At 34.1% G+C, this 131,406-nt stretch overlaps 13 protein-coding genes, 2 long non-coding RNA genes and 1 other non-coding gene across 26 annotated transcripts; 10 read left to right on the top strand and 6 right to left on the bottom strand.

Moving 5' to 3' along the window:
* Positions 1–2,658: 2,658 nt before the first annotated feature.
* LOC109188838 (bZIP transcription factor 11-like) lies at positions 2,659–3,469 on the bottom strand. Its single transcript, XM_019339474.1, has one exon. It carries the CDS (start codon positions 3,085–3,087, stop codon positions 2,659–2,661), a length of 429 nt encoding a protein of 142 aa, XP_019195019.1. The 5' UTR covers positions 3,088–3,469.
* A 15,771-nt stretch (positions 3,470–19,240) lies between these two features.
* LOC109188789 (phytosulfokines-like) lies at positions 19,241–20,149 on the top strand. Its single transcript, XM_019339413.1, has 2 exons — positions 19,241–19,495; positions 19,632–20,149. The coding sequence occupies exons 1-2, from the start codon at positions 19,364–19,366 to the stop codon at positions 19,746–19,748; spliced, it is 249 nt and encodes an 82-aa protein (XP_019194958.1). The 5' UTR covers positions 19,241–19,363; the 3' UTR covers positions 19,749–20,149.
* Positions 20,150–26,531: 6,382 nt separating this feature from the next.
* Positions 26,532–29,946, top strand: LOC109188780 (ACT domain-containing protein ACR1-like). Of its 4 annotated transcripts, none has more exons than XM_019339398.1 (8): positions 26,532–26,625; positions 26,960–27,033; positions 27,136–27,181; positions 27,787–27,901; positions 28,104–28,171; positions 28,283–28,939; positions 29,259–29,363; positions 29,433–29,946. In XM_019339398.1, the coding sequence occupies exons 2-8, from the start codon at positions 26,963–26,965 to the stop codon at positions 29,790–29,792; spliced, it is 1,422 nt and encodes a 473-aa protein (XP_019194943.1). In that variant the 5' UTR covers positions 26,532–26,625; positions 26,960–26,962; the 3' UTR covers positions 29,793–29,946. The 4 variants fall into 4 exon arrangements, with proteins under 4 accessions (XP_019194943.1, XP_019194941.1, XP_019194944.1 ...); XM_019339396.1 differs by having other exon boundaries at positions 26,555–26,625; positions 26,916–27,033; positions 29,433–29,944; XM_019339397.1 differs by having other exon boundaries at positions 26,609–26,625; positions 26,934–27,033.
* A 259-nt stretch (positions 29,947–30,205) lies between these two features.
* LOC109188837 lies at positions 30,206–30,763 on the bottom strand. The gene has a single exon (XM_019339473.1). It carries the CDS (start codon positions 30,761–30,763, stop codon positions 30,206–30,208), a length of 558 nt encoding a protein of 185 aa, XP_019195018.1.
* Positions 30,764–35,238: 4,475 nt separating this feature from the next.
* TRNAN-GUU lies at positions 35,239–35,312 on the bottom strand. The gene has a single exon. It is a non-coding gene; the product is annotated as a tRNA-Asn (tRNA).
* Positions 35,313–43,276: 7,964 nt separating this feature from the next.
* On the top strand, positions 43,277–44,845 carry LOC109189177 (chalcone synthase A). Its single transcript, XM_019339957.1, has 2 exons — positions 43,277–43,544; positions 43,650–44,845. The coding sequence occupies exons 1-2, from the start codon at positions 43,358–43,360 to the stop codon at positions 44,642–44,644; spliced, it is 1,182 nt and encodes a 393-aa protein (XP_019195502.1). The 5' UTR covers positions 43,277–43,357; the 3' UTR covers positions 44,645–44,845.
* A 7,028-nt stretch (positions 44,846–51,873) lies between these two features.
* Positions 51,874–65,623, top strand: LOC109189176 (chalcone synthase B). Of its 3 annotated transcripts, XM_019339955.1 has the most exons (3): positions 51,874–52,161; positions 52,251–52,648; positions 64,942–65,623. In XM_019339955.1, exons 1-3 carry the CDS (start codon positions 51,966–51,968, stop codon positions 65,536–65,538), a joined length of 1,191 nt encoding a protein of 396 aa, XP_019195500.1. In that variant the 5' UTR covers positions 51,874–51,965; the 3' UTR covers positions 65,539–65,623. The 3 variants fall into 3 exon arrangements, with proteins under 3 accessions (XP_019195500.1, XP_019195501.1, XP_019195498.1); XM_019339956.1 differs by lacking the exon at positions 64,942–65,623 and having other exon boundaries at positions 52,251–53,335; XM_019339953.1 differs by lacking the exons at positions 51,874–52,161; positions 52,251–52,648 and adding an exon at positions 64,164–64,454 and having other exon boundaries at positions 64,544–65,623.
* On the top strand, positions 57,171–58,702 carry LOC109189179. Of its 2 annotated transcripts, XR_002055555.1 has the most exons (6): positions 57,171–57,306; positions 57,397–57,485; positions 57,984–58,069; positions 58,166–58,328; positions 58,414–58,534; positions 58,628–58,701. It is a non-coding gene; the product is annotated as an uncharacterized LOC109189179 (long non-coding RNA). The 2 variants fall into 2 exon arrangements; XR_002055554.1 differs by having other exon boundaries at positions 57,984–58,328; positions 58,628–58,702.
* On the top strand, positions 64,204–83,989 carry LOC109189178 (chalcone synthase A-like). The gene is made up of 3 exons (XM_019339958.1): positions 64,204–64,236; positions 82,657–82,860; positions 82,983–83,989. Exons 2-3 carry the CDS (start codon positions 82,662–82,664, stop codon positions 83,915–83,917), a joined length of 1,134 nt encoding a protein of 377 aa, XP_019195503.1. The 5' UTR covers positions 64,204–64,236; positions 82,657–82,661; the 3' UTR covers positions 83,918–83,989.
* LOC109189175 (glycosyltransferase 6-like) lies at positions 76,441–77,984 on the top strand. Its single transcript, XM_019339952.1, has one exon. It carries the CDS (start codon positions 76,486–76,488, stop codon positions 77,803–77,805), a length of 1,320 nt encoding a protein of 439 aa, XP_019195497.1. The 5' UTR covers positions 76,441–76,485; the 3' UTR covers positions 77,806–77,984.
* Positions 83,990–85,674: 1,685 nt separating the features above from the next.
* On the bottom strand, positions 85,675–104,213 carry LOC109188796. Its single transcript, XR_002055497.1, has 4 exons — positions 104,199–104,213; positions 103,428–103,430; positions 100,151–100,155; positions 85,675–85,760 (listed from the first exon to the last, which is right to left on the bottom strand). It is a non-coding gene; the product is annotated as an uncharacterized LOC109188796 (long non-coding RNA).
* Positions 98,140–101,272, top strand: LOC109188794. The gene is made up of 3 exons (XM_019339420.1): positions 98,140–98,721; positions 98,801–98,934; positions 100,767–101,272. Exons 1-3 carry the CDS (start codon positions 98,472–98,474, stop codon positions 100,905–100,907), a joined length of 525 nt encoding a protein of 174 aa, XP_019194965.1. The 5' UTR covers positions 98,140–98,471; the 3' UTR covers positions 100,908–101,272.
* Positions 104,214–110,305: 6,092 nt separating the features above from the next.
* Positions 110,306–117,751, top strand: LOC109188957 (probable amino-acid acetyltransferase NAGS1, chloroplastic). Of its 2 annotated transcripts, none has more exons than XM_019339621.1 (10): positions 110,306–110,914; positions 112,996–113,083; positions 113,468–113,673; positions 113,839–113,990; positions 114,612–115,032; positions 115,298–115,395; positions 115,697–115,808; positions 115,936–116,095; positions 116,398–116,470; positions 117,341–117,751. In XM_019339621.1, exons 1-10 carry the CDS (start codon positions 110,594–110,596, stop codon positions 117,489–117,491), a joined length of 1,782 nt encoding a protein of 593 aa, XP_019195166.1. In that variant the 5' UTR covers positions 110,306–110,593; the 3' UTR covers positions 117,492–117,751. The 2 variants fall into 2 exon arrangements, with proteins under 2 accessions (XP_019195166.1, XP_019195165.1); XM_019339620.1 differs by lacking the exon at positions 110,306–110,914 and adding an exon at positions 112,236–112,786.
* A 313-nt stretch (positions 117,752–118,064) lies between these two features.
* Positions 118,065–120,715, bottom strand: LOC109188962 (NADH dehydrogenase [ubiquinone] iron-sulfur protein 4, mitochondrial). The gene is made up of 5 exons (XM_019339629.1): positions 120,468–120,715; positions 119,741–119,829; positions 119,483–119,612; positions 118,603–118,632; positions 118,065–118,499 (listed from the first exon to the last, which is right to left on the bottom strand). Exons 1-5 carry the CDS (start codon positions 120,639–120,641, stop codon positions 118,443–118,445), a joined length of 480 nt encoding a protein of 159 aa, XP_019195174.1. The 5' UTR covers positions 120,642–120,715; the 3' UTR covers positions 118,065–118,442.
* A 1,754-nt stretch (positions 120,716–122,469) lies between these two features.
* On the top strand, positions 122,470–126,080 carry LOC109188959 (telomere repeat-binding factor 1-like). 4 transcript variants are annotated; one of them, XM_019339625.1, is made up of 7 exons: positions 122,470–122,660; positions 123,522–123,686; positions 124,013–124,233; positions 124,374–124,458; positions 124,791–124,874; positions 125,275–125,669; positions 125,859–126,080. In XM_019339625.1, exons 2-6 carry the CDS (start codon positions 123,537–123,539, stop codon positions 125,653–125,655), a joined length of 921 nt encoding a protein of 306 aa, XP_019195170.1. In that variant the 5' UTR covers positions 122,470–122,660; positions 123,522–123,536; the 3' UTR covers positions 125,656–125,669; positions 125,859–126,080. The 4 variants fall into 4 exon arrangements, with proteins under 4 accessions (XP_019195170.1, XP_019195171.1, XP_019195168.1 ...); XM_019339626.1 differs by having other exon boundaries at positions 123,519–123,686; positions 125,862–126,080; XM_019339623.1 differs by having other exon boundaries at positions 123,519–123,686.
* A 1,104-nt stretch (positions 126,081–127,184) lies between these two features.
* Positions 127,185–130,018, bottom strand: LOC109188961 (ADP-ribosylation factor-like protein 8a). The gene is made up of 6 exons (XM_019339628.1): positions 129,737–130,018; positions 128,509–128,590; positions 128,285–128,317; positions 128,058–128,179; positions 127,537–127,698; positions 127,185–127,444 (listed from the first exon to the last, which is right to left on the bottom strand). The coding sequence occupies exons 1-6, from the start codon at positions 129,772–129,774 to the stop codon at positions 127,327–127,329; spliced, it is 555 nt and encodes a 184-aa protein (XP_019195173.1). The 5' UTR covers positions 129,775–130,018; the 3' UTR covers positions 127,185–127,326.
* Positions 130,019–131,406: the final 1,388 nt, after the last annotated feature.

The raw sequence follows: 131,406 nt of genomic DNA, 5'->3' as shown, positions 1-131,406 counted from the left end.
ATCTAATTTAGTCTTGGATGCATTTTTATTTTTCAATGGTTCAAACTCACTTTAAATAAAGTGATCGACCACTTGAGTTAGCACTCTGGCGCTAGTCTAGGATGCATATATATTTTATGTTTCTTATATGAATTTCATTTAGTTCCAAAAAGAGGCAAACAATTGAAGATGTCTGAGGTGAAACTGCATGCAAGTTTGCATGAAAAAAGAGGATGGATGGGGACAAAATATGCAATGAAAATGATATAATTGAAGATGCATGTAGGTGGGGTGTGCAGTGAGGTAGTGGGATGGACTGACCCTCTTTTGATTGAAGTAATGATGAGTAAATCCACTCATCACATAACAGGCCAATTTATTTTGCCCTAAATAGTGCATGGCCATGGCCATACAAAATAGAGGGCCAGCTTTGCCTGCTATTCATACCCCAGCAAACTTTGCTTTTCTTCTTCTTCTTCTTCTTTTTTTTTTTTTCCTCTAAAAAAAAAAAAATTAAAACTCAAATTTCCAGTTTCACCCGAACTATACCTTGAATCTCATAAATCAGTCACCAACTCTATGGGGAGATAAATCAAATTTGTCTAATTTTGCTTCTTTCCTCATACATCTAATTACTCTCTCTATATATATATTCTTGCATGTCACATAATTTAATTTGTATTATTTGAGTAGTAAGAAAAATAGTTAAAAGAAAAATGAATCACCTATAAATTAAAATCATATATTAATCAATCAACACATTAACAGAAAGAAGTACGTATTATGAGATAAATTTAATATCCGAGAGGAATGTAGTATTACTCTTATCACACATTTTTAGTATGAGAATTGTTAAAAAATAAAATATATAAATATAAATGTGCAATACAATCTAATTATCACTTTAAATTTTTAGTCGAGACAAAATACATGTAACCCAAATTTTCTATAATGTCATTGACTCATTGTCTAGTACTCTCTTTTTAAATTAAACAAAGATGGGGATATTTTGATAATATTAATTAATTAGCTCAACAAAAGAAGAAAAAAAAGTCTAATGTTATCAAAATACTCTTGCCACTTCCATTTTTAGAAAAAAAGAAACTAAAACCAAAGTATTATAGAAAAATTCCAGCCTATATGTCATCACCTCAACCAAAAATAAAAACTTTATTAAAAATAAACTAAATGATTAGATTACAATTACCAGGACTATGTGGTCTAATGGTATCCGGGTTGGACTTCCATTTGGAAGGTTGTGAGTTCGAGCCTCAGTGGAGGCGTTATTGGCTCTTTGTGTTTCAGTAGGTTGAAAAAGTATATGAACAGATACTACAATGTAATAGGACCAGTAGCATTCAAAAAAAAAAAAAAGATTACAATTAAGAATAAACTAATAACAATGACGAGACGAGACCACACCAATAATTTCTTAACCTAATGATTAGATTAAAAGAAGCCATCAGCGTTCAACTTATACCTAAACCAATTAAATATTTTTTCTAAATACCACAAGTTCTCCTTTCAAATCTGTCATACACAAAAATATCTTCTTATACTATACATGACATATATAGGCGCACTAAAGCTGAAATGTCTTAAAGAGCATAATTATTGTTGAGGATGCATGATTAAATTAGATATATACCCATAAATGTTTATTTCAATATGATATGAAATTCGAAACTTGATTGTGTTGTTTGATTTGTATTTATAGGAAAGTCAATAGATGCGGCGTGAATAAGATGACAACTTAACACATTTTGAAGTCTAAAATTTCGATTTTAATACAATGGAAATTTCTTTGAAGAGTAAGTCTTATTCTTTTCGATCTTCAATATTTAAAAAACGCATGGACTTGTAAAAATATTTGTGTAAAAACATTATAAATAGAATTTGTTATAACTACAATAGATGTTAGTGAAGGTGACAAGTAAAAACACATCATCAAATTTTATAAGAGGTTACGATTTTTTAAAAATAGTTAATCTGGGTTCACTAAGAGTTTCAATGTACGTTGGGGTTAAGTGATGCCCTGGCCCAATCCTCCCAATGGCACTAATAAAGGCATGCTATAAATGATCACAACTTACGAAAAGTGACAATTTCCAATATATACTCCAGTATATATTAGCTCAATAATCACACACGTAAGATTAACAATATATAACATCTAAAAAGTAAAAACAGTATAACTATATAAATAATAAAGCATAAATTAAAGCTAATATTGCTAATATGTATGCTTTTGAATTTCAGTACAAACAAACAAACAAAATTCTCTATAATCTATGTATAGCTGTCTAAATTAAAGGTAGAGCGAGTAGGTAGAGCAAAATGATCTTGTACTAAAAGATTACGAGTCTAATTCTTGACAGTGACATTCTCTATATTGAAATCCATCTCACAATGTTTTCTTGCAATTTACTTAGGAAACTCAGTGCACACTTGGGGTAATATCTACATATTTCTCTTGTGATCCAAAAAATTAAAGGTGGAAGCCTTGTCGTGATAGCTTAAGTGATGAACAAATTGCACTTTTGGTCCTGTAAGTATTAGGGTACTGGCAATTTGAGTACGTGACTTTTAAAACTCCCAATTTAAACCTTTAACTATGCATTTTTTGGCAGATTTGGTCCTCCGGACCAAATTGCCGGCCAATTTTGGCCGGAAAATGATTTAATGGTTCGAATGATTTTGTGATGAGGGTAAAAACGTCATTTCACTCCATGGGTTGAAGAAATCATGATCATCATCATCATCCCAGGTTGAACTATTGGTGGGACTCATATTGCTTAGGATCTGGTTGAGGGAGCGGAGGCGGTGGTTGAGCTCCGCCACCTGAGCCATGAGGACCGAGTTTTGGGCCTCCACCTCCAGGCGAAGCCGAGTGACGACGTCGAGATTGGCCAGGATATGGCTGTTTTCCGCCTCGAGTTGACTCACCTGGGCCGTTAGTTCATCCAGAAGCTTCTGCTTCTTCATCCTCGACCGTCTGGCCGATTCCCGGTTCGATATCATGCGTTTGCGCTTCCTCTGATCCATCATCTGCGAATCTTCTTGCGATTTCACGCTTGATCTTGAATAAGTTCCACTAGAACAAGCCATGCTACTGTAGGGTTTCTTATATATAATTTATTATATATGTACTAATAATTGAATTAAGATGGAGAAAATATGAAATAGAAAGGCCGGCCGGGGTTTAATTTGGTGATGATTAGGAGAGCTGATCGAGGTTGTTCATGAGAAGACGTAGAACCAGTGGAGGAAGGCGACGGAGAAGGATTGGACCAGGTGGGTGCGGCGGCGGAGGGTGGAGGAGATGGTCAATCCTGAGAGGAGTACTTCGCTGATCACCGGAGACATCATCGGCGGTCCGGCCGGAACATCAATATCGATTTCGTAACAGATACTAGTGTTGAAAGATCAGAGAGAGAGAGAGATTAATTAGGGATTGAAGATTTGAGAAGTTGGGAGAGAGATGGTGGGAAGAGAGTTGACCAAATTGTACGCCAATACAAAATTCCTTCCCCAGATTTAAGAGAGTTGACCAAATTGTCTAGCTTGAAATGAGGGTGAAATGACGTTTTTACCCTCATCACAAAATAATTCGAACAATTAAATCATTTTCCGGCCAAAATTGGCCGGCAATTTGGTCCGGAGGACCAAATCTGCCAAAAAATGCATAGTTAAAGGTTTAAATTGGGAGTTTTGAAAGTCACGTACTCAAATTGCCAGTACCCTAATACTCACAGGACCAAAAGTGCAATTTGTTCCTTAAGTGATTTTCCAATCAACATTTAATCTTGCTTCCAACAGGAGGATGGAGGTTTGAACCTAACCGGAAACTCGAGGAGTCTTTGGGGACTTTGACCAATTAGTGGTGATGAACAATACCTTTATATGCGCAAAAGTGTAGGGTTGGCGAGGAATTGAAATTACATACTTAGGTAACTCGGAATTACCTCCTTCATGAGTCTTGGAATGGGTTATTGGGGTCCACGATATATTATGGTGAAGTGAGTAAACCTATGTTATATATATATATATATATATATATATATATATATATATATATATATATATATATGCACTCCGTATATGCTTAGGATTCCATTAGAATACACCCCAAGAGAAAACTAAGAAACAATCTTAGCTTTACATTGTAAAAATTGGAAGGATCAAATCAAATTTAAAAATATACAGTGACATTTTTTGTAATTATCATCAACTTAAAAAATATAGTGACATTATTATAATTATCACCAACTTTACCATGCAACTTTTTAATATTATATTCTACACTTTTTAACAACATAATGTGCATTTTTAATTTGGGTAACTTTTAAAAATATCAATGAAAAAATTAAACTTTAAACTTAAATCGTAAATGTTAAACCTTAATTAAGCAGTAAAAAGTAAACGCTAAACCAAATAAAACTAAAAAACTCAGTCATAAACTCTAAAATCCTAACCCTATGTGCACTACTACACTTTCACATTTTGTAAAGTGCAATTTTTAATGCTAAGCATGCATTTTTAATACTTTATCGTACACTTTTTAACAACATAATGTGTATTATTTCTAAAAAATTCTGAGAAGTGGACACTATAGTGTTAAGTTTTACAGTAAAATTACGATAATTATAATAATGTGAGTGCATTATATATATGAAAGGTAGTAGGTTGGAATGTGACCGGACATACTGATGCAAATGCGTACATCTAATAAAGCCGTGGTCGAATGTCACGGTGCGTGGCTAGGTTAGTACAACAGTGTACGTTGCTGCATGTGGTTTATTTATCGTACGACCATGCCATGATACCAGCAGGCCGGACCAAATATATGACCAATATGGTATCTGTACTTGGATTGGGCATCGTATATAAGATTGAAGCAAATCATGAAATAAACTAACATTTGAATCATATTGCATATACATTGTAAATATATAAACTGAATTTTATCACATGCTCAACAAAATGTAACCAACATCTTAATTAAACCTTGAAAACTTGAAATACATAAACACCTTGTTTCTTGAAATTGGGGTACATTTTTTTTCTTTTTAATTTAAAAAGCAACCGCGGGGGGGGGGGGGGGGAGTACACTGTACACAGAATTCAAACAGAATCTAAATAAGATCTCAGAAAAAGCACAAGAGAACACAGAATAAATACAGGAGAGTCAACAGCGAAAGCATTAAATTAAAGAATGCAGTGAGTGCAGAGTGATGAGAATGACCAAAGAACACCTACTGGAGTACTGGGAATAGGGATGCTCAGTGCCCAGTGCCCTCCCCACCCCAAAACCTATTTTCACCCAAGTTGATCAAACCATTAATTTGATAATATAATATTAAAAGTTTGATTCTCAATGACAACGGTCTATTGATAGTTTTGATTTGAGTCGGTCAACTAGGACAATTTAAACTGGTTTACACCATAGTGAGCCATTGTTAAGGCGGAGTTACTTTCAATTGTGGTTTTCCTAGTTACCCACCGGAAAAAAAAAAAAAAAACTATTTTCAGGCATTGCTATTTTTGGGAGTAATAAGAGAGTCTTTATCATCCAAGCAGTACTAATATAATTAATGTTGTGCATGCCCTCTTTCGCTCATTTATTTCTATATACTCTCATGCATGCATCTTCCTTTTCCTCTGAAACTGTCCTTACTTCTGGACCAGTCTGGGGATCAGTTTTAGCTTTTGTTATATATACACAGTTATTAAATTAAGTGGTTATTGATTGATTGTTTTAGCGAGCAGTTGGACCAATACTGAAACACTGTATTAGTGAAAGTCTTACCCTTGGGTGTGAAATGCCATAGTACAAGGCAGGCATGTCTGTCATGTCTTATTCACCCAATTTATACAAAATCTGTGTCACTAATTAAACTCATGAATTTTAAATATGAAATCATGTTAGTATGTTACATCCATTCCGGTCACCCATTTCGGTATAAGTTTTGTACTTTTTGCTTACACAATTGGACTAACCATTAATGAACTGATAATCAGAGACATGCGTCTGAAATCATCCTTGTTCATAAAGTTGGCCCGTCATTGTTTGGGCTCAACATATGGGTTTATACAGATAGGGTGGGTGTCTTAATTGGCTACTGCATAGTGATGGGTTTTATTCCATTAGCCCAACAGCTCCCAAAGGCCAAATTTTACAGTGCACCATCATAGCCTGTTGCAGTGTGATCCATAAAGTAAGTATCATTTTAATTACATTTCTGTTTCATTTGACAAGATTACTATATTTTTAGTTTCGTTTTCCTCCTACACTAGTTTCATTATAGCAATACTACTATAATTTCATTTGACAATATACATTATTGCTTGAACTCTATTATTTTGTTTCATTTTCCACACACACTAGTTTTTTTTTTTTTGAAAAATAATAATACCATAAATTCATTAAAACAAATGTTCAATACAACTTGGAATAGTAAAAGACCAATCAAAGTGACCAGTTTGAGAACGGGCTGCCTTAGCTAATACATGTACAACCTTATTCACTGATCTAGAAATAAACCGAATAGACACATGATTAAAGTGTCGTTTTAGCTTCCTACAATCCTCGATCACACAACCTGTATATGATGAGTCAGGTAACGCCGCATTTAGTAAATGACAAATATTTTGGCAATCAGAAAAAACTAAAGCTTGCAGGCGCACACACTAGTTTAATTATAGTAATATTGAAGTATTATTTTAATTGCACTTCAAGTCATTTGACAATATATATTATTGTATGACTCTAGATTTTAGTTTAATTGTCCACACACACTAGCTAGTTTCATTATAACAAATTAACAATATTAAACTATCATTTTAATTATACTACAGTTTCATTTGAAAATAATGTGCTATGTTTTTCAGTTTTATTTTCCACACAATAGTTTTATTATAGTAACACTAAAATATCATTTGAATTCTACTATAGTTTCATTCGACGATCATGGTTCACACAAAGATTTGTGAACTATGATCGACTGTATAACACCTGCTTCCAAAGTTTCACCCTCACTAATTACATGAGGTTTTGTTCATGTATTATTAATTAATGATAGATAACCCTCACTAATTACATGAGGTTTTGTTCATGTATTATTAATTAATGATAGATAAACAATTAGCCAGGGGCCAACGGCGAGAAAGTATAGAGTGCACAACTCTAATACTTGTTTTTTTTTTTTTTTTTTTTGAAAGGACTCTAATGTTTATTTTAAGTATATTACAAATTTATTTTAGTGTATTATAAATTTTTACATTTTGACAGCTGCCCCACTTTGGCTCCGGTCCCTAGGTGTAATGGATTGGAGATGAATAATTTTTTGTGTAAGAATACGTTTGAGAATATTTTTTTAGTATAAAATTTAGTGCAAAATTCGGTATAATGAATTGAAGATGGCCTAAACATCGGATAATGCTAATGACTATGGTTTGACTCCCTCCCTATATATATCTTTTTAACTTCTTTATTTTTTATTTTTATTTTTTAGTTTATTCAATAAAATTAAAGATTGTTGAAAACGTTTATGTGGTGGGACTTGGGAGTGGGCCATTGTCTACTTTGATTTCTGCGCATGGGAAAGGAATTTCCAATCTATGCTTTTTGAGTTTTCAGACTTCAACAACTATATCTTCAATATACATACAAAATAAAAATTGTAAAAAATACATCTGCGCATGGGAATTTTTCTTTTACACCATTTTTCTAAAGATTAAACACCTGAAATTTAAAATATAGAAATGGCTTTTGAACATTATATATATATATATATATATATATATATATATATATATATATATAGTTTATGTATTACTTTTAGAGGCCATTTGTTACTTCCCACCGATTAAAATCCTAAGAATATGTTTGATAAGAATTGTTGGGCAAAGGATGGTGAATGGCCAAGTCCAGCAATTGATGACTAGAAAAATTACTGGGTGAAGACTTGAAGGGCCAAGTCCATCACCTTTCCTCGAAAATATTATAGTATAAAAAAATAAAGTTGTGTATTCGCTATGAGCCATAACTTTTTACGTAGTGATAAGCGCTTAAACTTAAAAAGTAGTATTTGAGCTAGAGCCTCATAAGACTATCAGATGTCATTTGATATTACTCTGAAAATATAACAATCAATTTTTTTGACTACTACTGACTCTGTTACAATGCAGTATCGGTTCATAAGTACTTTCTCAACCTGCAGTACGGTTCATAACTACTTTCTCAACGTACTGAAGTACAAAGAGTTAATACCGCCTCTACTAAGGCTCGACTCACAACCTCTCATATGGGAGAGCAACTTAGTGCCAATAGACCACAAGGTCCTTAACATATAATAATTAATTTATTTGAAAATTAAAAATTTATTAAAGCATTTGGGGAGTGGCTAATCAGCAAAAAATTGGTTGATCAAGTTTGGTTGTTTGACCTATTAATAATTTGTTTTGGAGTGTTTGCTAAATGGTTGATTTAACCAATAAGCCAATTTATAAGTAATTGTGACACGCATGACGCATCATATACGTGTTATATAATTGAGCAAAATAATTGATTAAAAAAAAGACATTTTGCATTGAATAAATATTAGTGACCGGAACGCTTATCATGTACTAATAAGAATTTTTTTTTTTAATGCTACTAGCTCTATTATAATGTAGTATCTGTTTATATACTTTCTCAACCTATTAAAATACAAAAAGTCAATAATACCTCCACTAAAGTTTAAACTCACAACTTTTTAAATAGAAGCTCAACCTGAATACAATTAGACCACAATGTCCTAGTTACTAATAAGGAATATAATAGTGGATATTGACTACAATTTTAGCGGCATGTAGATTGTAGACGTCGCTAGGCACCAAAGTCAAGAGAGGTCCTACCACCATACTCAGCTTTTAGAATCCAAGTATAAACGGACATCATTCCCGGGCTTAAAGTCAAAAAGAGAATAATCACAATATACATTGCATCATCGTCTTGTCTTTAGGAATAATCATCATGGTAATTATATAATAATAATCCTATTAAAAATGTGCCTGTTGTTTATTGATGTAATAATATTAGGAAACATGTTACCTCATCAATTCAATGTTAGCTGATCAATGGAATTTGTGTTAGTTGTGGTTTTCCTTCTGGGAATTGTTATTTTCTTGGTTTGAGTGAATCACTTATATATAGAAAATTTAAACCGATTTACTTTCTTGTGATTTTTTACTGACTAGAGTCAAAAAATGAACTTTACACAAAGAACACCTTTAAGTAGGTACTATGAAGTTTTATGTAAATAAAAAAACTAAATTTTCTCTCAGAATTTGTTAAGATCCTAATAAAATCATCTTTCGAATAGGTTTTGGATCTTATACATATTTGAGTTACAACAAAACTCGTCATTTCGATCACAATTCAAGTTTGTAAGAGTTGCCCGCACGTGCTTAGCCCAGTTGTTCAGTATGCAATATTTAAGAAAAGAGACCAATGTTCAAAACTCGGTAGCGACAATGCGGGGATTATGCTTAAAATGGACAGATTCCTTGTGCGCACTAGCATTTGACCATGTTTGCTGAGCCACTGAGTTACCGTAATTTACCTCATCCCAATGCTCTGTCTGGCCGGGGTGGGGGCAGGAAGGGAGGGGGAGGCTTTAGGGTTGGTGATTCTACCTTTTGAGAGAAGAAGTTTGCGAGAGCAGAGCCAAATAATCTTATAGAGGAAATTTCAATTTTGGTCATATCACTATAAGGGTTTTATTAATTTTAGTCCCTGACTTTTAAAAGTGTCAATTTAGTACCTTAATTATGTAATTTTTGTCAATTTTGGCCACTCCGGTCAAATTGTCGGCCAAATTTCGCCGGAAAATTTTAATAATTAAAATAATGAAGGTATTTTGATCGTTTCACGCCTCTTTTCTTCTTCTCCGGCGAGTCCATCCCTTTCTCTCCCGTTTCCGACATTCTTTCTCCCTGTAAACTCTATCTTTAATATCATCAAGCCTCCTTTCCCCATCATTTTAGTTCATTGCATTCGCTGGAAATGGGAGAGAAAGGGATGGGGACTCGCCTGGGAAGAAGAAAATAGACGTGAAAAGATCAAAATACCTTTATTATTTTAACAATTAAAATTTTTCGGCGAAATTGGCCGGAGTGACCAAAATTGACAAAAATTGCAGAGTTAAGGTACTAAATTGACACTTTTAAAAATCAAGGACTAAAATTAACAAGACCCCTATAGTCATAGGATCAAAATTGAAATTTTCTCTAATCTTATATATTGTATTCTAAAATTTAATCATCCCAATTATAACATTTCCTAATTAATCCTCCAACTAATATTGTGACCCAAATAATCCTCCCACTAATCAGTCATTATTATTAATTTCTTAGAATAATATTTAATTACCATTCAAATATTTTTTTATTGGATTTTCATATTAAAAATTGTATAATTTGATGTTGTAAAGTTAAATATTATAATGTATTCATATTCTAACGATAATCTTATTTTGAGTTAATAAATTGAAATAAGATTTGATACATATAATATTATTATAATGATCTCATACTGGGATCACACCTTTTGTACGTAAGATGTTGCAAAAGAACTTTATCCATTGTTGACTGTTGAATTTGTGGGTGTCACGAGACCTATATTTTTTTATTATTATTATTATTTTTTTGGTAATTCTCTTTTCTTTCTTTGTATAAATTAATTAACGTTTCAAAATTTTTTGGTAACATAATTATCAGTTCAATTAAGATTTGATACATATAATATTACTCCCTCTGTCACATTTATCTATGCTATTTACTATTTATTGGTAAAATCAACTCTTTATTCTTTGTTTATTTATTTTATTTATTTTTAAATTTGATTTTTTGTGTTTAATAGTACTTTTAATGTAGTTTCTAAATATATACATTTTGTATACTAATACTAAACTTAATATTATGAAAATAGTTAATTTCTAAAATGTCCTCCGACTATGACCTTTTCTCAAATTGGTTACTTGACTTTTAATTGCATCCAAAGTGGTCCCCCGATTATTGAATTTTAAACTAAAATGGCCTACGTTAGCTTTGATGTTAAATGGGTGTTAAAATGAAGGGCAAAATGGACAATTTATATTGTTTGTTGTTTAGACCTTTGACCCATTTAAAAAAAAAAAAAAAAAAAAAAAAACATGACCAGCTGATTTCTTCACCGCCAAACAATTACCCCAAATTCCCAAATTAAACAATAAACCTATTTTTCCCTTCTTCCCAACGAAACGATTCTACCAAATTGCGACCGACACGAAAAAAAAATTAATAAATAGGACAGTTTTGAAAAGGGAAAAATAGATTTATTGTTTCATGTCGGTCGCAATTTGGCAGAACCGTTTCATTGGAAAAAGGAGAAAATAGGTGTATTGTTTAATTTGGGGATTTGGGGTAATTGTTTCGCAGGGAAAAAATCAGCTGGTAAAGTTTTTTTTTTTTTTTTTTTTTTTTTTTTTTTTGAGAAAAAGAGCTGGTCAAAGGTCTAAACAACAAACAATATAAATTATCTCTTTTGTCCTTCATTTTAACACCCACTTGACACCAAAGCTAATGGAGGACCATTTTGACTTAAAATTCAATAGTCAGAGGACCACTTTGGGTGCAATTAAAAGTCAAAGAACCAATTTGGAAAAAGGCCCTAGTCGGATGACCATTTTAAAAATTAACTCTTATAAAAAATTGAATTAAAAATAATTCTAGTCAAGCCTCGTTAATTGAATCAGACACATAAAATGAAACGGAGAGAGTATTATCTTTTGAGAAGTAAGAATTTTTTTTATATATTTGTTGGGAAATCTTCACCCCTATTCCAAAGCATAATATAGCTTTAGTGGGATTCATGATGAGATTGCAAGAGAAGTTTATGGTTCTAAAGAATAAACTTTTTAAAAAGAAGAAGAAAAAAAGTGGGGTTTTCTTGTCACTTTCTAGATGATTTATTGGAAAAGAGATTTCGGATTGAAATTGAGGCAATCCAGTAAGCAATTGATGCATCAGAACAAGAAACAGAAGAAATTTAAGGCAGACCAAAAGTCAAAAATGTCATTTGAAGTGAAAGAAATATATGGACCCAACATTTTTTTTTTCCCTTTTTCTTTCTTATTTTTTCTCAAAGATCCATCATCACTTCTTCACAAATGAAGAACTAGTTATATATATATATATATATATATATATATATATATATATATATATATATATATATATATATATATATATATGGCAATTCAATCAGCACAAACATGTCGTTAATCTGCTAAAAATGTTAAATGTTTTTTTTTCAGGTTCATGGATAAATTTAGAGCTTATTCGAATTCGATAGCTTAATTGTTATCTTCAAATAGTTTAATGACTTATTTGTACACTAGTTTTACACGCGCATTGCGCGAATGAGTTAATGCATGCCCAAAGTTTATAATAATATTTGAAAGTATATCAATGCAACATATTATATATGAGAAGTTCATGCATAAGTAATTTAATGTCCAATTTATTTATTTAAATATGTAATTCATAGTATATGAATACAATGTAATATATGAGATTCATTGTAATTATTACTAAACTTTTTTTTAAATAGTAATCAAGTATTTTTGTTGCAAAGGGTTCTAATATACTTAATGAGTGCACATATATACAAGATTAATGAATGAATCAACATTACCAGTATCAACCATTATTGTTGAATAAATTATTATGGATAAAGAAATTCCTAATTTCAGAATTTAGATGAAGTAGTAAAAATTTAAATTTTTTAATTATAATGTAACCCAAAGATATTGGACGATTAGTAAATATGATGTAACCCATAGATCAAAATGCTAAAGAAAATATTTGGTTATTCAACAGTTTGAAGAAACAATTTGTTCCAAGCCACTGAAAATACAAACATTGCAATTTACAATGTTTTCACTTAGTGTTTTTGTGAATGATTTCCCCAAAACACCTCTATATATTTTTTTTTTTTTTTAAAAAGAGTTAAAACGGTAGAGCCATTTTGACTCCTCAAATAACAAGAGCTAGTTTCGCTGGCTCACTGCTTGCCCATCAACGAATGGAATTTTTTATTTTTAAATTGGAGCCTTAAGGCTCATTTTATAAGAATAGGAGCCTAAGGCTCCCATGCCACTTTTCCCACCAATGTGGGAAAAGTGACAAAACTAAGGAGTAAGAACTGCCGAACCTTCGGCTTCCCATATGTTTTTTTTTTTAATTTTATTTCTTTTATTAAATTACTATTATTTTTATTTTTTAAAAACAATAATAATAATAATAATAATAATAATAATAATAATTATTATTATTATTATTATTAAATATATGTATACCCTTAAGTCATTTTACATGTTAATTTAAACAGCTAATTTTTTCAAATATCTTTTTACCAACCGTTGATATAATTCGCTGGTCAAATCCGCTAACGCTAACCGCTAGCTGCTGATTGCATGCTAAATAAGGGCATTGCGAGATAGCTTCCCACTTCAATTTGTTGTGTGGTTTAAATACTTTCTTTGTCAACAAATCCCTCAAGTAGTTAATATGATTAGCTTTATTATGTTTTTTTTTTTTTTAATTTTTTCATGGTATTAATAAAATACTTGGTAAATAAATATATAGCATTATTTTGTATTATAACTTTGATATTTAATTATAAAATAGTGCACAAAAAAAAGATAATAGACAATATGTAGTGAATATAATTAATTGATGAATTTGAATGTAAAGAATTTTTACATTGGAGAAAAATAAAGACAATATAACTAATGAAATTATTTCTCTTAATTAATTTATTGATAATGAATAATTTTTTTTTTTGAATAAAAACATTATAGGGACAATGTAGCGAATATAATCAATTGATGAATTTGAATGTAAAGAATTTTTATATTGGAGAAAAATAAAGACAATATATATATAACTAATGAAATTATTTCTCTTATTTAATTTATTGATAATGAATAATTTTTTTTGAATAAAGGAATTGTAGACACATCATTCTAAATTAAAGAAATGTATATGTATTATTTTTTGTTGTAGCTACTAAATTATTATTTAATTTAATAAAAGTAAAATAGAGTACTAATTATGCCAACTTTGATTGGGATGTGGTTCAAACCTAAGACCTTTCTTATTGAAATCAATGAGTAAGTTAACTAACAAAAATTTACGGAGATGATAAAACGAAAAAGTTAACGGATAATCATATAATTAAGAATAAATTAAAAAATCTAAAAAAAAAATTAAAATTTAATTAATCTGAGTCATTCATTTAATTAAAAAAAAATTTAACCATCACTTTTTCTATCCATTATAAGTCTAATTCTCTTTAACTCTTATTAATATAGTTTTTTTTTTGAAAGGCTCTTATTAATATAGTATTTTCCCTTTTTTTTTTTACCTCCTCATTCTTACTTTTTGTTATCTGTAAGTTGCAAATTGCAATTAATATGTGCTTTTGAGCCGAAAGCTGCCCTTCTTTGACAAGAATAACTTTTGATTTTTTTTTTTTTTTTTTTTTTTTTTTACTAACATATGATTTTTTAAACTCTTACCCTAACATGTAATTTCTCTCATTCTCTTATAAACTATTTTAATCGAACGATAAAATTCTATACGAGTAAATTATTTAGCAGTGATACGATAAAATTTAAACAGATAACTAATTGTAAGTCCTGTATATAAAAATAAGAATAACTAATAATAAAATTGTTGTATAAGTCTTGTGGCAAACAAATAAGAATAAGTCTTGTATAAGATTGTCCAATGTAAGATGTGCAATACTTTTTAGTTAAAATGTAATACGTTTTATAATTTTATAAAAAAAAAGTATTAAATTTTATTTAAAAAGTATCATACGTCTCACGTGAGACGGTGTCACACAAAACTTACTAACAAATAAAAGTTAAGAATACATGTAATGATACAATTTTTTTTTTTTTTAAGTAACTAAATATCACAATGTCACAATAATAAATGACTGAAAATGAAATTGTTACGAGCGAGTAGGAATCATTCTATGCATGTTACTCTTTTCAAACATTGTCCCTTTTTCTTTTTATTTTAATTCTGACCATTTAAAAATTTCAGAATGTCCAACACTAATTTCATTCATTTCACATTGGCTTTCTAGCCCTTTGCTTGCGGGTCAACTTTAGTAAAATATATACTCCTAAAAGAATGTCCTAATCTACTAGATTTTGTGCTTTTGTGCCGAACTATTGTACTAAATAAATATAATATGATTGCACTGTACGTTTTTAGAATTTGTAACATTTTTTTAGTCTATTTCTTGGGACTAATTTAAGGAGCAATAATAATGTTAGTTTTAGACCGGCCAGATTGAATGGTTGTTTTGTTGTATCTATCATTTCTGCTAGATTATAAAGTAAAGGCTTTAACCTAACAATTCTTGAACATAAATTATGTTTCTAAGTACATGTACAAGAATTGAATTGATCATAATTCTTTATCAATTTTAGAGAAGAATTATAGTGAAATTTACAAATTGTTCACTATTTGATGATGAATTGATGGATTCAACCTCCGATCCATTACTGTATTTGCTAGCCTTAAGTGATATAAATTATTAGGATAAAGTACTTACATTACGGCAAAAGATATTGACTTTGTTTGGTAAATGATTGTTAGCTGTATTTCTTTTATGAAAAAATTGTTTGGAGTAGCTTTTTAAATTTTAGCATTTTGGAGTTGTAAAAAGCTAATTAACCAAATACTTATATTGATATTTTAACTAAATCGAACAATTAATAGTGGTCAAATAAGTCAAAATTGACCTATAGGCCAATTTTTTACCAAACAGGGCCACAGTTAGTAGCAAATGTTAGCGTTTTGTACAAAGTAGGACTTCAAAGGCTAGCAAAGTACACACCAAAACTATATCTAGCATGTCAGGAAAGACCTCAAAGAGTGACAAAACACCCCCTTATTGATTTTAAGATACCTATGTTCTTAGGAATCAACCAGAAACTTCAGCTGATTAAGTTAGAAAAACCTTATGCCATCTCATTCAATCGTTATACCCTTCACCACGGCGCACATAGCATTGTGCGTCGATTGGTTACGGAGAAATAAAAAAATGGATTCGTATTCACACACTGTTGCAAAAATCGGGCCTAGACGCCGATTAATCGCTCTAGGCGCCCTAGGCGGTCCCCAGGCGCCTAGAGGGCGCCTAGCGATTTTTGCAACCTTGTATTCACATACATAAGAGTTATATAAGAAGAAGAAAAATCTTTGATTTATCTTTGAAAAAGGGGAACTAGACTTCTTTGGAGTAATGAAAATATTAAAATTGCAATACTCGTGGAGAAAGAATCGTAAGAGATGCAAAGAAGAAGCGTCTTTCACCAAATAGTGAAGAGTTTGAACCAAGATTTCCAGATGAGGGGGGTAGGGTATTAGTATATCTAATACATAATTTAAATGTGAGAAATTGTCCTCTAAAAAAGGAAATATTAAATGAATTGATCGTAAATTTTGAGATTTTAATATCTTTTTGTGCTCTAATATGAATCGTAAAGAAAACGGAATTTCCACAATAAAAGCAACCCCCCTCTGATAGCCGTCGCGCCTCCCAATTATAAGTTAGTAGGGAGTTGACTTGATTATGTGTTTTTTTTTAATACAATTATGTGTATTTGTTTATACAATTATGTGTATTTTTTTTATAGAGTTATGTGTATTTGTTTATACAATTATGTGTATTTGTTTATACAATTATGTACTTTCATGTATATAATTATGTGTATTTGTTTATACAATTATGTACATTTTTTAACATGATTTTTTTTTTTAAGAAAAATTAACCGCCAACACTAGGTAGCAAAATTTCAAAAAATAATAATAATATGAAACGACGTCGTTTTGCATCGGGGCGCACACAATGCAGTGCGCACCCTAGTGCACAATATATGCCCATCTCATTCATATCCAATTGGTGAGTAACATATACTTTTAAATATTTGTATCAATCATCACGAAGTGTATAGTAATCAAATTGAAGTTTGATGGCGGATATCCAGGAAATTAAATTCCTTGCAATCCCATGATGATCTGCAATATATCCAAATGGGATACTACATGTCTACACGGAAAAGGTCAACCATTGCAAAAGAACAAAAAAAAAATGTTCAATTCAATTTAAACGGCTACATTTTCTGACACATATAAATGCTATCAAATTGTGTATATATATAGTACCTCACACGTAAAAACTAGCTGGTCTACAATTGACACATAAAAATACTCGATTTCCCTGTCCTGCCTGCGGAATTAAGAATTACAACCTTTTAATAACATGCAAAACAGTGTCATACTTTCTAGATGTATGTGCCGTCTACCATCTCCGTGTTAAGACTATTATTCTTTGTGGGTTACTTTTCATGTTTGATTAGTAAACTATTATACAAGATTCAAATTTGTTCGGTGCATACCCTCAAGTAATAGTTGTGAGTTTTTCTTGTCATAACAAAATAAAAGTTATATTATTATTGATGAGGACATAGAATTCCAGGGGCCATTTTATTGTAAAAGTTAGTATTGATGATGAGGACATGAGACCTTGGAGACCCATTTTATTGGGGAAATGTTAGTTCAAATTAGGTGTCCATTTTTATTGCTAAGGAAAGAATGAGGAAGCAAATTAAACAAAAGAGGTACTGCTAGAAGGTTCAAACCCACAACCTCCAACTTAACAACACAAGCACCAACTACCCAAGCTACTCAGATTTCATATACTAAAAATCATGATGTTCTAGTTAGTTGTGTGAAGATCGATGACATCCCGATAGTGGGAGACACGTGTATGGCCAAGATTGAATCGATGACGTACATTTGTCAATAATCCGCTAGGCCCTCCACACTCTAAATAAACACCATTATTCCCTCCTTACTACATCATCCCTTGATTCACTCAATCCCCTGATCAAGTATAATGAGACAAGGAATATGCTCTAATTAGGGTGGTGTAGATGGTTTCCGTCAAATAAGTTGAACAATACAAACTAGTACAAGTGATAAGTGATGAAAGATGCTCCAAAACACAAGATTGAAGGACAACAATAATATATCCAATTAGCTATGGTAGCCGTAGCTCAACTAGTTTGGCAGTTATAAGTTTCAGAAAGTTGTGTTGACCAGCATTATTCCTCTGGACTAGTTAAGTTTGAGTTTATTTTTAAAAAGCAACCTAATCCTAAATGTGAAAAACTAACTTACAATTCCAATTATATAGGCTAATTGTCTTGCCTTATAATCCTAGCTAACAACTTTCTATTGTGATCCTTGTTAAAGATTATAGTCTATATATCCATTAGAGCAAAGATTAATCATTTGGTACTTTCTCATTCTTTAAATTTTTAAGAAAATGTTTTTAAGAAATATGTTTGATGAAAATAATTGTACTGGAAAAAATTAATTAACATGTTTGATTTGTTTAAACTTCAATTCACTAGGAAAATTTTTATAATCTCTAATATATCATTTTAATATACGAATATTTAAATAAACATAACAATTAATTGGAATTTTAATAAAATTACTTGTAAATTAATAAATCATATTTCAAAAAATTATTGTTTGTAACAAGAATTTTCAAAATAAAAAACAATATGTATGTATAAAAAGATCACAAAGTCATCAAATTAATTAAGTATCCAAAAGTTAAAATAATCAAGTTTTTTATAACATACTCAATATATACACAGACACACAAGTATTCCATCGTTATGTAATGAATCATATTACAAATTAAATTACAAAAATCTTTAACTGCGTACCAGAATGTACATTTTTTTTTAATAAACAATGTGTAATTGTGGGAGAAGACAAATTTCTTATATTTATAAGAAAATTTTAGTTTGATGCCAAAAATGATAAATACGTTAAATAAATTTAATAGATTTTCATTCACCTGGAAAAAAGAATCTTACCAAAATGTGATTCTCATCAACCCGAACTTGAGTACTAAACATAAAAATAATTATTAAAAAAAAAAAAAAAAAAAAAAAAAAAAAAACTCAAACTTTCCTAGGTAGCCATCGACATCCTGCGGTTACGTCAACCACTAGCGGTTTAATATTCTTGTCTTCTAAATTCAATGAAAGTTTCTCGTTTACTCGTCTCCTGGTTCACACGGCACCATAGCCCGGACCTATCTATAATTCCTCGCTATAAATTCCCCCATCTCACCACACACCAACTCGCAGATACACAAACACCACCACTCCGATCCTTACAACAAAACACCCAACAACATCCTCCATCGCCGCAGATTACAACCTTAATTAGCTTGTAGCTACCCAGGCCAAACATGATGTCTCCCTCCAAAACCACTACCACCTTTTTCATCGTAGCGCTCCTCCTCCTCTTCACACTATCCTCTGCTTCTCGCCCTCTCCCCGAGTCTCATGAGGCCACCACCCTCAACAAAACCCAACACCAGGTGTGTATAATGATACTTTCCGTGTTACTAAATTGAAAGATGTGTTCTGTTTCAACTAAACTGATAGTTAAACTACGAGTTTATGCGTGCTTTCGTATTGAACTTTAATTTCATTTTGGTGGTTTGGTACGTGCAGGTGATGATTGAGAAAGAGGAGAGCTGCAAAGGGGTTGGGGAAGAAGAGTGTCTGATGCGGAGGACTCTGGCGGCTCACCTTGACTACATCTACACGCAGAAGGAAAACAAACCTTAAAATTCACGCAGGCCGGCCTGGAGATCATATCATACCTTAACCACTGATTAAGAAACAGTGTTTATTATTTGATCTGTTTCTTAATTATGTGTTTTTTTCTATGAATATGGTGGGGCGTCTGCTATATATATATATATATATCTCAGCTCATGCATATGTGATATGTAACCACTCAGTTAAATTACTACTTATAATCGCCTTGAATGTGTGTTCAAAAGCTTCTGTTTCAGTTTTTGATCGTGCCCAGATTGTACTGGCCTTACGTTAAGTTTGATTCAATTTTCTTATATATATACGAAAAATCGAAATCATTATTTGAGGATGTATGATTGGTAAATCTGGTTGCTATGTAATAGTTAGCTTATATTATATAATAAGTATGGAGAATGTTTATATACCTACTTTCACTTTTTCTTGTGCAATACTATAAAATAAGATAAGATTACAAATAATGTTCAGATGAGCAGAATCATAACTGACTAGCTTAGCTTACGTTTAGTTATTGAACTTGTCAACTCATCTAAATGAACCTCGTAAATGAAAATCTTATCTCATGAACATGTGGTGGCCTGGTCAAGGAATATTGTGTAGAAAAATGTCTTTATCTACAAACTTAATAAATAAATCAATAATGCATGTGGCGATGATAGTAATTAAAATAATACTCCCTCCTTAACATTTTATTTGTCTAGTTCGATTGATAAGACTTGACTGAAGTTATTTTTAATTCAATTTTTTATAATATTAAGTTTTGTATTAATTTACAAAATTTATATATTTAGAATCTATACTAAAAGTACTATTACACACAAAAAAATCAAATTCAAAAATAAATAAAAAAAATACTTAAAAAAAATAAAGAAGAAAGAGTTAATTTGACCAATAAATAGAAAATAAGACAGATAAGATGGACAAGATAAGATAGACAAAGGAAGTATATCAAAGTACAGTGTTAAACTCCAAGTCAAATTTGAAAGTTTAATTTTTAAGTTGATGTAACATGTGATGTACAAGTTATTTAATTTGATGTTAGTTCTGTTGAACTTTTTGTGTTATATATATATATATATATATATATATATATATATATATATATATATATATATATATAGGCGGGTTCAGGTGCGGCAGTGTCTTACGGTGCGATTATTTTTTACGGTGCGGCAACACCAATAGTTCACCAAATATGCACCATCAACGTTAGGAAATACACCACACAAAACAGAGTAAACAGAGCCCTGCATCACCAAACACACACCATTAGGTGTGAGTAAAAACACCATACACTGTTCGGAAATACACTATTGGGGGTGGTGAGTTATATGGTGTTTTTTTTTGAGTCTGTGGTGTATTTTGTGATGTTTTATTACATTTCATTGGGGTGTGTTTTTATTACACTGTTGGTGCATATTGTTAACATTGTTGGTGTATTCTGGAATTTGACCGCACCGCCGCACCGTAAGACCCCGCCGCATATGAGCGCTCTTCTATATATATATATATATATATATATATATATATATATATATATATATATATATATATATATATATATATATATATATATATATATATATATATATATATATATATATATATATATATCATGATTGACAAAGTGCTATCATTTTATCCACCTCTACCCGACATCAAATATTTATCATTTTGTAAATTTTAATTAAAGATTATATTATTATGAGAAGTGTGGAGAATTTTATTTATATTTTTAAAAATAAATTTTCATATAAATTAAAATAAACTTATATTCTAAAAATAATTTATATTGATAAAATATTAATAATAACAATTAAAATTTAAAATGTTTATTTATTCGTATTTATAGTTTTTTAATAATTAAAATATTTAATTTTTACTTTAAAATATAATTATTTAAAATTTTGCTAATGTTTTTTATTTAAATAAACTAGGTCACATATATTTTAAAAAAAAAATTAAAATATGCTAACTGTTACAAAATTTACAAACACAAATAAATTGAAAGTTTAAAATGTTAATCATCATGATTAATTTTTTCTATGAATATAATTTTTTTTTTTAATTTTAGTTCGTTTTAATCTGTATGGAACTTTATTTTTAAATATAAATAAAATTATCTACATCTCTAATAATAAGATAATCTTTAATTAAAATTTGCATAACAATGATTAATTATATTGGATGTTTAGTAGAGGTGGAAAAAATGATAACATTTTAATGAGATAAAGGATTCAAAAATAAAATAAAATAACAGATAATATGATGTAATAGGTAGACATTTGCCACCACAATTTCTCAATTAGCAAAATGGACATATATAAACTAAGAACCCCTATATGGAGTCAAATTACTTATTGTACCGCTAGTATTGACCTGGTTCGTGATAGACGAAAATGTTCTTAGATCATTCTTGGAATCATCGCAACGGAGCACCACTCGATCGGTTCGTCGTAGGTCACCCTGTCGACCTACAGTGCGACGCACACCGCAAGTTGGAAAGTTTAGCTTACACTACAAGTAAAGGAAGCCCACTAACGTATGCAAGTAGGGCGGCGGACAACTTGAAGTAATAACAGCTCTGTTACCTTGGACAGTCAACCTACATGTAGCCGCGGGGACTATTTGACCAAGCCAACAAGAGTGCACCATGTTAGGCCACTTGCATGTGGAGGCATTAAATGTATAGCTGACTTACTTAGTATAAATAGGAGGGTCTTCCCCCTCACTTGTTATATTCAGTAATCTCTAACATCACACCATGATTTACCCTACATTGCAATCTACTTCTCTTGTAACTTGTTACTTGTAATACAACATTTCCTTGGACCGCTCAATCGTTACCCGGTAGACCGACTGACCGACTGACCAACCAATCGAACACCCTCTTTTACTTGTTCACATCATTCATAGCGTAATCGTAACTCCCAGTTCCATTTACGCTATCACATAGCGCAAATTAAAGTGCAGCAGGCAGTACGTTGATTAATTACAGTAAACAGCGCCACTACAAGGAGAGCGACAGGCTTATGGCCGGGTACGGCGTGGTAGTTGGCGGTTGAGCCTGCTGCATATACATATAATATATGCAACATACATTATAAATACATAATACAAGCCGGGGCGGGGTCCAGGGACCAGTAGACCGCCATTCATCGATCAGCAACGCCGTAATATGGCAGACACCCGTAAAGACGGTGGGGAGTTACGGCGGTTTTTATGAACGAACTACTGATCTGAGACGTCGCCGGCCCCATTCGATCGATATTTTCTGGCGCAGCATAATCATACACGTACCCTCGTGATTATTTATTGCATGATGCTTACGCATGAAGCACGTACAGACGTTTTTCACATGACCATATGTATGCACGCCGTAGGTTATCGCCACATATATAGGGCCGCTGTCCTTTCACTGCTTAATTGCGTGCTAAATTAAATTTTGAATATAATTAATTCAATTCCGTCGGAATCGGGATATCTGTATGTATAGTATGTATCACCTTGTGAGGGCCGGCACTCATGTATGCATTTCATCATCTCTATGTCTGCATTTGCTTTTATTAGATATATGTTGGATGGTTTGTTTCTACGAGGGTTGGAGTGGTGTGGCGAATTGAGAATGATTACAAAGAGAATCAAATATTTTCTTGATGCATGCGAAAATAAGTGATTTTTTTTTTTTTTAGTGACAAAGGAAACGGGCAATTACTATTTGAGAGTGTGAGCGGTAATCATTTCTTGTGATGTAAAAGGTTATAAAGTGGTAAATCAGTTTTAGTTGTTCATAACAGACATACTCAAATCAAGAAGGCTACTAGACCGCCTCGTTAGGAGTTGAACTTATATCCTTGTTATTAAATTAATTATCTTATCAATTTAGTTGGGGTACGGTTGTGGCAGGCATAATTTGGTTATATATGTAATATGAGGGAGCTAAAAAGATTTATACTCTCTTGTCACACAACCATAATTAATTTGTTAGACAAAAAAAAAGAAGAAGATGAGTTAGTTATTGGCCACAAATTAAACTTTGGTGGCATTTTCAACATTGCTTCATTCTTGTTATAAGTGCATGACTACCTTTGGTTATTTTGGTGGAACCCCACAAGGATTTGTCACAAAATTTGTAAGTAATCATATCAAAGTTTATGTGTAAAAATATTTATTCACATGACAAACTGTACTCTTTTAGAATGTGCAATTTTTGCTAGCCATATGACAAAACCGATGGGATGTCGTCAATGGATTTTTCACTGATCCCCGAAATGACAAATTAAATGTAGGAAAAATTAAAGTTGTGCACTATAGTGGTAATTTTCATAGTTATGCATCAATACTGAAAATGTTATCAAATTCATGTGATTAGAAGTGAGAAATTAAAAATGTAGCCGTTCGACTAACAATCAATTGACATGTAATAAGTAAAAATAAAATGAGTATACATTCCCTTTTGGTTGAGCTTATCGTATGTAATCTTTCTACACTTGTGAATAGTGGTTGTAAATTTTTTTCATTTGTCAATTTAATTTGATGATTTAAGAGAGAGAGAATCGTACCAATTTATAATTGTCGGCAGTATGCAAAGTAATATTCAATGGATGACTCCAATGTGGTCTACAAATTGAATACGGAAGATCAGATAATGTATATAAATTTCTAGCATGAACTTTTGGTAGTTGGTGGATGTTCAAAATATTAATGTTATTGCAAGTCAAGTTCACGTGCACATATGTGAACTAACATTATTTAACATTCAACAATTAGATTAAGAATGAATTGTGATTCCCCAAGATTTTGTCACCACTAATATAACATAAAGAAATAGATTTTGAGTTTAGATGGACAAAATGTGGGTTGGTGAGTGGAGACTGGATACAATTGGTGGTGGTGCATCGCAGCCTAATTCCTAGACCAGATCAGACATTCTTTTTCTTAAAAGAGGTGACAAAGTGAGTGAAGTATAATTCTTGTGTACTTAAATGTTATGAATTTAATTTACGTAAAAAACTTATTAGTCAAGTCCATTGTGATTTACCTCTTCTGTATAACTAGCGAACTATTATTCAGGAGTAGAATTTTCTCCGTAGTAATCAGAGTTCCACTTCCATACCTTTAATTTGTATATATTATTGTTTATTGTTTATGGCACTATGTTTTTCTTTTGGGAGTAATATTATTGGATTATTATGCAAAAATACATAACTTATGGGGATCCAATTAGGAATATGGGCTTTCTACATCCATGAAGGTTAGCCCAATTCTAGCCATCATTTATTCATCTAGACTCCACCAAACCAGTACTATAACCCAGGTCCCAGGCCTACCAGTCCATCAACATTTCAATCCAAATATGTTACAACAATCTTTTTATTAGACTATTTATTAGACTATCAATCATTATACAGTGAATCATGATTTACATAACCAATGGTTAAAACAACGCCACTTCCTTTAATAAAAAGAAATGTGAGTCATTATGTTTGTTACGTTATGCGGCGCGTTGAGTTTTATTTTTTATTTTGTTTTTGGTGATGTTTTAATGAAATTATATTGTGTATAAAATACAATTGAATAATAAATCTCACATATTGAGTATAAATTGTCAAATGAAATTAAGCTATAGTTGAATTAAAATGATATCATATTGGTGTTGTAATGAAACTACAATGTGTATAAAATAAAATTAAATAATGAGAAAAATTGTTACATACATAGATCATAAGAAATTTGCCTTCTACCATTATTAATGAAAAAAAAAACTCCATGTGGAGGAGTATTCAATTTTTGGGGGAAGAGAATTCAGTATTGTCTTTTTTTTTTTTTTTTCGTATTTATCTTTCTTGAAAACATTGTTCTTCATCTTCTCGCTCACAGGCTCTTTCAAACTCATCAAATTTTCTTTTGCTTGCAAATCAAGATACTAAAAAGAATTAGTTATTAAACCACGTTTTGATAAGCACCATACGTAAATACAGGTTGTTGTAACATAGAGACATCAGCAACCTACGCGACAAATCTCAAATCGAGATTATCCAAAGACCAAAGTTGCTCGGTTGATATTTATGTTGTAAATTGAGAATGAAGATTTATGATTGAGTCTTGAGAGTTGTAGTATTTCACCTAATATAATGATCTTATTCTGAACATTATATACTAATCCTCCTATCTAAGAGGTCATTAAGTTATTATGATTTGTCTTTCTATAATTTTATGAAACAGAAAGCTCTAAGAACCAAAATATTTCGCCTTTTGAGAATGAGATGGATTGAATCGGAAATTACTGGCCCAAACCAGAAGAAAGTCGTCGATCCGATCCAAATTCTCAACCCGACAATTCAGCCCAAAAACACGGATACGAGTATACGACACGACACCAAACATGCACCACGTGCATACCGACACAGATTCTTGCCACGCGGTCCCTTCGCGAAACTGCGAGCCGCCGCAACTAGCCAGCCATATGCCAAATCGTTTCGCCACGTCACATTTAACCCCGCCTGCGTTTGCCACATTTCACGGCGGCTGCATCCCTTCCCACCTATCCTAATCACTCCTGTCCACATATTTGGACATATCCTATGATTAATCATTTAACTTCGGAGTCATTAACAATATCTTAAGATTTAGGTACATGTTTATAATGATTGCTGATGCATATTTACACCAGGATAACTCACTCCATTACTCCACTGACAGATCATTATATAAATATAAAGAATTAATAATGGTTTGACTATAGAATTCTATATATATCTGTTCTGTCGTTCTCTCGGGTTTCCTATTCTCTCTCTCTCTGTCTCTCTGCTAACAAAGAAGTTTCAAGACCCAAACTTAATTAGCTTCTTCTCTGCAAAGCCAAAGCTGCTTTCTTCCCGGCTAGGTAATCATTTCTACGTGAAAAAAATCCCAGTTTTTGTTTGGTTTAATTTATTAATATTCATCCCCCAGAAATAAATTTTTTCTTTGGTTTTTCAAGAAAGTATGAAAGATTTGAATTGGGACGACATTGAAATTTAAGACTGTTATAATAATTAGCTGCTACTTTTGATATCTCTTTTAGCTAAAGCATCCATCTTTCTTTCTCCGATTCAATAGCAAATGATGCCATAATTGTTTCATGCTCCATATATAGCTGCTATGTTCAATTCATTCATATTAATATTTCTGGTTCTGGCCTGGGTTGGATAGCAACATCTGAAGCTCTATAATCTGAGGAAATGGAGATTGGTTACAAGCCGTATGTTGATCCGGCAGTGGAATCACTCATAGAAAGAATCCACCCTCCCAGGTTAATTTTCATTCAAATTAAAAACATCATTAATTAATTTCTGCAACTAATTAAATCAATAATCGTCAACTGTTAGTCATGGTTTTCTGGACTTAATTTCAGGGTTTGCATTGACAATGATACATGCCCAGACTGCACGCTTGTGAAGGTCTCTATCTGTTTCTTTGTTTATGCTTTTCCAAGTTTTTTTTTTTTAAATTGTTTTTTTTCTCTAAGATAATAATACATATGGTCAATATTGGTGGACGGATGACGCCAAAGATCTCTAAGTTAACAGCTCATTTTAGTTTGTATATATGTTTCTGAGTTTTTGCTGAAACTGAAAACAACTAAGCAAGTTGAGGGTGTTTGCATTGTAATAGTGGCACTCTACTGTGCATATATTCATCAACCTTAATTAATATTTGCCAGATGGGAGCTGAGTATGCACCCGTTGTCTTAACCTTGTTGTATTTTATATATATATATATATATATATATATATATATATATATATATATATATATATATATATTATTTATTAATTTTTACTACTTGGTACTTGTTGATTAAGCAATGAGCATTTACCTAGTTCCTGTCCTTTTCTTGGGGGCCCTAGAGTGAATGATTGCATTTCTTATGTGGGGTGTTGAGCATATATATAATATATAAATGTAAATGCATGTATAGTCTCTATTAAATTAATTAAGGGTTAGTTGAGAAGAAACGAGATAGGAAATCATCATTTTCATTTGGGTTGTTTTATGGTGGCAGGTTGACAGTGCAAATAAGCATGGGATATTGCTGGAGATGGTCCAAGTTTTGACAGATCTTGATCTCCTCATTTCCAAGTCTTATATTTGCTCTGATGGTGGTTGGTTAATGGATGGTTGGTGTTAGTTCTCTCTCTTTCTTTTATGTATGAACAAAAGGATTTTTCAAAAACATGAAATACTACTTGTCTAGCTTATCTGTATAACTAGTTTGTGTTTGACAAGGGAAACTCACAGCATTATAGGATAGTCTGCACTGAGTAAACCCTTCTAATTCACCACCCTGACTAACTTGGCCGAAATAATTTTGGGTGGCAGTATTCCACGTGAAGGACAGACTGGGCTGCAAAATTACTGACGAAAGACTTATCCGTTACATTCAACAGGTTCGTATGTTGTTGTCTGTTTTTTTCTGCCATGTCCTAATAAAAAGTAAAAACCTCAGAGAATTACATTGTATGTGATCATATCGAAATGCTTAATTATTTGTGGAACAGTCCATTGGTGAAAGTAAAATGGGGTCGAGGGAGGACCGGGACGGGCCCTGTATCGGCCGAGATGTTAGGCCCTGGCACGTCTTGACAAACCACACGGCCCTGGAAATGACCACAGCAGACCGACCAGGACTCATGTCTGAGATATCAGCCGTGCTTGCAGAGACGGGATGCCACATTTCTGCAGCCGTGGCGTGGACGCACAACGCCCGAGCAGCCTGCATTCTCTACGTGGACGACCACTCCACCGACCCCTCCCAGCTGCCACACCTTCTGTCCCAGCTAGAGAACGTCCTCGACGCCCATCACTGCAGTGGGGGGAGCAGGAGTGTGAGGCTGTCGGAGGCCGGGTCTGGGCAGACGCATACCGAGAGGCGGCTGCACCAGTTGCTAGCCGGGGACAGCCACTACGAGCAATGCTGTTCTGCTCCTGATAGTGGTAATAACGGTGACGATGATGGAAGGTGTTACAGGAAAAGAAGCTGCACCAGTGAAACATACATAAAAATTGAGAACTGTGAAGAGAGAGGCTACTCCATAGTTACCATAAGAAGTGGAGACCGACCCAAGTTGCTGTTTGACACCATCTGTGCTCTAACAGACATGCATTATGTTGTTTTCCATGCTTCCATTAGCTCCCATGACTCCAAATCCTTCCAGGTAAAAGCTCTTATGTTCATAGTTGGGTGACAAAGGAAAACCTAAATCAGTCACTACCAGATGGTGTGTACTGAGTAAACGCTGTCTTATAACCCTAGCTAACAAAGAAAACCAGCTTAGGTTTCTCAGAGCTGGCAAGCTCAACCTAAGAAAACCAATAGACCGCTCATTTTGAGAGTCAAATTTATAACTTTGTAGTTACTAATAAGTCCAACAATCTAACTAACTTAGCTGGAGTTGTCCCTCTCTTATGTTAATAGTCGAATTTATTTTTTAAATATACTTTATAATTGTGTATATGCATGCCTAAAAACATCAGGAATATTATATAAGGCACAAGGATGGATGGACTCTGAATTCCGAAATTGAAAGGCACAGACTGACTCAATGTCTGATTGCAGCAACGGAGAGGAGAATTTCTCATGTAAGTTTCCATTTATTCAACCTTTTAGTTCTATGGTGACTGAATATTAACTATATATTATATCTTCAGGGTTTGAGACTAGACGTTTGCACACAGAACCGATTAGGCCTATTATCAGACATCACAAGGGTGTTCCGTGAGAACGGTCTGTCCATAACCATGGCCGAGATTGGAACCCGAGGCGACAGGGCAGTAGGCACATTCTATTTAAAAGATTCCTCAGGGCAGACTGTCAAACCAGAAACATTAGAATCCCTGAGAAAAGAAATAATCGGCGGTACTGTTCTGGTGGTTCACAATAAGTCATCCGGCAGGCTTAGTCAGACAACCTCGTCCAGTGGTGGAAAACCTGGGTTTTCGCTAGGAGGATTGATATGGGCACAGGTTGAGAAATTCTCCAGCCACTATTTCAGACCCATAAAATACTAAATGCAACATATCGGCTTCTATCTGTAATTAATTAGCGTATATATATCCCATGTAAATAGCTTTACAGCATAGGATAATTATATTTTTAGTACACGTTAAACACGTTTAGAGGTGTAATATTATGTTCAAGTAAAACAGTGGAACTTTTATTAGTGGTCCTGTCTTGTTACATTCTATCATGCGTCGCCATGCAAACATAAAGAAAGTAGTAGTAATTTGGTAAAGGTTATTTAATCATATGGATTATAAATCATCTTAATTCATAATCTCCCCATGTGATTAAATCAGCTTTGCCAACAACTATCATAATAACAAAACATAACCAATCTAACTGCTTGGAAACCTTAAAAAAAAAAAAAAAAAAAACATGATATTTAATATGAACGAAGAGGAAAACCCGCAACCACACTTGCCTATAGGGACGACAGTGTTCCAGGGCTGGGAAGAATGGATGCCCAGTGTGCAAGGGAAGAAGGCGAGAGAGGCCCGAACCCAATCGGGCTAAACGCCCAGAGTTGACTAAACCCGTCACCCGAAAAACCGGGCGATAGAATCGGAGGGATGTCTCGAGCTCCCTCATGTAGCGTTGTTTCGGATCTGATTATCTGGTGTTCACTCAACGCATTATTATTATGACTACATTTTCTGGGCTTGAGATTGAGAGGAGGAGGAGCCACTTCCTGCAAACGCCTAGCTGGGTTGTTGGATTGGAACCCAGGCGCGGTCGTCAACATTTGGACAGTTTCCTTAAACTTCTCAGCTTCCACCTTGTAAATCTTGGGTGGTGTTCGTGGGAATGGAGCTATTGGGAGCTTATTAGTCATGTGTTTCGGAACTCTACCATGGATTGATCTTGAGGATTCATATGAAGAAGGCTGTGGTTTGGTTCCTCCTTTCCCTTTGCCTTCAGGATAATACGAGGAGGAAGAAGAAGATGAAGAAGAAGTAGTAGCATATGAATGTGACTCCATAGTAATTATTAATTAGTTTGTCTTTCACTCTAGGTATTATATAAGATGTATGCACTACTATCTGTTTCTACATATTATATTAATTTAAAGATTGCACGATAAATGGTTATATAAACTTATAAAGTAAAAGGAAGGGAGCTTCTAGGAAATCAGAAGGACAATAATTTAAGTATCTTACATTACGGATATAGTTTAGACTATGATATAATATTACCTAAAATTTCTATGGGTTATGTTATTGTTGTTTGTCCATAACGGCGGCTAAATGCCCCTCTTGCCTCTATATGTATGTGCTGACGTCAATTGCTCATGTTTGACCTTTTGATTTTGTTGCTTCAATTATTTCCTTTGTTGTTTTAATAATCTTCCGTTTCAATTTCTGCACACTTTTAATTAATATCATTATTTTTTCGTTCTGTACTCATGCTGGATTCTAACGGGTTACAAATTTACAACCCACCACACATATACAACTAAAAAAAATAAAAAGATATAATAATTGAACTATATATTTATGTTTTTTATATGTTCAAAAAATAAGAACAAGAAAAAATTATATTAACTCTAATTTTATAATTTTTTTTAATATTTCAACTTAGTACGTTAAAGAATTGAATCAGAATAGCAGTCATATCTACTCGTAGAAGAAGGCACTAACAGTAACCCTTTATTCTTCTAGATACCAATTACTATACCCATTTGAATTGAAGCTTCATTAGGTTCGATCCAATTTCAATGTGTTTATTGAAATCTTATTTCTCCAAGCGTTACTCAATAATATTCTAAAATGAAATAATTATTTGTTTAATACGTACGTAGTGTATCCTGGGCAGAAACATGATTGCTTGTTATCTGTGAACTAGCAGCCAGAGGCTTAATTGACCTTTAATTTGGTGCTGATTGGAGGTTGGACACCAACTATTATGTCTTCAATAGTCTGACTATATCAAATCCTATCTTTTATATATAATAACAAAGAAAGAAGATTACATGTTCCTTTCAGCCGCCTTTCAATAGTAACCTTGATTCATTGGCTGCCACTATTTTAATTTATTTCTTAATTTCTTTTCTTCTTTTAGCTAGTAATATCACATTAGGTTTGGGCCATCAGAGGCTACCAGACCTGGAAGTTTGTTGGCCATGCATTGAGGATTAATAATTTTGTTGATTGGTTTTACATCCAAAGTCAACTCATGTGCGGGATTGATGAGAGCGGAATATATACTCATCACTTGATAAAGGTAAATTGTCATCCCTAAATTTGTTATTATTGTGTTGTTATATATCTTCTTCAAATTCCTATTAATAATGTGAATTCTTCGGCTTATGCATTTTTATCTCATATATATATATATATATATATATATATATATATATATATATATACAACTAACGGTATCGTAGTTTTTGGTTGGATAGAAGGGATTATGATGGAAATGAATTTTAATTCCATGGGAAAGAATAATGTGGAAATAAAATAAGAATTTAAATTCATGTGTTTGGTTTGCAGGAATAGAATTACTTGAAATTTCAATTCCAATGTTTGGTATACATGGAAGTTGAAGGGAATAAGTAGTATAAAGTTCAAAATGCTCATACTTATTATTATTATTTTAAAACACTCATGATTCTTTACAAAGTAATATTTGTTCTATATTATTATTATTATTATTATTATTATTATTATTATTATTATTATTATTATTATTATTATTAGGGAAAATTGCACTTTTCATCCCTAAGTTATATGGTAATTGTAGAATTCGTCCCTAAGTGTTGGTCATGCTCACTTTTTGTCCCTAAGTTATCATTGGCGTTGCACTTTTCGGCCCTGAGTTATAAGGTAATTGTAGGATTCATCTCTAAGTGTTGGTCATGTTCACTTTCCGTCCCTAAGTTATCATTGACGTTGCACTTTTCGTCCCTGAGTTATACTAAAATTACAAATTTCGCCCATAATCACTACTACATAAATGGTATACTACGTCACTTTTTAAATAACCGTTGTCTAATATATTGTGTTATACACTTATACTACGTCACTTAATAGACGACGGTTGTTTAAATAACTACCTATATAGTTGACGACATACACGGCAGTTTTTTAACCACCGTATATAGTTAACATACACGACGATTTCCAAAACCGTCGTAGAAAGTGTATATTTACAATGGCAGTCACTTACACGCGCGACACTTCGAAAACTGTCGTGTATGTGTAAAAAAACCGCTGGTGGTTATTTAAAGTGTATGACGTAAAAAAAATTAATTAAGTTATATACGACGGTTATATAAAAACCCGTTGTCTATTAAATGACGTAGTATAACAAAATATATAAGGCGGTGGTTATTTAAAAAACATCTGTCTATTAAGTGAGTAGTATACCATTTATGTAGTAGTGATTAGGGACGAAAATTGCAATTTTAGTATAACTCAGGGACGAAAAGTGCAACGCAAATGATAACTTAGGGACGCAAAGTGAGCATAAACAACACTTGGGGACAAATTCTACAATTACTCTATAACTCAGGGACGAAAAGTGCAACACCAATGATAACTTAGGGACGAAAATTGAGCATGACCAACACTCAGGGACAAATTCTACAATTATCCTATAACTTAGGGACGAAAAATACAATTTTCCCTTATTATTATTATTATTATTATTATTATTATTATTATTATTATTATTATTATTATTATTATTATTATTAAATGACAAGCTAGCTAAGTATCTCTTGGAACCATATGCATATTCAAGAGAAAAAAAAAAAGAACATATTCAAATACCACTCATTTACCGTATCTCTTGAATTATTGGACATATTGTAATTAATTTTCATGCAACCGATAGGGTTATGTTAGACATCAATTTTATGTTAATTAAAAAAAGATGGATAATTTTATCTCAATGTTATCTTCTTTTTTTTTTTCTCTTCATAAAAATCACGGAATTGAAATACTGGGGGGGGGGGGGGTGTGGGAGCATGAGATTGTAATTTCATGAAAATGAAGGAACTGCAATTCCCTCTAATCAAACGAAGGAATTTACTTAACTTCGAAATTGGGTGGGAATTAAGTGGAAATAGAATTGTAATTCCTTCCAACCAAATGTCCCATAAGAGGCCGTTGAAGGTATGTAAGTGATATTTATTGAATTGAACTCAATGTAACTAACCTCATTCAATTCAAAGGTTTTGTGGTTCGAGAGGTGATGTTTGATAGGAAGTAACTAATTACATAGCGTGGTGTTTGTAAAATGGCTTATCAGTCAAAGTCTAATTTGTTTGACCAATTTTAGCTTGTTTGACTAGTCAAACACTCAAACAACTAATATGAATATATGATAAACAATTTTTTGTTTTAGTTTATGATGCCAATAAGTTGAAAATGAAAAAAATAAAATAAAATTATTTTGAATATTTTATTAATATATCAGTTTATTACATTTTTGTTTTAAAAGTCTAATTATCATTAATAGTTGTTGATTATTGTAGTGTTTATATTTATTTAATTTTTATTTAAATTTACATTTTTAATATTATTAGAGGTTGCATAGCAATGCAATTTGGTCTTTCAATAGCTGTAATGTATAGGATATATATTAATTAACTCCATCAAACCCTAATATATTGTTTTTAAATCCCCCAGATATTTGAAAACCTCAAACTTATTTTATGCAACTTGCTTGCATGAAGTCACATATGTATTTTATTGTGCGAGTATTAATTAATTAGGGTTTGAGGATTTTTAAAATTTTAATCAAGTAGAGAGAAAATATGATTTCCAATAATGGGAATATATTATCTTCTTCTTCTTTGGGATTTTTATACAATTCAAGTCATTTCATACAATTTTTTGTTAATAATAACCGCGTGCCCAAATAATGATAACAACTCAAGACTGATTATATATAAATGTTACATTTCATATTGATAGTGTTTATCAAATATTAACGATAACACTGATGAGCTAAGGATACCTTTTGAGGACCTGCATATGCTTGCAGCTTACCCAAGAATTTATAAGCACAAGTTATTATGTAAATATTTAGACAAAAGCTTAAGATGCGAGTGATCTGAATCATTTTTTTTTACAAACATGTGGATCTTTACTATAAACAAGTTCTGTAGAACCTATAAGGGCCATGCCCAAAGATGTGCACCGAGAATTTTAACAAGGAAAAATGAAAAAGTACCAGTGACGATTTTATAAATAGATATTATATTGTAATATATTGATTAGTACTTAAAATAAACAAAAATTTACATGGATCATTTATGTGAAACAGTTGCAACTTGCAACTAGGCCACATGTTTTGCGTCGTGGATGTTTATGTTGGCACGCACTTCAATAATAATGGACGTTGAATTTCTGGGTGAGCACGTTGCAGTAATGGAGCTGTCTAACTTTCACTAATTTCCAACGCCCCATGCCATGGACCACTTTTTCGTGCAAAAGATAAAAACATAATCGCTAGAAGGAGGGCTTGAACCTCCGACCTTGTGGTTAACAGCCACACGCTCTAACCAACTGAGCTATTCCAGCTTCTTGTTAAATTACTAATCCTAGAAATATATAACGGATATACGGCTGTAAGCTACTAAACGCAGTATCAGGAGACAACTAGAGAGGGATTCGATAAAAACATTTTTTGAGAAATGGTTCAGGTCATTGTTAGAGAAATTCATATAATTGCGCAGCGAAAGCATCAATCACTTTTTTTTAATTTTACGTTTAAAGAGGGAGTTGAATAATTTTACTCTTGAAGTATACTTTAGCAAAAATAAATCCCTAACCGTCTAATTATTCGGTCTCTATTCCGTCCACCGATTAGACACGAAAACTCATAGAGATTTTCACGTGAAAAACTATTTTTCTTACTAAAATCTCTTTCTTCCAATCTCATTTAGAAAAGGGCAAGGCTTGTTTCTATAGCCTGGTTTGGGTCAAAGCAATCATTATTGTGTGGATCATGGTCCACACAAGCAGTCTTGATCATATTTTGTATACTATAAAATAATGTAAATTCAGTACAAAAATAATGTATTTTTAATAGATTAAAAATGTACATTATATTCAGGGGATGTACATTATTTTTGTACTGAGTATACATTATATTGTATAATGTACATTCAGTACACAAATAATGTACATTTAGTATATATTAAAAATGTACTTTTTGTTATGGTCCACACAATAATTTGCCGGGTCAAAGGTACTAAACTTTAAAAATTCAAAACTACCCAGTATTAAATTAATTCATTAATCATCTATTAATATATTAATGCAATATCGATCACTCTTTATCGATTTCTTTTAAAGTTCTATGCATGACCACAAACCACTTAATAAGACTTAGAGAAATTCAAACCAAAAGTAATATTTATTTAGACTATCATTTTTAGACTAAATATTTAAGACTAACGTTATTACAATTTACAAAGTTGCAAATATTTATTTTAGTGATAATTATAATTAATCTCTCTTATATTATCTTATCATGTACTTTGAATTACTAATTTAAATAAACAAATTCAAAATTCAATTACCTATGCATGTATATCTCTTATATAATTTTACATTGATATACTTCAAAATGCTTATTTAAAAGTAATCATTGAACATTATTTCATTCGCGCAATGCGCGTGAAAAACTAGTACGTCCTTGTATGTATATGGTACACACAATTACACCCTTTCCTAATTATATATATGTACGTATATATGTTCTGTAATCGTAATATATTATATATGCATATATGACCACTCTTCTGTTTAGTTTTGTTTTCGCTTCTGCAATTGTATTCGATTCGATTTTTTATTAAAACAAAAAAAAAAATATATGTTTTTTAAAGTATCATTGGTTTCGGAAAATAGAGGTGTTACAATGTGCTAGTCTTATTGAAATTCTAATACCCAATTAAAGGGACATTTTTAAAATACTTCATTTATTAATTTTTCGTCACTCATATTTTTAACTATTGTACAGAATTATATCAAATATTAATTAATAAGTCAAAATAAAATAAATAAAAATATTTATTTATTATATTTATTTAATAAGAAATCAATGACCAAAAACAACAAATATTGGCTCTTAATGCATACATGTCTGACAGTCATTTCTCAATATTGACGGACTAGTCAAAACTGATCAATAGAAAGAAAACCCCAAATTGGCAAATCAAAACCATGAAACTGGAACTTTTGCAAAAGACGAGGTCCATGGATATCACCCATTCTAAAAGATACACAAGGCACTGGACTTGCAAACAACGCCCAAAAACTCAAAAACCCCAGCTACCCAAAACCGTAAATTGTTCTTTAGACCATGATCCATATAGTTATGTGGATTATGAATAAAATATACATTTTTAATATACTAAAGATGCATTATTTACCAGGACTATGTGGTCTAATGGTATCCGGGTTGAATTTCTATTTAGAAGGTTATGAGTTTGAGCCTCAGTGGATGTGTTATTGGTTTTTTTTTGTTTCAGTAGGTTGAAAAAGTATATGACCAGATACTACAATGTAATAGGGCCAGTAACATTCAAAAAAAAAAAAAGACGCATTATTTGATAGTATACAAAATAATGCATGTATATTCAATACTTAAATAATGTATCTTCAATATACAAATAATGTACACTTAGTATATTAAAAATGTACATTTTATTCATGATTTATACATGTGTAGACTATGGTCTATGGAATAATGATTAACCCAAAACTCATTAGGTTTGTGGGTTCTGGTTCGGGTATGGATAGTCTCATGAAAACCCAAACCCACTTCTGAGGCAAATTATATATTGTGTGAGACGATGCACTGTATAGACCATAACAAAAAGTACAATTTTTTAATATAATAAGAGTAAATCATTCGTGTACTGAATGTACATCATATATAATAATATACTTGCAGTACTCAAATAATGTACTTTTCTTGAATATAAAGTCCATTTTTAATATATTAAAAATATATTATTTGTGTACTGAATATACATTATTTGATAGTATGGTCCACACAATATAATAAGGATTGCACTTCTGACTTTCAATTTTCAAATATTGGACTGCCAACTTTCGGTCAAGACTCAATACTTCATTTTCACCCTTCCACATAAGCATAACTCCAAGTTTTTGGTTCCTTCACAAGACTGCTACCTTAGTCATACCCTTTTTTAAAGGTATCAAATTAAATTGAATATGAATCAACTTGAACATATCTTCTCAGTTAGGGTCCATCCCGATCATTATTATGCAACTAAATGTTTCAATCACTAGAAAAAGTAGTTGGAAATACTAATCACTATAATGGGTAGTCGAAAATTTTAATTAATGTTGAGAATTTTAAATGTGATCAGAACTTGAGTTTTTTATGACAAACATCCGGAATCAAAGGATTTTGCATGATAACATTACCATATCCTAAACATAGCAATACTTTGTTCAAAAAAAATAATCTCGTTGACTAAAAAAATACAGTTAAAAGAGCCTATTTAATATATTGAACGTATAATATTCATTTTACTGCATGAAATGTATAAGAAATGTTTTATTATTTTAAATTTTCATTCGAAGCCTATGTTGGGTTGCAAAGCTATAAATTCATTAAATAGGACATGTTTATAGCATATATTTCAAACATTTATAAATAAACAGTAAAGCAATGAAATTCAATATAGACACTATTTTCAACCCTTATATAGTTTTTTAATAGAATATAAAAAAGATTAATTATTTTTCGATTAAAAAATGGGTTTACAGTTTATTAAAATTTAAAAATATATTAATTTAATCAGCTCATTTTTGACATATTCCTCATGGTAGATTATAAGCTATATGTAAATCCGGCGGCCTTTCTCAAGTCTATCAAATAATCACAGTCAACCCTATCGTTTTCATATTAATTAACATTAATATATTCATTCATTGACTCAACTCCAAACAAATTATCATTCAATTTCATAAGGTTTTAAGTTCGACTCTCCATAAAAATTATTTAAATATTCTTAATTTGCAGTGTGCTGACTAGGAGCAAGTTAAATATGAACAGTCTAAGTTGATGATCACTTTATTGTCTTTGTCCGCTAAAATGACAAAGTCAATTTCACCTAGAATAAGATTACAAAGTTTCTTGTAAATTAAATATGTTTATTATAATATATAATATAATATAACCTATTACCATTAATTGATATAAATATGCACACATATTCTACTTGCCAATAATGCAAATGTTGAAAATGATGATGAGCACTAAAGCTAACAAAGAGAGCAAATTCAGTAGGCGCATTAAAGCGCCTATTAGAGTTTTGATGAGAGCCAGAGATTTCTATATCCGGAGCTTGTCGGATTGTTCTGGGAAATTCGGGTCCGGCGCGGTGGATGTAGTCGGTGGTCCGGCGCCGTATATTTACTCCCTGCCTAGGAGCTTTAGCGTGGCGTCGTCATCGGCGTCAGGCGTGGAAGAGGACATGAGAGAGCTTATTAGGATCGCTTCCACGAAAAGCCTCGGGGGGAAGGTGGAGGCGGAACTTCTCCGGCGGCGGCAGCAGCCGTTGAGGAGTGGTTCATCTGCTGCCGGAGGAGGAGGAGGAATGCGGAACGCGTTGCCGCGTAGCCACACGGTGGCTGTTGGGAGGATTGACGAGGACAAGCCGTGTGATTTCGGAGATATTAAGGTGGTTCCGGTTGCTTATCCCAGAAGTAGAAGCTGCGCGGTTTCCGGAAGGAATAGGATTCCTTAAGCAAATCTCTGATAGTCAAACCGAAAATACGTTGTCAACTATCATCTTATATTCCTAACTTTTACTCTCTCACATATTCTTGATGCAGATATTTTTCTGTGAATCATAATAAAAATAACTTATCCTTGTTTGTTATATCAGGAATAGAATTCCGAAGTCCCGCACTGTTTTCACTTTCAATGAATTTTCTTCACTTGATGATAATTGTTCTATAGGGGGTTTTGTTTTTTGGTTAATAATACTGAATAGTGAATACTGATGGAACCAAATGCCTAATCCTTTGTTACTGTTATTTAAAAAAAAAAAAAAAAAAAAAAAAAAAAAAAAGAGTAAAACATGCTTCAGCAGTTGGTTCATGGTAATGGTAGATCACTGCCACCTGGGCTTTGGCTCCACTGCCCATAAGGTAAAAATTGTGGCTGTGCAGGCTTAGGAGTAATTTCTCCTTATCGGTAAGTAAAACATGTCTCTTATTTGGATACTTGGTTATCGCACTTGATTATGAAAAGATGCAGTACGGTGAAAACTTAATACGGAGTAATTATTATAAATTGTTAGTACATTATGTAATAGTACAAACTGTACTGTATGTTGAAAAAGTAACAATTACATTGTAACAAAGTCAATAGTACTCAAAAGTAATACTACAAAGTGCATATGCATTAGTGTAGAATAATTGAGGTATAGAGTTGTAGAATATATGTGTGATGAAACTGATATTGTAACAACTCGTGTCACGAAACAAAAAGAAAATAACATAAGAAAATTATATATTGGCCATGATTATTCAATATCTTGTTCTTAGACCCTCTTATACTTGTTCTCATTACAAAACTTGTCCTAGACCCTTTACTAGGAAATAAGATCAAACAAACTAGAAGTATGATAGTGAGTCCCCTGACAAAGAAACAGACTGCTTTACTAATAAGTAAACTGTCTGATTCGCAAATCGCCTAAAAAACGATAAACTAATTAAAGAAATTTTCATTGATTGCTTCAAAACTTTTATAGAACGCGTTTTTATGAAATCCTTGCAACTCTTGCAGAGTTGCAGGGTCCTTGGCCCCAAACTCTGCAAGACTGCAACTGCGTCTGTGCTACTGATGGGTTTTGATATATTTGACGCCCTTCCATGCCCAAATAATTTGTATCTTCCACTATAAAATACCCTCAAAACGTTAGGCAAATGGCAGGCAGCTAGCCATTATCATGCGAAGCACATTCTCACTAAATGACAACCGTCACTGTCCTCACTGATACCTCGAACCATAGGGCAAAGAGGTTAGAAGGTGATGCCAAAATCTTGGCCATAGGAACCGCAACTCTGGCGAATTGGGTTGATCAAACCACCTATCCAGACTTTTATTTCCGCATCACAAATAGCCTAACACTTGCTGGAACATAAAGAAAAGTTTAGACAGCTAGCCGCCTATACCACCAATTATGGTGATATGCTAGGCTACCGACCAGCGTCAAATATCTAGGCGCCAATTAATCGACGCTAGGGCGGGATTTTTGCAATACTTTATTCATTCGACATAAACCAAACTTACCAACCATCCAAAAAATTCAAGTCTGTGCAAATGAGCTTGTTATTACCTGCCAAACTTTCCAAAAATACCCTACAGCTAGCATAGATATTAGATAGTAAATATTAGATATAGATATACTCGGTATTATTTATGAATCACATTTGGCAATGAAATGACTACACTGCAGACACGAATAAATGCTAACATAGAAAATATTATATAAACTCTCATTTGTTACTCATAATTCCTACTATCTCTCACGAATTATTGACAGAGACATCTTTTTAATTAGAATTCACATCATTAAATAAAAGTGAAGGAGTAAAATTTAGAAATAGAAGTACTAAAACTCCGCTAACATTATCCTGCAATTTCACTAACAGGGCGTTTGGTTGGAGAGAGGGAATTACGTGGGAAAGGAATTGTAATTCCATGGGAGATGAATTACTAGGAATAAAGTGGGAATTTAAATTCCAGTGTTTGGTTTACAGGAATAGAATTACTGGAAATTTCAATTCCAATGTTTGGTATACATGTGAATTGAAAGTGAATAAGTAGTATAAAGTAAAAAATGTTCATTGTTGTTGTTAGGCATTAAAATTCCATGAAAATGGGGGAGGGGGGGGGGGGAGGGGGGGGGGGTGGACATGGGATTTTAATTCAATGAAAATGGAGGAACTGCAATTCCATGGAATTGCAATTCCTTTCAACCAAACAAGGGAATTTTGTGACCTTTGGAATTAAGTGGGAAGGGAATTTAAATTCCTTTCAACCAAACGCCATGTAAGGGTGTGTTTGGTATGCACAAGGGAATCGGAATCGCAATGGGAATAAAATATTTAGTAACGTTAATGAGTTCTGGTGATAATATTTTGCATATTCGGTAGTAGGGTAGAATTGGAATAATTACCAATATTAATTTTTGATTATGTATGTTTCTATAATGGGAATAAATGTTTTAAAAATACAAAAATAAAAAATTAAGACAATTGATCAAAATATAATGACATCCAAATTAAAACACCAATATGAACAAAAAAAAATCAAAACAAAAATACAAAAGCACTACTGCAAACTTAAAAATTAAATTACCAATAAGACTAAATGATACTTGTTTTTAATTATGAAATGAGATTTTTAATTAAAGGAGTAATCAAATCACATAGTTGTGTTTTAAAAAAAATTGTCAATCAAACACTAATTATGATTTTGATGTAGGTTAATCTAATACAGTGTTCAAAGAGTATCATGAATAATGTGGTTGGGCTAGTATATATGAGTTCTACTACAGTGGTTAAAGGGGTATATTCATGTAGGTTCATCTAATCAACATGTCAACAGAAGTGTACAAATAATTCAGAAATTAAGATTTTTTTTTTTTCGGAAAGATTAAAGATATTTTTTTGATTGTTTCAATACTTTTATGGAACACTTAGTATAAATTGTGAAATGTGAAAAAAGAAACATTTCATTTTGATAAATGTTTATTTTTAGTATATTGAATATTTATTTTTAATATACTATAAGTTTATTTTTAGATAGTATACTAAAAATGAACATGTAATATAATATATAATTTTCAAAATAAAAACATGTACAATATAAATTTCATTAAAAATAAATTTGTATGATAGTGGTACACCATATATATTGTACGTGGTGAGAGGTGCGGTGGGGTCTAGTGCATGTGAGCTAATTAATATGTCCATTAATTCTTGGTGGATTCGAACCCCACCCCCCAATTCAGCTGTACCAACATAGATACTAGCAGATAGTATAGTGGAAACCTAATTTACCCACATGAATATATATATATATATATATATATATATATATATATATATATATATATATAACTCTTATCCCAGTACTAAAATAATATTGGGAGAGCCAAGTCAGATTATTGACTTGATAATTATAAAGTTATAGGTTTTTTAATTCCCAACTAAAGCAACTTATTAGCCATTTTGATTTGATAAGCCAATAAATTATGGACAACTTGGAGTTAGTTTACTTCTTTATGATCCTTTAGCCGCTAGGGTCAAGACAAAATTTACCTAGTAGACACTTTGTGATAGTGAATGCGCCTCTTCACTAACAAAAAAAATATTGGGAGCAGTGTACTGCGTCTATACGTGCTAGTGATGGGTTTTCATACATTTAATTAATTTGACACCCTTCCATGCCCAAGAAATTTGTATCTTCCACTATAAAATACCCCCAAAACGTTGGCAAATGGCAGGCAGCTAGCCATTATCATTCATGCGAAGCACATTTCTCACTAAACAGTGAAGCCTTAACAAAAATGTCTACTATCCTCACTAATACCTGGACCCGTAGGGAAAAGAGGATCGAAGGACATGCCAAAATCTTGGCGATAGGAACCGCAATTCCGGCGAATTGGGTTGACCAAACCACCTATCCAGACTTTTATTTTCGCATCACAAATAGTGAACACTTGCTGGAACATAAAGAAAAGTTTAGACGCATCTGTAAATACATGCATCTCATCTCATCTATATATGCACTACGTACTCACTGCATTATATTGCTCATTTCCATTTTTTTTCTTCAATTAATAGCATTATTTTTTGCAGGCAACAAGAGCAAGATTAGGAAACGTCACCTGGTTATAACAGAAGAATTATTGAAGAAAAATCCCAACTTGTGCACATACAACGAAGCTTCACTTAACACCAGGCAAGACATTTTGGTGTCGGAAGTTCCAAAGCTGGGCAAAGAAGCTGCCATGAAGGCTATAAAGGAATGGGGTCGCCCCATTTCTGAAATAACCCATTTAGTGTTCTGTACCTCCAGCGGCGTTGACATGCCCGGTGCAGATTTCCAACTCGCAAAGCTACTGGGCCTTAGCTCGTCCGTGAACCGCTTAATGATGTACCAGCAAGGTTGTAACGCCGGCGCCGCCATGCTCCGGCTAGCCAAAGATCTCGCCGAGAATAATAAAGGTGGTCGCGTTCTGGTGGTGTGCTCGGAAGTTATGTTAAATGTATTTCGTGGGCCAAGTCTAGAACAAGAAGATAATCTTTTGGCGCAATGTTTATTCGGCGATGGCTCGGCCGCCGTGATTGTTGGGACAGAGCCGAGGCCCGGTCTTGAAACTCCATTGTTTGAGTTGGTCTCTGCCGCACAAACAACCATTCCCGACACTGATTCTCACCTTAAACTGCACTTGCGAGAGATGGGGCTTACATTCCATTGTAGCAAGGCTGTCCCTTCTCTCATTACCCAAAATGTGGAGGATTGTTTGGTGAAGGCGTTCGAGCCGTTTGGAATCTCGGATTGGAATTCAATTTTCTGGATTTTGCACCCTGGTGGCATTGCCATTCTGGATCGCGTGGAAGAGAAATTAGGGCTGGAGCCCGAGAAGTTGCGAGCGTCAAAGGACGTTCTTTCGGAGTATGGGAATTTAACAAGCGCATGTGTGTTGTTCATATTAGATGAGATGAGAAAGAAATCCAAGAAAGATGAAGAGATGACTACTGGGGAGGGATTGGAATGGGGCGTGGTTTTCGGGTTTGGACCTGGACTTACCATTGATACTGTTGTCATTCGTAGTGTGCCCACAAATTAGCTAGCTAGTAATTAAGGATCGGAGTAATTTTTAAACAATTCATGCATACAATAAAACATTATTAAGAGTGTTGTTTAATTGTCATTATATTAGAGGAAATCCGGCCTACTGTTTACCATGTATGTTCTATTGTTACTACATGCATGTTATCTACTATAAATATAAATTATGCTTTCTATCAATAAAAATTGTGAAATGTGAGAAAAGAAACATTTTATTTTGATAAATGTTTATTTTTAATAGGGTTGTAAATGAGCCGAGCAGCTCGCAAGCGGCTCGGTCAAAGCTCAGCTCGAGCTCGGTCAAAATTGAGCTCGAGTGGCTTGTTTAGTAATCAAGCTCGAGCCGAGCCTATATATTCTAGGCTCGTGGCTCGTCGAGCCGCTCACGAGCCATATAATATATAATATATATAATACATAATATAATATAATATAATATAATAATATATAAAAATAACAATTAGAAATTAAAATTTTAAACTCAAAATCCCTAAAAAATTTCTATTATTTATGTAGGGATAAAACAAAGTAGTTTGAATTTTAAATCAAAAGTATTAAATAAGTCAAATTCAATTCAATGTCAAAATCGAGCTCGAACTCGAGCTCAAAATCGAGCTCGAGTTGGAACGAACTCGAACAATCGAGCTGCTCGAGCCGAACTCGAGCAGCCCGAAAATTACTGAACTCGAACTCGAGCCGAGCCTCCATTAACGAGCTCGGCTCGGCTCGTTTACACCCCTAATTTTTAATATATTGAATGTTTATTTTTAATATACTGTAAGTTTATTTTTAGATATTATATTAAAAATGAACATGTAATATACTAAAAATGAACATATAGTTCAATAAAAGTAGACATTTAATTAGTTCACTAAAAATAAATTTGTATGACATTGGTACACCATATTGTGTGGAACCCAGTCCATAGTATAATTATTGTTGTGATAATTTATGGGTATTCAAACTTTTTTCGTTCATAAATCCCCAAATAGTTTGTATCAACACTAAGGATTATTGAGCTATGATTTTTTTACCAGAATTCTACTACATGTATTCTCTATTTTTACTTCGCCATTTTTATTTCATGATGTGATAATTAATGATTAGACTGCCATTATTCCTGCAAATTTGGGATTGACAAAAGTGACATAGCATTTGTTATAAACATTTATAATTTTTTTTATGCTTAGTAGGATTGCAAATTTGCAATTGTTATGTTGTGGAACCGTGCCACTTTGTAAGGTGGCACGGTTCCAAACGACGTTGTTTTCATGTGGTTGAGTAACGGTGCCAACGGCACCGTTATGCTCCATAATTTCTATACTTTAGATTCATAATTTCTATACTATAGATTCATAAAATCTATACTGTAGATTCATAAATTTCTATACAGTAGATTCATAATTTCTATACTGCAGATTCATAATATCTGTACTGTAGATTCATAATTTCTAAACTGTACAAAAGTTATCAAATTATGAATATATAGTTTTGTGATTTGTGAATACCGAGTTCAACAATTGGGAATATGAACATCGAAAATTATGAACATATAGCTCTATAATTGTGAACATATATTTATAAAATTATGAACATATAACTCTATCACATGTTCAAAAACCTAATACTGTAGATTCATAATTTCTATATTGTATATTCATAATTTAAATACAATAGATTCATAATTTCTAAATTGTGCGATTGCGAATAGAGAAATGCCATTAACAACAAGTGAAAAACAATTTTTTTCTTTTTATAATTAGAACGGTATCATTTTCAACGAAAACGATGCCGTTGTGGAACTGTGCCCACCTTGCAAGGTGAGCACGGTTCCACGGCATAATTTGCCTCAAATTTGCATAAATTTGTAATCCGTACAAAAGCTGCAGTAGCTTTTGTACTTTTTTTTTTTTTTAATTTTTGATTCTTTATTTATATGTAATAAAAAAATTTAATGAAATAATACATTAAATGTCTTTAAATTTGTACTTGGGTTAATAATTTTAATGATTCCAATTACTTCAAATTTGTAAGGTTCATTTGAGGTTAAGTTTTACAATTCAAATCGTAGTATAATTTGCATTCAGTTATATACATAATACGAATAATTTCTTCTTTTTTTTTTTTTTTTTTTTTTTTGAAGCAAAAGGAACTAACTTTCATTATCAGAATTCAAAGCACTTACAACAAATAAAGGAGGTTCATCTAACCAAGTAACACAATCAGACGAAGAACCAGATTCCTTAGCTAACAAGTGGGCAACCTGATTCGCTGATCGTTTAGCAAAAAAATTATTTTTTTTTTAAATTACGTTTTTAGATTTTCAGTATTGCTATTTTTAATGTTTAAAACTAATTTAAATAAAAATTAATAATGTTTTTGGATTTTCATTTTTGTAATTTTTAATTTTTAAATTTAATTTATATTGATTAAATTTATAATGTTGAAGAGAAAATAATATTTATTGAGAAAAACATATTAATTTTTTTAAAGTGATGTAAAATTGGGGCCAACTTTTGAAAATTGATTGGATTTGCAGAAATATAGTGTCAATAGTAAATGGTTTGCAAATAAGATGATGGGGAAGTGAGATTCATTTTTTAAAGTGGGAAAGATTTACAGGGATAAGAATAGCCTTAGTTATCTTCATTCTGTGGGTCCTATGAAAATGTCAAACATCAAAATTTTGTGAAATGAAGTAAATGTTGGGAGTAGAAATAGTAATTTCCTTTTTAGAATGTGACATTATTGCTAAAAAAAAAAAAAAAAAAAAAAAAAAAAAAAAAAAAAGCATCTATCTAAGGGGTGCGGTGGGATCTAGTGCATGTGAGCGCGCTAATATGTCCATTTATTCTTGGTTGATATCGATTCAAACCCCACCCCCAATTCAGCTGTACCAACATAGATACTAGATAGTATAGTGGAAGCCTAATTTACCCACATGAATACAAAAATCTGATCTGCCAGTACTAAAATAATATTGAGAGGGTAAATTGATCAGACTATTGACTTAATAATTATAAAGTTGTAAGTTTAACTCACAACGGAAGCTACTTATTAACCATTTTGGCTTGAAGAGCCAATCAGTTATAGTACTAATTCCCTTGTTTATAAGGTTTATGTACATGTATGTAAATATATGAACAATGAACAAAGGAAAGAAGAACAATGATGTAGATTAAAAGGTTTTTTTATTAATTCAAGTGTGTTCTTGGGTGTTCGTTTGTAGAGAGAAGGGAGAGCCTTCTTGGTAGAGAGAGAGAGTCAAGAGAGGAAGAAGCTCCCTAACTTAGAGGGTCAAAAGCCCTTTTATAGGCCTAAGGTGGCGGGATTGACCCGTCACACTTGACTTTGACCCGTAGATCGGTCTCGAACCGCTCGACCCTGACTTGACTATAAACGAGTTCATAGACGTACATGTGGTCGGTACTGGGGTATATATCCTATCAAGTTGTGGACAACTTATATTAGTTTATCTCCTCATAATCCTTTGCCGACTAGGGTCAAAGAAAAATTTACCTAGTGAACACTTTCGAATAGTAAATATGGGTTTCTGACATTTCTCTCCACTTAAATACATCTCATCTATATATGCACTGCACGTACTCATCACTGCATTATATTGCTCATTTCCATTTTTTTTTTCTTTAATAGCATTATATATATTGTTTAAAAGATGAATTATTGAAGAAAAATCCCAACTTGTGCACATACAACGACGCTTCCATGACATTTTGGTGTCAGTCTGACAGAAGTTCCAGAGCTGGGCAAAGAAGCTGCCATGAAGGCAATAAAGGAACAGGGTCATGCTCATGCTGCCATGTCCTTTGGTGGCCATTCTCAATTGAAGGCTTGTTTTAAAAAAATTAAAATTAAAACTAAAAACATGCTGACCGTGGCAAGTTAATTTAATTTTATGAAATTTCTTGTTTTTATTTTTTTACATTTTTAATATAATTTTATTTAATATTGTTATTAAATTTATAATTATTAATTAAATTAAATTTTCTTAATTATCAATATATTATTATTAAATTTATAATTATCAATATAGTGGAGTAAAATGTTGAGTCCACAAAAAACTTAGAAAAAAATTTAAAACTAATGAGGAGAAGGATTTTGTGATTAAGTGAGATAGTATATGATAAGGTGGATGGTGGGGGCCAACAAAAAAACTTAGGAAAAAACCTCAACGGATGAGGATGTTGTAATACATAGCTCTGCATCTCTAACGATATTTAAATATTTTTGGAAGCAGTGCCCTCCCCAATTCCAAACTCAGCTACGCACGATTGAGGGAGAAGGATATATAAATATGGGACAATATAATTAAATTGATATCAATTAACATTATTAATTTTAATTGGTTACTGCGCTATGGGCAAACTATGCTAATTTATTCTTTTGTAGTTTTTATTGGCTAGAGTCACAAGTTAAAATTTACCCACTCTATACCATTGGATAGTAACTATGTCTAACTAGTTTTTCATTAAAATCTGCTATTAAGAATGTAATACATTATTCAAATAGTATCTTGAATAATGTGGGTGTGTTAGTGTGTGTGTGTGTATATATATATATATATATATATATATATATATATATATATATGAGTTCTACTACAGTGGTAACATGATATTTTCAGGTAGGTTCATCTAATCAATTTGTCATAGAAGTTTACAAACAATTCAAGATATCATCTTACGAAATTAAGATATTTTCATTGATTGCTTCAGTACTTTTATGAAAGAGTTTTAGTATATATACTCTCAAACTCTATTCTTTTATTTTTCCTCTCCGCTAACCTCATCTCATCAACTCTTTCCACTTGCAAGATGATTTGACATGCCATAATGATTTTTTTTTATTATTATAACAAGTTTGCTAAGAGCATCCACATCAGTTGGAGAGATTTAGGAGTTATTTGTGGGCCCCAGCATCCACCTCATTCTCCACTATCTCACTCAATCACGAATAACTCTTCTCCACATCAATTTAAGATATTTAGGAGTTATTTATGGACCCCACCATTTAACTCACTATATTTTAATTATTTCTTTATCCATTTTATTTATAAATTTATATTTTATTTCTTTCTCTATTTTACTCCAACATGCCTACGAAATTGTTAAAAAATAATTAAATAAAAGGATAATTAAATTTAATTACTTAAAATAAATTAAAGTACATAAAAATTAAAATACAAAGCGATTAAAAATACATTGAAGTACATAATAATTAAAATACAAAGCGATTAAAAAGATGAATATATATTATATATTTTTTTTATTTAAAGTATCCGTTGCCAGCAACGGTCGGAAATGTGACCGTTGCCGGCAACGGATACAAATCTGGCCGTTGCTCGGCCAGCAACGGCCAGATTTGTATTAAATGAGAGTGGCCGCCAGCTGGCGGCCACTCTCAATCGCCCAGCCGGGCGCGTGTCGCACACGCGCCCGCTGGGTGGTCAGTGAGACGCAATTGCGTCTCACTGCTTTATTGTTTTTTTTTTTTTTTCTGATAATATTTCTACATTTGCAGAACCATTATTTTTCAATTATCTCCCTTCCACACTAGTTATTATCTCATGTAGGGAAGAATTAATGCTGAAATCTCTCCACAATATACACAAGTGTGGATGCTCTAAGTACAAAAAAAAACTGCAGTCAAATTGTCCTTTTCTTTATTATTTTAATTTTTTAATTATTTTATTATTATATATAATATAAAATAAAAGTGGACTCATTTTTTAAATTAGAGAAATTTGTAGGGATGTAAAATAAATAGTAAAGAATTTGTAAATTTGATGATGTGGAAATGGAGCTTATTTTAAAAAGTTGGGAAGAATTGCTAAGATGAGGTTAGTCTAAGATAATAAATAATGATTGATTATTTTCAAAGACGAAGTTTTTTCTTTTATGAAATCCTGATGACACTCCGATCCGTATACTGTGATGATGGAGACCTCACTGGCTCACAATCCCTGTTATACAGCTGTACATTTCAGGTGCTTCCAAATTACTTAGTACTTACTGTACTTTTTTTTTTTTTTTTTTTTATAAATACTGTACTTATTGTTTTATATGTTTGGATTGTTGGAAAGATATTAAAAAAAAAAAAAAAAAAAAAAAAAGAAGAATAATGCCCCACTCCTCACCATTTCTCGTCTAATTTCCATTTTTTTATTGTTATCTTTTTTTTTTTTTTTGATAATTCATATTTTCTTATTTCACACTACTATATTAGAACCTTAAAATTTTATATCGAGACAATATAGTTACAATATAGTTTTGAAATTTAAATTAAGTTATGCACTTCAACGCACAAGAAGCTTATGTAAGAAATAATGGTATAAAATAATATTTTAAATGACTATTTTATAGTACATATATCAGTAAAGTTTACTTTTAATTTAGATCAGGTCAAAATTAATTCGCATTTTTTTATGTAAGACAAAAATAAGCCTGAAAACTTATGTGCTATCGAACCCCCAAGATTTCTCGCTGGACACCAACTTTTCTTTATTACATGACTAGAAAAATATAAATTATACTTTCTATCAATAAAAATTGTGAAATGTTAGATAAGAAACATTTTATTTTGATAAATGTTTATTTTAAGTATACTGAATGTTTATTTTTAATATATGTAGATTTATTTGAAGATAGTATATTAAAAATAAAAATGTAATAGATTTGAACATTTAAAAAATGAACATGTAGGAATAAAAGTAAATATTTAATTAGTTCACTAAAAATAAATTTGTATGACAACGGTACACCATGTGGTGTGGATCCCAGTCCGTAGTATAATGATTGGTGTGATAATTGATGGGTATTCAAACTCTTTTACGTCCTTAAATCTCCAAATAGTTTGTATCAACACTCAAAGATTATTGAACAAGCCAAAGGCCTTGTGTTCGAGCAGTATAGCTGTAGCCCCTCAAATGAGAAGTTTTAGGTTCCAACCCGAGTGTGAGACATTGAATTTTTTAGCAGGATAAAACTGTAAAAGTAGTTTTTTTTTTTTTTTTTTATATACACAACTTTGATCGGGCCGTACATATCCGCCATTTTGAGGTTTGTTTATCTCCGTGTAGTTCTTTGCCCGCTAGGGTCAAGGTAAAATTTACTTAGTAGTCACTTTGGAATAGTGAATACGTACAGTTTCCCTACCCAAATAATTTGTATCTTCCACTATAAAATACCCCCAAAACGTTAGGCAAATGGCAGGCAGCTAGCCATTATCATGCATGCGAATTAAGCACATTTCTCACTAAACAGTGAAGCCTTAAATCATCACTGATCAGCAAAACAAAAATGTCTACAACCATCACTGTCCTCACTGATACCTGGAGCCATAGGGCAAAGAGGTTAGAAGGTGATGCCAAAATCTTGGCCATAGGAACCGCAACTCCGGCGAATTGGGTTGACCAAACTACCTATCCAGACTTTTATTTCCGCATCACAAATAGCCAACACTTGCTGGAACATAAAGAAAAGTTTAGACGCATCTGTAAATACATCTCATCTATATATGCACCTATTGCTCACTTTTCCATTTTTTTCTTTAATAGCATTATATATATTGTTTCTTTTTTGCAGGCAACAAGAGCAAGATTATGAAACGTCACCTGGTTTTAACAGAAGAATTATTGAAGAAACATCCCAACTTGTGCACATACAACGAAGCTTCCCTTAACACCAGGCAAGACATTTTGGTGTCGGGGGTTCCTAAGCTGGGCAAAGAAGCTGCCATGAAGGCTATAAAGGAATGGGGTCGCCCCATTTCTGAAATAACCCATTTAGTGTTCTGTACAACCAGCGGCGTTGACATGCCCGGTGCAGATTTCCAACTCACAAAGCTACTGGGCCTAAACTCATCCGTCAAACGCTTAATGATGTACCAGCAAGGTTGTAACGCCGGCGCCGCCATGCTCCGGCTAGCCAAAGATCTGGCCGAGAACAATAAAGGTGCTCGCGTTCTGGTGGTGTGCTCGGAAGTGATGTTAAGTGTATTTCGTGGGCCAAGTTTACAACAAGAAGATAATCTTTTGGCGCAATGTTTATTCGGCGATGGCTCGGGCGCCGTGATTGTTGGGACAGAGCCTAGGCCTGGTCTTGAAACTCCATTGTTTGAGTTGGTCTCTTCCGCACAAACAATCATTCCCGACACTGATTCGCACCTTAAACTGCAGTTGCGAGAGATGGGGCTTACATTCCATTGTAGCAAGGCTGTCCCTTCTCTCATTACCCAGAATGTTGAGGATTGTTTGGTGAAGGCGTTCGAGCCGTTTGGAATCTCGGATTGGAATTCAATTTTCTGGATTTTGCACCCTGGGGGCAATGCCATTCTGGATGGCGTTGAAGAGAAATTAGGGCTCGATCCCGAGAAGTTGCGAGCGTCAAGGGACGTTCTTTCCCAGTATGGGAATTTAACAAGCGCATGTGTGTTGTTCATATTAGATGAGGTGAGAAAGAAATCCAAGAAACAGCAGCAAATGACTACTGGGGAGGGCTTGGAATGGGGCGTGCTTTTTGGCTTTGGACCTGGACTTACCATCGATACTGTTGTCATTCGTAGTGTGCCCATAAATTAGCTGGCTTAGTTCGGATCGGAGTAATTTTTATTTTTAAACAATTCATGCATACAATTAAACATTATTAAGATTGTTGTTTAATTGTCATTATATTAGAGGAAATCCAGCCTACTATTACGGTTAATTTTAGGACTTTTGGCAGCACACGGAGATAACACAATCAGTTAGATGGGTGGATTCATCGGAAGAGAAAATAGAAAATGACTTTGAAAAAAGGAATGGCTATAAAATCTGTGTTTAGCTTTATGATTTCCGAGTGCTCTCTGGACTTGCTAAAAGATTGCCTTCAACATTTTGACGGATCGGAGGCCTATTTATAGGTGGCCGGCCTACACTAACTAAATACAAGCATTAATGCGCAGTAATGAGAAATAAAGGCTAAGAGACGTTGGGTCATCGTTACGAGACTCTTCCAACAGCCGGATTGACCCATATTAATGTCAGGCATTGGAGTGGCAACGGTCATCTGTTAGACTGACTCTCGTTGATGCCGACTCTCCGGACTAGGCTCCATACTCGTCCGAGCTCTTCACGAGGTCTTCTCAGGACCCATGGGGCAGATTCCCCTATTCTTTTTGGGCTCATTGCAACAAGCTCATTCCTTTATTTATTCTCCTCTTGGACCTTTAGCCCACTGGGTCCATACCCCATTAATTACCATGTTTTATTGTTACTAGTGTTCCTTGCATTGGACTCCCAACTGCATCAGTCATTATATCGTGGACCGCGGTACATAATCGATTATACACCGCGCATCAAAATAACGCCGTTTCTTTAAGTAAAGAAACGACGCTTTGTTAGTGTTAACGGAGTGACACTACAGTGTATGTATCTAAACCGACCCTGCCTCACGTATTATTTTTATATTATCAAATGAAATTGCAGTTATATCAAAATGATACTGTAGTTGTGGTGAAATGAAACTTCAGTATATACAAAATGAAACTGAATATCATTTAACATATTAGAGTGTATATCGTACCGAAGCTCCGGTTTGGCGTTACAACCGGAATGAGAAACCAGGTTGCTGGCAAGGGGGAGAAAGTGTTTGATAGTGAAGGAGAGGGAGCTTAGTAGATTTGGAATTATGGTCTCCGTGAAAGTATTTGTGGAAATGAGAAGTCTATAGAACCGACATAAAACAGCAATGGCATTAGGAAGGACTGAAGGAGATGGAAGAAAGTGATAAAATGACAGTTTTGCCCTTATTATTGATAGCCAACTAACTGATAATTAACGGATGACTAAATTAGGTAAATATTGCATAGTTGAGGACTTAATTGAGTAAGAATCATAGTCGAGAATCAAATTGCTAAGAGTTAATTCCTGCAATAGTCCTCCGACTATTGCGATTTTCTAAAATTGGTCATCGTCTTTCAATTTGGACAAAAAAGACACTTGACTTTCATATTTGTTCCAGCATTGGTCCTTCTGTTGACATTCAGTTAGTTAGGCGTTAGTCTATGGGCTAAAATGGTCTTTTCCTTGCGTATTGCTTTCTTTTTCCTTCGGGAACAATCTTAAGCGTTTGAGACTTTGGGTCCCCTTGTCCAACACTCCAATCGCCTAATTACAGAGAGAGGGAGACGGAAGAGGGAGGACTACGACGATGAACACAAGTAATCACTGCAAATTTCTTACCCGTTCAGAAGAAGATCATCATCGTGGAGACCCATGCGAGCATTGGGAAGGCTATTCTGGAGGTTCCGACGGGAGTGGCTATTCTCATTGGAAGCTTGCGGAGACAAGTCTTTTGGTGGAAAGAGAGGGAGAACCATGGTGGTAGGGGTCGTCGCCATTGGCTGGTTGTCGTTGCGATTACCTCCGCCATTCTGCAGCGACGACGGTGGGAGGAGGAGAAAGGTGTCACCGTGATTGTTACTCGACGAGAACCGAAGACACGAAATAACACCGTACCAACTGAACAAAACAAAGAGAGAAAGGAGCAGAACCCGTGCCATAATTTCTAGGGTCGGGTATGGCTCAGGCGGTTGGTCGGTGTTGAAAGGAGCAGAACCCGTACATGACCCAGATGTGGCCGTTCAACAACAATCCAAACCAGCTTGCTTGGTCGGCGAACCTCGATTTCCACGCACTAGTACAAAATGGAGCAAAGAAATTAGAGTTTAAGCTACCCTTCTTTAAACAAGGGTAGTGTATTATTTAAAAAAAATAGGGCGGTGGCATTATTGTAAATAAATGAATAAGAAACCGCTACCCTTTCTAAAATAAGGTAGCGGAAAAAAGACGAAAAGAGTTTCCCGCTGCCCTTTCTCGTAGCAAGGGCAGCGGAAACAATATCTAAAAAAAAATCAAAAAAGAAAAAATAATTCTCGTAGCAAGGGCTCACAATCCTCAACATTTCTCTGTCCTCACCTCCCTCCCTCAACACACGCCGCCGTCGTCGCCTCACCTCCCTCCCTCAACACACGATGCCGTCGTCGCCTCACCTCCCTCCCTCAGTACACGCCGGCGCCGACGCCTCACCAGCGACTCCCTCAGCCACCGCGACAGTTCTCCTCAGCCGATCGACGTGCCGCGAGTTCCACCTGTTCATCGACTCACCGCCGCAACGCTCTCATCCGCCGTCTCCACCGCCACAGTTATCAGTCGCCGCCGCTGCTTCGTATCAGGTATCAATTGGTTTTCTGTGTTTCTTCTCTCATCCTTCTGATAATTGGGTATGCCTCTGGAACCTTACTTTATTTTTAGGTCTCTCTCAAGATCCAACTACTATTTATTTCTAAAGAATAAACTCTAAAACACAAAGAAACATGCTTCTGAAGAAATTTTTTCCATACGGTGTTTCTTCTTCTTTTAAACCTTACTTTGGTCTGAAATTTCTCTGTAAACAGTGGGAATAGTCCGGATTACAATATCTGTAAAATCAATTACTCCGTATATGAAAATGTCACAATCCAAATATAAGCATGGAAGAACAGTATGTATAGTGAACTAGTACAGTCATTTATTACATTGTATTCATTATATATATATATTTGGCACATCATCCCTCTGGCAAAAAGGGGGAAAAAGTCTATGTGGTTCTAAACTTATATTTATCTTAATAGGTTAACCACTGCCAGAGCTTCTACCTAGCCAGCAAGAATGGCCCTCAGGCCCTTTGCCATCCACTTAACCACCACACTCATGGTCTCTAACTCATAAATCATTAAATTGTGATGTGGCATGAATATTGAAAAAAAAAATGGAACTTTGCCATACATTTTTGTAATGATTCCATCTCTTATGTATTAGCCATTAGGTTTTCCAAACAACTGCTGTTGGCCTAGGGCAATCAACCTGTGTGGGGATTGGTGGGGACCCTTTCAATGGTACAAATTTTGTTGATTGCTTAGAGCGATTTGTTGCTGACCCACAGACTGAAGGTAAATATTTTCCTATAGTATGCTGTGGCCATCGTATTTGTTCTTTGGCATGTTGATCTATTTATGTTTGTTTCTTGGAATAACGTTTTGTTTAGCAGGTTGTTTTACATTCTTTCTCTACTTTTTTCTATTTAATTAGTTTATAGCAAAATTAGAGTTTGAGGCCATTGTAAAGCAACAAATTGATGATCAGTATGTAACTATGTAACTGAACATTTGTTATGTTGTTTTTTTTTAGTTAGACCATTTGTTATGTATGTTCTACTAAGGTGCATAAAGTACCATTATGTGTGACATTCCCAAATCTTTTCCCTTAGACCTTGGTAAAATTCCACATGATGTTCCTGCATAATGTATGTTGGCTATTCTATTGCTCCATCTTTGATATCACTTGCCGTTGAGAACCAACTTGCGTGTTCTATCCGTAATTTACCTCGACTCATAATCTGTAGCACTAGAAGATGTATTGGAGTCTTCATTGTGACAACTTTTATGGATTCACTTCTTTCTCTAATTTCTCAAGATGAAAAGGTTAATAAGTTTTCATATATTATTCAATTCGTATAGTTATCTTGGTTGTCTTGTTTCTTTAGTATGTTTTATGTTTGAAGTTTGAGTCTTTCTTGTGATTGACAAATAGGAGGGAGGTGATGAGGAAGATACAATAATAAGGTTCAACTTCATGCTTTGCTTTGTATTTTCAATTTGCATGGATATGGTCTAGTGTGTCAAGCATTTTATTAATTACTTCATTCTTGACAGGGTTTATTTCCATATGAGTTGTTTGTGAAGCTTTTTAACTCAAAAAAGGTTGAATTACGTCCATTTGGCCTCACAAATTGCGGGAACAGGTATGTAGAGCTAAGATAGATCGTTTGCTCATCATGCTTTATTTTGACTATCCATTTAACATATTCATTACATTCTAGACTAGCTAACCAGAGATACTCTGTATAATTTATGAGATCCCATAGAGCATAAATTTCTTTTTTGAATTTCCATCCAACATTGTTTCTTTTTGGCTTGTGTGTTTCACCTTAGCTCTAATTTTAAGCTATTAGACAGTTGATGTTTAATATTTATTTATCATTCCTTAGCAATATTGCATCTTTCTTTTGATTGTTCTAGCTCATCGCTTGTATTTATTGTAACTTTGTCCAATAATGCATGATTGGACATATACTGACAAAAATTGTCATATTTCCAATTTAATACCAGTGAGCTGCTACTGGTTGTTACCCATGTTTCTGTATTTTTAATAATCCGAACTTCACTCTAATAGAGAAAGCTTTTAAGTGTTGACTTTTTTGGGTTTTACAAATGCATGACTTTTATTTAATATCCTGCAGTTGTTATGCTAATGCTGTCCTTCAGTGCCTAGCGTTTACTCCACCCTTCACGGCTTACTTCCTTCAAGGCTTCCATTCAAAAGGATGTATGTTTCTCAATAATAATTTTATGCAATTGATTTTTGAATCTTATTCTCTCATTAAAAGAAAGTGATCCTGTCTTGTTTTCATATTCTTGTTAGGTGCAAAGAAAGATTGGTGTTTCAACTCTGAATTTGAGAGTTTAGTTCTAAAAGCAAAGAATGGGAATTCTCCGCTCTCCCCTATCCGGATAATTTCCCATTTGGAAAATATTGGGAGCAGTCTTGGTAATGGGAGAGAAGAAGATGCTCATGAATTTCTCAGGTGAGCTTACTTGTACAGCCTTTGAGATTCGTTCACTTTACTCCTCCAAATGCTCTTGCATAGTTGACTCATATTGAAATTGTAGGTATGTCATTGAGACCATGCAATCTGTTTGCTTAAAGGAAGCAGGTGTCCGTACATCATGCTCTTTGGAAGAGCAGACAAGTCTCATTGGGCTTACATTTGGGGGCTTCCTTCGTTCAAAGGTAATCTGTGGTCTTCTAGGAGCTTGTAAAAATTTTGATTTATATGATCTCCATAGAAATTCCTTCCTGATAAATTAATGATATAATTTGTAGATTGAGTGCATGAGCTGTGGAGGCAAATCTGAGAGGCATGAAAGAATAATGGACCTTATAGTTGAATTGATGGAGATATTGCAAGCCTGGAAGGAGCTTTAAAACAATTCACACATACTGAGATTCTTGATGGAAGTATGAAGTGAATGATGATGAGGAAGACGGCAGTGGAGAGGTTTGTCAACGTTTCATTACGAGCTTTTAAGTACACTAGTATTCAAAAAAAAAAGTACACTATACACTGTATTTATTTATGATCGATCTATGTGATGAATGTAGCATGCTAATCATATTTAAAGATCATGTGCTTTATTCCTTCTTTTTATACATGCATATATACTTAAAAGTATAAAGTATCTATTATCATATGCAAATTTATTATGTAAGTTTTAGTTTTGGTTGCATGCTCATCACTTTGAATAAAAAATTATTACATTAGGAATAAGTGATCTTGCTCCTTTACTTTTACTTTAGTATTTGATATAGTGTGTCGATAATATTGTGTTAATATGTAGTGTGTTGTGTGTTGATAATATTGTGTTAATATGTAATGTGTTGTATGTTGATAATAATGTGTTAATATATAATGTGTTGATAATATTGTGTTTTGATAGTTTATTGATAATAGTGTTTTGATAGTTAGTTGATAATATTGTGTTTTGATAGTTTATTGATAATAGTGTTTTGATAGTTTGTTGATAATATTGTGTTGATATGTACTGTATGAATTTCGTATAGGATTTTTAAAAAATTGGGGATTTAAAAAAATGTTTTTTTTTTAAAAAGAAAAAAAAAATCCGCTACCCTTCTTTTGTAAGAAGGGTAGCGGATGCTTTAAAAATATAATAATATTCACTACCCTTCTATACAAGGGTAGCGGAAAGCTCACGACTTTCAGAGTCCCTCACATCCGCTACCCTTGTACAAGGGTAGCGGATGACCATTTACAAGGGTAGCGGATGACCATTTCTGTACTAGTGACGGCGGCATAGACCCTCTTCCGTTGTCGCACCATCTCGGCCTAGGAATGTCAAACTAGCTTGCCAATTACCCAGATTTGGTTCTCGAATTCATAGAACTGATGTCGGCCGCTCTCATCGATGCGGCTGACGGCCAAGGAATAGCCACATCAGGGCCGATGCGGAGGACCATTGCCCAGAACGAAGGCCGCTCTCGCCGATGCGGCGCACCACCGCCCGTCACCAACTCCCCTGTTTTCTAGGCCATTGGCGCCGTCACCGTCCATCAGCACTAAGTTTTGTATAATTCCGGCCAAGGAAGGGATTTTGTTATTCTGATGATATTTGAAGGGAGAAAGACACTGTTTCAAAAAAAAAAAAAAAATGGACGGAGAAAGACACTAAGCATTGAATGGACAATTTTACCCCTTAGTTTAACATCCACTTAACTTTCATTTGATGGAAGGACCAACATTGGAAAGAATTCGAAACTCAAGTGTCTAAATTGTCCAAATTAATAGTCAGGGACCAATTGTGGAAAATCAACATAGTCAGGGGACCATTACTGGAATTAACTCAATTGGTAATTATGGCATAGTCGAGGGACCATTTTGGTTATTAACTCTAATAATAAATTAAAGAATATGAGAGCACAGACACATATGTTTATAAACACTTTTTACCCAAGAACTCCTAACGGAATTTAGCCACACATGGCTAAATTATACATAGCTAAAGATAATAAAGAAAATACAACTTATAAAAAAGAGTACAAGATTGAACCATGCAATTTTTCCAAATCTCCCTAGCTTTCTTCTTACTTCCCAAGACAACTTGTGGCTCTTGATTTCTCTCCTTCTTGTCTCCAAAGATCTCTGAATCCCCATTAGGGTTGAGGAATATGGGATTATATAGTATGTGCAGAGCTAGAACCAAACCCAGTAGAAATAGAAAATTTCCGCGCAAATTAAAAACGGGTTGAAAACATCGCCTGGGCTGCATTTCGCTCGACGTATCGAGACTAGGCTCGACGCATTGAGCCCATGGTCCTCAATTTCTCGGACGAGCACTGCCCGACTTCGACGCGTCGAGTCGGGGTGTCGTTTTCTTGCATCTCGGCTAGTGCTCGCTCGACGCGTCAAGCGGGGGCTCGACGCGTCAAGACCTGCTAGTCTCGGCCAAATTGCTTACTTGAAAATTTGGACGTTGGCTCGACGCGTCGAACTTGCTGTGCACACGCTTTTCGATCTATTTTTACTCCAAATTTGTCATCGAGCTCCCCTTGCGTTTAACATTGACTTACAATGGTTCAAAAACACTAACAAACACCGTAAAACATTCAAAACGATTACGAACCATAACTAAATGATAAAAACAATGGATTGTGCAATTAAAATGCAAAAATCATGAACCTAAGCCTAACAAATATAATCAAACTAATACTAAAAATGTGCACAATTGGACTCACATCACTAAACAATCAAAGCATTCCACATCATAGAGAATATAAAATGGGAATACATGCTAAATATATAGCCTTGATATTTTCAAAATTTTATAATGGCTTGTTTGGTTCACGGAAAATAAATTTTTAATTATTTATTAAATTTTAAAAAAAAATTTTATCTTGTTTGGTATGTTGTTGGATTTTTTTTTTTTTTTTTTTAAATAATCAAGATTTTTTTACAAGGTAGTATTTATTCTATAGAGAATTTGTTCTAATGAAAAACAAATTTTTTAAATTTCGCCAGATAACAACAACAACAACAACAACAACAATAATAATAATAATAATAATAATAATAATGATAATAATAAAGGAAAGTGACTGCATGGAGCAAGTCTTTTGTTAGTTGCTAAGAGCAGCCCCAATAGGGGATCTCGAATGGTTTTTGGTACAGTAAAAAATTTGTTTCTTGATTTTTTAACTAATGTGGAAGTTGGTATTTTGTTGAATTTTTCTCCTGCAAGTGATTTGAGGAAAAAAAAAAAAGAAAAAAAAAAGAGGCACTTAAGCGCACGGTCGCACAAGTGGCCGTGTGCCGCTGGGGCGCTTTAGAGTGGCAGCCAGCCAGCTGGCGGCCATTCTAAAATGAAACTTCTTCTATCTATTTATTTTTATTTTTAAGCTATTCGTTGCAACAACCAACTTCTTTTTATTTTTTATTTTTTAAAAGTGTTTCTTGTTTAGTTTTGTTGTTAAGTTTTAAAAATTTAAACAAAAATGTATGCAATATAAATGTAGTATATAATTTTGCTACCATATTATTAGAATTGAAAATTTATAATTATAAATTTATTTTAATCTTGACATGTTTAATTTAAATATAATACAAAATAATAATTGTAATTATAATTTTTTAGTGATAATAAATTAAAAAACAATTAAAATATAGTGAAGTAAAATGATGGACCTACAAAAAATTTAAAAAAAAAAATTAAAATTAATGGGGAAAAGAGTTTTTGTGATTGAATAAGATAATAGATGCTAAAGTGGATAAGTCCACAAAAAAAATAAGAAAAATTCTCAATTATTGAGGATGCTCCAGCATCCACATTAGTTGGGAAGAATGTGGGGATAATGTAAGAGTGATTAGGAAAGAGAATGGAGGAGGGGAGAGAAAAAAAAAAAGGAAAAAAAATAGAGAAAATTGATTTAAAAAAAAAAAATTAATGCTGTCAGGCGCGCCAGACGCACCACCGGGCGCGTGCAGTGCACGCGCCCGGCTTTTGCCCAAGGCTGTGCGCGTTTCGCGCACAGCCTTGCTTCTTCTTTTTTATTTTTTTTTTATTTTTCTGACAATATGCCTACATTTGCAAGATAAATATTTCCCAATTATCTCCACTCTACATTAGTTATTATCTCTTATAGGAAAGAATACAAACTGAAATATCTTCCTATTATCCACTAGTACTGATGCTCTTAGATAAACATAGTACAGTGGACCTACTTTTCTGGATTTGAGTGCCATTGTCAATCTCAAGCCAAGGTCGACTTTATCATGCACCATTGGCCAACTTGTGTGTCTTGGGTTAACCTTATACACTTTGAGTTGGATGCATCATTGGACAGTTGTTATATTATAGACCGCGGTGCATAATCGATTATGCACCGCGGCCCATATACGGCGCCGTTTCTTTAAGTAAAGAAACGGTCCGCCGTTAGAGTTAACGGAGTCCGTTTGTTTGGTGTATTAAACACCAACTGACACTACAGTATATTCAAACCGACACTGCAGTTATATCAAAATGATACTATAGTTATAGTGAAATGAAACTGCAGTGTATATAAACTGAAACTGAATAACATTTCACATATTTGAGTGTATATTGTACAATGAAGCTGTAATTATATCAAAATGATCATGTAGTTGTGTTTTAATAAAACTATAGTGTATATAAAATAAAATTAAATAACATTTTCACATATTTGAGTCTATAAAATATCGAATGAAACTATAGTTATATCGAAATGAAACTGTAGTTGTGTTCAACTGAAACTGCAGTGTATACAAAATGACACTGAATAACAGAGTTACTTTTTATAAAAGGGTGCGAAATGGCGGAAATAAACACTGTTAATTTTCATTTAAAAAAAAAGACGCGCGGTGCATAATCGATTATGCACCGCAATGCATAATATAATTTGCCATCATTGGAGTGGGACATTTATATTATCACAATGTTTTCAGAAATATCACTCATTCAAAAAAGAGTTAATTCCAATGTTTGTTAATACAGGGTATATCAGTCCATTTTTAGTCTTTCTTTTTTCAGAACATCTCTTTTGATTATAGTATTATTCTGAAATATAACGATCATTTTTAGTACTAGTATTATTCTGAAATATAATGATCATTTTTAGTACTCCGTTAACAAAATCATTAAAATATCGTTAAATGCATCAAAAACATTTTGATATTTTTTTTTTAAATACAAATTGAGTTGACTCGTTATATTTATATTTATATTAAAAAAAAATCATAATTGAAGATTCCTTATATCTTACATAATTTAAACATTTTTTTAAAGATTTCTTGCACATTTTTCTTGAAATCATTGACTAGACTTTTCTACGTCCACCCCAAATAATGTGAGGATGTAGAGCCAAATTCTTGTTTATTGTTTGTTGAAGCTTGTGGGAAAGATATTGGGGAACTTAGCTCCGCCTTTGGGCATTGTAGATAAATAAGAAAGATAATATACATAACTTTGCTGTCCTGCTAACACAATGGATTACTTTCTACTCAAACTATTGACTTGGTAATTATAAAATTATAACTTTGACTTCTAATAAAGTAAATGATGTGATATATTATCATCCTTCTTGACTTGAGTTAATCAATTATGAATAATTTAGACTGATTTACTTTATTATAGTTCAATTTTTTGTTGACAAGACTCACAAGGCGGAATTTGACTGGTGCACACAAAAAATATATTGGTAGCAGTGCCCTGCCCGGCCCCAAACCCTGCCACTGTGTCTGTATGTGCTAGTGATGGGTTCTGAATTTCTGATACATTTAATTTGAGCCCTTCCATGCCCAAATAATTTGTATCTTCCACTATAAAATGCCATCAAAACGTTAGCAAATAGCAGGCAGCCATTATCATGCGAAGCACATTTCTCACTAAACAGTGAAGCCTTAAATCATCAGTCCGCAAAACAAAAATGTCTACCATCCTCAATGTCCTCACTGATACCTGGAGCCCTAGGGCAAAGAAGTTAGAAGGTGATGCCAAAATCTTGGCCATAGGAACCGCAACTCCGGCGAATTGGGTTGACCAAACCACCTATCCAGACTTTTATTTCCGCATCACAAATAGCCAACACTTGTTGGAACATAAAGAAAAGTTTAGACGCATCTGTACGTAAATACATCTCATATATATATTGCTCATATCCATTTTGTTTTCTTTAATAGCATTATTATATATATTGTTTATTTTTTTGCAGGCAACAAGAGCAAGATTAGGAAACGTCACCTGGTTTTAACAGAAGAGTTATTGAAGAAAAATCCCAACTTGTGTACTTACAACGAAACTTCCCTTAACACCAGGCAAGACATTTTGGTGGCGGAAGTTCCTAAGCTGGGCAAAGAAGCTGCCATGAAGGCTATAAAGGAATGGGGTCGCCCCATTTCTGAAATAACCCATTTAGTGTTCTGTACAACCAGCGGCGTTGACATGCCCGGTGCAGATTTCCAACTCACAAAGCTACTGGGCCTAAACTCATCCGTCAAACGCTTAATGATGTACCAGCAAGGCTGTAACGCCGGCGCCGCCATGCTCCGGCTAGCCAAGGACCTCGCCGAGAGCAACAAAGGTGGTCGCGTTCTGGTCGTGTGCGCGGAGATCACCATAAATATATTCCGCGGGCCGAGTCTTGAACAAGACGATAATCTTTTAGCGCAGTGTTTGTTCGGCGACGGCGCCGCCGCGATGATCGTTGCGGCAGATCCAAGACCGGGTTTGGAAACTCCATTGTTTGAGTTGGTGTCGAGTGCACAAACAATCGTCCCCAACACTGATTCTCACCTTAAACTGCACTTACGTGAGATGGGGCTTACTTTCCATTGTAGCAAGGCTGTCCCTTCTGTCCTTGCCGAAAACGTAGAGGATTGTTTGGTGAAGGCGTTCGAGCCGTATGGAATCTCGGATTGGAATTCAATCTTCTGGGTTTTCCACCCAGGCGGCAATGCAATTGTGGATCGTGTGGAGGAGAGATTAGGGCTTGGACCAGAAAAGTTTCGAGCTTCAAGGGATGTTCTTTCGGAGTATGGGAATTTAACAAGCGCATGTGTGTTGTTCATATTGGATGAGATGAGAAAGAAATCCAAGAAAGATGAACAGATGACTACTGGGGAGGGCTTGGAATGGGGCGTGGTTTTCGGCTTTGGACCTGGACTTACCATCGATACTATTATCATTCGTAGTGTTCCCATAAATTAGCTAGTACTATACGGAGTTACGGAGTATTTTTTAAACAATTCATGCATACAATTAAACATTATATTAAAAGTGTTGTTTAATTATATTGTCATTTTATTAGAGGAAATCCTACTGATTACCATGTTCTATTGTTAGTAGTGTTCCTTGGACTCCCAACTGCATGCTATGTTCTTGATAATTGATAAGGGGTTGTGGCTAGAGCAATAAAGGGTGTGATCTTGGACATACATTTCGTAAATCTCCATATATAGTAAACAATTCTATATTTAAAAATAGTTTTTTTTTTCCCCCACTTTTGTTCCTATGACTTTACAGCACGTTTGGTTCACGAAATGAATTTTAAGGTAATAGGAATGCTATTCCATAAGGAATGGAATAGGCAAGGAATACATTTTAGGATTATATTACAGTGTTTGGTTGATTTAAGGAATAAAAATGATATATGTTTTAAAAGACATAAATACCCTTATAAAAATATGTGATGGTGGCGGCGGTGGTGGCGGCGGCGACGACGCTTGTGGCGGTGGTGCTGGTGGCAGCAGTGACGATGGCGATAGTGGCGGTAGCGATGGTGATGGTGGCGGTGGCGATAGTCAAATAGGTAATTAATTTAATTGGGGGGTAAAATAGGAAATAGAAACTTTAGGCTATTCCTGAGAACTCAGGAATAGCCTAATACCAGTGGGCCCCCGGGAATCTCTATTCCCCTTGCAAGGGGAATAGGTCATTCCCGGGAACAATGTTCCTAGGAATACAAGGGGTTAACAAACAGGGGAATAGGTCTATTACTGATTTACTGGGTATGATATGCCATTCCAGGCCTATTCTGTGAACCAAACAACCCATTAGAGTCTCAACTTGGATTCACAACTTTCATTTCCAACATAAATAGTGTTCTACTTTGATTTTTTTTTTCTTTTTCAGATTTAGTCTTTCCGACGACATAATCGATGAAAACTCCTCGGAAGTACCACTTCTCAATTTGACCAAAAAGTGAAGCACTACTTATGTCAAAAATTAAAGTTATGAATCCAAATAAATTGAAGAACTCTAAAGTCATAGAATCAAAAGTGAAAAAAATTCTATTCCAAAATCTATTGTCTAAGAGGCAACAACTATTATAAATATTTTGGTCATGAATGTGTCTCGTATGAAACAACATCAACGATTGGATACCATAATTTGTGTATGAAAACCAGTAAGCACCTATATGAAATGTATTCAACAACAAATAACTTTTTTCCTTTCTTTAAAAAAAAAAAAAAAAATCTCTTCATTTTTTATTTTCTCCGATGACCGTAAAATTCAATAATTTCGATTCTAATATTTGAACCAAATCATCTCTCGAATTTATGAAATCTTTTCGTTTCTTAAATTGTATACAGTATCTTTTTATTACTATTGTGATTTGAATTACGACTTACGAAACATGTTTTTTAAAAGATATTTTGATGGTGCTTAAATATCCTTATATTTTACATAATTTAAACGATTTTTTAAAGATTTTTTGCACATTTTTCTTGAGATCCTGGAGTCTCAACTAGACTCTTCTACGTCCCACCCCATATAATCTGAGGATGTGGAGCCAAATTCTTGATTATTGTTTGTTGAAGCTTGTCGATCGGAAAGATATTGGCTCCGCCTTTGGAAATTGAAGATAAATAAGATATGATACTATACATATGGTTGACGTCTTGCCGACACACAGTGGATTGCTTTCTGCTCAACTTTAATTTAGAAGAGTCAAAGCTATATACTTACATGTATGGAGTATTAATTAACACATATAATAGCTAAAAATACTAAAATATAAATAATATTAAGAAAAAATTAAAAATTGAAGCAAACCCAACCAGCATATTGATCAGACCGCTAACTTAGTAATTACAACGTTACTACTCACATATTAATTTTCTTTTTAAAAAAAAAAAATAGATTCTATCAACTATAAACAATCAAAACTATTTAATTATTTAGAGGATGCGAGTTTTTTGACACTTAGAAAAAAGTAAGGGCAAGCCCAAGTAACTCCACCATTGCCTCTCCGGTAGTTGATGGATTTTTTCAAAATTTTTATGTGCTTGCATGCCATATTTGTTTCCTCAAACAAGTTGATTGAAGTTCTATGTTTATTTATGTTGTATATGAGATTCATTATTTATTGAATACTTTTTTTTTTCTAGAGCATAATTAAACTTATTTAGCACGTACACCCATCTAAAAAATATGACATATTTAATAAATTTAAATTCACTATTTTTATGAATGTATTTTGATCACAGCAAAATTAACCCTGTGGTAGTTGATGGGTTAAAAATCGCCCCGCGTAGAAGTTTAATCTAACTCTCAATACTACTCATCAAGCTTTAAATAATGTCCGCCGCCGTCACTGCCCTCATTGACACCTAGAGGACGCGGAGGTTTGAAGGTCATGCCAAAGTCCTGGCTATAGGAACCGCAACTCCGGCGAATTGGGTTGACCAAATAAAAACACCTAGGTATGACAATTTCAATCCGCCCCGCGGATATCCACCCGAATCCACTCTGTACGGGTCGGATTTTTTTTTTTTTTGGTGGATGGTAGTGGGTTATGGGTCAAGTGTGGGTCTTAACAAAGGAAACTCGCGGTAGGTCGAGTTGGATTCAGGTTCTATGTACAAAACCCGCCTAGAACCCCACCCGACCTACCATGTAGTTATTTATAAGAGTTTCTAAAACTTTATGTAAATTTTTACTGTTTTTATATCTAAACTACTAAGTTTATTTTTAAAAATTAACAATGTAGTTATTATATTTAAATATTTCTATTATTTTATGTTTTAGTATAAATAATAAATTTTATTATTTTATTATGGGTAAGTAATTTAAATATTATTTAAAAAAAATAAGATTATAAGTGGTGGGTACCCGTAGTGGGCACCCGCGCCCGATGGGGTGGGGGTGGGTTTTGAAAAAGCCCACCCGATGCGGGTTGGGGGTGGAGGAGGGTGGAGAAAATATAAGGTGGGTCAGGTGATGGATGTAGCCCTCCCTGACCCACACCCGACCCATTGTCATCCCTAAAACCACATATCCTAACTTTTATTTGTGTAAACTTTATACTCATAATAAGCATACAGGATCTTCGGAACATAATGATTTTCAATATATATAATGCATTAATTAACGTTTAATGAACATACCTGGTTTCATGTTATTTCTGTGTTGCTTGAACTAAAGACTTGATTTCTTTCCAGACCTTTAGCATTCCCTTAATCTAAGAACTTCTGTGGAGAGAGTTTTAGTTATGCGGAAGATGAGAGAGAGGACCAGAGTCTCATATAATAACCTTTTATTTTGGCGTTCCATATTTCTTTCCACCCCTTGAATGATCCATGAAATTATTTGAGTGAATTCCTTGTTTCCTAAGTCCTCTTGAATTAGCATAAGTTACAATTGAGTCACATTCCACTTATCTTTAATGGAATTGTAATTCACTTGAAATTGACAGTATTCGAGAGGCAGGGATCAGAGTTCAAAATAAATTGTACAAGGAAATTTTCACTCACTTCCATTTCCATCGACCTTAGTTTTGCGACTAAACTCGACATCCCAGTAATATGATCAAGCATGGTACGAGAACCATCACACTTCATGGTGATTAACGTACCCATCAGTGAGCCTACTAGAGACTTGTCAACAGAATCAGAATGTGAACTATCCTCCACATATTTCAACAGATCATTAGCACTGTCAGTTATGGGAATTGTACACTTAATGTTGTTTCCTAGTGTCATTCACATAAACATTAGGTTGAGTTTGTTTGATCTTTCCCATGCTTGATAGAAAGCTATATAATCAGCACTGTTATTATCATCAATACCAGCGGGCTTATCATTTAGAAGTGCTAGATCAAGATTCAGGATATCGAGGTGAAACTGAATTTGTTTATGCTTATTTAGTATTAAAAGATTACACTTGTAAAAATGTGTAAGTGCATTGCAGTTAGGGTTTCGATTTTAGAGTTTATAATTATTATTTTTTTGTTTTATTTGGTTTAGTGGTTCACTTTTTACTGCTTAAGATCTAGCATTTACGATTTAGATTTAAAATTTAGCTTTTTCGTTTATTTTGTATAATTTACCAGGTTTGCATATTTTGGTGTTAAAGATTGAATATTTAAGTGTTAAAGTTTACATAGTGAAGTTGATGATAATTACAAAAATAATATATACCATACCACTTCCACTGAGACTTGAACTCACAACCTCTCTGTGAGACCTTCACTTAGGCTTGAATCCACAATTCAACCTCTCATATGAGAGACCTCCACTGAACTTTGAACCCACAACCTCTCATATGAGAGACCAACTTGGTGCCACAAGACCACAAGGTGTTTAGCAGAGGAAATATGTATATATTTTGTTAACAAAAATACCTAATGTAGATCAAGATCCACAATAAACATGACTGCATGATAGACTCTAATTTACATAGCAAATTTTACTGTGGACCATGGTACATGTAGCAATGTTGTCCATGAAGTAAATATCATTTTAATTACACTTTAGTTTCAATTGACAATATTGGTCTGTCTTTCAGTTTCATTTTCAACACGTACACTAGTTTGATTATAGCAATACTAAAGTATCATTTTAATTATACTACAGTTTTATTTGACAATATACATTATTGCATGAGCTCTATTTTGTAGTTTCATATTTTACACACTAGTTTAATTATAATAATATTAAACTACTATTTTAATTACACTCTAGGTTCACTTGACAATATATGTTATTGTATTACTCTGAATTTTAGTTTCATTTTCAATACACACTAGTTTCATTTTTGATACACACTAGTTTCATTATAACAACACTAAAATATCATTTTAATTATACTACAGTTTCATTTGGCAATATACGTTGTTAAATGAGTTTTGCTTTTTAGTTTTATTTTACACACACAGTAGTTCCATTATAATAACATTGGAGCGTCATTATAATTCTATTTCAGTTTCATTTGACGGCCGTGGTCCACCTAGCATTGTAGACCATGGTCCACAGTATAACAACTGAAGTTGCAGTTTAAAGCCGCAAGGTATGTTCTCTCTGAATTCTGATGAGTATGGTAATGGCAATTTAACAAGCGCATATAAGTTATTCATGTTAGTAAGAAATCCAAGAAAGAGCAGAAGATGAGTTCTGGGCTGGACCTGGAATGGGGACTAGTTTTGGGCTTACAATTAAGACTGTTGCTATCTTGTGTATCTTTTAATCTTTAATCTTTTCAACTATTATTTCAATCCTTATAGTTATAGCATGGACCAAGGTTCGCAATGTCAATTGTTATACCATGGACCAGGATTCATATAGCATTGTAAATCATAATACAAAAATTATGTATCTTCAATTAATATATTCTGTAGCTACAGTTAATAGTTTTTGTACATGTAAATAAATAACTTGATAATTACTGACACATAATATAATAGCTACAGGTACAGAAACTATCAACTGCAGGTATAGAATGTGTCAACTACAGATACATAATCTAACTTGATAATTGCTGACACATAATATGATAGCTACAAGTACATAAACTATCAACAACAAATACAAAATGTGTCAACTATAGATATAGAATCAGAAAGTTATTTTTGGACTTCGGTCTACAACGCAAGGTAGGCCCTGGTCCATGATATAATTTGCCTCGCAAATGCACTGTGGATCCTGGTGTATGTGTATGTACCTTATGTTGTGCGTTTTTTTTCTTGTGTTATGAAACTTTATACCTAAGAGTATGAATTCTATACCTGAAACAAATTAGTAATTGTGTCTTACGTTATGAATTTTTGTATCTTGTGTTATGAAATTCTGTGCCTTAACACAAATTATGTACATAAATCATATTTGAAAAATAAGTAAATATATAACATGTGTATGTATCTTGTGTTGTGATTTTTTGTGTCTTGTGTTATGAAATTATATACCTTACGAGTATAAATTTCATACATCGTCGTTTCGATTTAAGGTCTATAATACTATGTAGACCCTGGTCCATTATATAAATTGCCGTATTATTTTATCAATGTCATGTAATAAATAACAAATGAATAATATTACTTTTAATTGAGAATTTAGGATAAAATAAATCCTTCAATTATCTTAATGATTACCATGTTTTCCGTTCTTGGTTTTGAACATCTTGTGTGGAATAGTTTTCCGAAAACTACAAACGCAATATATAATACATTAATACTCATGGAGGCGAGGTAACTTGACCAAGTTAGCCTGATGGTTACTAAGTCTAACTCATGATCCTTTGCTAACTTAAATTATTATCTCATAATCTTTTATAGACTAAGATCAAAATACAGGTCTAGTGCACATTCTCAAATAATACACCCAAAAAAAAAAAAAAAAAAAAAAAAAAAAAAACTGAAAACTCATGGAGCCTCATAATGTTGACAAATAGTATTACGTGGAAGATTAGAGAAGGAAGTTAAGAACGTTGCTGTCTATCCTTGTTATTCTTACATATGCATTAATATTATTATATATTACTTCTGTTTTATATTGGTTGAAGCTCACTAAACACTTGTGTTTTAAAATAGAAAAGTTGATTAGTAAAGGATTACAAAACTTGCCACCCACAATTGCGTCCGGCAACAAAATGCTCATCTCATCCACCCCAAATGTATACCAAATATTTGGCCATTTTCATTTATCATTTGTCAGAGATCGAAAGCAAATATTTTATCAGATCGCCTCTATAAAAATGTTTCAATAATGACAACCTTGCTGACAAATACAACTTATTTAAATGGGTGAAAAGAAATCTATGGTGAGTCAAATTGTCATGAAATTTAAGAAAATTTGTCGGAATTTTGATTATATATAAATCGTAGTTCAAATAAATATAATTGAATTAATTAAATTGTGAGAATTTGATTAACATGAATACAACACAATAAGATGAGTTTTGAATTTCATGACAATTTGTCATTGATTTGTTGGTTAAGGCTGAAAGGGCAAGTAGTTTCTAATATGAATTGTGACATAAATAGTCAATTGTGGGTTGTAATTGCAAGAGGGATTGAGAGATTAATTGGCTTGTGGGTTTCTTTTTTATGGTGTTGGATTGGCATACCTTATTATTGCAAAAATTAGGAACCATTTATCATGGTCTCAAACTATATTAGGAGAAATGTTTAGAAAAAATTAAACTAGAAATTCAGTGATTACCGTACTAAAGGCCAAATTAAGGGACACCCTAGAGAGGTGCAATTCCATCTTATTGGGACGATATGATAAGAGACATAATTGGAAGTATGTTTGACTAAGCAAATCAATAGAGAGAAAAAAGTACATACGTTACAATTAAATGGCATCATTTTTAATCTACCAACGGATAGTTTACTTACTTTTGTTACTTTTTATCAATAGAGTTAATACTACATGTTTTAGATGCATGTGATTTCAATTTTCACATCAAATGGAACAAATTGACTATGTGTGAATTAAGAATTTCTCGAAATTCGAATTACTTATCCGAGACAAGATTGGAAGTTTCGAATTTATAATCAGAATTGATCAGAGAATTATTTATATTATTGCCGCAAGTTTAGTATGACAGCACGTGAATGAACAGTTGAACACTCTAGTTCCCCAAAGAACCTAACTAAAGTACTCATATCCAAGAAAAAAAACAAATTATATACCTCAACCAAATCTAATGAACATATTAGGAGTGAATACGAAGTAAATCGATCCAAAAGAGGCCAAGAGCCCAAGACAAACCCGGGGTTGAGTCAGCATTGGGCAAATTATTCCGTAAACCGGAATTCACCCTACGAGGTGGATTCGAATAAAAAAATACACAATTTATATATTATATGTCTACTATTTACATACTAAATGTTTACAAATTTTTATATACTAAATATTCACAATTTATATATTGAATGTTCACAATTTACATACTGAATATTTACAAATTACATATTGAATGTTCACAATTTTATATACTAAATGTTTACAATTTACATACTGAATGTTCATAATATATAAATTGTGTATTTTGACCCGTGGCATAACTATTGGTCAACACTGTGGTCGGCTTCGCGAGTTGTAAGGCCGTCCTCGAAGCGAGCTGATCCGAGCCTTGGGGTCGGATTGTGTGGGGCACCCTTTGCAAACTCAGTCGAGGAAGCTAAGACGTGGTCAAATGGGATCGAAACCTGAAGAACATTATTTTTATTGTAATTTAAACAATTTTTTAAAATTAATTTATAAATATTTAAATATCTACTTTTATTAATAATTATTCTTTTATAATTAGATTTGTTTGGATTTAATATTCTTCTTATTAAGTTAAACTTATTATTTAATTTTTCTCTTAAACTCATTTACTTAAAATTCCTTCCTCTTCTACCAGTCAAAATATCGAATGAGCATCTGGTTCGGTCATGGCAACGGTTTGCAGAACTCCGATCGGCTATGAGCAGCGCATGACTTGGGAAAATAGTTTACAAACATTATAATTTTAACAAAAAAAAAACACTATTAATAATTACAAAAATATAAAAAATAATAATAATTTAGGAGAATCGTGATGAAATGTGATTTTACCGATTATCATTATGGCAACAAAAAGTTTATGTCACCCAAAACGCGATGGAATCACGACAGTAATTAGTTCAGTTTTTTTTGTGACGGAAGACAAACTTTGCAACGAAATATCTAACAATGGATTCGCGATGGAAATTTGTTCCGTCGTTTTCTTATGACGGAATATGAAATTTGCAGTGAAAATGCTAGCGACGGAATCACGACGACAATTATTTCTATCGTTATATTTCACAACGGCAATAGACGACGAAATATTTTTCACATGATGGCAATGGAAGGAGACATTTCCGTCGCCAACTTTGCAACGGAAAATTCCATTGCTGTTTTCCTTCACCACTTCTCACGACGGATTATTTCCGTAGCAAAATGAAATACGACAAGTCTGGAGACTACATAACGAATTTTGTCACAAAAATGTAAAATTCTATCGCAAAACGTGATTCGTGATGAAATTGCATGTTTTCGCGTGAATCATGATTTTTTTTTTTTTTTGTAGTGAAATAGCATGTGCATTTGGGATCCTCCAATCACGACCTGCAACAGTCAAAGGATCGATACATTTTTGTATTGCATGATATAACGTCATCATGCACCATAATGCACAATATGATCATTGAGGATGAACGTGATGATGAGCAAGCATATATACAAAGTTTGAGCGAAGCATCAGCTATTGAAGTTGATATATTTGCATTATAATTATATTTTATATTAAAATAATTAAATTATTAATATAAAATTTTAATTTATAAGAATACAAATTATTTTAGTAAAGGAATAAAATGTGTTGGAGATGAAAAAAATTTAGTGTAAGAATATGCTATGAATATTCTTTTTGAAATAAAATTTAGTGAGAATTTGATGTTTTCGATTGGAGATGACTTAAGGAGAAAAATTCTCTTTTTAAAAAAAAAATCGAGGGAAAGGGGAGGGATTGGTTGTTATATTGTGGACCATGGTCCGAAAACGGCAAGTAAAGAAACGACAGCCATTAACAAATCACGTATTTTTTGTGTGTTCATAACAAAATGAAACTACAATGTATCTAAAATGAAACTGACTCGCATAATGTGTTTATATTATCAAATGAAACGGTAATTGAATTTAAATGATATTTTAGTTGTGTTGAAATGAAACTACAGTATGTATAAAATGAAACTGAATAACATGTCTTACATATTGAGTGTATATTGTCAAATAGAAATGTAATTGAATAGAAATGATACTTTAGTTTTGTTGAAATGAAACTACAGTATGTATAAAAAGAAACGGAATAACATGTCTCACATATTGAATGTATATTGTCAAATGAAATTGCAGTTATATCGAAATGATATTGTAATTGTGTTCTAATGAAACTACAGTGTATATAAAATGAAATTGAATAACAGTTTCACATATTTGAGTGCGTATTGTCCAATGAAATCGTAGTTGAATTAGAATTCTTCCATATAATTTAGTGGTGTTGTAATAAGACTACAGTTTGTATAAAATGAAATTCAATAACATGTCTCACTGTAATAAGACTATTGTATGTATAATGTTGAATGAAACTATAGTTGAAATAAAATGAAATTGTAGTTGTGCTAAAATGAAACTACAATGTATATAAATTGAAACTAAATATGTTATACAAGTATAGCTAATTATGCGGAACGGGTGTCGTTTCTTTTTATGCTCCATGGTCCATGGTTTATAGTAAAATTTGTCGGGAGGGACCCATAAGGAAATCAATACCTTATGGTAAGAGCAATTCTTACCCGAGTGACACCCAATTTGTCAATTTCATCACTCTATATCCTCCCGTAGGAATAATTCTCACTCGAGTGGCATCAAATTCGTCAACTCTCATCTGATCTTGTCCCGGGGCATCAATCTTCTCTCTGCGTATGAGAAAAATTATCACTGATACTATGTAAATTAATGGTAACTTATATATTTTTTTAAAGAAATATATTTGGTGTGGATCTCAACACTCTATTATATCATGATGTACCAATGAATTTTATAACATATAAGGTATTACCGCATTAATTAGGCTATGCATATTATCAATAAACAAAGGAATTAAATTAATTAACGATACCCAATAAATGCATTGTAATTTGTAAATGACTGCGTCACAGTTTATACTTTATAGCAGGCAGATTTAATTTTGCATTTTCTTCTCCCAAATCAGTCGTTGCTTAACATAATCACCAATAGTATCCACCCACGTGTCTAAATACAGTTCTTTTTAGTCAACCGTGGGATTTGCATTTAGCATATAAAGCGGGATTCCTTCCGTGTTTCGAATGCCTTCTTCACTCCCGCTTCTATAAACCTCTCGGCCATGGCGTCAGCCACTCCCACCATGGCCAAACCCAAATCTTCTTCCTTTCCTCGAGATAAATCTTTCTTTCTGGCAATCTTTTTTGCTGTCTTTCTCGTTTGTGTCGTTTGGTCGTTCACCGACCCGTTTCCGAACTTCTCCGCCTTGCTCTCCGCGCAGAACTTCTCAGTCGACCGGGCCGCCGTCGATCGCGGCTATGAATCCCCGGAGAGGAGTTTTTACGATGACCCGGAGCTCAGTTACACAATAGATAAACCCGTGGTGGGGTGGGACAAGAAGAGGCGCGAGTGGCTGAAACTTCACCCGTCGTTCAGCGCCGGAGCAGGGCGGCGCGTGCTCGTCCTCAGCGGATCGCAGCCGACGCCGTGCAAGAACAGCCACGGCGATCACTTGCTCCTGAGGTTCTTCAAGAACAAAGTTGATTACTGCAGAATCCACGGCTACGATATCTTCTACAGCAATGCGTTCTTGAAACCGGACATGCGTTCTTTTTGGTCGAAGATTCCGGTGGCCCGGGCGGCGATGTTGGCCCACCCGGAAACGGAGTGGGTTTTGTGGGTCGACTCCGACGCCATCTTCACCGACATGGATTTCAAGATTCCGTTGGAGAGGTACAAGGATCATAACCTCGTAGTTCACGGCTGGCGCGATCAGATTGAGAAGAAGAGCTGGGTGGCGGTTAACGCCGGAATTTTTCTGATAAGGAATTGCCAGTGGTCGATGGAGTTTTTGGATGTTTGGGCGGCGATGGGCCCACAGAGTCCAGATTACAAAAAGTGGGGCCAGATCCAACGGTCGACGTTTAAGAACAAGATGTTCCCGGAATCGGACGATCAATCGGCGCTGGTTTATCTCCTACTGAAAGGGGAAAAGAAATGGAGGGACAGGATTTACGTGGAGAACGAGTACTCCCTGCATGGGTACTGGGTGGGAGTGGTGGGGCGGCTCCACAACATCACGGAGAGGTACGTGGAGATAGAGCGGAGGGAGGCGGCGCTGCGGCGGCGGCACGCGGAGGCGGTGAGCGAGAGCTACGCGGCGGCACGGGAGCCCCACGTGGCGGAGGGCGGGGATTGGAGAGGCGGGTGGAGGCGGCCCTTCATAACGCATTTCACGGGGTGTCAACCCTGCAGTGGGGACCACAACCCGGAGTATAAAGGGGAGTCTTGCCGGGTCGGGATGGAGAGAGCGTTGAATTTCGCTGACAATCAAGTCCTTCGAAATTTTGGATTTTCCCACTCTGACCTCGACACTTCATCCCCTCTTTTGCCCTTGCCCTACGCTTACCCTGCACAAAATGATTTCGAGGCTTTTGTTTGAACACAAAACATACAACCTATCCCTATCTATTATCCGAGTAGCAATTGAACTGTTCATTATTATCTGTACTATTAATTAATTATCTCATATCAGTTAAAAACAATTAGTGAATTTGACAAATTACATCTGTTATTCCATGTCAAATTGTAAATATGCTATGTACTCTTTCCGTTTTTGTTCAATAACATATATACTATTTTTCTACATATATCTTGTTATGTATATATAAAGACTCAAACTTTAATTTCCTGTTAATGAAGGAAATGTCTTACCTAGAACTTTTGTTATTATAGTTACAAAAAGTGATGTATGTATGAAGCATTTTTTTTATTAAAAAATCATTGTCATATAATCCAATTTGGAAAATATATAAAAATGGTTAAAAATTCATAATATGGAAGCTAGCCGCCCTAAGGTTTGAACCGAAAATTGGCAAAAATTGACAAAAACGTTTGGTGCAATGCGCCACTGATTAAGGAGAGTATCGTATTTTTAGTGGCTGTGTCTGCCCAGTCAAGTCAAGCAACGCAGGCTACTCGCAATTTTTTTTTTTTTTTTTTGGGGCTAATAATGTCAAAAGAAATCTTAATTTGATTTCATAACAAATATATCGGGGAAGTAATTACGAATAAAATAGTGTTCACATTTGTAGACGTTTCGTGACTTGTGGAGCTGAATGGATATGATAATGATGGAATACATAAAGTTTGGGTAAAACGCATGCATTTAAGGGACTTCGAATATGAAGAAAATGAAGCGTTGATTAAATGGTATAGTTAATTATTCTTTCCAACCGGCCGGACAGACTGAACATTAACCATATAGGCTAGATCTTTGGTTATACTTTGAGGAATTGTATCACATTGTGGCTGGCTCAACTGGTCAACATGAACTACAGAGGCTAGACCCCTGGTCATTCCCAACTTTCACCTCTATAACCAGTTGAACCCCAACTCCGTCCCGACAGAGCATCTGGGAGGATGTAAATCATGGTAACTCAACTGAACATGAACCACAGAGGCGAGACCTTTGCTCACTGTGCACAAGGAGCCCCCTCACTTTGAGATGTTGCTCCCACACTGCCGCTGGTGAGATTCGATTCCTGGTCATTTTTTTCAACTTTCATCTCTATGACCAGTTGAGCTGCCCATGCGGGCGGTATAGTTAATTATTCTCACAAAAAGTTGAATCCTCAATCTCCAAGGCCTCATACACCCCGACTCGACAAAGCATTTGAGAATATGTAAATCACGGTGACGTAATGGCTCTATGGACAGGGCTAATTGTCGGTGCGTATAAAAGATCTATCCACTTAATCTAATGAAAAATTTGTGATAGAATTGATATAATATTTAAATATAATATTAAAAAAATTCAAATTATTAATGAAAGACACAATTTGTATTTTGTATTATATAATATGACTTATCATAAGTGACAACATATTAAATAAAATAACATTTAAGTAATACAAAAGGTTTTAAAAACGAAAAACGTATAGAAAGGTGAAGGGTGAACGCAACCACCAAATTTGTCGTCAAAATCATTTCCGACAATTTAGCAACTAAATAAGTTTCGTGTCTAATGTTGAGATTTTAGGTACGGCACTGTTCATTGTTGGACCAACTTTATCCAATTCTGTAGGGCCCAAAATACCCATTTCTGGCCTGCTTACACAAGTTATAAGCAGTTTGGCCTAAATACAACATTTCTCAACCGATATGGCCCTTAATAACTACATTTGAGTTTACTTATAATATTCTGTCTGCATCAAATTCACCATTGTAAGTGATGGAGTGAGATTTTCTCGTCTTTTACCAACAAATGTTACTGGGATAGATAAATGGTTTAATGGACTGAGGAATGAAGTTGGGCCTCGGGTATGATATAGGCCTATCCCGGGATGCAAGAAGGCGGTAGAGTAATTATACAACCAACCAAGGTCTATCTTGCATTATAGATCATGGTCACAAAAATAATCATGAGATTCTGTATTTATAGTTGACACATTCTGTACCTGTAGTTGATGGTTTCTGTACCTGTAGCTATCATATTATGTGTCAAAAATTATCAAGGTAGATTCTTTATCTGTAGTTGACACATTTTGTACCTACAGTTGATAGTTTTTGTACCTATAGTTATCATATGTGTCAGTAATTATCAATTTATTTGTTTACATGTACATAAACTGTTAACTGTAGGTGCAAAATGTCTTAACCGAAGATACATAATTTTTGTATCAAGATTCACAATGCAATATGAACCCTAGTCCATGGTGTAACAATTTAGGAGAAGTTATACTATAATTTATACTAGTAATTCACCCGCGCGATGCACGGGGAATGTTATTATAAATATAAATAAAAAATTAGAAAAATAAAAATATTTTAAATTGTTTAATATAATAATATTTTTGAGTTTCCATTGGTCAAGTATTTATTATTTTTATTGAATACAAAATTATAATTAAAATTTTGTATGGTTAATATAATCTCTAATTATGTACATATTCAAATAAACTTATAGAGGGAATTTTCATAATTACATTGATTTATTCTTAATTGTATTTCATCTATATTATAATTTTCACATATGTAAGATTTGATAAATATTATACATTATTTGGCATTAATATTATACATTATTAGAATAAGGGTCAAATAAGCCATCGAACTGCACAAGATAATGCAATTAAGTCACTAAACCTAAAAAAAATATATAATTGAATCCTTAAACTAACCAATTTCATGCAATTTCTTCCAATTCGCAGGTTTCTAACAAGTCAACACAAATTTAAAATATTTTTTAAGAAATACTTTTTAAAAAATAATTATTTAATTTTTTTTTAAAAGTCTTTGTCTCCGGTTGGAGACGAAGAATCAGTCTTCATCTCCGGCCAGAGACGAAGAAACATTCTTCGTCTCCATGGCCGGAGACGAAGAAACCCATTGCCAAAGACGAAGAAGGTGGAAGTAGTTGGGTTTGGCGAATATCCACTATGAGATCCAATCATTTTAACGTACTTGGGTTTAAACGAAAAACGGCGGGTAAAGGCTAGGAACGCACGCTTATCGTAACGATTCCCACAGATAGCGCCAATGATTATTTTATTAGGATTGGGTCCACCATAAACCCGATATTGAAACACGAAATGACAATAGGAGAATAGTTTTTGTATAGCTAGAGACGTGCGGCCCAATAAAATAAATACAAAGCACAAGAGACCTGCCCAAAAAGTAATAAAAATGCTAAGAAACTAATAAATAAAATAGAACTAAATATGTTACCAAAACCCACCCTAGTATGTAAGCAGGATGGAGAAGACCAGACCACTTGACTAGAGGAGTATCTGTGTCTTTGAGGTGTGCCTTGTACGGACCATTCCCCCCCCCCCCTCCCCCTCTAATTTATACTGTTGGTAGCATCACTCAGACGACACGTGTATGGTGTTGAAAAAAAAAAACATAAAATGATATCTTAAGTGGCTATTTTGTGGTAGAATTATAAGTGGATCCACTTTCAATTTGGATCGGGTCAAATTGAATTCGGATTCTTCGTAATGAGACGAAGAGATTGATATATTGTACGCGCAAAACGGATAATGAGTGAATGAGATATTGATTCTCAAAGTAGACCCATTTGAGTTGGAAAAATGAAGGGAAAATGTTTTAAAGTAGCTATTGCCCTTTATCTGTTTGGAATTGCATCATTATTTATACAAGAGCTTTTCAAAGGCTTATTGAATTGTATAGCATAGAGGCTATCTTTCGCGCGTAGGGGGCGCAAATCAAATCACTGACTCATGTACGTCGGCACATGCGGGTCATGTAATGCCAAACTAGAGTCTTAATTTAGCGTTTACAGAATAAGGTTGGTGAAATAAAAATGGTCCTTTTTCCCCGTAGGATTATAATTATTATATTCCGTGTTATCCACCAACATATGTCATCCACAACTTTCAAATCTCAATCTGACACGCGTCCCACGTTGTCGATTCCCTCGTCGTCAACCACCTCAACGACCTTCCCCAATTGCAACACGGCACCATGCCCAAGCCCCTCGCGACAAGCTGCGAGGGGCACAACCAGATAAGCAGGGCGTGACAGAACGCTACTGGGCACTCCGAGGATGCCTCGACCCTGGGTGGCCGCCGCACCTGTCGCCACCTTGCACCCCTCTCTCTTGGGCCTCTATACCGCCTCTCTCCAGTCCTATTAAAATCAAACAAATAATGGGTGAAATCTCCATAACCCCATCAGATATTAAAACATTTTCAAATTATTAATGAAAGATGCCATTTGTATTTTGTATTATATAATATGTATGCCTTATGATAAGTGATAACATATTGCACAATGATTTGCTTAAATTAATTAAATAAAATAACATTTAAGTAATACAAACGTATTGTTAATGGACATTGTTTAAAGGGTGAACGCAACCACCAAATTTGTCGTGAAAAACGTTTCCGGCAATTTATAATCAGTTTCGTGTCTAATGTTGAGATTTTAGGCCAATTATTCCGAGAACATAATCTACATAATACAATATATATTTTTAATATACTAAATGGACATTACCTTTGTATTAAATTTACATTATTAAATAATATAAAAAAAAAATCATGTACTTTCAAATAATGTAATTTATGTATACAAATAATGTACTTTTAGTATATTAAAAATATAATTTTTATTTATTCAAAATGTTGTAGAACTCATCAAATAATTTGTATCTTCCACTATAAAATACCCCCAAAACGTTGGCAAATGGCAGGCAGCTAGCCATTATCATGCGAAGCACATTTCTCACTAAACTAACAGTGAAGCCTTAAATCATCAGTACGCAAAACAAAAATGTCTACAACCGTCACTGTCCTCACTGATACCTGCAGGAGCCGTAGGGCAAAGAGGTTTGAAGGTGATGCCAAAATCTTGGCGATAGGAACCGCAACTCCGGCGAATTGGGTTGACCAAACCACCTATCCTGACTTTTATTTCCGCATCACAAATAGCCAACACTTGCTGGAACATAAAGAAAAATTTAGACGCATCTGTATGTAAATACATCTCATCTGATATATATATGCACTACGTACTCACTGCATTATATTGCTCATTTCCATTTTTTTTTTTCCTTCAATTAAAAGCATTATATATATTGTTTATTTTTTGCAGGCAACAAGAGCAAAATTAAGAAACGTCACCTGGTTCTGAAGAAAAATCCCAACTTGTGCACATACAACGAAGCTTCCCTTAACACCAGGCAAGACATTTTGGTGTCGGAAGTTCCTAAGCTGGGCAAAGAAGCTGCCATGAAGGCCATAAAGGAATGGGGTCGCCCCATTTCTGAAATAACCCATTTAGTGTTCTGTACCTCCAGTGGCGTTGACATGCCCGGTGCAGATTTCCAACTCGCAAAGCTACTGGGCCTTAGCTCGTCCGTGAAACGCTTAATGATGTACCAGCAAGGTTGTAACGCCGGCGCCGCCATGCTACGGCTAGCCAAAGATCTGGCCGAGAACAATAAAGGTGGTCGCGTTCTGGTGGTGTGGTCGGAAGTGATGTTAAATGTATTTCGTGGGCCAAGTCTAGAACAAGAAGATAATCTTTTGGCGCAATGTTTATTCGGCGATGGCTCGGCCGCCGTGATTGTTGGGACAGAGCCGAGGCCCGGTCTTGAAACTCCATTGTTTGAGTTGGTCTCTGCCGCACAAACAACCATTCCCGACACTGATTCTCACCTTAAACTGCACTTGCGAGAGATGGGGCTTACATTCCATTGTAGCAAGGCTGTCCCTTCTCTCATTACCCAAAATGTGGAGGATTGTTTGGTGAAGGCGTTCGAGCCGTTTGGAATCTCGGATTGGAATTCAATTTTCTGGATTTTGCACCCTGGTGGCATTGCCATTCTGGATCGCGTGGAAGAGAAATTAGGGCTGGAGCCCGAGAAGTTGCGAGCGTCAAAGGACGTTCTTTCGGAGTATGGGAATTTAACAAGCGCATGTGTGTTGTTCATATTGGATGAGATGAGAAAGAAATCCAAGAAAGATGAACAGATGACTACTGGGGAGGGATTGGAATGGGGCGTGGTTTTCGTAGTGTGCCCATAAATTAGTACGGAATAATCTCTTCTCTAATCTCTTATCTCTTATTATAATACTAGTATTTTTTTATGCAAGATGTGCAAAAAATAAGTACACAATATTAATACATTATATTAAAATTTTAAATTTATTTAAATTTTAGATATTTAAATTATTCTAAATAATAATAATAATAATAATAATGTAAATTATTTTTATAAATTTGATATTTATATTTATGTAATAATTAACATATAACTCAAATACTTAATGTGTATATATTATTATTAATAAAGAAGATAAAAAAAATATATGGTGGATGCACGTGCATGATAACAATAGTGAAAAAGATATCGGAAGTTATAACAGTAGGGGTATGTTTGTCCAAAATATTTTAATGTACAATCTTTATAGCATAATGTTCAAAAAAAACTTAACGAAAAAAAAAATGAACATAAATCAAGGGTATAACATGTTACTTAAGATGTGACCTTTAAAATTGCTTTATTCTCCCAATAAATAAATAAATAAAAATAGAATTAAGCTGGTGGGACCCACTCACCCGTCATTGCAAAAATGAGAACCCAACTTTCTCTCTTTCATCCACCTCACTCAATTTACCGATCCTAAATCCTCAAACGAGAATGTTTAAGAGTATTTAAACCCTTGGATCATATTGTAATTATTACCACTTTTTTTGAATTGTTATTTCTTGTTGGTTGAAATCGTTTTTTTTTTTTTTTTGAAAAGTGTCAAATAGACTCATGTACTATTGTCAAGTGCTCAATTTTCACCATGAACTAAATTAAAGGTTAATTAACCACACTTACTTACTAAATTTGTTCAATTAACTTTTTTTTTTGCAGATAATTAACTTTTTTTTGCAGGTTACCAATTCAATTAGTAAAAAAATAATTTCAAAATTATTTAAAAAAAAAAAAAAAGAATACAACCACCGGTTGTCCTCGTCGGACAGCCACGGCTGTCTTTGAAATGGCAGCCACCGGCTGTCCGACAAGGACATCCGGTGGCTGTATTCTTTTATTTTATTTTATTTTTTATTTATTTATTTTAATAATTAAATAGGCAACATGTTATTAACCTGTAAAAAAAGTCAATTGAACAAATTTAACTTGTAGATGGACCTATTTGACACTTAATTTAGTTCGTGGTGAAAATTGAGCACTTCGCAGTAGTAGATAGGCCTATTTGACACTTGTGCCTTTTTTTTTTCTTTTTCCTGTGTGATAAGACCATCCACATTAGTTGAGGAGAATTGAAGGATAATGTAAAAGTGATTAGGAGAGAGAATGTGGGAAGGGGAGAAAAAAAAAAACAAAAAAACCAAAATAAAAAAACAAAAGCAAATATATATATATATATATATATATATATATATATATATATATATATATATATATATATATATATATATATATATATATATATATAAAGAACTGTCAGGCGCGCCTGACGCGCCGGTGTGGGCGGGCTGCTGTGGGCGAAATGCGCACAGCAGCCCCATGTTTCTTTTTTTTTTTCTTCCTCTTTTTCTGCCATTATTTCCTATTTTGCAGATGAATTCTTCCCTAATTAATTCTCCCCCACATTAGCTATAAACTTGAATGGAGTGAATTAATGCTGCATTCTCCCCACATTATCCACTAGTGTGGATGCTCTAAAACTATTAAAGAAGTTAAATTTCTGGTAGAGATTGTAATCATTAACTTACAATAGGAGTCTAATCCCTACCAACAAAAAAAAAAAAAAAAAAAAAAAAAAAACAATAGGAGTCTAATCTTAAGTTGTTTTCTTTTTATGGCTATATTTAATGTGATTGGTTTAAGAGTATTTATGTGTATTTAAAGCCCTTTTTGGAAACCGATTAGTATTACTTAGGCATCCTCAATAGTGAGGGTTTGGTGTAGTTTTTGAGAAGTTTTTAGAGGTGTGATTAGGAAAGAGAAAATGAGATGGAAGAGAAAAAGAAAAGAAAAGAAAAAAAAAAATCAGATTTTACAAAAGAAAAAAAAAAAAAGTATATTTACGCGCCCAGTATGCGTGAGGCGCAACTCTTTTTACCACCGTGGGACCAACTCCACTGCAAAATCATTGGTGCTTGCAGGACCAACTCTCACATTCTCTCTCCTCCCTTCTGTCTCTCTTCCAACAAGACATTGAAGCATGAAAATCTGTGCAAAATTCTCTTAATGGGGTTTCTCTTATGCCTATTTAGCTTCTTGGTTCTATGCACAGTGTGATGATTATTTGCGCTGCATGCATCCCATATATATATATATATATATATATATATATATATATATATATATATATACACACACACATACATTTAGAAGGCGACATTCACACTCTCCCCTGATACACATCAAAGGGAGAATATAATATTTATTCCATGATGAAGAGGTTAGTTTATAATTATATAAGAATTTTTAATGCCACAAATTTATTATTGTATTGTTATTATTTAAGATTTAGTTTCTTGATTATCAATATAAGGTACTTATATATGCTTACATCTCTAAGGAGCATGTACAAAAATGTATCATTAAGTTTAAGGAGGGTAAGGTATATGATATCAAAAACTTTCGGTGCCACGATTTTTTAGAAATACAAAACCGGCTCTCATATATATATCCTAAAATTTAAGCATGATACACTGGTTAAGTAGTACAAAAGTCTTGTTTTTCCTAATCAAGTCTTTGGTGTCAAATCTTTTTCCACATTGGTACTCAAAGGAAGATATTAATAAGAAGGTTTTGATAAGTATGTTATTTGAAAAACTTCTATTCCAATGTGGATGTATTTTTATAGTATTATTTCTAACCATTTTTCTTTTTAGATGTCATTGGAAGAGTAATTGAGATATATCCTCCCTTGGAGAGAATGATTGGTGGAAAAGTTGGTAGATTAATTGATTTTGGCCCTATTTGGTAAAATGATTGTTAGCTGATTGTGTTAATTAGAGAGTATAAATATTAATAACATTAGTTGATTGTAGAAAGTGTTTGGTAAATTAGTTGTTAGCTGATAGCTGTTTGGTATAATTTCTTTTCTCAAAAAGCTAATTGAAAAAGTTGCTTGGATTAACTTTTTGAATTTTAGCCTTTTGAAGTTGCAAAAAGCTGATTAATCAAACATTTATATTGATATTTTAACTAAATCAAACAATTAATAGTGATCAAATAAGCCAAAATTGACCGCAAATTATGCTGTGCAACCGAATGCACCTTGCAAGGTGCATACGGTTGCAAAACGGCGTCGTTTTGGTTAAAAAAACGTGCGTCCCACTTAAAGAAGAAATCAGGTTCGATTCCCGGCAATAAAATTTTTATATATCCAGAAATTCATAACTATATAACCACAATTTCATAACTATATATCCACAGTGAATGAATGAAGTAAAAATCCACAATGAATGAAGTAAAAATCCACAATGAATGAACTAAATATCCACAATATATGATTAAACTAAATATCCACAATGAATGAACTAAATATCCATAAATTCATAACTATATAACCACAATTTCATAACTATATATCCACAATTTCATAACTATATATCCACAGTGAATGAGTGAAGTAAAAATCCACAATAAATGAATGAATGAAGTAAAAATCCACAATGAATGAATGAATGAAGTAAAAATCCACAATGAATGAACTAAATATCCACAATATATGATTGAACTAAATATCCACAATGAATGAACTAAATATCCATAAATTCATAACTATATAACCACAATTTCATAACTATATATCCACAATTTCATAACTATATATCCACAATAATGCTATTGCTGAGAGTCGAACCTGATTTTTTTTTTTTAAAGTAGGACGCGCGTTTTTAATTAAAACGACGTCGTTTTGAACCGTATGCACCATGCGCATGGTACATTCAGTTGCAGAGCATAACTATTGAAAATTGACCTATAGGTCAATTTTTTTACCAAACAGGGCCTTTGTGATTGAAAATGCCAAGTAAATGCAATATTTTTATTTTTGTGTTTAGCAGTTTGGCCCACTGGGCTTCAAATCCTAAATACAACATTTCTCTGCCGATATGGTCCTCAATAACTACATTTGACTTTACTTGTAATATTCTGTCTGCATCAAATTCAACATTGTAAGTGATGGAGTGAGATTTTCTCGTATTTGACCCAAAAATGTTACTGGGCTAGATCAATGGTTTAATGGTATTTGACCCAGGGTGCAGGAAGGCAATTGTTATACAGTGGACCATGGTCCATAGTACTATGTGAATTATGATTGTCAAATGAAACTGTAGTAGAATTAAACTGATACTTTAGTGTTGTTAAAATGAAAATAGTGTGAAAAATGAAATTAAAAATCAGAGCTCATTTAACAATGTATATTGTCAAATGAAATTGTAATGTAATTAAAATGATATTTTAATGTTGTTAAAATGAAACTAGTGTGTGTGGAAAATGAAAATAAAATTCAGAGCCATACAATAATATATATTGTCAAATGAACGTGAAGTGTAATTACAATAATACTTTAGCATTATTATAATTAAATTAGTGTGTGCGGAAAATGAAACTACAAAATAGAACTCATACAATAATGTATATTGTCAAATGAAACTGTAGTAGAATTAAAATGATACTTTGGTATTGATATAATGAAACTAGTGTGTGTAGAAAATGAAACTGAAAAATAGAGCAATCTTATCATATGAAATTAAAGTGTAATTAGAATGATACTTACTTCATAGACCACACTACTACATGGACCATGATCCACAATAAAATTTGCCGCATGAAGGCGATGGAGTAATCTTACAATTGTTATACAGTGGATCATGGTTCACATAGTGTTGTGTGGACCATGACTGTCAAATAAAAATGTATAAAATGATACGTTAGTGTTGCTATAATGAAACTAGTATATGTGAAAAATAAAACTAAAAAACAGAGCTCATTCAAAAACGTATAATGTCAAATGAGAGTGTATTATAATTAAAATGATACTTTAGTGTTGTTATAATGAAACTAATGTGTGTAGAAAATGAAACAAAAATCCAGAGCCATATAATAACATAGTCAAATGAACTTTGAGTGTAATTAAAATAATACTTTAGCATTACTACTTTATAATGTATATTGCCAAATGAAATTGTAGAAGAATTAAAATGATCATTTGGTATTGCTATAATAAAACTAGTGTGTGTGAAAAATGAAACTAAAAACAGAGCAATATTGTCAAATGAAACTTATCAACCTTATGTATTGTGAGATTCCCTTGCCATTTTACATTCTTTGCCATTGAAATTTTAACATCTACACACGACATTCTCTTGTGTTGTTAAGTTTTTACTTACTTTATTCAACACATTCTTTGTCCTATATAAAGGTGAAAGCTTTACTATAAAATTTTCATAGATTATTAACCTTATTTTATTATTTTATTTTTTTATGAAAGAGGACTAGATAAGGGAAAACATAAATTTAGAAAAAAAAGAATATTATATGGTAGCATTTGGCATTTTTTTTTCATGTTTGCATGGTGATTTGTAATTTGAGAGTATTAAGATGAAATAACCCATTATAACATAAATAACAACTCATAAACTAAACATGTTTATATTACACACCCCTGTTTTTACTAAACACAAGAATCTAACATTCACAGTAATCTAACATTTCCAACAATTTAACATTCCTGAAAAATATTTTTAAAACTTTATATTTAAAAAAATATGTTAAAATGTCGTTATAGTCTGAATCAAAATTATAATAAATTCCAAAATGTATTCAACCCAATTATGTTGCACGCAACGTTTGGAAATAGGGAAGCATGCCAAAACCCAATGGAAGATGACCAAACACCAAAACAGCTCAGGGGTAGTGACAACTAATAATACTATTAGAGAGAAATATATATATTGTTACAAGAGAAACTTACAATTACTATTTAGGGTACTAGATAAATATCGTTTTTATGTAATAGTGTGTAAACTATAAGGAGAGATAAATCACACTAGAATTACTAACGAACTACGAATTATGCCCGCTGACCAGTGAAGCGGTGACTGATACGGTGTTCCGTGTTTGAAATTGTCTAATTTTTTACATGGGAGCAGCTGCCCACATGCCAGCTCCATCTTTGACTAGGAAGGCATGCTCGGTCGATAGAAGGTTAATATAACGATATTTGACTCAATCATTTGTATTGATTGTGGACTCAATCATTTGCATTGGCTCAATAATAAGTATCAATTGACTATATGATATACAGTTATTTTATTCATTAAATTAAACTAATTTTTATGGACTTTCATAAATTATACTTTCCGCTAGTGCATTTGAGTGCTGAGTGTCCTATGTGAATCTGACTGTTAAAGAAAAATCAGTGATGGGCAGATATAGTAATTAATCGTTAGATTTAACAAAATTAAAATGAGACAAAATTAGTAACCAACGGCTGAATTTAAAGTTCTTATTAAATATATAAAGATAAAATATAGTCAAGTTGATAACCAATAAATATGTAAATATTAAATGATATTATAGTTGAATATTGAATGGGAATTTACTTGCTAAAAGTGGAATTATATCAACTAGTTAAAACTGCACTATCTGAATTATTAACACGAATTATGAAGCTGATGTCAGCACGCAGTAAAAAAGTCTATTACGGAACAATTATATCTGTCATTTGATCACAATTGATGTAATTATTGACTTTTTTTTTTCTTATCTTTAAAAAATTTAGGATATGATGAAATTGAGTAGTTAACAGCGTAACGTATATATATTCTTTTACAACTATTTGGGGTGTTTGGTTCGCACATGTAATCAGAAACGAATTTAAATTAAATACCTGGTAATGATATATTAGTATATGTTTTTGTGAAAGTATTTTGCATGTTTGGTAGTAGGATGAAATTAGAATGATTAGCAATATTGATGTTTGGTTATGTATATATCCCTATAATAATGGGAATAATTTTTTTTTTCAAAAAAAAATCAAGGCAATTTTTGTTTTTTTGGGTATACCCAACCCTTGCTGAACTGCAAGTTGCTCCATTTCCAAAGCCAAGGATTGAACCCTTAATCTTTAGTTAAGAATGGATGAGTCCCTTTCACTCAACCACACCCTCCAGGTTAAAAATTAAGGCAATTGATACTAATATAATGGCATCCAAATCACTAATATGAACAAAAAAAATGAAAACAAAAATTTAAAAGCATTAATCCAAAATTAAAAACCATATTACCAATAAGATGGAATGATACCTTTTGAATGGAGTTTTTAATTGGAGAGTAATCAAATCCCATAGTCGACCGGGCAGAGAGTGACTACATTTGGCGCATGATCGATCGGTCTAGCAATTGATTGGTCGGTCTAACAATTGATCGGTCGGTCTAACAATTGATCGGTCGGTCTGGCGATTGGACGGATGGTCTACAAAAAAAATGCAATTGGACGATCGGTCTACAAAAAGTGCAATTGGACGATCGGTCTACAAAAAATGCAATTGGACGATCGGTCTACAAAAAATTGCCATTGGACGGATGATTTACAAAAAATGCAATTGGACGATCGGTCTACAAAAAATTGCCATTGGACGGATGATTTACAAAAAAATGCAATTGGACGATCGGTCTACAAAAAATTGCCATTGGACGGATGATCTACAAAAAAATGCAATTGGACGATCGGTCTACAAAAAAATTGCGATTGGACGGATGATCTACAAAAAAATGCAATTAGACAATCGGTCTACAAAAAAATTGCGATTGGACGGTCGGTCTACCAAGGCGCATGATGGATCGGTATAACAATTGGTCGATCGGTCGGACGGCAGAAAATCAACAAACAACAAGCAATAAAATTTTGAGGTCGGCCAAATGAAAAAAAAAAAAAAAAAAAGGAGAAAAAGGGACGTACCTGGAGTGATGGCAGCGGTTGGCCGAGCAGCAGGCGAAGTGGTCGGCTGGTTAGATCGGTCGGTCGGTCGGTGCGGCGTGACGGAGCAGTTGGGAAAGAAGAAAAATAATCCCTTTCGTTGAATGCTAGGTTCGGTCGAAGCAAAGAGAAAAAGAAAAATAAAACCAGGCAAATGCAAATGCAAAAGAAAAAAAAACGAAAGATGGTGTGTTTGCGGCGTGGCCAGTCAGCATATCGATTGGAAAGCAACATCAGGGAACAACTACAACAGTCGAAAAACAACAATGAAGTTGGTCAATCGACCATTAGAGGAAAAAAGATGATGAAGGTGCAAAGCCGCGAAAGAGATTTAATGCAAAGAAAAGAAGTTAACTATGATTGCATGCATGAAGGAAGCTGGAGTGGCAGCCGAAGCAGATTGCAGTTGAGGAAGGGGGTCGGTCGGTTGGCAACAAGAGGTCGGCTGGCGTGCGAAGCAGCAAGAGAATAAAAAAAAAAAAAAGACATGGAGTTAAGCATGGAGGACAATGCCCATCGGCTGGGAAGAGAGAAGGAAACAACAACCGCAACAACGATCAACCTTAACAGTGCAATCGGACCTATCGACCTCTCAAAAAAGAAATCTTCCCATTGCATGAGCACCTTCCGACCAAAATATTCAACAAGCTACTGGAGTTTGAAAATTATCAAAAATTGTCCAGTAGACCGGAAGGAGCACGGCTGGACGACTGATCACCCTACGGTAGGACGACCGGATGACACTTTGTTCGTGACAAGCTGATGGGAAGAGTTACGGAGGAAATAGTTCTCACTTCTCGAACCCGACGATTCTCGCGGATTCAAGAAGTGGGGGACTCGTGATGGGTAAATGCGTACAGAAGATTGATCCGTATAGCCGATCCGTCAAGAAGTCATCCGACCAGTCCGTTATGGTCTTCATCCCGACAAGAATAAATCACTTGTGGTCAACCGTACCGTTCGTACCGATAGGCCTCGTGACAAAAGAAGATGTTTTTGGATCACCATTGGAATCGCCCCGATGGAAAGTCACCCGGCCGGTCTACCGTAGGGTGACCGGTCGGCCTACAAGATGACGTAGCCTGCACAGCCGAAAACGTAACTTACACGGCAAGTTATAGGGTCCAACTTGCACTTGCAGAACGACGACTGACAGCTTGCAGGTAGGCCGGCTCTGTCGCCTCGGTCAGTCAACCTACAAGTAGCTGCAGAATGACCGTCTGACTAACCTACGAGTAGCTGCAGAGCGACTGTCTGACTGAGCCAACGAGAAGACACCACGTCGATCCGCATGCAGCAGGCGCATTAAATGCGTAGACCGACTTAGTTAAGTATAAATAGGAGGGTCTCACCCCTCACTTCGGGGATCATCATCTTCATCTCATTGTAACTACTACTCACTACTTGTACCCTTCATCATATAATAGCAACCCGCTTGTAACCTATTACTTACTAGTTGCAATACTACTTAGCCTCGGACCGCTCAGTCGTCGCCCGGTAGTCCGACCGACCGACCGGCTGACCGTCGAGCGCTTCATTCTACTCGTTCACAAACATACGTATTCGTAGTGTAACCGTAACCCCCGGTTCAATTTACGCTATCAACTATATATAAAAACAAAATCCTGAAATTTTAACTTTTCCCGCCCAATTCCTAAAAAATCTCTCTTCGTAATAAAATATATTGATTTCTACTTTCCCATTCGTACAATAATTCTGCGTTAAAATTCTATTCTAATATTATAAAATAGTGTAATACAATCTATATTATATATATATAAACAAAATTCTGAAATTTTAACTTCCCGCCCAATTCCTAAAAAATCTCTTTTCCTAATAAAATATATTGATTTCTACATTCTCATTCGTACAATAATTCTGCGTTTAAATTCTATTCTAATATTATAAAATAGTGTAATACAATCTATATCTATATATATATAAAAACAAAATCCTGAAATTTTAACTTCTAGCCCAATTCCTAAAAAAAATCTCTCTTCGTAATAAAATATATTGATTTTTACAATAATTCTGGGTTAAAATTTTATTGTAATATTATAAAATTGTGTAATACGATTCCTATTCTAATCTATATCTATTTTATATATCTGTGTTGTAAAAATCGTGTCGCTGGCCGCGGCGAGGAAGGCCGGAATCGGCCTCCTCAGCGGCCGCCTCGCTGGCTGAACCGGCCTTTAATTTTTTAATTTATTTTTTAAGTTGTAAAGTGTCAAAAGTTCGGCAAGGCATAACTTTTGACTCCGTTGTCCGTTTTGGACAAATGTTTTTTTAAAATCGCGTATTTTTTTGAGATCTATCCACCGTAAACTGCCGTAGGCGGTTTGGCCCACCAATTTCTAGAAAAAAAAAACTTTATTAAAGAGTTTCTAAGAAAAAATATGAGAACCTTATGTTTTATTAATGAATTTTTAAAATTTTTAATTAAACAATTGTCTCGTGCATTATTTAATATTTTTTCTTTATAATTGGTCAAATTATTTAATTATGGTAAATTTGGGAATAATTAATGATGGTTATAGAAATCCTAGAAGAATATAGAATTGAACAATATTTAATTATTGTTATATTATTATTGTGACTCATGGAATACATGAGTTAATGCCATTTTTTATCCTAGACTTATTGGGGCATTGACAATTTTCATCCTCCATAATAAAAATTGCCACTTAGTAGCCACTGTTATTGATCGTTGGACAGTTTTGATCCTCCGTCAATGACGCCGTTTGTTGACCGTGAATTAGAAGGGTTTTTCTGTCTTTTTATGTTCTAATCCTTGTATTTCTCCATCCATTGGTCACTGCTACATCCATTTCTTCAAACTGAGGTTATCCGCTTCAGTCCTTTCTAACATTAAGAAACCATCTTCATCCAACTAACAATCACGAATTTTACATTTGACATCAATCTCAAGATAATGGAAACAAGTGCAGTTGGATTAGAAAGGGCGTTAGTCCATGCCTGTGGAAATTTTGTCGAGCATACAACATAACTAGCAAAGTCAGGAATATCACCCAACATAATAGGTATGCCCCTACTCTTTGCCTCCTGCACTACAATCAAAGCAGTCTCATGCAGCCTTCCATCTAAGTAGACAATATTTACTCCAAGCTCTGAAGACAATTTTGATTTGGGTATGTAGACCCTCAGATATCATGGGTGGATATCCTGGAGTGAAAATGCACGTGCGAGTTTTTTTTTTTTTTTTTTTTTTTTTTTTTTTTGGTTGTTAACAATGACATATGTGAATGGTGAGTTTCCTCCTTTGGACACCACCATAAAAGATGTATCAACACCATCCCTTTCAAGCTCATCAAGTATTCTTTCACCATGCGAGTCATCAGCAACCTTAGATATGATCCTTGGATTAAGACCAAGACGAATTTTATCATCCGGGTTTTATCAAAGCATTGCCAGTGTTACCGCCTCCTTGAACCTCAAAGCTGGTGCTCCGAATTTTATCATCCGGGTTGGGGAATGAAGCTACAGCAGCCAGGAAGTCAACACCGGCCATTCCAACACCTCAGACAATGCGATTTTTGGGGAGCGGCGGATTCCACATTTTCAGCTTGAAACTTCAATGAATTTCAGGTAGAATAACAGAGTTTTTGAGGTTGTGCACCAAGTAGTTGTGGTCAGAGAGAGAGAGAGAGATGGGAAGGATATTTGTAGTCAATATGGAAGGGAGGACTTACAGGTGCAAATTCTACATCACGCCATCTACAACTACAACTGCTATTTACCATAGGAGGGTTCGCCGACCTGCTACCCTCTCTGCTTCGCCGGAACCAAAAACCACCGGTGAAGGCCCCAACCTCGCCGAATCTGTTGCTGCACCGCCAGATATGCCTTACTGGTCCGTCGTCGGAAGGAGTTACTGCCTCGTATGCTCGCCGCCGTACCCCAACTCGCCGGAGAAGAACCTCGCTGCTACTCACTATCGACGGTTACTACTTAGCCGCCAAGTCTCGCCATCTCGCCTCACAGGAGTCACAGCAGCGCTGGTCTAAACAAGATTAGAAGAATAAGACATAAAAAGACAGAAAAGCCCTTCTAATTCACGGTCAACAAACGGCTTCATTGACGGAGGATCAAAACTGTCCAACGACCAATAACAGTGTCTACTAAGTGGCAATTTTTATTATGGAGGATGAAAAGTGTCAATGCCTCAATAAGTCTAGGACAAAAATGGCATTAACTCCGGAATACAATACAAAAATATTTAATTATGGTTATATTATTATTGTGCCTCATGACCATTATATACTAACAGTACTTGAAAAGAAACTAATAATAATAATAATAATATAATAATATAAGTGGTAATAATAATATCTAAAAGTAATTAAGTGTTAATAATAATAGTAAGAATATTAACGTAAGAGTTGTAACATAGAATAAATTGTAATAATTAATAACTATAGTCTAGGATTAAATTTGGAATTGTCAGGAAAGATAAACGACCTCGGGTGAAATTAACTCTTAAATAATTATATATCAATTTAAATATTCTTAATATATTACAACAATTCCATTCTGTGCATCGCACGGGTGAAAATACTAGTTATGTTTTAAAAAGTTGTCAACCAAACACTAATTATGATTTGGATTCACATTCCTAGTGTGTAAAACCTTAACTAAACACACCCTTAGGGGTCGTTTGGTTCACGGAATGTCAGATTACCTTAGGGAATGTTAGATTGCTAGGAATGTTAGATTCCTGTGTTTGGTTAAAATTGGGTTATATAATATAATGATGTTTGGTTTAGGGTTATCTTTTATACACACTATAATATCCTTAATATATTTTCATATATTTTAATAAATTTAAAAATTAAAATAAATAAATAAGATAACGGTATCATATATAATTACATTATTTTAAAATATTAACTAAAATATTGAACTTGAGAAACAAAATTATTTTATATGCTAACATAACATAATAAAAATAAAAAATATGTATAATTACAAAAATAATTATATATATATATATATATATATATATATATATATATATATATATATATATATAATAAACTAACATAACCAAGGTTATCTTACATTACCTAAGATTTTGAAGGGAATCACATTCCCTTCAAAATCCTATGTGGAAGGAATGTGACATTCCTTGGGAATGTTAGGTTCCCTAAGATAATATGAACCAAACACCGGAATGTGAGCTTTGGAATGTCACATTTCCTTGGTTATGTTATATAACCTGAACCAAACGCCCCTTTAGTGTTCTTATAGAGGATAATAAATGTACTAATTTTCTTGCAAATTTCAGACAGAATTCATTGTAAGAGAAATCGTGCTCAGTCATAACTCTGACTTGATGTTTTGGGTGCTCTGACGTGACAACTTAGGATTTAGGTGTAACGGTTCATTCCTGATTCTTTTTTTTGCTTATAATATACCATACGCACACATTGTCTTACAATTATTGCATGTAACCATAATCATATCTAAAGTTTGAATCTCAAGTTTGAGGATCTTTTACCGCTAGTACCATATAAACTAGCATGCAAGGTAAATTGAGGAATGTGTCTTAATTGACCTATATACCCTCAAATATTTGCACACTAATATCTACAAACTACAAAGTATAATTACTTGTCTTTTATGATTATTGGTATAACTTTTTTTTTTTTAAATAATTATATTATTGGTATAACTTGAATCATGTATCTGCTATGTAGAATGACATGATATGATGCATCATTGCTGCCATGTGCTTTGACATTATTACCTAAGACTGTTCGAACATTAATAATCTTTCATCATACATAAGATAAGGAATATGATGTAAATTGAGATTAAGAAGAAGTAAAAATATTAAGAAAAAAATCAACAAGAGACAAAGAAAATGACAAAAAAGCCAGAGAAAATTTATTACCAAATTGTTACATAAAATTGCAATAACTCCTATTGCAGGAATATTTACCGTCTAAATTTAGTCAAAGCTTTTTGGTTGAGTAAATTTATTATCATATTATTTGTATGCATCATATTAAGCTATTCTTATCCCTTCAAGAGTATCTCACTTTTAAAAATGAATCATACTTTTATATCCTTAATTTGTAATTTCAATTCCTTACTATTTTCAGTATATCCCCGCAACTTCAACACACTTTCAAAAGTGAGTCTCAATCTCATATCTATCTTAAAAGTTATATATATATAATTTAAAGAAGTAGAAAAGTTGAATTTACTATATAGCTAACAGGTCCTCGATCAGCTGGTGTGATATATGACTATAGCCTATAGGACGAAGAAGGTAGTTTGGCAGATCTAAAACTCTACCTTACGTCTCCCTCCCTCGTCTTCATTCCCTCTAATAAAAAGCATATAGATATATGCATGCCATTTTTGCTTCTTCAACACGCACTTACGCACTTCATTTATACCTGCGTGCACTGCTTTCTTCACCATTACATCACATCTTCTTCCATCTTCCACTTTCTACAATAGTTAATCAAAGTTTCTCGAAATCTGGGAATATGAATATCTAGATAGATTGGTTGATCTCTTTGTCATTTCTCGCTTTTCAACTACAGCGTATTAACGCGCACAGAACGAACTGTGAGTCCTCACTGTGAGAATGGGGAATTGCCAGGCGGCGGAGGCGGCGACGGTGGTGATTCAACATCCCGGTAACAAAGTGGAGAGGATTTACTGGTCGATCAGTGCTCACGACGTCATGAGTTCTAACCCTGGCCACTACGTCGCCCTCGTCATCAGCTCTCCGACGGACAGGACGGAGAACGGCGCCCCGGTAAAGCAGCTCAAGCTTCTCCGGCCCGCCGATACTTTGCTCATCGGGCAGGTTTATCGTCTCGTCAGCTTCGAAGGTTCGCTACTCAATCTGTAACCGATTCAAATGAAATTCAACTTTGAATTCTCCTCCCCTATTCACGCTTTGTTTCGCAGACGTTCTCAAGGAATTTGCTGCCAAGAAGTGCGTGAAACTCGGGAAGTTGTTGAAGGAAAGCGCCCGACTTGGCCTCGACCCGAAAAGAAACTCGGATGCTCCGGCTCCGAATCCGAAACCAAGGGTGGCCAAGGTAAACTCTCCAATCGTTCCTTCAGTATTCACTACAACCATTTCCTACTTAATAATTACACTATTAACTTATCATTTACGTAATATTAGCAACCTTTAATTTGTGTTTTTCTTTTTTTTTTTTTTTTTGGACATGAAAATTAAACTAAATATTGGATCTTTTATGTAATAAAGTCTTATTACAAGATTTAAAATGTTCTTGTTGGCTGTAGTATGGTACAAAAGTTGAAGTGATACTTTGAGACACCTATATTGGAATAAGCTTTTGGTTTTTCTGGGTATGTATATTTATGATTCGAAGTATCTTTATGATCTAAAATGTTTGAGTGCGCTAAACGAAATGATGGAAACACAAGTAGATCTTCCAACCTGGGGAGATCGAGATGGTGATCCCAGAATTAGATGGAGTAAAGAATCTGGCTTTACTTTAATTAACAAATTCCAAAGCATAAAAGATTGTCTTGGGTTGCTGCTTTTCTCTTTTTTAAGTGGATTTCCGTCTAGTTAGAGATGCTTATGGGACTTAGTATGAGTTGCTGTGTGATGTTTATGTTTATGTTTTTTTTTTAATAAATATTTGGGTGATAAATCTATGTTGTTCATAGCTAAGATGTTTTTATCGAAAGTCAAACCTGAAACTATGTGGTTATAAAACTAATAGTTCAATTAACTTATCTGGGGTGACCTCTTTTTTGTTCTTTTTATTTTCCAAGAATAATGTGAATGGTGCTTTCAAAAAAAAAAAAAAAAAGAATAATGTCAATGGCCCATGATAAGAGGAAAAATGCTTGTTACAGTATCTTGATTATTTCCCCAAACAAATTATTGAAGCCATGTGAGTGGAAATCATGATCAGCTCTGAAATCTTGCTATATAGTGATTGGGTCACCACTAACCCAGAGAAAATGTGGTTCTTCAAAATTTGTTTTATTACTTCTAGATGTTATTAAACTATAGAGTATTAATAATTGGATATCAATTATAATTCCTAGAATCTGAACTAGAGCTTATTTATAGTTCTGATGGGAACATTTAATTGTGACAGTTTTGTATGCTGGTTTCTCTTGATATATAGTTGACATATACTGCTCTGAACAGAATTTTCACTTGTCATTCATAAAGGAAATCACATGGGCACTTTAAACTATTAATTTCAAATCCAAACAGAAAATATGAGTTCTCCCGGGAATATTTGGTTGGTTTGGAGCTTAAATTACTTTCTCTAACAATATTTGTTTTCTATTTGTGAAAAGGCATTCATCAGCCCAATTCTCAGTTGGTTTCTATATTATTGTTTACTAATTATTCAGATCATGAATCATTTTCAATCCCCAACAGGTTTTGACTTTTGACACTTAAAAAATTCTGTCTGTATTAATTTGTGGCCTAATTTGGCTGACCTCTGATCCTCTCGAGAGGTTGGTACGCCAAATGAAAAATTATATATGATGGAAAATATTACTTTATTAATGTCTCTTGATGCTAAACAACAGATCAAGTTTTTGACCACAAGGTAAAAAGGGTTAGTTCAAGTGTCAGTATGTCATCTGTTTTTGCTTTTTCAGCCCTTTGGAGTGGTAGTTGAAGATTCAATTTTGCTTCTGTTTGTTTTATGAATTAAAATAGTGATGGGTCATTGACAATTCATTTTGATTGCAAGCATATATTAAGGCAATTGTCATAAAAATTGACAATGCATCATTCGTCTCGGATCATAGCTCAACTGGTTGACCAATTCAAAAAAAGTTGATAACTTTGCTTTGTTGACATCCAAGAGAATCAGTATACCTATGAAACACATCTCGAGATTTACTTCTTTGTGTTTCTTTTCAGGCGGAACACGAGGCTTACCATCTGGGAAGTAGCGGCAATAGCAGCAGCAGCACTAGCACTGGCATTACAAGTGTGGGGAGGCATCATGGTGGGGGGCAATGGAGACCAGCCTTACAGAGCATAGCAGAAATCGGAAGTTGAACGCACTCACTCCCAAACACCAACAAATTAAAGCAGTGCCACTTTCCAAGAATAACACATCCAATTCCAATGCTTACTTTTCCTACCCAGAATCTCAGATTCTCCCTTACAAGTAACAACAAAGGGATCCCTCCACCCTTCCCATACTTTTTCAACCCTCTTTACTTTTTCTGATTCAGAAACACGGGTCCAAAGCTTTTCTAGTAAGTCTGATCTTGCCATCATGAGGCAGGGAACTATCCGTTTACAATGTTGTTAATGTAGTTTACTTCCATTTTATCCATCCATCCCATATAAATATGTAATCAGATGCGCATGCATTTCAGAGAAGACCAAATGACATTTGCAACTTTTCAGTTGAAATACACTACATTTTAGATAATCTAACATGGGGTGTGTGGTTGAGTGAAAGAGACTAATCCATCATTAACCAAATGTCAGGGTTCGATCTTTGACTTTGGATATAGAGCAACCTTAAATCTACAGGTAACTGTCACACTCAATAGAGGTGCATACAATTCAACGAGGAAATTAGTCACTACATGCTAGACTCTTTGATTTAAAAGAAAGTTTGGTAATTGTTACCCGAGATTGTTCATAGAGTTGAACTTGAAATCGTAGTTACTAAGTCAACTGACTAATTAACTTGGTTGGATCTCACTGCATGCTCAACTCCATAACCATGAAACTTTGATATGCTATGTATATGTATAAATACAGAAAGAAGATATTGATTTTTTGGAATTTATGGAAGGGGATTACCCAAGGAAATTACAAAAGAGAGCTGTCTAGTTGGCGCCAGATTGGTATGCCAACTCTGTCCTCCTCAAGGGTCTGTTCGAGTAAGTCCGGTGAGGTTTCTAAGATTCTTAGGCCTGTGGTTGACCCAGCTGTTTTGGCCAGGCAGTCTGCTGCGGCGTTTTGTTCCCTTGGCACATACGATACCACCCATGCCGGGATCCTCCTAAGCTCACGTTTACATGCATGAATGATGTTATTTGTGATACTGCCAGTTCTCTCGTTCCGGTTCACATCATTTACCACGCTCAATGCGTCACTTTCGAAGCATACCTTCTTCAATCCAAGTGCATTTGCTAGCTGGATCCCTTTTAACAGCGCCTAGACTTCGGCAGCCTCAATTGAACAGGCCCCTACAGAGTACGAAAATCCTCTAATCCAAGAGCCTTTCTCATCTCTAATCAAACCCCCACACCCAGCTTGGTTCGTGCTGGGGTTGTGGCATCCATCTATGTTGATCTTTACCCACCCTGGTGGGGGGTTTTGACCATTTGAATAGCCTCCAGCTTCTCGTTGGTGTCCTTGAACCGAACCTCTCATTCTTGTCAAATGCCTCATTAATCTCTTTTGCTTGCATATCAATCCAGTAAATCTTTTGGGTGGTCTCATAGTTCTTGCCATTGAAGATTCTGTCATTTCTCCATTTCCAAAGCCACCACAAGGCGACAGCAAAAGTAGTCCTATTGTTATGCTTGCGTCTGTTGCATCTCCAGCGTTCCACCCCTGCATCAAACCACTCCACAAAGGGCAAGCTCCGTGTACTGTTATCCAAGGTAGGCACTAGAGCATCCCAAATTTGTCTAGCGACTGGGCATGTTCGTAGGATATGCTCGGTTGATTCTACCACGTCGCAGCAGAGGTCACACTTGTCATTGTGTGTAAAGCCTCTCTTGGCTCTTGGCTCTGTTCTCGTTTGACATTATTCTATTATGTCTAACTAACCAAAGGAAGAACTGGATTCTGCTTGGGATCTTCGGGTTCCAGATGTTGCTCCACTTTCGCGATCCTGGCGCAGGCTGATGGCAGGCTAACATGTAATACGTCGAGGAAACAGAAAGAAGATATTGATTGTTTTGATTAACTCAAATAAAAATAAATTATAATCGTTTAATGAAATTAAAATGTGTGATAAACGTTTGATTCTTTAAATTTTTAGTTGCAAGAATTCATACGACATCGCCTAATCAATGTTGACAATCATTTAGCTAGCCACTAATGGCGCGGCACCCTAGCTAATTAAGTAAGTGGTGGTCACATAATAAGTTTTCATTTCATAGTCAAAAATTAAATCCCATCAAATCTTTTAATTTCACATTTTTTATCACATCAAAATCAAATCAAAAGTTTTAAGTTAATTTTAAGATAAGTAGATAACAATTTATAAATTTAAAAATAAAAATTTCAAACCCTCCAATCTTCAATAGACACCGAAAAAACAAAACAAAACCAAGTGGCTTGTGGTCCACCGGTATCGGATTGCTCGCTCTCTTATGTGGGAGGTCTAGGTTTCAAGCCTCGTTGTAGGCATAAATTGTATGGGTATCTCCTTCCTTTGTAAAAAAAAAGAAAAACAAAACAAAACCAAAAATGATACTAAACAAAATTGATTGTTTGTTATTTTCCCTCCATTTTCATGATGAGGGCTTATAAGCCATGAATACAAATTTCTTTAAAGGTCTACTATACAAATTTGGTACATAATTTTTTTTTTTTTAATGCTACTGACTCTATTACAATGCATTACAATCCATTTCACCCGAGTCCACGATTTCATTGGGTCTAGGGGTTCTCTTCAAATCTACACAATAATAAAATTACACATAATATGCATCATGCGAGTTACAAATTGACCTCATATTAGTTTTGGCTCAAATCACTTTAAACAAATTTCTTTCGTCACTTGGAATGATGCATAAGCCATCATATCCTCATGATCCACATAAAAAGCAACGCCAACTGTTCAGAAATTTTCAAGAGTAAAACTTCACTACCATATCTCTACAATTACTTACAAATTTTTTATCCCACAAATCTATAGAGGAAGGGAACGTCTATATTATACTTATAATAATTACAAAATAACATCAATACATTGCAGGCTGGACTGCATAGCTATGAAATCTTGATATCTTATATACATGTAGGAAAGAAAACAATGATGTTAGCTTAGCTTAATTTAAAAAGACTCGTAATTTTTGTAAATTAATTTTTGAATTAATTTCATTTTTGGTTCTATATTTATAGGTGGATGGTAGTCCACTCTAAGTTCGTTTTTATCAAAACACCCACTTTTTATCCTAGTATTATTGTGGTATGATCATTTTTTATCCTTTATCAACAAAATAGTTTAAATATCATTAAATACAAGGACATTTTGGAGTGCTGTGGCAAAATTGGACACCCGTCACAACGGGAGGCAATGGTCAGATTCGAATTTCAAAAGAATTACAAGTTTACCCTCTTTTCTATGCTATAAATAGAGGACTCTAGAACTATGAATAAGAAGTTGAGAATAATTTAGATTACAGTGCAAAGGTTGAGAACTTTAAAAAAGATTTAAGTGTAAAATAGAAACGGAGCTTCATTGACAGATATAGAAACAACTTAGAGCTTTCTAGTGAACACTTAGTTTCACGTCCACCCGTTTGTGAAAAGAAACAAACCAATCCAATCTTTGTGTTGGTGTTGGAGGCTTTTATGCTCAACTGCTCAAGGCGACTTAGTGATTGACCCTTGGAGTAGAGAACCAGGTGCTAAAGATCGTTGGAGGGGACGTCCAGATCGAAGGAGCATCACCCTTGCTAGCAGTGCTTTGTGGATACACTGCGCAATAGCTTTCCACTTGTATTTTCGCCGAATATTAGTGGAACTTTCTTAGAAGTTAAGGAGAAGAGTGGTGTAGTCAGTTGTCGAACCACTATAAAAATCTGTCTCTATCTCTTTAAGTTATGCACTTTACATTTCCAACACTTTACTTTGCATATCTGGCTGATTGAATCAGTGACATACACTTATCACGTTGCTTATCTAGTTAATTGAATCAGTGTACACTTACCACATTGCTTATCTAATTGATTGAATCAGTGACATATGTACACCTTACCACGTTGTTTTCAGCTGACTTGGTCAGCTAATTCTTTAAACCAAAACCGCGCTACAAATCTTTTTAGTCTTCCGCTACATGTTACTAGCAAGTCAGCTAGTAATACACTATGTTCTTAAAATATGTTTTTAATATTACTTTTGTTGGGAAAAGTCGCACTTACTGTGACAACGAAAACTCACAGAATCGACAAGAGCACAAATACGGGATGATACAAAATCTAAAAACATAATAAGTTTGAATGTAAGTTATACCCTTGATTTATGTCCGTTTTTTCCGTTAAGTTTTTTTTGTACATTATGCTATAAAGGTTGTACATTAAAATATTTTAGACAAACATATCCCTACCGTTATAACTTTCGTTATCTTTTCCACTATTGTTACCATACACATGCATCCACCATATATTTTCTTATCTTCTTCATTAATAATAATATATACACATTAAATATTTGAGTTATATGCTAATTATTACATAAATATAAATATTAAATTTATAAAAATGATTTACATTATTATTATTATTATTTAGAATAATTTGAATATCTAAAATCTAAATAAATTTAAAATTTTAATATAATGTATTAATATTGGGCACATATTTTTTGCGCATCGCGCATAAAAAATACTAGTAACCAAAATAAATATGAATACAAGGGACACACAATTTATGTGGAAAATCTCAAAATCATGGACCACCACCAACAAAATATTCTACTATAACATATCTTGGGCACAAAGTTTCTGACTACCACACAAGCCAAACATCCAAAAATCTTCAAATACAACAACTCGGCAAATACATTCTATCACATTCACAGGCCAAAAAAGAATAAAATTCCGTACTCAAAATATTCAACAAACAAAATAAAATAAATATAATAGTATGAGATTATCCAAAAAATACCTGAAATAAATACAAGTTGAACTCAAAATGATGAAGATTGTACCCCAAGAACTTGGACAAACTCACGGCAAGATGTATCAAAAAATGAAGAAGGAGGAATGCATTGCCAAATAAAGAGATAAGAAAGAAAAATGAACTTTCTTCTTTCTCTTTCTACTGCCGAAAATGCGTATATGTAGTGGTGTGTAGAAGTGGCTATGTATGTGGTGTGAAGAAACAATGAATTTCCCCTTTCTATAGAGCTGGCAGCCGAAATGGGAATTGTAAGAAAAGAGAAAATGATTTCTCAACCTCTTCCCATAAGCCTTTGCCCAAACATTACTTCTCCAAATTTCTTCCTTTCAACTTCTGTCCAAACAATCTCTTTTCCATCTTCTACCCATTTCTCACTTCCAATGACAATTGCTTCTTCAAGAAGCTAACAAATATTAATATATTATAGTAGATATAAATAGACTTGGTTCAAAATGAGCTATTTAACACACATAAAAGGGAAGCTTAACCCAACAACTTTTACGAAATTATTTGTAAATCTTTCAAGTTAATTTTTTCTTTTAAATAATAATAATCTATTCAAACACCCCCTCTACTCTACTTTTATACTCTCAAGACCAACGGCAGTTTAACTCTTATGTGTGATTTGTGAACTATTATATAAAAATAAAGTTTAAAAAAAAAAAAAAAAAGGAGAAAGAAGAATTCACACGACATCGCGAAATCAATGTCACGTAGATTTGGATTTAGGGGTAATATTATCACGGCACTGGCGATTGGCGAAGGGATAGGGCATGCCACCCTAATCATGTTGCCTAATATTATCACGGCATGCACTGCCCCACAAATGTCTCGCCACCATAGCTTATAGCTATGGCATAACCGTATTTAATTCGGTGGTTACATATATGATAACTCACAAGTTTTCATTTCAATTCATAGTCAATTTAAAATCCCATCAAATATTTTAATTACAAATATTTTTTATCACATCAAAATCAAATCAAAATTTGAGAAGGTTACCGGGAGAGAAGTATCACTTAATATATTTGCTTAAACTTCAAAGTCTTCCATAAATTAATTGTTCGTAATTATTGGCCTTCTGTTAGAGTTCAAAGTCTTCTATAAATCATTTTTTCGAAATTATTGGCCTTCCGTTACTCATAGCAGAATCTATTGTATATTTTCTCTATCTATTGCATAATAGGTTCGATCATGTGACTTTCTCTCAAGGAGAGCCACATAAATGTCATTTGAGCACAAGGTGTTTGGTTTTCGTTACTCGTATTTGTTTATTATTATTTTGAATGAAGTTGCGTTAATTAATCTATGGCCGTAAAAGTAATTCAAATTCCATGTGGATTTAGGGTTTCAACAAACTCTTTTTATCTTATTATTATAACAAAAATTGTAAGTACTTTGCATTTATCTTCTTAGATAATTGTAAGATTACACACAACGTAACATTGTTACTTGTAAGATTGAAGTTAAAATTGTCAATCATACATTAATGAGTAACTACTCCGTATATTTTAATAAATTATTATTTTTTATATTAGTATAGCAACTAAGGGACATATTAACATAAATTCAAAATGAAACCGCAAAAATGGTAAAGGATCGGTAGAATTAAAGAACAATAATGTACGTAAATTGTTCAGTATGAAAGTGATTGCATGTCCTTCCTTTCTAACTTCTTCCTGGATTTTATATATTTATTTATGAGCCTTAAATGTCAACTGAAATCAAATTCTTAAAATTCTACTATACAAATTTAGTAAATCCATCCACTCTTTGCATAAAGAATGCCTAGCTTCCTAAAGCATAGATCGGAGTTTTTCTATACATGATTTCCATAAATGATGTTGAATTCCATAATATATATAGTCAAAGATTCCTTACATCACATGGTACCTTGTCCCAAATCGAATGTCCGCACCTACATGAAAGCATGCATGGCTCAAATTGCTGTCTTGGACCAACGTAACGTTGAGGACCTCATTGGGCTAAATACTATAGCTAAAGCTGAGATACTCGTCTCGTCATCGAGCACATCGATGCGTGTTCTTTAGACCTACCTAACAAATATAATTGGAATAAGGGTCCCTAAACTGCACACGAAAGTGCAATTACGCAACCGAACTTAAAAAACCTACAATTAAATCCCTAAACTAACCGATTTCATTCAATTTGTCCATTTTACAGGTTTCTAACAGGTGTCCATCCACCTAAGATGCATATGTGGCATTTTAAAAAAATTATTTATTTTTAAATTAGTTTTTTAATGTTTAATAAATAAAAACTAAAATAATTTTATTTTTTTAAATAAAATATTTTGTTAATTTGTTTAAAATTCGCAAATCACCAATACAAACTAATTATTTTAAAATTTGAAAATCACCAAATCACGATAGTTTCTATTAAACAATTTGTTGATTTTTTTATTTGTTCCTGGCCAAAGCATATTACACAGGGAAATAAAACAGTAAAAGCAATATATTACAAAGCAGTAATACTATTAGTAAATGTATCATATTATTAAACAAAACCATTATTAATAGTTTTAGTATTAGTATTAGCAGTAATATAATTTATTGTTTTTTTTTTTAAAAAGAAGCAGTATTAGTATTATTAGCAATAAAGAATAATCAGTAAAGAAATTTAAAAAATCAACAAATTATTTAATCAAAACTATCGTTATTGGTGATTTTTGAATTTTAAAATAATTAATTTGTATTGGTGATTTGTGAATTTTTAAAAAAATTAACAAATTATTTTATTTAAAAAAAAAAAACAAATTATTTTAGTTTTTATTTATTAAATATTAAAAAATAATTTTTAAAAAAATAATTTTAAAAAATGCCACATATGCATCCTAGGTGGAGGGGTAATTAACTTTTTAGAAACTTAAGAAACCTACAAAATGGACAAGTTGAATGAAATATGTTATTTTAGGGACCTAATTTTAGGTTCAGTGGCCTAATTGCATTCTCGTGTGCAGATGGCCTATTTGACCTTTATTCCAATATAATTTAAAGGAATAAGGGTCAAATAGGTCACTCAACTACGCACCACATTGCAATTGGGTCATTGAACTAAAAATGAATGCAATTAGGTCATTGAACAACGCAAACTAATGCAATTCAATCCAAAATGACTTGTTTACCTGAAACATAGATTACCAAATTTAAAAATATTTTTTTTTAATAATTTTAAATAAAATAATAATTATAATTATAATTACAAAAAAAAAAAAAAAAAAAAAAAAAAAAAAAAAAAACACTCCTTCGTCTCCGACGGAGACGAAGGCAGGCGACATCTCAGGTCGTCTCCATGGCCGGGGAGACGGCCTGAGATGTCGCCTGCCACTTCGTCTCCGGTGGAGACGAAGGGGTGGCTTCGTCTTGGCCGTCTCCCCGACCATGGAGTCGCCCTGAGACGAAGCCACATTCGTTTCAGGCCGTCTCCATGGCCGGGGAGACGACCTGAGATGTCGCCTGCCACTTCGTCTCCGGCGGAGACGAAGGGGCGGCTTCATCTTGGGCCGTCTCCCCGGCCTTGGAGACGGCCTGAGACGAACTCTGCCCTTTGTCTCCGCGGAGACGAATGAGTTTTTTTTTTTTAAAAAAAAATTATAAATTATAATTATTATTTTATTTAAGATTATTAAAATAAATATTTTTAAATTTAGTAACCTATGTTTTCAGGTAACAAGTCATTTTGGATTGAATTGCATTAGTTTGCATTGTTTAGGGACCCAATTACATTCTTTTTTAGTTTGATGACCTAATTGTAATTTAGTGCGCAATTAAGTGGCTTATTTGACCCTTATTCCTAATTTAAAAGATTACAAACGTACAATAATATATATTCACCCTACAAGTTACAAATTGATCTTGATCTCGAATCAATTTCGTATTAAATCTCAATAATCAACAAATTTCCTTTTTCATTCAGCTAGAATGATACATAAGTCATCATATCTTCATAATCCACGTAAAACGCAACGTAACACCAACCACCCAAAATAACATTACTGATTCATTGAATATTCCTCCTAAATAATGCAATCCGATCGAACAGCATCTAAAGATGAAATATGCCATTTCTCATAGTTGATATGGCCTACGTATAATCTATTAATGAATGGTTGGTGGAGATGGTATGACCATAATTCCCGCCCACATCCAACGTAAGATGTGAAAAACATGATTCTTGGTCCATACCATTCCACCAAGGGCCAACCCAATAATACTCATCCACTCCTACCTTTCTAGCTCTTCATGGTATTATCATTGCGTACTAATACATTTACTAACTCGATCGAAAATTACAATCTTTCAGTCAAATTGATTAAACTGTTAATTAGCTTAACACCCACAAAATTTCAAATTTCATTATTAATAAGAATGATTATATTTATTGGTTTTTGTCTTCTTAATTTATACTGATCGAATTTTTTGTTTTTATATTTAGGTGAGTTTATTTTTTTTAGTCAATTTCGTCCGATAATGATATGGCATTATTAGTGTATCAATAAATTATTCATATACACAGTGATCTCGTGTAGTCAGTGTTTCACTTTGTGTCCATTCGCACCTCGATTGATTCTGAATTTCCCCAAGAATACCGTCCCTATATCCATATTATATTGCCGAGCCCGGCCCGCCCAAGAAGCCACCTGCGATGCACAAATAAATAACACGTAGTTATATATGGAGATTCACCGTTTGTCTTTGGCTTACATTTACATGTGTTTCTCGGTGTTTGGTTGGGTCTGAGGACGTAAACGCCTACGCATCGCCGCGTCTCCGAGGAGCATTCTCAATTTCTCGCCGTACGTACAACGCACCGAATTATTGTGCTGCGACGACAGTACAGTGTATGGCGGCGGCTGCGGCGAAACAAAGCTGTTGGTTCTCTGTGCGGCGAGAAGACCACCTGGTGTCGCGGTTGGGGAGCTCTTTGGTCTGGAGGAAAACAGGTGCGGCGGGGTCTCCGTTGAAACTGAGGTGCTGTGGCGGCGGGGTTGGTTGTTCGTCGCCGTCGCCGTCGCCGGAGAAGAGAGGTGTCGACGGCGATGATCTGTTCGTGAGGGTGATGAGAGAGGCGGAGCCGTACTTCGCGGCGCACAGAGGCAGTACATTTGCCGTTGTTCTCTCTGCCGAGATCGTCGATAGTCCACACTTGTCTTCCATACTCGAGGTATTCCGCATTTTTCCTCCATTACTTTTTCAACGTAAAGTCAAATCAATATTAATTTATTATTATTATTATTATTGTTGTTGTTGGTGGTTATGGTTGCAATTTTTAAATTTTTAATTGAAATAAGGATCAAATAGGCTATCGAACTGCACTTGATAATATAATTAGGTCACTGAATTCAAAAAATCAACAATTAAGTCCCTAAACTAACCAATTTTTAATAATTCATCCAGTTTGAAGGTTTCTAACAGGTCAACAACCAACTTAATTATTTTTTTAAAAATAAAATTTAAAAATTAATTATTAAAATTAAAAAAAAAAAAAACAAAAACGGCCGGACCATTTCTGTTTTTTTTTTATTACTTAAATAATTAATTTTTAAATTTTATTTTTTAAAAAATAATTAATTTGGGAGGATGACTTGTTAACATGTTGGAAATTTACAAATTGGAAGATTTGTTTGAAATTGGTTAGTTTAGGAATCCGATTGTTGATTTTTTAAGTTCAGTAGCCTAATTTATTTTGTGCAGTTCGATGGCCTATTTGACCCTTATTTTTTTTAATTTTTTAGAAATGAAGATATTTTAAAATGGGACCCCTTCTCACATTATGACATCACACAGCATAATTGAGGGTGGTACCCTTTTACCTACTTGTTAACCAAAAAAATGGTAAATTATATTTAAATAATTTTTAAAAAAGAGTTAATTCCAGCAATGGTCCCCGACTATAATGGTTTTTCAAAATTAGTCCCCGACTTTTAATTTGGACACTTTAGGTCCTTTGACTTTCAATTTCTTTCCAATTGAGGTCCTTTCGTTAGAATACGACTCATTAGACTTTAAATGAAGGGGTAAACTCGTCCTTTCACCTACCTATGTATTATTCTTCATATTTCTAAAGTGTCCAAATTAAAAGTCAATGACTAATTAAAATAAACATTTAAAATATGCAAGTTTAAGTTGTAAATTATTTGACAAATACTTTGTGGTTGAGCTGTATTATTGTGGCTCTTCTAAATAGAATGTCACATGTTAAAAAAGTATGTATAGATCGATATTACAGTTTTTTTTAGAAATTAAACCAAAATAAAGTGTTAATGACCTTGTGGTCTGGTGATTCTGTCAAATGAGAAGTCATGAGTTCGTATTATTCGTTTATACTTCAATAGATTGAGACTATAGATATGAACAGATACTATAATGTAATTTAGTCAGCAATACTAAAAAAACAAAACCAAAACAGAGTATATAAAATGGTGTAATAATATGAGTGGGAGGGAGTAGGGTGTAGGGAGTATATAAGTATTTATTTGAAAATTATACCAAATAAAAACGAACTGCTTTAGACGGAATAGCCGCCAGCGTTCATCTCTGACCGCATTCCTCGCCGCCGACGCCGGTTGTTTTCTTTTCTTCTCTTCTCTTGTTCCGCAGCCGGCAAAAGGCTATAACCTAGAACTAGAAGAGAGTCTATACGGTGCTATCTGGAGCACCAATTTCCATGGCCACTACGTCTCAAAGTCTATGCTTTCCTGGACTATGCCGGAATCGGAGGACTTTCTCCCACACAACTATTTGGACTCCTCGGTTTCGAAGCTATTTTGATTTGCGACGGCTACAAGTCCAATTTCGTTCACCAAATCCTTCATCTTCGAGTAGGTATAGGTCGAAGAATGTATCGGCTCAGTGCGATGCATTCGGGGAGACGGGAAGTGAGAGTATTGAAGCCAGCAGTGCCCTAAAGGATGAGCTTTTTATTAGGTTTTTCCGGGAAGCTTGGCCTTATTTTCGTGCACACCGAGGCAGCACTTTTGTTGTGCTCATTTCTGCTGAGATTGTTGATAGTCCTCAATTGAATGCTCTTCTCATGGCACGTTTCTGCTCTGCCCTGTTCTTATTTTCATTTCTATACATACTCTTCATGTGTATTGCTTGCATAATTTGAGTTTACAGTGTTTGTTTGAGTTAGTTTCAGTTGTTCGGCAATGACATTTATGATTTATGCTAGTATGCCAATCTTCTCTGGTTTTGAACTGATTTTAACTTGTCCTTACCAAATTAAGATGGATGTTTACACAGGATATTTCTCTCCTTCATGGCTTGGGAATCAAATTCGTTCTTGTGCCAGGGACCCATGTGCAGATTGATAGGCTTCTGTCTGAGCGTGGTGAGTTTCACTGCTTCATTATCTTTTCAGTTTCTTCATCTATCCTCTCATGTTTTTCTAACATATCTAATCTCCAGCTATCAGTGTCCTGATCTTGGAAAGATGAAAATTTTTGTTTGCTTCTCTTAAATTACTGTCCACAAGGGCAACATTATTTACTTCACCTGATGCTTACCTTGTGATTTTCTTGGTGGGGCAGAGGGGTGGGAGATTCTCTTAAAGGTAGATTATTAAGTGTTCTTGTGGAGACCTTTTGACTTCAGGTTTTATGGACTCTTAAGGTGCTTGCAGAATTGCAATTCTTGCAAACATTATGTAGTTCCAGTTTAGTCTTGTTCCTCATTTTAAATTAGAATTCTCAGGATTTTGTGAATTTCCTAGCAGGAAGTGAACCGAAGTATGTAGGTCGCTATAGAATCACAGATGCTGATTCCCTCGAGGCAGCAATGGATGCTGCTGGCAGAATTCGGATACTGTTAGAGGCAAAGTTGTCACCTGGGCCTTCCTTGAGTGGTGTCCGTCGACATGGAGACAATAGTCGCTGGTATGATGGTGTCAGTGTCACCAGCGGTAATTTTCTAGCAGCTAAGGTGTGAACTTCATATTCAGTTCATGGATTTCAGTGCATTTTTGTGTGCTTCTTAGCTTTGTACCACTAATTACTTCATCAAATCAACTAATAAATTTCAACTTTATGCCCTTTTCGATATACTCTATGATAGTTAACTTGTGTCTTTTATTATGCTTTTTGGCAGAGAAGGGGAGTTGTTGAGGGAATTGATTATGGGTCTACTGGTGAAGTGAAGAAGATTGATGTCTCTCGGATACGTGAGAGGCTTGATCAAGACTGCATTGTGTTAATTAGCAATCTTGGTTATTCAAGTTCTGGACAAGTATTAAATTGCAAGTATGCTATATGGCTATAGGCTTTTAATAGGTATCTTTGTTGTCACTTTGCATGAACTTATCTGCTTCAGTTTTACTTCAGTTAGTGTCAACAACTGATGCCTGAAACCAGATAAGTACTGGCTGTTACAAATAATTCAGTTAGTAACATTAACTACCAGCTTTAGTATTGCATTTTGCTTTTTGAGGCCATGAAACGTGATTAATGTTTCTTTAAGCACAGAAAGAACCAAGTACAATGAATCTCAAAGGTTAATCCACACTCCACAACATGGTTATCACAGCTATAGCAAGTTGTTTGTGGGTACACGGACTCCTTTTATTTTCTTAACCATGTTTTGATCTTTTGTGAGACTTGACAAGTTTCAAAGTGAGTTTGTATTTGCAGCATGCATTCTCTGATACAAATTTGATGCAAAGTGTGTGTGTGTGTGTGTGTGTGTATATATATATATATATATATATATATATATATATATATATATATATAATCTGCACATAGATATAGTAAATGTGTGATAATTTAGCAACAAAAACTATACGAGTATTTTTTTCATCTAGGTTAGTTACTATATGGTATTTATTCGGATGATCTAATGCTGTTTTGTATACTTCATTGCAGCACATATGAAGTTGCTACAGCCTGTGCCGTGGCCCTTGGTGCAGAGAAACTAATTTGCATTATCGATGGTCCAATTTTAGATGAATCTGGGCGTCTTATTCGTTTCTTAACTCTTCAGGATGCTGACATGCTGGTTCGTAAAAGAGCTGAACAAAGTGAAACGGCGGCAACTTATGTGAAAGCTGTCAGTCATGAAGAACTATCTTCTTTAGGCTATAAAGCTTCAAATGGATCAGTGCTTTCTCAAAATGGGAATGGATTTAGCCATAGATATAATGCCACATTCCAGAATGGTGTTGGGTTTGACAATGGGAATGGACTTTGGTCTGGTGAACAAGGTTTTGCTATTGGAGGACAAGAGAGGCTAAGTCGACTATATGGTTACCTTTCAGAATTAGCTGCTGCAGCTTTTGTTTGCAGAGTGAGCCACTACTTTCCTCCTCCCACCCTCAGGGTCCAAAAGAACACCAAAATTTGCAAATTCATAACAAAAATTTTCCTACTAGTTTTAATATTCTTGCAATTGCTTAGTTGTGACATTTTCTTTGACCAAAATATGTTGCATTAAAACATACCATGTTAAATGTGTTTGCCTATACATAGTGAGTGCATTGTGACCTTAGTTGTTAGAATGAATGCTACCAGGTTAAAACCTTTATGATCGTTTTATCTTGATTTTTCTTTAGGGAGGTGTTCAAAGAGTTCATCTGTTAGATGGCACCATTGGTGGCGTTTTATTGAAGGAGTTGTTCCAAAGAGATGGAGTTGGTACAATGGTGGCTAGGTATGGAGCCATTTGATGAAATCATGTGCTGAAATGCTTCTATGTTGTTTCTTAGTTTTCAGATTTGAATCCCCAAATTTAGCAGACAGCAACCAGTGTTTCTATATCTATATGCATATTTGGTTACTGAAATTCATGAGAATTTAAATAAAATATTATCTATAGCCAGACTGATGTTCACATTAGTACTTCATACTTTAGAGCACAAGTAAGGTGTGCTTTTGAGATCATTTGTATATTTAAATAAAATAAAATATTATCTATAGCCAGACTAATTTTAAGCTATGGATGTTTTTGTTAGTGACCTTTATGAAGGAACACGAATGGCAAGGGCAACAGATATTCCTGGAATAAAACAAATATTGCAACCTTTAGAAGAGTTTGGAACATTGATCAGGAGGACTGAGGTAGAGGTAATTCTTAGGTGCTTGCTACTGGTACTTTGTTTAGTTGTCATTTAAGTTTTGTTCTTTTGGTTAATTTCTTTTCTCTTATAATCCCTTTCAAAAAAATGGTTTTATTTGTGTTATTTAATTCCAGCTTCTTGAGGCCTTGGATTCATTCATTGTTGTGGAAAGAGAGGGTCAAATTATAGCTTGTGCTGCTCTCTTTCCATACTTAAAAGAAAAATGTGGAGAGGTTGCTTCTATTGCTGTTTCTCCTGATTGTCGAGGTCAAGGACAAGGAGACAAATTACTTGGTATGTATAAAAGATAGTTCTTTCATGTCGAAACTCAAAACCCTTCAAGCCTCCAAGTACCGGATGCATGTGAACCATGGTTTAACTATTATGGTCAATTAGTCATTCAGTGAAGGGCCTTCTTGTAATTCCAACTTCAAAAAGATTAACTCAAAACAAATTACTGGCATCCTTGACAAATTTCACCAATAATGTTACTCAAGATATCTTCTTACTCAATAAGTCAATGTTAGTGAGATGATAATGATGGATTGCGACTGTGTAGACTTTAACAACTGGCTTTATATATTGAATATATGCAGATTACATTGAAAAGAAGGCATCTTCCCATGGGATTCAAAAGCTGTTTCTCCTTACAACTCGAACAGCAGACTGGTATGGGTTCCAACACCTCCGTCTAATAGCATCTCACATACAAATTAATGAATTACTGTCTGCTTTGAAAACAAACAACCTGGCAGCAAATTCATTCATCTGTATTAGAGAATTAGTGGGCCATAGATCACCTAACACTAATGCTATTGTTTGGATGTGTGGAAAATGGGAGGAATGCAAATGTAAAGGAAAGAAATTGCAACAGAATATTTTATTCTCCTTTTCAGTATTTTGTAAATGAGGGGAGAAAAAAACCTCCTATCAAAAATAGTAGAAATGTGCTCCCCTTTCTCAACACTATACATTGAACCTAGCTTTTCTATTTCCCAACACATGCACCAGGCCACCCCAATTTTTCACTCCTCCCCTTTCCTTTTTTCTTATCCAAACGCAATTTTTTTTTCTTGTTTTTCCTTTATCTCCAATTTTTCGCCCTCTCATCTTATCCCATTTTCTTTTCCCTAATGTACTACCCAATACCCATCTAAACGCAATAAAATATAGCAAGTTCAACCGTAAGTCATTGTAGTTGCAACATGTTCACATAAGTTTATTCTTTTTTCTTTTTTAGTGTTTGTTTGGCTCAACTAGAGCTTCTTGAAAAAAAAAAAAAGTTTCTTGAAAAGCCTCAACTTTGGGGATTGAAAAAAGAAAAATGGAGGTTTTTAGTCTTTTATCTAGCTTTTAAAGGTTTTTTCTCCTGTTACCGTTCAACCTAACTTTTGGTTTTTGTTTGAAGTAGATAATCTCCAATGCCCCATTGGGTTAAACAAGCACATAACCATGGCATATTTAGAATCAACAACTTGCACGAACGAGACATTTATTTGCTGAGCTTTAATGTACTTCTGTATAATTTCTCTTTGACAGGTTTATAAGGCGTGGCTTTTCAGAATGTTCCATTGATCAGTTACCAGTGGAGAGAAGGAAAAAAATCAACCTTTCACGTGGATCAAAATATTACATGAAGAAGCTGCAGCCTGATAGGAGCGGTATTCGCTTTGGTAGTGTTATTGCGTAAGAGCAAAATAGAGGATTATTATGCCCACATAATTGGCTGTACTGTGAGCTAAAGCTTGTAGCAGTGTCTCTGTAACTGAGAAGCTGAATTAAGAAGACGTAATGTTCAAGGAGATAGAACACAAGATGCCAAAATGCAGAGGTTGGGCATGAGATAAAAATTCATGTCTTGCCAAATAATATGTTTGGATATGAAACAATTGTGATTTTTTGTGTCCTATTGACTCTATTACAAAATAGTATTGTTCTATAGTTTCTTTATCTCAAAGAGTTAATACCCCACCCCATTATCAAAGTTCGATCCACAGAGTAACAGAGGTGCCATCAATTATTCCTTTGATTTTGTCTTGAATAGATTCACTTAATTTGTTAATTACAAGATTTCAATTTTAACATTTTGTAAAAATTTTAACTTTCTTGATTTGAGTGAGTTAGTCACTATAGGTAATTTACCCTTATCCTTTATTGGTTAAAGTCATTAAGCAAGCTTTACCTGGAATGCATTGGGTAGCAAATACAGGCTTGTCCATAAATCAAAGGTATTCGAAACATATACAAATCAGAATAATTATAATTAACCAATAATAGATATTGCAGAATTTAAGAATGTGTTCATTAGTCAGAAAGTTATTTGAAATGAAAAATTGAAGAAAGAAAAACAGAGAATTAAAGTAATCACAGTCTAAAGGGCACAAAAAGAGTTGACAAACTCCCCTTTAAAACATTATGTTGATGTGTTCAACCAATAGCAAACACAATCTTCTGCGGATTGATACATAAATCCCAAAGGAATTTATTCAAAAAACTCTGTTCGATTTATTAACAGAATCTTGGGTTTAGTCCTGAGGATAGTGCATTGAGACTTCAAAAGGTAAACAAACAGGATCCAAAGGCTGTAGTAATTTATGGACCCAAAGGGTTAGAACTTCAAGAGAGCAAGAATAGAAATAATTCATCCTTCTGTTTTAGGAGGGCCCTTCCACTTGAAATTGTCTGCATAGGATTTGATCTGCAGAAAACAAAAGATAAAATGAATTATTAGAGGAAACACCATCAAACTATGAAATATTTTCTACAAAATGCATGAACAGTGACAGGAGACACTTTCAAACCTTTAACAATGGTGTGTGAGGCTTCTTCACCTGTAGGTCAGAAGATACAGAAACAGAATTACTATCAAAACAGCACATTCTTTACTCAACAGATCAAGAAAAGAGTTTGTTAACATCAAATACATAACTAATACTATCAAGTACCAACATGGCCAAAAAGAGGATCTCATTCAGAAAGAGTAAAAAGAGAAGGCAAAATGGAGAAACTGATAAGCAACTCATACTAATTTTGTGTGCGTAGAATCTTATCAACATTCAAGCAAAATGAAAAGTTGGCTGAGGTGCTACACTATGGACAGTTGTGTGCAATGAGGTCTTTAGGTCCAACAAACAAGAACAAGGGTTCTCATCCAATGGATGCTTGCAGGCACAGAAGCTAGTCCGGATGGAGTTCAATTATGGAGTGTGGCAGAAGGCAAATCAAGGAACAAAATTGGAAATTTTGTGGTCAAGTCACTAAAGGACAAAGCCAGGGATGTTAAGAGGATTGGAGATAGGATGGCAGCTATCAAGTTAGTTATGAGGTCTGTGATGATTATTATGAGTTTGGACTTTGATGAGGTCTAAGACAGTTTTGAGATGATTTCAAGTTGAATTGCTATGAAATTAAGACTGCTTTGTGATGATTTTTATGAGTTTGTTCAGGAAATACCTATTGAGTGAGAATATTATACTTGGAGGAGTTTAAATGGGCATGGATGCTATGACTTGAATGTATGGATGGAGAAGTGAAGACTGTATTAGCATTTATCATGGCTTATTATGATTTGTCACTAGTTTATAATTGTGTGAGGATTGTAAGGAGCACACAAAATGATCAATAAAAAGAGACAAGCAGAAATACAGAACTACTGAGGTATAAAGAAACCATATTTAGTACCGTATACTCCCAGCCATGTCTTTCAGCAAATGCTTTTGCAGCTTCTTCACTGTCAAAAGTAAGCGCAGCATCACCAACATTCGCATATGGGTCCCCTGTGGATGTCCAGCCCATCAGTGGATTTTCCCATCTACACATAGAAAGCAGTTTTTATAGACATTCAGAAGCTGAAAATTGATGCTGCCATAGTCCATAATCAACAACTAAAATAGGACATTACTAGTAAAGAAGTACAGAAAGAAGAAAACGAGGCATTACTTCTGTGTTGACAAAAAATTTATTTTCCATCTTCCAACTTTTCCAGATCCTTGCTGACTAGCTGTACGAGCAGGTGAGAAAATAATAACCTGCATCATATCATAGATCATAGATAAAATAAAAAGCCATACTGCCATAGAGGACCCATAATCATGCAAACAGCCATATATGTTGAATATTACTCTAGCATTTGAAGTTTTGAACTGTTGTTTCCCATGGAAATAACAGCTAAAAGCAACTTCCAACATAGTATGGTATACAACAGTATGTCACCAAAACTGAGAAAAAATTAAGAGTAGGCTATTTTACGATTGTTCACCGCAAAAGATTACAAACAGCCTATTCCCTGAGGAGAAATAGAGCATGAAAAGAGCACATAAAACACGACCCATGAAGCACTATAATTCTTAATCCTTTAGCTAAGGACAGCGCAGAACTGGCTTTAGAGCTGATGAAACAGGTCTAGTTCCAAAGTAGAGAATTTATCACACAAGATACCAAAATTCGAGGCTAAATCGAATTATTGATCAATATGTTCTACATTAGAATCAATAAAGACGCGAATTATTAATTAGAATCAATAAAGACGCGAATTTTTATTTAGAACCAATAACGATGCGATTTTTAAGACATCAGAAAACCTAATTGCAGCTAGATATCCAGCTCACAAATCAAAATCGAACAGAAACAAGAAGCATCGCATAAAAAGGAGATCGAAGCTGCATACCTTCCTGCGGAGATGCTCTTGGGGAATACCGGAGACCATACCGACCTCTCCGCGCTGGATCTCCACCAACGAGTCCGAGGAAGAAGCAGAGAATGCTCTGGATAGCGGCGTCACCGAGACTCCATAAGCCTGGTGCGAACGCCTAGCTAATCGTTGCAGAGTGCTACTCGCCATTTTTCGCTGACGCGAGAACAGTCGCTAAGCAAAAATGAATCAATCTCTCTTCTTCTCCGACGACGAAAAAATAGAGAGGGAAATCATACATTCTGGAAGGGTAAATTAGTCATAGAAAATTTAATTAAATAGCGTGCTTACGTGCATCAACCTTTTTTGAGAATTTTAAGAAAACAACACTTTTGAGTTTTGACATAGATTTATTTTAGGTGGTGTTTGGAAATTAGAAAAATGACTTTTAAAAAATATTTTTTGAAAAATGAGTCATTTTTTATAAAATAATTTCAATTTGCAGTGTTTTGTTGTATTTTGGAAAATTTTTTTGATGTATTTAGTTCTTTTTTTTTTTTTTTTTGATTTTTTAGGCACATCCAAACGCAAAAAAACTTATAAAATAATTTTCAGAAATCATTTTCAAAATTTTAAACAAACCCTTATTTTAAAAAGTTGGTTCATATTAATTGATTTAAACAAATTTAATTTATTAATTGTTTATTATATTGCACTTTCAAGTATTGGTATTATATATTATCAAAATTCATCAATAAACTATTTTTTTTTAAAGTCGGAATATGTAGATTGCATTAAATCAAGGAAACGTCAACAAATAGTGGAGGAACATCCCTCCAGGCTGAGCGTGCAGAAATGCACTTACATCTTTAGCCAGAGCATGAGCTACTCGATTGGCATCTCTGTGAATAAAACTAACTTGACAGTCTGACATAGAATTAATCAAATGCAAACATGAAAGCAAAACAAGACCAACATATGAATGAAACGATAATGTACTACTTAGACCCTAAACGAAGACTGAACAATCCGAGTAGAACCTGACAATTGAGTAACCGTAATTTTTGAGTCATGAAAGGGCCTTGCGTACCGCCATAGCCTCCGCTAGAGGGGATCGTGGGGACAGTTGAGTGGATCGTTAGCCGCTGCAATGAAAGTTCCATCTATGCTACGAACCAAGAAACCATACGTAGTGCCTGCTACGGATCGTGAAAGGCGGCGTTGACACAGCAGGTCACGGCAGAGGGTGACAAGGACGCTGCAATCTGATGGAGAGGCGACTGGTGCGAGGCAGCTGGCCAGTACGCATTGCTTGTCGTCCACGCTGACCATTAAACCTGGAAGCCACGCTACAAGGCAACTGGGGTCGACAGATGGTGCTCCCAAACGGCTAGATTTTGAGCTCTCCAAATCTCATGTAGAATTCCACATATTTGCCCTCTAGGCATCTAGTATCACATAAATTTGTTGTTGTACTGTCCAACCATAACTCCACCCACAATATGAAATCACCACCATTAAAATTATGAATTTGAAGTTGTGAAATATTCCAAACATGTCTAGCATATGAGCAAGTGCATAAGATGTGCATGATATCCTCCTCCATTACTCCACAAGTAGGGCATAAATTGGGGGACCTCCAGTCTTCTTCTAATCAAATTACTAGTTGTAGGAAGGATGGAAGAAACTATTTTTTATTATTTAGAATCAATATTTATGATTAAAATATTACTATCTCTATGTGAATGTTATTTTTAATCATAAATATTGATTGTAAATAATAAAAATAACTTTATATGTTAATAAAATTTTATAATAATTATATAATATTAGGACTAAAAATATAACGTTATGAATAATAAAAGAATTAATTTTATATAAATTATAACTTACAAAGATAATTTAAAAGTCAAATAATTCAGAGGTAAAAAATGTGGTTTAAAAAAAAAATATATAATTAAAGCCAGGAATCCACGAAATATATTCCCATAAATTTCTGAAGCAATATTTACTATACTGTCCTCTGGCCGTTCCACTTTACCCAAATGATGAAAAAAGGACTCACTGATACTATGGACTCTGGAGCCCAGAACCTAAAAGGGAGAACCGTTTCAGAATTTCATCTTCGTGATCGTTTCTAGGGTTTCAATCGTTCATCGTGTTCTTACTTGCTCTTCCTTCAAAAGCCTTATGTGCTAAACTCAACCGTTCTGCGCCACCCTTTTTCTGGTATAGTAATTTGCAGAAATCATCTGTGTGCAAATTCAGCTACTTTTAGCTTTGAAACCATTCATTGTTCTATTCTTTTATACTCGTGTGTGTACTTGTTCAGTGGCTCTTCATGCATTGCTAAATTACTCGATTTCTGAATATTATTGCCTATTTACAAATTAAACAACTTTGAGACCCTGTTCAATGCTTGAATTCTTCATGAGATAGATTTTGATTTTTGAAGCCCGTGACTAGAAGATTCTGAAAGAAGTGAACGTTAATTGGACCCCAAATAATCACATAAAAGAGAGAAGCAACAGAGAGAAACCGTGGAGGACTATTTTTTAGTGCTTAAATTCCCTTAATTGTGCAAATTTTCCTCAAGCTGCTGTAATTCACCCTTTTGATTGAATGAACAGAATTATTGAAGAAATATTGTCAATGCTGTCCCATGGTACCGGTATTTGTCAGTGTGACAGTGTAGAGATTCATCTAGTCACAGGTTTTTAACAGAATTGCGGGTAGCAGTTAACACAGTCAATACGCTTATGATATGGATGCTTTATCTTCAAGTGCCAATCCTATGTTAACATAAAGTAAATTATGTTGGGCAGTACTAATGATTAGATGATTAGTGCAGGAGTTGTTGGGAGTGAATGAGTGATTCATAGTTCCATCTTTATATAGAATCTATCTTCATACTTGGGTTTTAGACTGTTAAAATCCTGTGGTCTTTTAGCATGAGAGGATCTTACAGTTAAAGTGATAACTATTTTTCCCCCCAAGTAGGTGAGCCTTTTCTTTGGCATAATTTTAGATTCTGGTTTATTGTGGAAGGTGTTTTTAAGTAGGATATATTTATTATTTCTAGACTAGAAGGGTATCTACATATCAATGGGTGCCCCAAAGCAGAAATGGACATCTGAAGAAGAAGCTGCCCTTAAAGCTGGTGTGAGCAAGTATGGAGTAGGCAAATGGAGCACCATACTCAAAGATCCTGAGTTTGCTGCTGTTTTGTGCACTCGCTCTAATGTGGACCTTAAGGTATTAAGCATGCAGCTTTTTGGCCTGTTTCTTTTATTGCCTTGAAAAGAACCTTAATTGTTAAATTTTATATTGATCTTATAGAAGGCTTGACTTGGTGTAGTGACTAAGTGCTTACCTGCTGCCTGCTGGCCACTAAATCACGGGCTCAATTCCTAAACCTATCAAAAGTAGTGTTATATACATGTTCCTTCCCTAAGCTCTATATAATGCAGGAGTGTTGGATACTAGATTCAAAATTCCCTATTCATGGTATAAATGGGCATTTTGAACCTAAATGGTTTAATTTAATTTTTTTTTCATGGGCACTTTTGTGATCTTGGCAGGATAAATGGAGAAATCTTCATGTCATGGCAAATGGGTGGGGGTCTCGGCAGCGGGGTAAGATTGTTTATAAAGGTACTCAGTCCACACCCCCCAAGCATGAGGATAATTCTATGGCTCTAATACCTGTGGTTGAGAATGATATGGAAGTCCTTGATGCTAAGCCCCTTGTATCCACTTGTGAAACACTGCAGGCTGTTCATCCTAAGAAACCAATATCAAGGTTTGTGTACTTCCTGTTCAGTATTCATTGGTACAGGCTGTTCACATTCAAATCTTAGTGAAGATGTTCAGGAATCAAAATAGATATCATTTTTTTCTTGAAATCTTGTCAAATGGTAATATTTAAACTTTTTAATGTAGCTTGGATGATCTGATACTGGAGGCCATAGTCAAACTAAAGGAACCACGTGGGTCTAGTCGGAGTTCAATTTCTCTGTACATTGAGGTATCTTTTGAGCAAGTGCTGATGTTGAAACTAATATTGCAGCAGAATGTTTGTCAATGTATCTTTCCAGTTGCTCTGATAACTCTTTTCATATAGTTGATTTTTCTTTAATGAGCATTTTTTTTTCAATATGCTGATATTTCACATGTCTTTTGGAACAAATCATTTTATTAAGGAATTTTGTTGGATGAATCTTTTGTGAATAGATGGAGACAGATAAAATTTATAGCTAGAAGGAACTTATTTTCCATTTTACTCTATTTTTTCTCTTGCATGTGCCTTTTTGGCATATTGTTTACCTTGAAATGTTATTGTTGAATCATTACTTGTAGGAGCATTATGCAGCACCTCCAAACTTGGAAAGGCTGTTGGCAGCAAATTTGAAAGTCTTGACAGAAAATGGAAGACTTGTAAAGGTAAACAATCTTAAATATAGATGGAAGAACAGCAGTTAGTCTCTCCATTTGAGCTCATTAATCAAGGGGAGATAATTCATCATGCCAGCAGTAAGATATTACTTTTGTTGACGGCCTCTATTTTTAATTATAATTAGGTTGTGTCATTGTAGCACTAATAAGTCAACTGCTTAGGATCCTCTACTTTTAGATTTCCCTACAGATTAAGCTGGTTAGAATGGATGATTGCTGAGTTGAAAATTGAAATGGCTCACATCAAAGTGCAATGGCAAAAGTGGTGCTCTGAACTTTTTAGTATACTTTGCTTAGATAAGAAGCATTAGGATATAGGACTACCTGTGCAAACAGAGTTATTAGGTTTTTCAATATTGGATCTTGATAACTATCTTGCTTCTGCTAGGTGAAGCATCAGTACAGGATTCCACCTAGTCGAGTGCAATTGTCAGTTAATATGAAGGTGGAGCCCTCTGCATTCCCTCTGGGGGGAAAGCAGATGCATTATCTGAAGCCAGAAAAGAATGCAACGAGAATACTGACTAAAGCACAGATTGACGCTGAGCTAGAGAAGATGAAGAACATGACTGCACGAGAGGCTGCGGCAGCTGCAGCACAAGCTGTTGCAGAAGCAGAAGCTGCTATTGCCGAGGCTGAGAAGGCAGCAAGGGAAGCTGAGGAAGCAGAAGCGGAGGCAGAAGCAGCACAGTCCTTGGCCGAAGCAACGTCTAAGGCATTGATCTTTCAGAATTCAGACTATCCTCGCCTGATAAAACCAATCTTTTGATTATGTCTTCAAAGGTAAGCTTGAAATGCTAAAAATTGCCCGCTCTAACTCCTGAGCTATATACATTCATGAGATCTGGCCTTATCACAAGATATCAGCTAATCCAAAACATTAAAATAAGATACACGCACACACTACACATACACAAAGGAAACCTAATTCCGGAGATTTCTATCTTCACTGAATTACTCTTGTTCATGCAGCAGATGATATCAACCTGTACATGGACATTGCATGTGCAACAGCATTCATCTTCAGACGAAGAAGTGAATAGATGTTGATGGGATTGTAAATCTGGAAATTTTTGCCCATAGCAAAGGGGTTAAAGTGATGAAGTGAAACAAAAGTAGCTGAGCTTTAGATATTGATGAACTTTTTTTGGCATCAAGCAATAAGGCCATCTTATACATTATCTTGTTTTCTAAGTTTTTTTTTTTTTTTTTTTTTTTTTTTCCGGGTGCAAGCAGTACAGAGCAACTGCACGAAATAGAGGTAGATACCTTCCATTTTGACATTCATATATGCCTGCCTGTATGGATGTAAATACATACTTTCTATTTGTGAATCTTTGAAGAGTAGCACTCATTATTTGGTGCTGTAGCCTGTAGGTGAATCCTTAGTTTTCTTCAAACCCTAATCTCTTTCATCAATCTTCTCGAGCCATGTTAAAGTGACCTTAAAACATTGTATGGACGTTTTCTTGTTGGGTACTGAATTTAATGTTATACTATAAGAGCAACCTCATTTATTTAGGTTTTTTGTGTGCCAAGTAGAAAAGAGGAGTGAGAGGAGGAAGAGAAAAAGAAAATTTAAAAAACAAGGCTGACGATCCTTTGACAGCCGAAAAAATTAAACAAAATAATAACAAAAGTCAGTTTTTATGCGCCAGAGTTGGTGCATGTGTACAAAAATGTGCATGAAAGATCGTCTATTTCTATGTAGGGCTCACATAAAAGCTATTTTTGCAGGAGAAAAAAATAGTCAAAAAAAAAAAAAGTCAAAAACTTTTCTTTTCATTTGTGTAAAAACTCCATTATAATTTTTTAACTTGCAAAAAATCATGAAAGTACCCCATTGGGGTTGCTCTAATGACTATTTTTAATGTTTGATTATTTATTTAAAATACTAGATATGCTTAAATATAAAGAATAGTAAAACTTTTAGTAAGAATTAAGGTATTTAAAATTGATTGATACTTAAAATTGATTGCTCTAATTGATTAAAAAAAAAAGTAAGTTTAGTTCAGAAGCAACTCTTAACCAGTTAGATTCTTATTGGGAGTGACTTATTGATATAATTCCGTATGATTCTTTATTGGTTAAAATAGTAAAGGCAAGATTTACCCTCCAAATCCCCCTTCGTCACTCAATTTTAATTTCTTATCTTATACATGTCGTGATTTACGTCGTAACATATTGATCAAACTTTTAAAACAAACACTAATAATAGCAGATTTAGTTCCGAATCTATACTCCACAACCCAAACGCTTCAGGTTACACTGATGCAGAACAGGGCAAGATAAACAAGCTCATGAACAGAAACAGTTGACACTTTTGAATTGACAGAAAATAATTTAGTACTCCATAATTTACTGCACAAGCAGAATACCAAAAAAGAAAGAAAAACCCAAATTTCAGTTAACTTAGAAGTACAGGAAAGGAGATTCATCCTCAATTCTTTGACTTGGAGTGTTTTACCAGCCAATCAATAACTGAGTCGATGTTGGTGGAGTTCTTGCACGATATCATGAAGCAGCAAACCTCTCGATCTTTTATTGATATCAATCCCCTGCAAAATCACAAATATAGAACATGAACCAAACTCTGAATTTAAAGTAGAACAAAACAAAAAACAAAAGTGTGCAAATTGCATCCTCTCACATCTGATCAGTCAAAGCCTGTTTGGAAAGGGCACCAGGTTTGTCGATTTTGTTGCCCAGGACGAGCAGTGGAATTCCACTCAATGAGGGTTTGCTCAGAAGGTCATGAAGCTCGCTTTTTGAAATGCTGAGGTTGTCATGGTCTGCAGCATCAACAACGTAACTGCAGAAAAGCATCAGGTTAAAAGAATCTGATCTGATGCTTCCCTCAGATTTCATAAGAATCTTGACACGAAACAATTATTCAGAAAAGCAACAAAAAAGGGGGAACATTAATTACAGTTAAACCAATATTAGAGAACAATACCTCCTATTGATGCCTTAAATTATTATAATTATTAGTTATATTAATTATCACATGAACCCTTCATGCTAGACAAGGAAAAGTATGATAAGACCACACTCTTCAGGCCAGACAAGGAAAAAATAATATCACTCAAAGTCTTATCCTGTTACAGTGACTCAGATAATAGCACAGCAATTAGTCATACAATTAACAAGAGCTGGAGAAGAGATACATACACTATTGCTGAAACTGCACGGCAATATCTCTCCCACATACTACGGAATCTTGGTTGACCTCCGAGATCCCACAACTTTATAGTGACATTGCCTTTAGTCACCTTCCGCATATTAAATCCTACCTGATATCAAACAATATCTAGTCTCATTTTCAAAAGTTATCACGGACCAATTTGAAGTGTGAGACATTGCTTGAAGTTAAATGCTTATATGAAAAAAAAACTCACCGTTGGTATCATGTCTTCACTATATCCACCAGTCTACAAATGAAAACAAGTCAGAGCCAATTTGTCAAGGCATCAGATCCAACAAAGCTAACTTTTTTCTTTATTTTGATGGTGAGGATGATGATCCAACAAAACTCATATAGTCACATGACAGTCAGATATAGAAGAAAAACGAGGGAAAAGCCTAATGTAGTGATCTCTCTAAACTCTAATTATATACTTACAGCAACAACATTAACAAGAGAAGTTTTTCCAGCATTTTGCAATCCTATCAGAGAAAGCTCCATCTCCTGTTTGAAAAATAGGCTGAAACAACATGAAATTTGAAAGCTCATTCAGTTCTAGAAATAATAAGACCTAAATAAGTACAAAAATTTAGTAAGAAAACATTTCCTTGTAAACGGAAAAAACAAATGTGAATAAAAAAAATACTAACCATATGGGCCAAGCCTAAAATTAGAAACAAAAATACTCAGCAAAAAAGACTGGTCAATTAGCAAACAATTAGTATCTTTGGTCGAGCGATATTTTGACCACCTCAAGGGCATGTGGAAGTTTTAGGGCATACAGAGAGAGACATAAGCGTTGAACCTCCAAATGCTAAAAGATAAGTAGAAGATAGCCCAAACCATTCTTTACAAGTCATATATTGTTTCATGGTAAGAACAGGTATGCAGAATCATACTCATATTAGCTATTTTATGCTCCAATAAGGCAAAAAGGATCAGTCATATCTATGCAGGAGATGGAATGTATGTCTGACTCACTAGTGCTGCTATCATTCATTCCATCCAATGATCCATTATCTAGGAGCTTGCTTTTCTCCAAGGCTAAATTACTCTGAAATTTAAGAATGAAGTTCTAACCTTGCCTTTCAAAAATCCAACTAATTTTCCCCTTTTATGCTTATATGGAAATTGTCAAAAGTGAACTTCTAGTCTTTGTGTATATCTATAAAATTCCATTAGGTTCCACACTAGCCAAAAGATTCCTCTCTTAAACATGGTTTGATATATCACAGCCTCACAGGCACAAAAGCAAACACATAGCCTGCAGTTTATGTTTGTCTTTCATCCCCAATAGCCTTGCCATTGAAGACAATTACAAATATTTCTCAATACCAAAAATAAAATCGACTATTAATTTTTGGATAAGTGAAAAAAAAAAAATCAAAATATGGTCATTCAAATAACCCAACAACTTCATATCCATTAAAAAAAAATGCAATTCAAGAAAATTAATTTTTTCACCAATTTTTTTTAAAGGAAACAGAACAGGACAGCGCAGCACAGATCCTACAGTATGGAACAAGACATATACCAAAAATTCTGCATAAAAGGTTCAAAATTTGAACTTTTTGTATAAAAAAAAAACACATTTTTGCTATACAGACACAGATATCATAGGGGAAAACGATATAGAGAGAGAGAGAGAGAAACAGCATCGCTTCACCTTCGGAGCCAATTGAGAAAAGCTTCCCAGAGACCCATGGCCGGAAAAGAGGCGAAGAGATCTGTGAAAAATTGCGCGAATAGAAGAGAGAGATCTCTTTCAACACAGAGAAGAACTCTCCTCTTCTCTGTGTTAGTTTAATCCGACGCTTTTCCTTAACGAAAGTTCGTCACTGTTTATGGTTGGTTGGGTCTTACGTACGTGTGAATGTGCGTACAAAAAAAGATACTACGGACTACCATTTTCATCACTCATCGCCATTTCATCTCCCCTGCTAGCTAGGATATGATTAATCATTTTGCGGTGGAGTAGATGACATTTTTTTATTTCGAAATGACCCCCAAAATATCACCTTTTTACGAATCGACCCCTCATTTCACGTACTTATCTGATGAGTTGGTCAGTTACGTGTGCCAATCACAGGTGAGTATCTTGTGGTCCCCCTTGTGAATAATTGGCCAATTGGAACTTGGAAGCTGGCACTTTTTTAACCGTTCGATTGTTGGACCAATCATTATATCATGGGTCATGAGTCTATTTTGAATCATACTTTATGTGTATTTTTTTTTTTTTTTTTTGAAAGTATACTTTATGTGTATTTGGTTATTATATTATGTAATTTCAATTAAAAGATTATATACATTCAATTATTATGTATATTTAAATAACATATTGGATCCATCAACAAGCAGAAATTAATATCACTTTTGAAAGAGTAATAAAAGCTACGCCACGAGGAAACAGTAGGTCATGGAACCTTATCATATGGACCAAATCTCCCTCAGGCTGGATCAAAGTGAATGTTGATGGAAGTGTCAATCTTTAACCCACGAAGCCAACTGTCTTGGTCTTGCGAGGAACGACTAAGGTGAATGGGTTAAAGGATTAGGCCACAGCATCAGGACTGCCATGAAGAAATAGCAGAAGCATAGGCTCTTCTAAAGTGCATCCAGCTTGCAAAATCACTAAGTAGCAGCCACACATGTTTTGAAATTGATTCGAAGAACATTTTCGACGCATTCACCTCTATGACCAGCTTTAGTAGCATCACGGATAATGTCTTGCAGCCTGCAGACGGGAGCTCGAAAGTCTGGGAGTGTAGCACATTACCCTCATCTCCATGGACCAAAACCATGTGGCTGATCTCCTTGCAAAGTTGTCAAGCGGTCAAAGGGACACTACACTTCACATCGATCCCCCCTTTGAGCTTTTGCATATTTTAGAAGATGATAAATTTGACATTCTAATATGGCGCTAACTAGAAAATTAATACTGTTTGTATGGGGTTCTCCCTTTCCACTTCGATAAAATAACATATTTATTAAATGTAGAAAATATAAGTAAACGTACATAATATATTAATTGTATACAATTTGGACCAAAGTATACAATGTGTATCAATGCTTGGTATACCATATCCACGATATAATTTGCATTGTTGGATGGTAAAGGGTTATACAATGGATCATGGTCCACCCTACAACATGAATCATTGATATAAGGTTCATTTCTATTATATTAAATATTCATTTGTAGCTATACTATCAAAAAATAATTTTCAATATTAAAAATCAACATTTAATATACTAAAAATAAATATTCATTGTGCACAATATAATTTGCATAAGGGGTTCGCAAATTATGCCGTGCTGCATGGTGCACACGGTTGC

This window comes from Ipomoea nil, unplaced genomic scaffold (genome assembly GCF_001879475.1).
Source record: "Ipomoea nil cultivar Tokyo-kokei standard unplaced genomic scaffold, Asagao_1.1 scaffold1509, whole genome shotgun sequence".
Classification (NCBI taxonomy): domain Eukaryota; kingdom Viridiplantae; phylum Streptophyta; class Magnoliopsida; order Solanales; family Convolvulaceae; genus Ipomoea; species Ipomoea nil.
The sequence above is the reverse complement of the archived record's forward strand: the minus strand, read 5'-3'. Positions and strand labels throughout refer to the sequence as shown.

Bases quoted from the DNA above. Each gene is read 5' to 3' on its own strand.
- LOC109188838 (XM_019339474.1), bottom strand. From the start codon at position 3,087: ATGGCTTGTTCTAGTGGAACTTATTCAAGATCAAGCGTGAAATCGCAA.
- LOC109188789 (XM_019339413.1), top strand. From the start codon at position 19,364: ATGATGTCTCCCTCCAAAACCACTACCACCTTTTTCATCGTAGCGCTC. The intron at 19,496-19,631 runs GTGTGTATAATG...TGGTACGTGCAG, and splicing joins TCAACAAAACCCAACACCAG to GTGATGATTGAGAAAGAGGA.
- LOC109188780 (XM_019339398.1), top strand. From the start codon at position 26,963: ATGGAGATTGGTTACAAGCCGTATGTTGATCCGGCAGTGGAATCACTC. The intron at 27,182-27,786 runs GTCTCTATCTGT...TTATGGTGGCAG, and splicing joins CAGACTGCACGCTTGTGAAG to GTTGACAGTGCAAATAAGCA. The intron at 28,172-28,282 runs GTTCGTATGTTG...TTTGTGGAACAG, and splicing joins TTATCCGTTACATTCAACAG to TCCATTGGTGAAAGTAAAAT.
- LOC109188837 (XM_019339473.1), bottom strand. From the start codon at position 30,763: ATGGAGTCACATTCATATGCTACTACTTCTTCTTCATCTTCTTCTTCC.
- LOC109189177 (XM_019339957.1), top strand. From the start codon at position 43,358: ATGTCTACTATCCTCACTAATACCTGGACCCGTAGGGAAAAGAGGATC. The intron at 43,545-43,649 runs GTAAATACATGC...TATTTTTTGCAG, and splicing joins AGAAAAGTTTAGACGCATCT to GCAACAAGAGCAAGATTAGG.
- LOC109189176 (XM_019339955.1), top strand. From the start codon at position 51,966: ATGTCTACAACCATCACTGTCCTCACTGATACCTGGAGCCATAGGGCA. The intron at 52,162-52,250 runs GTAAATACATCT...TCTTTTTTGCAG, and splicing joins AGAAAAGTTTAGACGCATCT to GCAACAAGAGCAAGATTATG. The intron at 52,649-64,941 runs GTGATGTTAAGT...GTGTGCGCGGAG, and splicing joins TTCTGGTGGTGTGCTCGGAA to ATCACCATAAATATATTCCG.
- LOC109189175 (XM_019339952.1), top strand. From the start codon at position 76,486: ATGGCGTCAGCCACTCCCACCATGGCCAAACCCAAATCTTCTTCCTTT.
- LOC109189178 (XM_019339958.1), top strand. From the start codon at position 82,662: ATGTCTACAACCGTCACTGTCCTCACTGATACCTGCAGGAGCCGTAGG. The intron at 82,861-82,982 runs GTATGTAAATAC...TATTTTTTGCAG, and splicing joins AGAAAAATTTAGACGCATCT to GCAACAAGAGCAAAATTAAG.
- LOC109188794 (XM_019339420.1), top strand. From the start codon at position 98,472: ATGGGGAATTGCCAGGCGGCGGAGGCGGCGACGGTGGTGATTCAACAT. The intron at 98,722-98,800 runs GTTCGCTACTCA...TTTGTTTCGCAG, and splicing joins TCGTCTCGTCAGCTTCGAAG to ACGTTCTCAAGGAATTTGCT. The intron at 98,935-100,766 runs GTAAACTCTCCA...GTTTCTTTTCAG, and splicing joins CGAAACCAAGGGTGGCCAAG to GCGGAACACGAGGCTTACCA.
- LOC109188957 (XM_019339620.1), top strand. From the start codon at position 112,418: ATGGCCACTACGTCTCAAAGTCTATGCTTTCCTGGACTATGCCGGAAT. The intron at 113,674-113,838 runs GTGTGAACTTCA...GCTTTTTGGCAG, and splicing joins GTAATTTTCTAGCAGCTAAG to AGAAGGGGAGTTGTTGAGGG. The intron at 116,471-117,340 runs GTATGGGTTCCA...TCTCTTTGACAG, and splicing joins ACAACTCGAACAGCAGACTG to GTTTATAAGGCGTGGCTTTT.
- LOC109188962 (XM_019339629.1), bottom strand. From the start codon at position 120,641: ATGGCGAGTAGCACTCTGCAACGATTAGCTAGGCGTTCGCACCAGGCT. The intron at 119,830-120,467 runs GTATGCAGCTTC...GATATGATGCAG, and splicing joins AAGAGCATCTCCGCAGGAAG to GTTATTATTTTCTCACCTGC. The intron at 119,613-119,740 runs GTAATGCCTCGT...TTCTATGTGTAG, and splicing joins AATTTTTTGTCAACACAGAA to ATGGGAAAATCCACTGATGG.
- LOC109188959 (XM_019339625.1), top strand. From the start codon at position 123,537: ATGGGTGCCCCAAAGCAGAAATGGACATCTGAAGAAGAAGCTGCCCTT. The intron at 123,687-124,012 runs GTATTAAGCATG...TGATCTTGGCAG, and splicing joins GCTCTAATGTGGACCTTAAG to GATAAATGGAGAAATCTTCA. The intron at 124,875-125,274 runs GTAAACAATCTT...TGCTTCTGCTAG, and splicing joins AAAATGGAAGACTTGTAAAG to GTGAAGCATCAGTACAGGAT.
- LOC109188961 (XM_019339628.1), bottom strand. From the start codon at position 129,774: ATGGGTCTCTGGGAAGCTTTTCTCAATTGGCTCCGAAG. The intron at 127,699-128,057 runs GTATGTATCTCT...GCTTTTCTGCAG, and splicing joins CGTGCAGTTTCAGCAATAGT to TTACGTTGTTGATGCTGCAG. The intron at 127,445-127,536 runs GTGAGAGGATGC...GTGATTTTGCAG, and splicing joins CAGGCTTTGACTGATCAGAT to GGGATTGATATCAATAAAAG.